Consider the following 136,717-nt stretch of genomic DNA (forward strand, 5'->3'; position numbering starts at 1 on the left):
GCGCTGAGAGGAGCGCGGGGCCTGCTCACCTGGGCCTTGCAGCCCCATCAGGCTGGACATCGGGGCCTTTCTCTGGGGACTGGTCAAACCCCATCCCAGGTCTGGACGCAGGAGCTATAAATAAACAAGAGGCCAAGGCCCTGCCTCCCCGGCCCCGGCCCCAGCATGCTGGTGGGGACCTGACACCAGCCAGGTGGGAAGGGGGCTGGTGACGAGTACAGACTCTGGACAGGAGGTCGCCTTCTGGCCGGGCCGGGCCTGGCCTAGAATTTGGCTGGGCCCCTTCCTGATGGAAGCAGGTGGCAGGTCCCCCAGCAGGACCCCAAGTGGGCAGACCGTCTTCTCCTCTTCCAGAATGGACCCTGAGATGCCCGGGGAGGGGAGTCAGGGACCAGGCCCGGTCCCGGGGTGGTAGGGCCTCTGCTGTGCTGCAGGAGTTAGCCACTGAGGTGACGACGGGGCATGCAGCTCTAAGCCCATCAAACGTGCACAAGCCCGGGCCCCACCATCCCCTTCCCTCCTGCTAGAAGACAGGGGCTGCCCCAGGGGAGCCACCCCAGGCAGGAAGCAGGATCCCGTCTTGGGGCTGCATCCAGTGCTCCCCATGTCCAGGCCCCAGGGTGGGGCTGCAACCTTTGACCTATCAGGAGGAGAGGAGAGAGGCCTCTAGCCACTGCCCAGCCCCCGGCAGGGCCATGAGTGCACACTGCCCCTCCTGGTGGGGCCATGTGTTCTAGATGTCTCCATCACCCTGTGAACTTTCTGGAGGGCTCAGGGGCCTTGGACACCTGCTAGCCCGCAGCCCTGGACTCTGAAATAGCTGTTCCTACTCATCCTGGAACCCAACACCCCCCAGGGAAAGAACCTGAGAGCTCACAGGTCGTGAGGCTCTGCCATGAGGGGCACAGCTGCCCAGCCGCCCTGTAAAGTGCGGACAGTGACGCCGGCACCTCCTTGGCCACCCAGGCTCAGGGGCTGCCCCCGTGAGCAGGTGCCCCAGGATTACCCTGCCTTTCTCAGTGGGGAAACTGAGGCATGGAAACCCCTCCACCAGCTGCCCCACTTCTAAGCCTGGGGCCACCCCACATGTCAAAGTCATGATGTTTGCTGCCCAGGTGGGCGGTGCACACCTGGGCAGGGACGTACCAAGAGGCTGTTCTCTGCCCACCCCAGGACAGGATGGACGAGGACTTCTCCTCCCAGATGAAGAAGATGGCCCTGGCCATGGGCACATCCCTATCAGACAAGGACATAGAGCTTCTGCCCTCAGACATGAGGCACCACGGTATAGCCAGCTCTGGGGGGCCCGGCCCCAGCCTGGGAAGGGGGAATGGGACATGGCTGCCCCTGTCCCTGGGCCCAGGCTTAGCAGGGGACATCTGATTTGTGTCCCTGGGACTGAGGGAATCAGGACTATGACCTCGGTGGGCAGGGAAGAAAGGAAGTGGACCTGGATGACCCCATCTCTGGGTCCACTGACCTGCCCAGCCCTGTGCACAGCTGGCCCTTCTGATGCCAGCCCGGTTGGCTCCAGGGTCCTTCAACTACCTCAAGTTCTTTGAGTACATGCGCAAGTTCCAGACCTCGGGACAGTTGGAGAGCGCCATCCGCAAGGCCTTCCAGACCCTGGACAAGGACAAGAGCGGCTTCATTGAGTGGAATGAGATCAAGTAACGAACGGCAGGGGCTGGGAAGGGTGTTGGTGTCCCTGGCCAGCCACAGCTGGTGCCCCCATGCACCCAGCAGACTTGACACGCCCCCTGGAGCCCCACTGGCCAGGGCCACAGTGTCAGTGCTGGACCCAAACCCAGAGGGTGGGGGACTCTGGGCCTGAGGCATCCATCCAGGGCCTTGGTTTCCCCACCTGTGAAGTGGGGATGGGCAGCTGCGAAGGTCAGGCCCTCCTGGCCCTGACCTGAGCCCCCTTCGGCCCAGGTACCTCCTGACCACCATCCCCAGTAACATGCCCACTGCCCCCCTGACGGATGAGGAGGCCGAGGCCATGATCCAGGCAGCTGACACAGATGGGGACGGAAGGATCGACTACGAAGGTGGGGGCAGCCAGATGGGGCCCCAGGGACTCCTCCAGTGCCCCACCCCATGTGACCACCTGGCCCCACAGTAAGGCCCTGGCCAGTGCTGGACACGCACTATCCAGGCATAGCATTGAGTGGCCACCCCACCCCAGATCTCTCAGCACCCCAACTCAATGTGGGGAACCAGTCTGGGGGTTGCTGAGTGGGTGGGTGTCTCACTGAGCAGAGACGGGTGCTGGGTGGGCTTGGGAAGGTTGGCTGGGCAGAGACAGTATGGGTGGGGCTGTGCCCAGGGAAGCGGCAGGGCTCAGGCTGCCTGTGGCTCTGGCTGCCCTAGACTTCTGGCCACCACTCGCTGTCATGATACTGGGGCAGAGGGCAGGCAAAGTGGCCACCAGGAAAGAGCCAACTGGCCCAGGGCCCCAGACACCACTGTCCAGGTGTGCGCCCATCCCTACCCACCTGTGCCACAGGCATAAAACAGGATGGCTGGCCAAGGGGCTGTGCAGGACTCAGGCCCCCAGCCTCAGTTTCCCCACTGAGAAAGGCGGGTTGATCACAGGGCACCTGCTCAGAAGGGTCAGGCAGGAATCTCTGAGGGTCTCGGCGGACCCAGGTCATTTGAGCTCTGGGAGGGTCCACTCACTGGTCTTCCAGCTCACACCAGGGCTCAGGCAGGCTGGGACGTCAGATCCTCCAGACTGTGGGCCCTCAGAAAGGGGCAAGCCTCACCACTGCTGAGGCCACCAGGGGGCCAGCAGACTGCCCCCTCAGGGGCCAGCAGCCTAGGCTGTCAGAAAGCAGACGTGTTTACTAGGTATGGATTTCCTGCCCTAGAATTTTCTGAATTAATCAAGAAGGAGAAGACTCCAAAGAAGAAGTAATACCCTGACCGGCCCTGGACCAGCAAGAGGTCCCTGCAGGGCTGTGTGGGGTGAGCATGTGCCCCAGTGGACATTCAGGGAGGAGACCAAGGGTAGACACAGCCTGTTCCAGGAAAGTGGAAGAAACAGAGCTCTAAACAAATGCGGTGCCGCTGCCCGTGTGTCTGTGAACGCCTCCCTGCGCCTGGGAGCCGCCGGAACGCGCTGGGGGCTGGTGGGGAATGGGCAGATGGGCGGGCAGGTGTCCAGGCCTCCCCTCCCCTGGTCTCACCTCACTGGGGGCACTGGGAGGGAGGTCCCCCCAGCCCTGGGCTGCCTGGGTCTGCCCTCTCTCTTAGCCTGGTGCTTCTTGGACCCAGAACCCTGAAGGGCCCCCTCCTGTGGGCCCTGGGTCTGTCCTGTGGCCACCTGGCCCCACACCCCCAGCTCACACAGCAGATGTGTGGACATGTGTGGGGATTCCTGCAGCCCAGGGCGAGTGAGGCCCAGAGTGCTCTGCAGGTGTCCTTGGCTGCCCCCAGGGCCAGAGCGCACAGGTGGCCGCCTCTCCTGGCCTCGCTCGACTTTGGGCTGGCTCTCCCTCTCACTCCTTGTGCTCCGTCCTCCAGGACTCCAGCTCTCCCGAGCTCTCTGGTGGGACATGGGGCCCGTCTTGGTCTTTGCCCTGCCCACACTGGCCCACCCTCTTTCAGTGTGAGCACCATTTCTATGCTGTCCCTGGCCCCCTCCTGGCCTGTCATCCGGTGTGGAGTGTGGCTTACCTCAGTGCACTCCTGAGAGCAGGTGGCCTCGTCCAGTGCCCCACCAGGAACATCCTGTCCCAGGGCCCTTCCACGGCTGTCCCCCCAGCCTGGAAGCTCACACCTCAGCTGCATGACAAATGCCCTCTTCTCCTTCAGTGTTTTCCTCAAATGTCACGTCCCAGTGAGGTCCCTACCCACCGTTCTGCCTTTCACTCACCCCCAGAATCTCACGCTCCCCTTGACCCGGTCTTCCCCACAGCCCCTCCCATCCTCCAATACACTATGACCTTCACAGGTGTATCATGTTTTCTTTTATGAGCGAACAAAGCATCAAAGACATGGGGTATGAGATCCCAGAAAGAGAGCGCCCCCGGAGGTGAGCGTGAGGGGCACAGGCTCCCCTGGCAGGCACGGTCCAGCCAGTGACACTGCTTAAGGGCTGAGCAGCCTCCTGGGTGTTCAGGATCTGCCAGGGAGGAGGTGCCCACATGGCAGCTCCAGCGGGGTCCCCAGGAGGAGCCAGGACACAGTGAACCCAGCCGGCCCCACAGACCTGGCCCCTCGGCCCCCTCCTCCCGCCTGCCCACCAGAGCAAAAGTGGGTCAGCAACTCACAGCCAGACCTGGTGTGCTTATCGCCTGGGACTGGCCTTAACTCTAAGGCCACAGAAAGGTTGGAAGTAAAAAGAGGGCAAAGAGACACCACGCGGGGCTGGGGCAGAGCGCTGGTCTGGCACATGCGAGGCACCGGATTCCATCCTCAGCACCACCCAAAAATAAATAAAACAAAGGTATAAAAGTACTTTTAAAAAATTTAAAAAGAGAGACACATGCAGGTACCAAGGAGAGAAAGCTTTACTATCAGATGAAGGAGACTTTAAGGCAAGAAGCACTTCTAGGGTCAAAGAGGAAGGACTCACGATAAAGGGCCAATCTCAGTGAATCACCATGGTTCTGAACGTCCAGCCTCCAAATGCACAACGGGAAAAATGAACACACCAGAACGAGACAGAGTTGATGCACAAATACGGTGAGAGACCTTAGCACTCGACCCCAGGGACCAAGAGACCGAGAGCCAAAGGAAGCAGTCAGCCTACAGAGGGCTCGGGAAATACGAAGGGCTGGCTCTTGGATGTAGCCAGTTCTCGGCAGCCCCCTAATGCAGAACGCACGTTCTTCTTTAAATATACAGATGTAACGTCTGCCAAAGTTGACCAACAGCCAGGCCTTAAAGCATATCTCGACCAAGTGAAAGGGCTGGAATAACATGGGACAGGTCCTCTGGGAAGATGAGTTAGAAATCAAAAACAAAAGTTAAAGAAAAACAACACAGTTCCAAACAGCCTGTGATTCAAAGAGACCACCACAGAAATAAGAAAATCAAACCTAATATTAACAAAAACATAACATACCAAACCTTGTGGGTACAGCTCAAGTTGTGATCTGAGGGAAATTCAGAGTCTTAAATGCATTGATTTGAAAGGAAAAGGGGCTGGTAATCAATGATCTAAGTATCCTCCCCAAGAACTTAGAAAAAAGAACAGAAAATTAAAGTTAAAGAAAACAGAGGGAAGGAAATAAAGGGCAGGAATTCTGAAATGGTAAGTCCCTGGCTTTCTGCCCATTACCCCCGCTAGCCTGTGGGCCCCGGAAGGTACAGTGTCTGCTCGGGTCTGCACCGCAAGGTCTAAGTCGGGCACAGAGATGGCTGCTGATGGTGTGGCCTCTCTCAGAAGGAATGTGGCTCAGACGCAGGCTTTGTGGGGAACATGAAACCCACAAGGGCAGCAAGGTGGGCGGGGGGACTCCCTAGGCAGAGTCCACTTGAGGCTCTAAAACCTGACCTCCTAGGGCTGGGGACATAGCTCAGCTGGTAGAGTGCCTGCCTCACATGCACAAGGCCCTGGGTTCAATCCCAGCACCAAAAATAAAATAAAGAGAACACCTAAAACCTGACCTCCTGCTGTGGGAGCTCTCCTCCTCACCGAGGGACCAGACCTTACCCCACCACTCTGCAGTCCAGGGACAGAACACGGCCCTGAAGATGGTAGGGAGTCTGGGCTCCTCCACCTCGATTCAGAGACCCTTCTACTCAGGCACCCTATCACTTTAGGGACCCCCCATGGTCAGATCCTCCCTTCCCACAGGAGCTCCACAGGATTACGTCCTGCTGGGTGACCTCCGGCTGCCCCTGCCCTGACCTCTGGTCCACACCTGCAGTAGGAGGAGGTGGAAGGCCCAGGCAGGAGGCTGAGGACTAACAGATGCCCCCAGAGCACAGCTGCCCCTGAGACCCCAGGAAACCTCCTGTGGAACTCCCGAGTGCTACAGGCTGCTAGAGGGACCCAAGGGCTATGGACTCCCCTCTGAGCCCTGTCCACCCTCATTCTCCAGGAGTCCAGGCCTTCCTGACAACATGCACTCTCTCCCAAATTCATATCTGCCTCCAGGTTGTGTCCTGGTCAGGGGCATTTCCCCAGCCTCACCCAAAGGCTTGGGCTTCTCCTTCTGGTCAGCAACCCTGTCCTGCAGATGGTGAGCAGAGAGGCCCAGCAGCCTTCACCCTCTGCCGTGTAGGGGAGCCATCGACAGCCTCCTGGCCTAGCCTGAGACCAGGGACCAGTTGAGTTCTTCTCTGGGAGGGGGCTAGACAAGGAGCAGACATGGCTTATGTCCAGCAGTGAACAGGATGGTGACTCGGGTGCAAGGTGGTACAGGGCAGGGGGGCATGGGGCTGGTCGGGCCCTCATGGGGGGAGACCCTCAGAGCCGTCCCAGACACAGCAGCAGAACCACATGCACAGGAAGCCTCCTGGGGTCTGCACACCACTTGCAGGCGAGGAGAGAGGCCTGGGGTGAAGGCCCCCTGGGGCTGCTGGGCAGCATCCCAACACGGAAGCCCGATCCAGGATAACACGCCTGCTGAGTAGACCCTCACCTCCCTGCAAGCGCTCCAGGGCTCTCCTGTCCACGAGGCTGCAGCCTCCACCCGTCTGTGCCGACAACCCGCAAGGTGAAGGGCACTCGCAGATTCTGAGCTAAAGTGCCAAGTGCAGAGGCTGCAGAGGGAGGGTCTGGCAGTGCCCGCCCTCCTCGGGGTGCCTGTCTAGTCCCCGTTTCCAGAGGGCTCCCGGCAGTCACGCCTCAGTAGGGGGCGGTCTCCTAGGAGGGCCACCTGCTCCCCTGGAGTCTTTCCAGTCACGGGGGACACAACAGCAGCCCAGGGGCTTCAGGCACCCACAGACTGCGTGGAGCCTCCTATGGGCCAGGTGGGGACAGAGGGCCATTCTCCAAGTTGGGCACCAGAGCTGAGTCTCAGGGCCACAGGGCAAGGCAGAGAACAGATGGGAGTGGCAGGGGCGTTGAGAGCAGAAGGGCTGCTAGCCACCTGCCATTTCCTGGTCAGTCTGAACAGCCCAAAGGAGGGAGATGGGGAGGCAGGAGAGGGCTGGAGCCAGGCCTGAGCTCTGCGGTGTCCTCCAGCCCAGGAGAGAAACATAAGGCAGGTGACACAGGACTCTTAAAAAAAAAAAACACCTCTTTTACTGTAAAAAATACAGCCACAGACGGGGTGTCCTGAGCACAGGGCTCACGAGCAGGGCAGCAGGCCGCACCTTGGCCAACATGTGCCCCAGGGCCCGGCACGGCAGCGGGACTCCGTATCGCATCCCTCCTCGTCTCCGGCCTGCCTCCGTCCTGCAGGTGGCGTCACTTGGCACTCAGGGGCGGCCGCCTGTGCTGCTCCAGCAGCTCCTCCAGATGATCAGCCCGCTTCATGGCAGCCTATGACGGGCACCAGAGTCAGCCGTGGGCTGCCCCAACCTCAGGCAGGACCAGCACAGGGACCCTGGGACCCACCTCATGCTGTCTCCGGAGGCTGCTCACGGCCTTCTCCTTCCTGGCGAGGGCTGTCTTCACCCTGCAGAGGCCCACAGTGGGATTCTGCACAGCCCCCCCTCGGCCAGCCTTCAGGGGCAGCCAGCCTGCCCAGCCCAGCGGCCACAGCTCCAAGGCTGGCCTGGGCCCAGAGAAGCTGCCTTCACGGGGGTCAGAACCCAGAGAGCGTGCCTGGAGCAGCACGGGCCAGGGGGCTGTGCCAGGACAGGCGTGAACTTCTCATACCCACCCCTCAGGGCCATGGCAAGTGTGGGCAGGTGGCAGGAGGACCATGAGGTCCCTGGGGGCTCACTGTTGCCCCTGCAGCTTCCCCTCTCTGTGTATCAGCGGCCCCACCCAGGCCTGCAGCCCTCAGGAGGCCCTGGGGTGCCCCCTGGAGAAGCACACTCTGAGCCCCAGCTTGAAGCAACCTGCTCAGGTGCTCCTGGTGAGGCCAGGCACCAGATGCCCCCGGACTCAGTGCCACTGGGGTACTGGTCCAGGCTTCCTGGACTCGGACCTGGACCACGTGCCAGCCCCCGCCCACAGGCGGCCTGCACCCCGGAGGCCTTCACCTTGCTCACCCTCCTCATCTGCCCTGCCCTCGGCCTCCGGCCCCTGCCACCTGGCTACCCACCTCTGGTGCACCTCATCCAGCTCCAGCTGTTGGCGGGCCTGCAGCTCAGCCAGCTCGGCCTTGACCCGCTGCTTCTCCTCCTCAGAGGCCGCCAGCCGGTCAGCAAACTCCTGGCGGACCACCTCGACCAGGCTGCCTCGCTCCCTGGACAGCTCCGAGTTGACCTGGAGGCAGGGAAGGTGGTGAACAGGGCTCCCACGGCGGTGGGCTCTGGACCTGGGAGGGGCGGGGGACACTCACTGCCCGCAGGTCATCCAGCTCCTTCTCCCTCTGCCGCAACAGGGCCTGCAGGCGCTCCTCCGCCCCCTCGGCCTCCCCAAGGCGCCCCCTCAGCTCCGAGCACCGATCCTGCAGCTTCCGCTGGGCCTGCTCCAGCTCCGAGAGCTCAGCCTCATACTGGTCCCGCACACGCTTGATGCTGGTGGGTGGGCGGGGTGCGGCTGGCAGAGGGGCCGGGACAAACTCCTGCCCTCCCCTCACCCCAGCGGCCAGGGCAGCCCAGCACCAGCCCCTGGCTGGCTCCCGCGCTGGAGGCCTCACCGGCTCTCCATGGCCCTGTCACTCTCCTCCTTGGCCAGGGTCATGTCAGCCTCCAGCCGGTGGATAACCAGCTCGATCTCCTGGTCGCGGTCTTTCCGGATTTCCTCCTTGAGCTCCCGTTCCCGGTTCAGCTGCCACGCTTCCTGCGGGGCCAGGCAGCTGGCTGGGGAACCACTGGGAGGGCGCAGGACAAGGGAGGTGGAGGGGCACAGGGCAGGCTCCTGGGGGCTCCCTTCTTTGACCAACGGGGGCACGGACACATTCATCGGGCAGAGAGGGCTTGCCCTGCCCTAGTTCCCCAGGTGCTGGAGCCCTTGGATAAGGCGGCCAACAGGCGAGTCCTCTCCTTGGAGACCACTCTGCCACCAGACAGGCTGGGGACAAAGAAGGAACTGGCCATACTGCTAAGTGGGGCTGTGAGAGTGCGAATGGGGCCAGTTCCTGGAAGCTATTTGGAAATTCCCAAAAGGAAACAGCAGAGGCCAAGGAGGGCGGCCCCCACAGATGGGCAAGCAGCTGACGGAGGGGCACGGGCTGGCAGCTGCCGGGCATGGAGGACAAGATGCCCTGACCAGGCCTTGTCCTCCTGCTGCCAACTCCTGGCTTTCCTGTGGCCACAGGATGGCAGAGAGCAGCCTGCAAGCCGAGTCAGGAGAGCCCCACGGAGCCCTGTGCGGCACTGGAAGAGCCCCGGAGGCCTGGTGCTGCCCTGCCCTCCCACCTCTTTCTTGGCACAGCTGGCCGTCCATGCCTGCCTCTCCACCTCCAGCTGGTCCTTCAGAGCCTTCAGCTCCACCTGGAGGGGAACAGGGCATGAGAGCCACCAGCCAGCCCTGTCCGCCCAGAGCCTAGCCCAGGCCCCTGCCCTACGGGATGCCAGGCTCGGCACGGGGGAGGGGACCTGGTGCCGACGCTCCTGCTCCTCTTGACCCTTCTCGAACTCGGTCCTCAGGGCTCGGGTCAGCGCTGAGCTGCTGTCCTCTAGCTGCTGTCTCAGCTCCTCCAGCTCTGCCCGCTGCCTGCAGGCCAGGCCAGGCGTCAGTGGGCACAGGGCACCGAGGGTCACCACGTGAGCAGTCTATGGCTGGGTGAGGGGTTCACTGTGAGGGGGGTCGGCAGCCCTGGCGGCACCTGGCTGCCTGCTGGCTCAGGCGCTCCCTCTCCTCGGCCACCTCGCTGTACAGCCGCCGCCGCTGCTGCTCCAGGGCCCACTGTTCCTGCTCCAGGTGCTGCTCAAACCTGCGGGAGGGCAAGGCTGGCTCACCTGGCAGGTCACGCAGTCCCAGGACAGGTCCCAGGACACTCGTGCGGCAGGGCAGGGGCAGCCACAGGCCACAAACATCAGTCCTCAGAGCATCCTTCCAGTGACACTGGATGCCTGTCAGAGCCACTGCCCAGGTCAGCAAAGCCAGGCCACAAGTCCACCATGACTCTGAGCTGAGGCTCCTGTGGTGGCTCGTGGAATGGCCTCGTGGCTCGGCCACCTACTATCTCCTATTCCTGTCTGTCCTCACCGACCGCATCCTGCTTGGCCCCGCAGGCGAGGAGGGCCTCTCCCTGCCAGCTCTGCTTCCTGTGTGGGGGGCCAGGGGCAGGGTCCACGGTGGGAGCAGGCTGCCGTCGGCCTGTGTCCTCACCCCACCTGAGACAGGGCTGTGGGTCTGGCCAGCTGTGTTTTGAAGGGCCAGCCATACAAAAGGAGCTGCTTGCATATACTGGCCATTGCCAGCATGTCCCCCAGCCTTCAGGTCCCTAGGGTCTGAGGGCCCACCCAGCCTGGTCACACCTCTAACCAGTGACACCCTCCACCCCCACAGGGCCAAGGAGATGAGGGCAAGAGGCTGCTCTGGGCACCAGAGGGGCCTTGGAGTCACCTGTCTGGGGCTGAAAGTTCTGGGCCAGCTGTGGGGGTCTGCACACCTCCTAAGTCCCAACCCTAGCTTCAAGGGAGGGATGTGCTGGCTGGTGCAGGGGCTGCACCCGCAAGCACAAAGGAGCTACTGGCCGGTGCTGAGATGGGCAGCACAGTTTCCTGTGCCCTCCTGGGCAGCTGCACCAAGACCCTGGGCCCCTCCCCCTCCCAAGACCCCCAGACCCAGGCCTTCAGGACATACCCTCAGGGTTTAGAGAGGAAATGCCCTGCTTCGGATGAGGGTCTGGGCATGCCCCCCCCCCCGGGCCCCTGGCCTGGCAGCCAGGATGTGCGAATGCCCACCGCCGCTGGGCTCGCTCCCGCTCCTGCTGGCCCAGTGCCTCCTTCTCCCGCTCCAGGTGCTCCCGCAGGTCCTCGGCCTGGCGCAGGTAGCGCTGGGCGGCCTGCTCGTCCCGCTGCAGCAGCTCGGCCTCGTGCAGGCCCCGGAGCCGCCTCAGCTCCTGCTTGTGCTTGGCGATGAGCTTCTGGATCTCGGGCTCCAGGCCTGGGGGCAGGACAGCAGCTGCAGGGAGTCCCCGCCCACAGCACCCCTCCAGGGCGCCAACCTCAGAGTGCACTTGTGCCTCAAGTGCTGCAGGGCAGGGGCACTGCTGCCCCTGGTCCCTGCTCCTGGGGCAGTCACTCTGTAGCAGCTGAAGGGGACTCCAGGGCCCGTCCAGCCTGGGCAGGTGCCCGCCTGCCCTAACCATCAGGCCTCTTAGCATGGGTGTCCAGGACCCTGGAGCCAGGGTTCTGGGTCAAGAGCCAGGCCAGGAGAGCCCCACGAGCCACCTGAGGGCCTGGGCTCCCTCCGACAGCACCCTGGAGCCCGCCTCCCAGCCTCCTGCTCCCTGCAGCTTCCCACAGTGTGGCCTCCTATTGGTGGCCCACTAACCCGACTTCTCCAAGCCCACCCCAGGGGAGGTGGGCGCTGCCCGAGTTCTAGTCTCTGATGGCCCACTGGTGTGGGCCTGCCCCTGCCACCCCAGGGCGGCTGCCCCTCAGCACTGTGCCTGCTCTGGGAGGTCTGGTGTGAGTCCCTCCTGTTGGGGACTGCAGCCACTCTCCCCTTCAAGAGCACCCAAATCAGTGCTGGAGTGGCCCACCTCTGACGGTGATCTCCTTGATCTTCTTGGTTTTCTCGTTGATCCACTTCTCCCTGCGGACTTTCTCTGTTGCACTCATTAGTTCTTTGAGTTTCTTGATCTCCTAAAAACAAGGACATGGGAAGTGGAAAGAGAAGATGCAAATGACATCTGCCCCTCTGCCACACCTGTGTCCTGAGCAGGGCAGCAGCCTTCCAACTGCAGAGGCCCTGCTCTCCCCGGTGGCCGGTGGTCCTCAACACTGGCTGTCGCCATGGACTCCAGGGGCCTCTGGCAACGCTGGTGCCACCCCCACTCAGAATCTGGGCTCTGGTCTGGGGTGGGCTCAGGGACTTGGCATCCAGATGGGAAGCACACTGAGGCGGCTGAGGCGGCCTCTCACTCCTGGCAGCCAAGCAGGAAGACGCCAGGAGCGGTCCTGGGCCTGAGCTGCTCGGGCACCCAGGCTGGGCTTGGCCTCCCGAGTCCAGGGCCACTGCCCATGGGAAGGGCCAGGCCGGCACCATGTCTGGATCTGGGTGGAAACACGGAAGCAGCCAGGGGAAGACGCAGCTTGGTGCGAGGAACAGCCCTCCTGTCTGGACCACATCCTCAGGGCCCCCGACTAGGGAGACCCTCCTCCAGCCCTGCCCTGCTCTGGGGTCCGCTGCCCGCGGAGCGGCTCGGCCAGGCCCCCAGGCTGCTCACCAGCTGGTGCTGCTCCTGCATCTGGGCCATGCGCTCTCGACATCGCTGGTCGCCCTGCTTCAGCTCGGCCACCACCGCCTCACACTTCTCGTTCAGGACCTTCTTGTCTTCGATCAGCTGTGAGGCGGGGGTAAGGCTCTGCACTAAGGTCCCCACCCCAGCAGGAGGCCTGTCTCCCAGGGCCACCCTATCCATGCAGGACCGTGTATGCATGTGGACACGGGGCGGCTGCCCCTCTGGGTACTCGACCTGGAGGACATGGTGGATGTCAGAGAAGCCCCAGTGGGGACCAGCCCAGCCTCGCTGAGGACCCTCCTGGGATGAGGGTGGCACCTTGCCTGCAGGAGGGCCTGCAGGCTGGTGCCAAGGGGTGTCCATGAAGCCTCCTGGAAGCACACCAGCCTCACTGAGAGCCCGACTCTCGACCTGGGCACACTGATGTCAACCACCCAGTAGTGACCACCATCTTTCCAACCCCAGGCCTAGAGATCTCTCCAGATCTGGCCAGGGATGTGGCTGAGGGGCAACCCGGAAGCTTATGCTGCTCTCACTGGGGGTACTCTGGCTGTCCCAGAAGCCCCGACAGACCAGGGGTGGCCCTCCAGGGATCGGATGGCCCAGGCATGGCACAGAAAATTTTGAACTTTGTCCAGGACACCTCCCTGTTGGGCCAGCAGTCAGCTAGCTCTGGAACGCCTGGCTCCTCCAAGGCATGCCTGGTTATCTCTGCCCGCTGTCCCGGCAGCCCACCACACTGGGCAGGACACAGCGGGCTATGTGGACCTCAGGCCAGCTCCACCTGCGGCCAGCCCCTTGCTCTGTAAGCCTGATTCTGACCCTCTGGCCTCATCCATCTTCCTGGTCCCCTGGGAGGGCATCACCTGGTCAATGAAGGACAGGTGCCGCTGGATGGTGGCCTCATAGTGCTCTTTCTGTTGCCGAAGCTGCCGCCTCAGCTCCTTTTCTGTCTCTTTGACCCGCCGGACCGTGAGGTCACGTTGCTGTGCCTGTGGGGGGTGTGGGCAGGAAGGAGGTTCTGGCACCAGTCCAGCCAGAGACCCAGGGCTGGGCACTGGTGGCCGTGCGGAAGGCACAGAGTGCCTTGGGAAGAAGCCAATGCCCAGGGCTCTCAGAGAAGTGCTATGGGGGCCTGTGGCCCAGCTGGCAGCCCTGGGTGACATGCTAAGGGCCTCACCAGTGCCCTCTGCAGCAGCACCACAGCCTGCTTCTGCTCCTCCAGCTCCAGCCGCGTCACAGACACGCGCCCCTCGGATGCCAGCTCTGGGTGCCCCCGCCCCACGTCTGGTGCCAGCCCCTGCAGACGTGGCCAAGCGTCAGGCAGGTGGGCCACCACCCACCGCTCACTGGGTGGATGACCAGGAGGCGGCAGGGATGTGCAAGGTGCCTTGCCTGCCCATGTTCCGGGGGACCTCCATGTCCCCTCCACTCCACCCTCAGGGGAAGGAGCAGCAAGGTGCAGGCACCTGAGGGGGATGGGAGAGCTCCCCCAGAAGGCTTCTATTGTTGGGTACAGGGCAATGAGGGCTGTGACCTCAGTCCCTACACAGCCACTGAAGAGCACTCTGGCACCAGTCCAGCCAGAGACCCAGGGCTGGGCACTGGTGGCCGTGCGGAAGGCACAGAGTGCCTTGGGAAGAAGGCAGTGCCCGGGTCACAGTCACTTCTGACCTTCCTGCCGTTTGCCACCACTCCACTCAGCCTGGCCACTGGTGTTCACCAGGGGACACCAGGGCCCAGGGTGCCAGGACAGCTCCCTGGGCAAGGCGTAGGGAGGATGCTCGAGAGGCTCACCCAGAGAGGAATCCGCATGGGACAGTCGGTCCTGCCAGTCCCCCGCCTGGGCCACTCAGCCACATCGCTGAGCAGCCTGGTGGCCTCAGGTAAGGGGGAGGCAGGTGCGACCCCCAGAGCAGAGTGGGCTGGGCTGCCGCAGGGGCCTGACAGGTGCCCACCTCCTGCTGCCTGGCGGGCTGGCCCTGGCCCGACCTCTCCATCTCGTCCAGGAAGCTCCTGACGCCCCGCAGCTTCGCCTCAGACAGCAGCGCCCGCTCCTCAGGGGTGCTGCAGGGTGCACCGAGTTTCCCCCACCTCTCCAGGTTGTCAGCCGTCAGGGAGCTGGCACTGTCCTGTGGGGTGGGGCCAGCAATGGGTGCTGCTGGGGTGGCCCGAGCACTCGGGGTCCCCGGGGCTGGGTGCTTTGCTGGGGGAGCAGAGGCAGCAAGAGTGGGAGGCGGGAGGCAGCTGGGTGGCGCCCACCCGGAGGGTCTGTGTCCCACCTCACGGTCCCTGCACGGGACGGGAGAGTGGGTCGGTGAGATCTAGCTGGCTTGTTAGGGTCTCAACTGCAGCCAGGAGCTGGGGAACCCCGCTTTCCCTGGCCTCTGGGCCTGTGAGGATGGTGGCAGCACGGGCTGGGGTGAGGGATCGTGTGGCTGAGTCACCTCATCCATCCAAGCATGTCTGTCCTTGTGACAGACCCTGGGATGGGACAGTGGTTCGGGATCCTCCTCCAGCAGCCTCAGCGTGTCCAGCAGCTCGTCCAGGGTTTCCCTGGACTTGACCCTGCTCCTGGTGGGGCCCACCATCTCCACGTCCTCACTGGCCATGTCCTGGGACAGGATGCCTTACAGTAGACAGGCAGGGGGGACGCAGCCACCAAGGCCACTGGTGCCCAAGAGAATACTCGTGCCCAAGGCGGACCCCAGTGGTGCTGGGTGGGGCCTCTGCTGCCCACGTCCTGTGGCTCCTCAAGCCCACCCTACAGGTTGAAAGCATCTCCACCAGTGGCAACCCTCCCCCAGGAGAACAGACAGACAGGCTCGGCCATTCAGCTACATCACTGAGCAGCCTGGTGGCCTCGCTGTCCCCTGACACCTCTGACCTTCAAGCTCGTCTTCTGTGGACAGGGACACAAGGCCCTACCCAGGCCCAGTGTGAAAACCTTACAGGGTTCCAGAGCAGTTCTGAGACTGCACCCAGCCAGGGCCCCCCAGCCTGCCACTCTGCATCAGAACAGGAGCCCTGGGAAGCCTTTCAGGGGAACCCGGCTGAGGAGGGGCAGGGAAAAGGCCAGCTCAGGCCACTCCTGGCATGGACATGCCCCTCAAAACTAAAGTCCAGGAGGGAGGGAAGGGTGGGCTGTGCCCAGACCTGTGGCTTGTCCTCCGGAGACAGCTGGTGCTCTGAGGATGAGTCAGAGGCAGGTAGGCAGGGGTTCCTGGGGCCTGTGGGGTGGACGGTGGTGCCTGCCCAACAGAACACAGCAGGTTCCTGAACCTGGAAGAGCCTGGGAAGGAGCCAGGTAAGGGGGAGGCAGGTATGACCCAGAGCAGAGGCATCGGGGGGCCCCGGCTTCCAGGGACTGAGGTTGGGGAGCTGGCGTAACCTCTGGCTCTAGGCCTCGATGCTCCGTGGGTCCTGTGTCCAGGACCAGCTGTCAAGGACTGAGCACCTCAAGTCCAACCAAACAGGTGAGCTGGTCAGGAGCAGAGGTGGTGTGGGTGTTACCATGGCCCAGGCTGTGGGTAGAAGCTGCCCACCTGGCCACAGTATGAGGGCCAGGGTATGACAGCAAAGGCTGCACCTCCTTCCTATCCTAGGCCTTCCAGGTCACTCACCAGTGTTGTTGGCCTTGAGGGGCTGGCGGGCGTCACTGCCTGGTGTCAGGGGCGGCTCCTGGGAGGGCCGAGGCTGCCCCGCTGCTCTGGTTTCTGGGCTCCCCTTGGGCAGCCCATGCTCAGCCTTGGCCGACTGCTGGGCTCGTTTCTGCCGCAGCTCCTGCCAGGGGAAGCATCTCTGAGCAGCCCGAGGCCAGCCCCTTGCCTCCCACAGCCCAGCTGCCCTGGGGCTCCATGTCCAGAGCCTGAGGACCCAGGCAGCAGTGCCGGGGCTGGGGCTGGGGCTGGGCTCTTCCTGGCCTCCGGGGGCTGAAGGGCACCTGAATGGCCGCCTGCCTGGCCTGACGAGCCTTCTCCTCTCGGGCCTTCTTCCTTGCCGCCTCCTTCTGCCGGTGCAGGTCCAGGAGGTTGCCACTGCCCAGCTGCTGCTGCTGCCCCTGCCAGAAGAGCTAGGGAGGGTGAGGCAAGCCCCCATGACTCTGAACGCCCCCTCTGCCCCATGAAGGGCAAGCCCCCAACCCCGAGAGTGCTCAGCAGGGGAGTCAACACTGTGCCTCGGGGTCAGGTGCCCATGCAGAGGCCTCCTGGGACCAGCAGGACACTCAGGCCTGACCATGGTCCCCTCGAGGACAATGTGGGCCACAGAGGTGTGACCTGTGTGGTTCCAGGTCTCTGTTCTACTGGTCCCAGAAACTGCCTATGCACAGTTCAGACCTTGGGCTTCTGCACCCACCCAGGGGGAGCCCCGGTGGCTGTGCCCACAATGACCTCCTGCGTGGCCGCCTGCAAGTGCTCCAGGTCTGTAACTCCTGCTTTGCGGCGCTGTACCTGGTGGCGGTACCAGCGCTGGATGGTGACGGCAGCCTGGTTCACCTGGTGGATAAACCTGTCCAGAGAGCAGGCGTCAGGACTGAGAGGGGTCCAGTGCCCCCAAGGCCCTGCAAGAGCCTGCAGAACAGAGGCCCAGCCAGGCAGAGCAAGCTGGTGGCTACACACAGCCCTTGCCATCGACCGAACCCTGGCAGGACCAGCCCTCCTGGCTCATCTCACCAACACCCAAATGCCACGTCCCTGGTCACCAGGAGAGCAGGTGCCGTCTGTCCACAGACCTGGGTAGTCTGTGCACGAAAGGCACCAACAGGAAGCAACCCAAACATGCTTCACTGTCTTCAGAGCGAGCTCAGGTGACAGGTGACAGGACGCTGCTCAGCAGCAAGGAGCAACCACCTGCGCTGGTGCCAGGCACAGAGGAGGGGCTCTGTCTAGGGCATGCCACAACAGCCGGACTGCTGGGCAGGGGCCTGAGGGTGGACAGACAGGACTCCAGGGACCGTGGTGCCGGAGCCGTCTGGTGGTGGTGCACTGCATCCACCGACACCACGTGTGCATCTGTCCACGGGAAGCCTTTTATCACTCAAGATCACACTCAGTACAGCTGACCAAGTGAAGACGCTGACCCTGACCCTTAGGACCAAGCGCAGATCCTCTCAGCAAAGACACTAACAGAGAGCACAGGGCAGAACTCGTCTGCCACCAGGGCCCTGACTCGGTGAGTCCCGCCCACCTCGAGCAGCTGCAGCAGGGCAGGCGGGCCGGGTGGAGGCCAAGGCCAGGTGGAGGCGTCTGCAGAAGCTGTCTGGCTGCTAAGTGAGGAGGCCAGGCCACTATCCTGAGGCAGAGGCTCCACTACACCCACCCCGCAGCCCCCAAGGGCAGCTTCAAGTGTGCAGCCCCACAGGGTTTCTTGCTCTTCTCAGTCTCGTTATCTTCTTTCCCTTAACTTTATTTTTTTATTTTTTTGTCCTAAGGATTAAACCGAGGGGTGTTTAACCACCAAGCCACATCCCCAACCCTTTTTATTTTTGAGACAGGGTCTCGTTAAGTTGCTTATAGCCTTGCTAAATTGCTGAAGCTGACCTTAAACTTGTGATCCTCCTGCCTCAGCCTCGTGAGCTGCTAGGATTACAGGTGTGCACCACCTCACCCCATAAAGTTCTTTTAACAAACAACTCTACTGAGAATAACTGACACATTATTAAAACCTGCCCATTTTCAGTACACAATTTCATGATTTTAAGCAAATTTACACAGTCTGCAACTACCAGCACAATCCCCATCAACATAATCCTTTTCTAGAATGTTCCCACTGCCTCAAAGAGCAACGGCCACCCTGTGCTCCAGCTTCTGCCCAATCCTGGCAGCCATTGCTCCCTTCATGCCTCTAAGGATCTGCCTCTTCTTGGCACTTTATGCAGATGAGCCACACCACATGTGTCTGTCACTTGCCATTTAAATAACTACTGAATAAGATTCCCACTGGAGTCCTCCGACCCCAGGCCTTGCCCCTGCTCCCCCAACCCCCCAGGCCCTAGCCCCTGCTCCCCCAACCCCCCAGGCCTTGCCCCTGCTCCCCGCAACCCCTCAGGCCCTTGCCCCTGCTCCCTACAACCCCCAGGCCCTTGCCCCTGCTCCCTAGAGCCCCCAGGCCCTTGCCCCTGCAACCCCCCAGGCCCTTGCCCCTGCTCCCTAAAGCCCCCCAAGCCCTTCCCCCTGCTCCCTAAAGCCCCCAGGCCCTTGCCCCTGCTCCCTGCAAGCCTCACCTCTCGGCCTCCTCCTCCGTCACCTCCTTCCGCCTGAGTAGGTTGGTGGTGGTCCCCCCAGCGGCGCCCCGGGCCGCACGGTCAGTGCTGAAGTTCTTGTGGGGCTTCCGGAAGCTGCTACCCTCACTGCCCTCCTTGGTGGCTGCCTTGATGATGTTGCTAATCAGAAGAGAAACCCCGTCTCACTGCCCCAGGAGCGCTCTGCCCAGGCGCCAGTGGAGCCCCAGCCGCCCTGGGCTCTGAGCCAGCAGGAGGTCTGGGCACGGCAAGAAGTTTGCCCTCCTCCTCTACTTGGCCAGTCCCTGGGGACACCTGTACTATGACAGACCCATCAGCCTGCGCCCGAGTAAATGGGCTTCACATTCATTTATTTTTTTAAGTGGTATTGGGATTGAACTCAGGGGTACTGTATCACTGGGTCACATCCAGTCTTCTGTTTTTTTTTAAAGTATTTTTTTTAGTTGTAGTTGGACACAACCTTATTTTATTTATTTATTTTTATGTGGTGCCAAGGATTGAACCCAGTGCCTCACACATGCTAGGCAAGCGCGCTACCTCTGAGCCACAACCCCAGCCCCAGTCTTCTATTTTTTATTATACAGACAAGGTCTCACTAAATTGCTTAAGGCCTCCCTAAATTGCCCAGGCTGGCCTCAAACCTGTCATCTTCTTGCCTTAGCCTCCAAAGTAGCTGAGATTATAGGCATCTGGGATTACAGGCATGTACCATTGGGCCAGATATTCTTTACATTTACAAAAGTAAGAAGCTCTTAGAAGCAGCAGGAGTCCACAGCTAGGTGGCTCAGGAAAGCTGGAGGGCCACCAACTCAGCAAAGCAGCGCAGGGGCTCCTCTGCTTCTTTCAGTCACCCCACGGCGACACCCTTTCAGTTCTGGACATGGCCAGCAGCTTCCTCAGGAGGGCCCCCGCCCGGTGTGAGTCCCTGGGAAGTGGGCCTGGCCCTGGATGGGACTGGGTGACAGCACTGAGGGTGAGGGACCTGCTGCTCGGTCCAGTGCCCTCACGTGCACCGCGTGCCCTGCTGAGCAGACCCCGGGCCTGGTGCCTCCTGGGCCGGTGCCAGCCTTACTTGAGAGCGGGGGCTGTCTGGTTAGAGCTCTTGAGTGGGGGCGCCCTCTCCATGGGGGCGTAGTGGTTGTGCACCATGCTGGTGACGCAGTTGCCCACGGCTCCCTTGCTGCTCCTGCCAGAGAAAGAGGGTGCATCAGTGTGGGAGCAGGCGGCTGGGACCGCCAGCATGGGTACAGGTGTCGAGGGGCTGCCAGTGCTTGCTGTGGCACCGTCAGGAGTCTCCAGGGCCCCATGTCCTGCACCTAGTGGAGAAGCCCTTCCTGTCTCTCAGGAGACAGCTGTGTCCCCAGGCCCCATGAGGCCGAGGCTGGGGCTGGCCTGCTGCTTCCTCCGGGGCTCCTCCGCACCCTCCTAGCACCCTGACCATGACCTTCGGACGTGCTCTGGTCCTTCAGGTCCCCAGAGTGCGGCCTTAGAGTGAACACTGCATCCCTGACAAGGCAGGCCACTTTGGGCCTGAAGGCCATATGGTCCCCACCACCAGAGACACAAGGAACCAAGTCCAACCTCCAAGGAACCCTGGAGGGGCCAGAGCTCCCCGCGGGACAAGCACAAGCCCCTGTTTAAGGAGTGGTCAACAGCCCCCCCCACCCCACCTTGCAGCCTTTGCCCTTGAGTAAGAAAGCCATTCATTCCAAAGGAGCCAGATCCCACCACCAACACTGCAGAGGTGGTACCTGTTATTGGCTGTGAAGCTGGGTGCCAGGGCACACTCCCTCCTCCGTGGGCCCCCTGGGGAGTTGAGGGTGCTGGGACTCTGGGCACTGGCCGGCGAGCCAAAGCCCCTGGGCTGATCATCCTAGGGGCACACAGGACACCCTCAAGGCCCTACCCCAGGGCCCTTGCCCTCCCAACACTGCCACACCCACAAATGGAGGTGTCCAAGTGCCCAGGGTGTAAGGATCACAGCCTGCGGACCAAGACAAAGGCCAAAGGACACAAGGAGCAGACGGCAGTCCTGTGGCAGGACCAAGACCCACGCCGCCTCAGCCCGCCTCACCAGGACGTTCCAGGTGGCTCCCTTCCCACTGCATGGCTTGGGCAGGCTGGCCAGCCTCCCTCTCCCACCAGGATCTCCCTCGAACAGCGCCAGGAAGTCAGTGGGCTCCGCAGGCCTGTGTCACAAGAGGATGGCACATGAGGACAAGGTCAGCCAGCCAGGTGGCCAGCCCCAGGAAGACAGGGCCACATCTCACAAGAGGACAGAGGGGGCTGTGCTGCCAGTGAGAGCTTCTGCCCCCAAAGCCGCTCCTTAGCCTGACCAGCGGGCTCGGGCTGGGGCCTGGGGAAGGGCCCAAGAACCCGTCCATTAGCCACACTGAGCTTAGATTTCTGAGGACCAAGGGTCTTCGATATGTGACCAGCCACTGCTACCACTCTCCTCCTGTGGTCAGGAAGCCACACTGGCCTGCAGCTCAGAGGGGTCCACAGGGCCCCCCATGTGGCCTAGGACATACCTGCCCCAATGTCCAAACCTACCTGGGGCAAGAGCCACAGCTGCCCCAACAGAGCTGCCCTGATGGAAACGTGGTCTGTCCACAGTACTGTATTATTATTATTTTTGTTGTTGTTGTTATTATTATACCAGGGATTGAACCCAGGGACGCTAGCCACTGAGTTTCATCCCCAGCACTCTTTGCTTTTGAGATGGGGTCTTCCTAAGTTGCTTAGGGCCTTGCTAAGTTGCCCAGGCTGACCTTGAACTTGAGTCCTCCTGCCTCAACCTCCTGAGTTGCTGGGATCACAGGTACATGCCACTGCGCCCAGCCAGTGATAAATCAACCCACTATGAGGTATGCAGCACTGGTCATCCACTGGCCATCGCCATGGCACAGATGGCCCTCGAACACACTGAGCTCCAGGAAAAAGCCCGACACCAAAGGCCACACACTGTGACTCCAGCTGCAGGAAATGTCCAGAACAGGCGAACCCACAGCACGCAGGTTGGTGGCCAGCGGGTGGGAGGGAGGGAAGTGACCATCAAGGGTCATGGGGCTTTCTCTAGGGAGAAAACATGACCGTGACGATGGCGGTACAACTCAAGTGTACTAAGGATCACTGATGGGCTGGGTGTGGCTCAGTGATAGAGCACTTGTCTAGCTTGCAGGAGGCCCTGGGTTCAATCCCCAGCACCAAAAAATAAAAAAAAACAAATAAAAAGAAAAGAAGAAGAAATAAAAAGTGCAGCAAGTATCCCAGCTGCTCTGCGCCACAGTCCTGGGCTCTGAAGTTGCCTCTGGTAGACATACAATGCCAACCCCTGAGGCCACCGACCCTGGGCGGGGCAGCACTGTCCTGTTCCTCAGGGGAGGTGACCCCTGGGCTGGCCCAGAACTTATCAGTCTACACATCTGCAGCCCGAGCTGGCATCTGCCCTCTTGCAGACAAGACGTGTAGGAGGAGGTGTCAGCCTAGGCCCTTGTCCTGAGGGTTTGCTGGCTGCAGGCTGGGTCCCCTGCTGGCACTGGGCATCCCCTCCCACTGGAGTGGAGCCAGCGGGGCAGCAGCTGTTTAACTGGCGGAAACGGCACAGGCTCACCAGGAGGATGGGGAACTGCCAGGTGCCGGTGCCTCTGTACCCAGGCCTGACCCCAGGGGAAGGTGGACAGATCTGCCTGGAGGACCCTGCCAATGAGACAAGACTGTCTGCCTGTTGGTGGCCTCCCCACCCAGCCCATGGCTAGAGGTGGACCTGCATGGAGCTCACCCCAGGCCCCAGGCTTTAAAGGGGCACAGATGGAGCTGACAAAGGGCTGAGGCAGGAGAGGACAGGGGCTACCTGGGGGCTGGGCTACCAGAGGGCTCTGGGAGAAGCTGGGGTGATGAGACCACCCGATGGGCTGGGGTTACCTGGGGCAGCTGGTCCACGGCTGGTTGACCTGTGTGGTGCTGTTAGATCTTCGAAGGTTGTTGATGGCCCGGGAACCCCCAGGCCCTGTGGCCTCCTGCGAAGAGGGAGAGAAAGCCACTCAATGGCCGAAGTCTCCGACCCTTGTCAGCCTGCTCAGCACAGGCAAGCCCTGGAGGGACAGATGGAACGCATGCTCGGTTTAGGGACGGACTGGGACACAAGTGACCCAGGAGCAGGTAGGCAGGACGGGGCAGTGTGGGGGCTGGGCAGGGCCGACCTCCTAGAGCCTGGACTTCCTGCACAGGTGGGGAGGGTCGTGGCCAGGCAGCAGGCTGGCTGTGAGCCGTCTCCTGTCGGGAGCACAGCCAGGCGGCTCTGGGTTGCCATGGGGTGAGAGAGGAGATGGGGGCACCGGTGGGCAGCGAGCCCTCGGGGAGTCTGGGACAGAGGGCAGTCTGCACAGCCCCCCGGCAGGAGGCTGTTGGGGAGGAGAGTGCCGCAGGCCGCGAGGGCGTGGAGCCCTGAGGCCAGGCTGAGGGAGGCACTGTGGGTGGCCTCTGGGCCACTGCTGGGCCTCGCTCCTGGGAGAGGCAGTGACGGCTTGAGGCAGGTGGGGAAGGGCTCAGTGGAACGAGGCTGGGCCCGGGGCTGCCTTCCAGCTTCCCGCAGGCTTAAGATCTTCCAAATCAAGCACTTTGGGGGAAAGTCCAGAGTGAGAAACAGCGGGGGACCCTCCCCACCCCACACACTGTTCACATCATCAGTGAGATTCAACCTGACGCCAACGGGGGTCCACCCCAACAGTGAGCCCCCAGACCGGAAAACAGACACAGACTTTCAGGTTTTAAAATCAGAATCCTTAAGCTAAAAACAAACCCCCCCTCACAGAAGACAAAAAACAAAACCAAGGGACCCGTCACATGCGGGAAGCCGCGAAGCAGACGATTCTCCCTGGTGTCTCCCCTGGCTCGCAGTCGCTTTCTGAAGCAGCGGACAGCGGGCCGGAGCGGCCACAGCAGAGACACAGGGCTCTGACGTCAGAAGGTGGGAGCACCCACCTTCCCTGCAGAGGACGCACACTCCCCCCAGGCTGTGGGCGGCGACCCTCACGGACTGTCAGGGTCTGTTTCCAGAGGCAGCTGTCAAGTCTGGCAGGTCAGTGCTACTCCTGTGGTGGTCCCAGCTGGACCACACTAGGGGCCCAGGCCAGGCACTGGGAAAGGCTCCAGAGGACAGGGCTGTGGCAAGGGCACCAAGCGTGCACCCAGCACCCAGGACCCGGCGAAGGGAGCTGAGCGACGGCTGAAACTGGGACCATGGACCCAGAGAGGCCACTGCTCTTCTGAGCAGACCCAGGAATGTCTGCCTGGCCCTGGCACTGTGCCTATCAGACAGGGGCAGAGGGCACCCTCCGCCTCCTCAGGGAGGCTGGCTGAGGTGGGCCGCACCTGCTCAGGGAGAGGGGCAACGGAGGCCTGCGCCTCACCAGAGCAAGCCCCAGACTCTGCCCTCAGCGTCTCGGGGGGTGACCTCAAAGTCCCCAGAATTTCCCACCTGATCAAAACGCCAGTTCACCTGGGACCCTGGGCCAGCCTCATGTCCAACAGTAAGGTTTACAGAGGGGATTTCAACAACACCCAGAAGGTGAGGTGGGATGGGGGCGTGGGCCACATAGTGCCACTCCACCTGGGGGGCTGTAGGCTGAGGTGGGCCAGTGTGTGCCCACCGCACCTCTGCATGGAGCAGGGCAAAGCAGAACACACAAGATGAGGCCAGAGCAGTTTGTTGGGCCAGAAAGGAAGAAAGCAAGTGCTCAAAACCAAAAGGTGAGCCAGTCCAAGGGAGCAAGAGGCAGGCGCAAGAGCTCCCGGGGCCAAGGCTGGAGCCGGCAGATCAGCAAGCAAGGGGTACCAGAGCAGCACGCGCTGCGGAGCCTTCTCACAGTGAGGTACAGTGAGAAGCCACTGGTCACAAACCCCAAAGAACCTGTGGAGACATTCTGGCTAGAGCAGGGCCCACAGGTCCCCAAGCGTGGGCCACATGGGTCAGAGCCCTCCAGAGAGCAAGTAAGAAAGGGAACCTGACGAGTGGCAGGGAGGCCTCACGCCATGAAAGGGCCGTCAGCTCTGTGGTCCGCCAAACCTGCCTACCCAGGAGAACGTCCCGCAGACCACCGTCAAGTCACGGAGGAGGGGCTGAGCCTCAGCCACAGGGGACCGAGGGGGCCCAATGCCCTGTGGGATCCTGGGGCAAAATAAAGACGTCAGGCCAGGCACTGCGGTGCACTCCCGTAATCCCAGCGGCTCAGGAGGCTGAGACAGGAGGACCGCAAGTTCAAAGCCAGCCTCAGCAACAGCGAGGCCCTAAGCAACTCAGTGAGACCCTGTCTCTAAATAAAATACAAAATAGGGCTGGGATGTGGCTCACTGGGCAAGTGCCCCTGAGTTCAATGGCTTCAGCCATTGACCAGGTCACAGCCTGGGCCAGCATCCCACACTGGTACCCCACAGCTCGTGTGGACAGTCTTGGCTTTCCCTCTGAAGCTGTAAGGATGCAGCCTGCGGCTCATCCTCACCCGATTTCACACAGGGAGATCAATGCCTCTGACTCCGCAGACCCAGATGTGGACTGCCACGCCGGCAGCTCGGGGGAAGAAACAAGGGGCAAAGTGCACCGTGAGAGGCTGTGTCCAGCACAGAACCTGGCCCTCGGCCTGTAGTGGACCAACTCAGCCCTTCCCCTCTGCTGCCCTGATTCTAGAATCAGTCAATCACGCAGACCGTGACCCCCAAGCTCCTTCAAGCAGAGTGAAGGGCAGCTATGTCAGGATCCAGGTACATGCAGCGGCCTGCTAGCCTAGCTCCCCGGAAGCCCTTCAGCAGAAGTAAAGGCTGGCCCTGCCACCCACTCCACACACGTGATTGAGTTCTTGTGGCATCTCATTATTTCTAACGTGTGAGTTCTCAGGTAAACTTTTCTCATTGCCAAACATCTATTTGAATTTGAAAATATTTATGTTTTATTAAGGCATGTAATAAATTATTCTTTGAAACTTGTTGAAGAGAACAAGATTCAAAGCCATGTGGTAAAAGATGGCATACTGGTTGCAAAATAAACAAAAATAACATTGTGATTTTTTTGATACCGAGAATTGAACTCAGGGGCACTCAACCACTGAGCCAGATCCCCAGCCCCTTCTTGTGTTTTATTTAGAGACAGGGTCTCATTGAGTTGGTTAGGGCCTCACTAAATTGCTGAGGCTGGCCTTGAACTCTTGATCCTCCTGCCTCAACCTCCTGAGCTTCTGGGATTACAGGCGCCACCACGGCACCTGGCTGCATCTTTCTAATACAATTTTCTAACAATGTAATAAAACACACTAAACTTACATATTCATGTTCTGTTAAAACCACGTTTCATTAAAAGTACACTTTCATAGTATGTAATTTACATTTTTTTCCTAATGTGCTTACCTAAATGAAGCAAAGCTACAAATATAGACCTTAATGATTTAAGTTAAATAAACTTCTCTACAACTGCTAAAAAACAGCACCATCAGTTCTCTTCCTGTGCATACCAAATTAGTAAAGACTAACAATTGTGGGCATGTTGTGTGTCACAGTCAATCAGTGGCACTCTCCTTGCCACCGGTGAGGGGACGATGAGCTTCTTTTGGCAGCACCCAGGGCCCCCACTGAGCCACACCCAGCCGGGAGCACTCGGCAATACCAATACCACGTGCTCTGACCCAGTGGTTCCACCTTTAAGATTTATTCTACAAGATCATGTATGTATTGGCAAACACAGGCCTGAAGACACTCATGGTGGCACCACCCACAAGAGGACCTTCTGCCCTGCTGTTAGAGAGAGCAACGGCTGCGCACAGCCACTCGGGGTTCTACAAGACACAGCCCGCACGCGGGCCCACGTGTGCCTGTGTACTGGAGCAGCAAGACCCGCAGCACCACACAGCCACCCTGACATGTTGCCCGGAGAGGTGACAGGCAGGTCTGCTGCTTGATGGGCCCCCTTCTGGTGTCTCTCTGCATTTTAAACCGTGTGCATGTGACCATTAAAAATAGCACACACAGAATTTTTTAAAATATGTATTTTTTAGTTGTAGATGGACACAATACCTTTATTTTATTTACCTTTGTGTGGTGCTTAGCATCGAACCCGGGGCCTCACACACGCTAGGCAAGCACTCTACCACTGAGCTACAGCCCCAGTCCCATAGGTAGAATTTTAAAACACTCAAACAAAGCGGCAGCACGGCGGCACTGGGTGACGGATATGGACAGCTTCGTCTGTCCTGGGTCTTCCTGGCAGCGGTTTCCCACCTCCTTGCTGAGGCTGATGTCAAGAAGGGAGGAGGGTCTTGTGCTCACTGAAGGCGCCAAGGTGGAAAGGGTGTGCTCGGAAGGAAGACAAAGTCACAAGCCAGGAGCCCCTCCCTCCAACTGCAGGGTGGTCTGGCACTGACGTCACCTGAGCCACAAGACCACCAGTGACTACAGCTCATGTCCCAGACAATCGCAGGACAGAGGGCCCTGGAGAGAGGGAAGTCTTTGGAGACAAAGGTGATATGGAAATACCAGGCGGATGGTCAGCAAAATGGCCCCCAGCCAGGGGCTACTCCAGCCCCACAGAGAACAGGAGAAAGAGAGTCATCAGCCCCATGTCAGGCATGGAGCCATGGCCTGGCAAGTGCTCCCCACAAACCCCAAAGACACCTGTGGCAGCAAGGTGGCCAAGAGGACAGGCACTGCCCAGAGCCACTCCTCGCTGGGTGGTGGCTTTTACCCACATCTGACCCCTGCCCAGGGATACCAGGGAGCAAGCTACGATCATAAATGTAGGAAACAGCTGGACACTCTGCCACGGAGAGGACTCACGAGCTCCACCCTCAACACTGGGGCAGGCAAGGGGGCAGCCTGGGAAGATGCCTGGATAGGACCTGTGCTGGCCTTGTCTTTAAACCCATGTTCAGGAACAGAATGCCCTCAAGTGGAGAGGTGGGAGAGGGTGGTAGGTGCCCAGGTCAGCCACAGGTGCAGCCAACCACAGCTGGGCACTAGCAAGCCAGCAACTCCACACCACTGTGCCACAGTGTGTCACCGCATCATCCCCCCCACGCCCCCTTCTAGGCCTCCTGGGTAGTGGGAGGGAGCTGGACAGGAGGCAGGGTCCAGTGACTCTGGAGCAAGGTGGAGCTGCAGAGGGCAGTGACACACTAGCCCAAACTGGCCATCACTCCGCTGAAGCAGCACACTGTATCTTAAACCTATGGCCACCACGAGTGCCCTGGTAGAACGTCCCAGGTCCCCATCACAAGGGTCCTGGGCTTTGGGATCTTGTTTGGATAGAAGGTCCTCTACTAGAGTGTTGTCCTCACCTCAGAACTTGGCTTTCATGAAAGCAGGAGTGACCTTTTTAAGGAGAAGGGCGGGAAGAACCCAAGGGCACTTAACCACTGAGCCACATCCCCAGCCTTTATATTTTATTTAGAGACAGGGTTTCACTGAGTTGCTTAGGGCCTCACTAAGTTTCTAGGGCTGGCTCTGAACTCATGATCCCCCTGCCTCAGCCTCCTGAGCCACTGGGATTACAGGCGTGTCCACCCGCCCAGCTGGAGCAAGGCTTTTATCCACAGGGGAACCACCACCCCAACCCATGAGGCTACTCTCTACCCTGCCAGGATCCCCACCAGGACTAGACTGTCTGAGCCCCAGATTGTCTGGGCATCTAAGCCAAGCTCCCAGGCCCCTCTGTGGGGCACTGCCCTGCCCCCCGCCCCCCCCCAGTACTTCCCTGAGACCAAATCCTAGCCCCTCAGCCACCTGATGTGTGGGTTGACAGCCTCATTCCCTGCCCCAGCACAGGTGGCAGGAGGAGCACCCCTGCCCAGCACACTGGAGCCCATCCAGGGTTCTCCGGGGTCACAGGAGCGTGGCACCCTCCCCACAGGTCAACCTTATTGATTAAGATTCCAAACAAATCCAAGGGCAGCAGAGCAGGAGGGACAGGGCCTGGTGCTAGGATGTGGGCTCTGCCTCAGGCCAGTTGGCCACTGTGTCCTCCTGCGGGTCAGCTCCCAGGTGTGCACGGCCTGGACCATTCCTGCTTGGAAATGGCCAAGAACTGCACAGAACTGCCCTGGGGCCAGATGCCACCCATGACAACAGGACCCAGGGCCCTACGCTGCACTCACCAGAGCCCTCCTCCTCATTGTGCCGCCTGTGGCCACAGAGATGGAGCGGGTGACGGGCTTGGCTGTAGAGGCACTGCTAGGACGCCGGGACATGGGCAGAGGGAGGCCAGTCAGACTCAGGTCCACACCTTCCGGGCTGCCCTCAGGGGTACCACTAGTGGCCCGTGAGCCTTTCATGGTGGACATGACAGACCTTAAGAGGGAAACAAGAGATACAGTGAGACACCCGAAAAAACTGCAGTCCCCTGCAAACACCACCTGCTTGCCAGCTCAAGACACCTGGGTCCACCTGCCACCAAACCCTCCAGGAACCTGACACCCTCCTCACTGGCAGGTGAGCCCCTTAACAGAAATACAAGGGGGCTGTTCTAAACCCCATGCCAGTACAGGGTTGAGCAGGTGCCTCTGGGTGATAGGCAGGTGGGCAGCATATTACTGCAAGAAAGTGGCTCAGACAAGTGGAGTGCCTTGCTCAAGATCATGGTGCTGGTAGTAAATGGCACAGCTCTACCATTTACTACCAGCACCATGATCCTGAGCAAGGCACTCCACTTGTCTGAGCCACTTTCTTCAGTGAAGTGGGAATTTTAGAAGTGCCTCTGTGTGGGCACCACAAGGTGTGACCTGGGGCTAGCACAGGGTGTGCACTCAACAACCCAAGTTACTCCAGCAGGATTTGGTCTTGAAAGTCCTAGGACAATAAGCTCAGGGTCCCCAAGCTCTAGCCAAGACCCCCTCAGAGCCCCTGGGCACTCCCTGATCTCTTGGATGAGGCAGCTGCTCTTGTGCTTTCGGGGCACCCTGCCACCCCTTTTCATGTAGGCTGCTCTTAGTCTCCCTTGCTCTTTTCCTCTGAGTTGGAAGCCCCCAGGGCTCAGCCCCAGCTTCTCTTTCCCATCCACCCCTGGCCTCTTGGTTCCCTCCACATCTCAACCCTGGTTGGGTCAGACTCCTTGTCTTGGCTCCTGTAACAGCCCCTCCACCTGCCCGGCCCCCTGCTGTCCTCACCGGGCACCTGAGTTTCACAACACTCCCAGCTGGCATTATATCCTGGTGGAAACAGTTTTCCAGGCACAGAGAATCAAACACCCCAGATCTGACCCTGCTCCCTGACACACACCCACCCCCCACCCCTGCCCACTCTCATGCTCAGCTGGCCCATCCCAGCATCTCTGCACCTGCTGGCCCTTCTGCCTACCTGACCTTGTCTACCACCCCAACCCTCTTCTTTCCCATATCCTGCTTCCTCTTCAAACACCACACAGGATTGTTTTCTGAATTGGGTGACTCCCTTGAGAGGACAGGAACCTTGTAGCCACAGTACCTGACACACAGAAAGGGCTCAAGTGGTGAGTGCTGAGGGAATGAGGACCCAAATGTTACATGTGATTACAGTCCCTGTCACTGCATCCGGTGTGCCAAGGGCACAGAGCTATCGTGGGTCCCCCGTTTTCTAGCGGCAGACCTGCCACTGGCCTGGTCAGTGGCCTCAGCTCTGCGTTTCCTGCTTGCCAGTGAAATTTAACACCCCCCCCCCTCCTCGGCACTGGCCACGCCCAGCTGGACACAGCGGACCCTGCTGTCCCAGCCACACGTGCAGCCAGCGAGGCTCCTGGGTAAACATAGCCTCTCCATGGAAACCTCCGGCAGGATGAAGGGAGGCCTGGGAGGCCAACCGCACCCCGGGTGGAAAGGTGTTCCTCGCGGGGCCTGAGGGGTCAGGTCCAGCGTCCCGCCTGGCCCCGCGTGGGGGGGACGCGGGGACGCGCAGGAGTAGGGCCCTTGCGCAGTGCGGCGCCCTCCGCTTCTCCCCGGGCCGCTCCGGTCTCCCCGGTTCCCCTGGGCATAAGGCGGGGTCCTGAGACCCCCGGCCGTACTCCACGTCGCCCTCTGGGGAGGGCGGGAGAGGGCCGCCCGGGGGCACCAGCCCCGTCTCACCTGCAGGGCGAGACTCACCTGCGCGGACACCCCTCACCTGCGCGAGCTGGGCCTGGGGCGCGGGGCCCGCGGACTCGGCCGGGCGGGCGACCTGGCGCCCCGCGGTCCCCAGCGGTGCCCCGGGCGGGTGACAATAAAGCGCGGTGAGGGCGGGCAAGGGGCCGCGGCTAGCAACCCCTCGGGCACCGCCTCCCCTGCCCGTCACCCGGCCCGCCTTTCCTGCCAGCGTCGCTTTCGGATTGGTCTTCTGGCCTCCCGCTTTGGAATTCTCGGGACCTCATTGGACCACTGGGCTGTCCTTCGGGAGGTTCCAGCGTGGGAGGAGCGGCGGAGAGCTGGGGGCCCGCGACGGCGGCGGACTGCCGATTGGATGAGGCCGGAAGAGGGCGGAGCTTCTGGGGCGGGGCCAACGCGTGGGCGGAGCGGGCGGTGGGCGGAACCAACGCGCCTCTTGATCCCACCCCTGGCCCGGCTCCGTCCCCTGGTGCACGGAAGGCGCGCGTTAGGCCGGGAGTGCGTCCCGTGCTGCGTGGTCCGAGCCCTCGCCCCGCTCTGGCTCTCCTGACTCTGCCCAGGGAACCCTGGACATACAGATCGGATGCCCTCTTCAACAAAAGTTGTATTACAGTAACAACATAGTGCTGGCCTCTCCACATACCTTTTATATTAATATATATAATTTTTTTTTTTTGGTACCAAGGACTGAACTCAGGGGCACTTGCCCACTGAGCCCCATCCCAGCCCTATGTTGTATTTTATTTAGAGACAGGGTCTCACTGAGTTAGCGCCTCGCTAAATTGTGGAGGCTGGCTTTGAACTCCTGCCTCCGCCTCCCTAGCCGCTGGGATTACAGGTATATGTATATTTTTTTATTGTTGTTGTTGTGGTCGATGAACCTTTATTTTATTTATAGGCGGTGCTGAGAATCGAACCCTCACACATGCTAGGCAAGCGTTCTACCACTGAGCTATAACCTCCACCCCCACCTTTTTTTCCCCTTAAACACCTTTATTATTTTATTCTTTTAAAAAAGGTTTGAACGGGGCATGTAGACCATGCCTGTAATCCCAGATGCTGGGGAGGCTGAGGCAAGAAGATTGCAAATAGAGACCAGCTTCAGCATCTTAGCAAGGCCCTGAGCAATTTAGAGAGAACCTGTCTCAAAATTTAAAAAAAGAAAAAGAAAGAAAGAAAGAAAAGAGGTTTGAAGCTGGGAGCAATAATGGTGCAGGCCTATAATCCTGGGGACTCGGGAAGCTGAGGCAAGAGTGTTACAAGTTCAAGGCCAGCCTGGAAAACTTTTTTTGTGTGTGTGGTGCTGGGGATTGAACCCAGGGCCTTGTGCATGAAAGGTAAGCACTCTACCAACTGAGCTATGTCCCCAGCCCCCAGCCTGGAAAACTTAATGAGGCCGTGTCTCAAAATAAAAACCAAAAAAGGGCTGTGAATGTAGCTCAGTGGTTGTTTGCCTGGGTTCATTCCCCAGGACTGCAATAAATAAGTAAATAAAATAGAAGAGTTGGCTTATACATAGTAAAATTCACGGTGTTGGCCGTGTGAGTTGTGCAACCACCTCTGCAACCCAGGTGCAAAACACTCTTCCACCCACACGGGTGTGTGTGTGTGTGTGTGTGTGTGTGTGTGTTTGGGGTGGATCGGAATGTCCTCCAAGCTGGTGTGCTGAAGGCGTGGTCCTCAGTGCTGCAGTGTCCTGAGGTGGGCCTTCAGGGGGTAACGGGATCAGGAGGTCAGAGCTCACACTGATGGGTGCGTAGACTACTGGGCTGTAGCAAGGCTGCATGTCACTGGGTGTGTGCCCTGCAAGGGTACTTTTTGCTGGGGCTCCTGCTCCCTCTCTCCCACTCCCTCTCCTCCCTCTCCTCCGGCCCAACACACTGCAGCCAGCCAGCCATGGGTGGAGAGCTCTGAAACTGAGCTACAACAGAAGTTGTTATTCTTGGGTATTTGTCCCCGTGATGAAAAGCTGACTTAGAACTGGACCTCCTCACTGCCAAACCCTCCCCGCCCTCAGGCCCTATGGTCGTGCAGCTTCAAGGTCATGGTGTAGCCTTGGGCCTGGTTCTCCCCCTGGTGCAAGCCCAGCTGTCACCTTGTTCTTCAACCTTAGGACCCAGCCTCAACCCCAGCACTGCCACTGAAGCAGTGGCTCTAGACTAGCTTAGACTGAGTGGAGGTGGCTTCTGTTTGGGTGAGTGCTGGGAGGGGCTTGTGGGTCGTGTACTGGGTGCTTGTAAGCTACCAGAATGTTCCACAAGCTTGCAGCTCCACACTCCTGCAGCCCTCTGGGCCCCTTGCTGCCAGGGTCCCTCCTCTACAGTCCCAGTGACAGGCAGGTCGTCGGAGCCCACACAGCCTTCAGGACCCTTCCTGATGATCAGGGGCGTTGAGAATCCACTCCTGACACGTGCGCCTTGTGTTCACACGGATCCTTTGGGGACATATCTGTTCACATATTGTGTTCACTTTGTAACGTGGGTCCTTTTTCTCAGTTTTGAGTGTTCCTTACAAGGTCTTTATATCAGTCCTTCATAGGAGACAGGTGACCTGAAAATATCTTCTCTGTCTCTGTTCATTCCCTTAACTGTCAAAAGAAGTTTTGTTTTTGTAGTTTTTTGGTAGGTAGTAGAAATTGAACCCTCATGTATGCAAAGCAAGTGCTCTGCCACTGACCCACAACCCCTGCCCTTTTATTTTGAAATAGGGTTTAAGTTGCTGGGGGCCTTGCTAAATTGCCTGGGCTCCTCGTGCCTCAACCTCCCAAGTAGCTAGGATTACAGGTGTGTACCACAACACCTGGCTAAAGAGTTTTTTTTTTTAATCATTCTTTTTTTTAATATTCATTTCTTTTATGTACACAATGCCTTTATTTTATTTTTATGTGGTGCTGAGATCGAACCCAGGGCCTTGCACACACTGAGCGCTCTACTACTGAGCCACAACCCCAGCCCCAAGTTTTTTTTATTTTTTTTTAACTTTAATAATAAAGTCCTTTTTCTATCTCATAACACTATTGCTTAACCAAACCACAGAAACTTCTGTTTTCTTCTGGAAGCTTGACAGTTTTGCTTCATGTTGAGACCTATGGTTCCGTTTAAACTACAGGTAAGGTGTGAGGTATGGGCCAAGATTTGTTTTTTATTCCTTTTTCCACATGCAGATGTCTGCTGTTTAGCACTGTCTTAAAGGCTGCCCCTTCTTCAGGGCCAGTCACTTTTGCAGAAGAGGGATGGTCTACATGTGCTGGTCCATTGATCAGCATCTACCTTGTGGCCAACACCAGCCTCAGCTGTGCTGAGATCAGTTACTGGTGTGTTCTTATTCAAGATCACCTCAGTTATTCTAATTCCTTTGATTTTCACTGTTTGTCACTATATCTTAAAAAATCCAGCAGAAGGACCTGGGGCACAGCTCTGTGGTAGAGCACTTGCTTGGCAGGTGAGTCCCTGGGTTCCATCCCAGCTGAGACTTGACGGGGTCACCTGAAGCCTGCAGGTCTCTGGTTCAGAAGCAGGGATCCCTTCATCGATGCTGGTGCTCATCTCCTCTGCTTGACATCTCTCATCGCAGGCAGAGTGATGTGACCACCACCAGGATCGAGGTGTGAATGGACACAGTAAGGTTAGTGGCAAGGATGGGGCCACTTGGCAGTTGTGCCAAACAGTTAATAACAGCCGCCCTACGTTAAGAAATCCTCAGAGCGAGCGGGACGGGACAATGCACACCTGTAATCCCAATAGCTCAGAAGGCTGAGGCAGGAGGATGGCGAGTTCAAAGCCAGCCTCAGCAACTTAAGCTTAACTCAGGGAGACCGTCTTTAAAGAAAATATAAATAAGGGCTGAGGATGTGGTTCAGTGGTTGAGTACCCCTGAGTTTGATCCCTAATAAGCCCCCCAAAAAAAAGAAATCCTCAAAGTGTGTTCTTACTAATGGTGTCTTCATTAAAATGTACACATGCAGAAGAAAGGGGGAAAAAGTGGCTCAACTGCATATAACAGTAGTGTTTTTATTCAGAGTGTAGACCCCAGCACTCTGGCAGCTCTCGTGGGATGGGTGGGCAGGAGCACTCCATCTCTCCCATGCAGTCTGCAGGAGGCAGCTGGGGCCAAGGGGAGCAGCATGAGGCCGGGGCAGGGCACCCAGGAACCAGGCCTGCTGCACCCATGGGCACCACACCAGCCTCACCAGCACCCAACCCCACAAGGCAGTGGGCTCTGGCCACTGTGGCCTTTCTGAGAAGGATCTGAGGTCGGGACCAAAACAAAGTAAGAACCAAGCTGTTGCTCCCAAGTCCAACCCTCGACTCTGAAGGCACGGCTGCTCCTGGACCCCAAGGCCAGCACCTGAAACCCTGTCTGCCACTACAGGAATTCAAGCCCAAGTAGCCAGCATCCAGTCAAGGAGGCAGATGGACAAGACTGAGACAGCCCTGGGGTACTCTTCTCTGGTCAGGTTGCCTGGAGACTGGCCAGTAGCCTTCAGGAAGCATTAGTTTGCAGATGCACTGGCCAAAACCCCAAGACGACAGGTGGCCCCCAGCCACCCAGACCCTTGAGAAGGCATGTGTGGGTCCTATCCTGCAGGGGCATGGCTGGGGAACTGGCCTGGAGGGCAGGCGTCACAGATGACTGGTGGGGGCACCAGATAAACCTGCTCTTCAGCACGTGCGCCCTGTCCTGGCCGGTCTGGGGCATGTAGAGGTGCCGCACAGGCTCCATTAGTGGCTGTCCACACCAAGGCCCCAGTGGGTGAGGGTGAGAGGCCAGAAAGGTGCAAGGAAACTGCCAGCAGACCCCTAGGAGAACCATGCCTTGACGGGCAGGAGGCCACAGGGTCCTGGGAGCCACCAGCTGAGAACAAGGAAACCAGATGCCAGGTCCACCTGGTCACACATTTAAGAACGGGAAAGCTGAGGGCTCGGAGCCCACAGGCTCGGCAACCATTGCCTTCTGGGCCTGTGCCTGGGGAGGCTGGGCTGGGTGGGGCGCCTCTATAGAAGCCCTGGTGCCACCCAGGTGGGGGCAGGCCACCAGCTCCATGCCAGCAAACAAGGAGCCACGACAGCGACTAGGGCCTCTTTTGGGGGTGTCTGGGCCCCGCTCTCTAGACACTGCCAGAGAAGTTTCAGCCTCATTGGTGTCTCCAGGGATTGGGAGGGGACAGGAGTCCAGGGGTGGGGAGGGCACAGGGCTCCTAGGCAAGGCTGGGGTGGAGCTCAGCGGCTGGAGGAAGGCCTGGCCCCCAGGGGGAGGCGAGAGGCCAGTCAGCAAGTCCGATGGGCCTGCAAGGGTCGCTGCGGGGCCAGGCTCAGTGCAGGACCTGGGAGCAGGGGGCTGCTGTCCACAGGAGGCCTCCAGGTGCCTCAGGATCTGGAGGAAGAGAGGAAGTGGGAGGTTCCTGCATAGCTCCAGGAGTCCTGGGGGACAGCTGGTCCCTCCTCACATGCCCTTCTTAGCACACTGCCTAGAAGGCAGGGCCAGCTTGGGCAGGAGCCTGTTGTCATCGCTGCCCTCCCTATGTCACTGCCATGCAGGTAGACATTCCTGTCCTCAGAACTTCCTGGGAACCATTAGGGAAACTGAAGAGCCAGTTCTTCAGCATGTCTGGTCACCCCAACAGGTGGACATGAAATGCACCCACAGCAATGTGCAGCCCAGGCTCACTCAGCACTGTGACTGGAGCCCATCAGCGGGCCGCAGTGGCAGACGGAGATGAGGCTGGGTGACGAGCAGCTGTACTCCCAGCAGCCACAGAATGGGAAAAAATGGGGACCAGGACGATGGAGGGGCCAGGCCTGGCTGGGAGGGGCCAGCAGCACTCAGAACACTGGGGAAGTGGACGCAGACCAGGACTGGAGTCGGAGGAGGCTCCCCTGGCCGTGAGGCTGCGAGGAGGGAGGGAGGGAGGAGGAAGAGCGAGCCAGGCGCTGAGGCTGAGGGCTGGGGTTCTGGGATGTGACCGTGCCCCAAACATGGTGCAGCCAGCACAGGGCGCAGGGGACAGCAAGGACCCTGTTCCATTTCCTCTGCCAGCACTGCCCACCAAGAAGGGCCTTGTGGGGCATGTGTCCAGGAGAGGGACACTGCCAGTGGCCCCAGTTGCTGCCCACCTTGGTGGCCTTGCTGGTCACAGGTCCAGAGCTTCCCCTGCTGAGTTGCTGCAACCTTGACTGGGAGAGGAGGAGGACGTGCTCCAGGGGAAGGAGGTCAGCACAGCCGAGGGAGGCGATGGCACTCAGGGCCCTCTGGGAGGCGGGAGGCAGGGTCAGCACCCAACAGCACACCCAACCCCAAGGCTGAGCCCTGTGCACACCGCCCCCTGGCTCCCCGTGCCCCCGCCCCACGTGGCCCCAGAGCCCCTCTCACCATCTGCTGGTGCTCGCCAGCCCCGTCCAGGCGGTGGAGGAGCAGCTCCAGCACGGCCTCACAGTTGAGCAGCCCGCACCTGTGGGCAGGAGGGGATGCTGGGTGTCCCCACGCAGGCCTGGCTGGTGGGGGGTGGGGCGGGCGTCAACTCACTCTTTGAGGAAGTGCTGGGCCTCCTCCCGGCTCAGGAAGGTGCGTGGCCCTTGCACCAAGGTCCTCACCAGGCTTAGCTCTTGCTGGCAGTCACTGGCGGCCACAGCCTCCGCCCTGGGGAGGGAAAGTACTCAGGCAGTTCCAGCTCTGGTGGAGGGGGACGGCCCTTCCCCCTCCCTAAGCTGGGGTGAGGCCTGGACAGCAGGAGCCCTGGGGAAGACCCCTGTGGGAGTGGAGGCCACATGTCCCCTCCCCTAGCTGATCCTGCTCACCTTTCTGCCAGGTCGCCTGGCTCCCGGCTGGCCCCTGACTGGCTGTCACTACCAGACCTACTGCCCAAGTCTGAGGCCCTGCTCAGGTCACTGTTCTGGGAGGAGTTCTGGGAGCTGGGGCTGCTGTCCAGCTCATCCCAGCCCCCTCCGGCCTGCCCAGGCTGGTGTCTGGTGGCTGCAAGAAAAGATGGCAGTTGTGACCCTCAGAGGCTTTGTTCCAGGTGGTGGGGGGGCAGCTCTGCTTCCTATCTGTCCCTTCCCCCAAGTGAGGAAGCACTGCCACCTGCCTCCACGTCCCCAAAGCCCCAGGCCCCAGCACACAGGAGGAGCAGCCTGACCCGAGAGCAGGAGTCCTTGCCTCAGTACCTCGGACACCTGGGAGGGCTCCAGGGAGCTGGTTCCCAGGGGTGGGCAGGCCATGGCTGACTGCAGGAGTCACGGCAGGCTGGTAGGTGTCTCCCCAGGGTGGGGGTTTCTGGGCTCCAGGGCGCACGGCATTAGCCACCACCTCTGCAGCCTTCTGGATGGTGGAAAAGAGGGCCTCGCTGGCAGAGCCTAGGCCCACAGAAGGGAGCCATATGAGCCCCAGTCTGCCCCCTGGTCCCCACATTCTCCAGCACGGAGGGGCCAGGGCTGCTCCCTGCTCAGGGCTGAAGAAGACAGGATACATGCTGCAGGTAGGAGCAGAGGTTCCTAGTGGGACCCCAGCTCCCTGGAAGCTTCCAGCATATTCCATTTCAGTAGTTCCCAGGACCATGGTCCTGGACACCCTCAGCTTACAGGAGCTTGGGGCAAGGGCATCCAACGGGCTTGTCCCAAGAAGCAAAAATGTTTGGGGTCCTTTGCTTGAGGGGTGCTAGGACTGATGCCAGGAGGGGCTGCCCTTTTCTTTCCTGGGCTAAAGCAGAAAAGCCCACAGAACCTGGCTTTCAAGGCCCTTTCCTCCCAGCTCGGTGCTCCAGCCAGCCCCGCCCTGCCCCCAGGGCCAGCAGGGAGACCCTCTCCTCTGCCTCTGTGTAGGCCATAGCCAAATGAAGCATCAGCAGGAACCCCCAGAGCTGCAACCAGGATGGTCTTTTAGAGTCCAGCACCAAACAACTGGACCCCAGCAGATGCCAGCGTCAGGGGCCAGCTGAGATGCCCGACAGCAGCACAGGCTTCACAGATCCCGGCCCGCAGGTGTCTGCAGACACTGCTCCGCGCACCCCTCGCACAGGGGACAGCTGTTTCCACCTTGCTGGCCGCTGCCTCAGCCCTCAGTCCCATCAGGGGACTGAGCCCCTGCTGCTGTTGCTGGCTAGACCCTGCCCTCCCAGCCTGACTTCTCTCCCCTGCCCACAAAGCCAGTGGGGCCCCGGCCCTGCTGCTCTCCTCGTGGCTGGGCAGAAAGATGCCAATGGGGACCACGCCAGGAAAGGGTCCACAAAGGTGGGGCTGGGGTTAGCAGGGGAGGCCCAGGGGCCTGCTCCCACTGTCCTCCTATTCCCTGCTCCCCCAATATGCTAGGGGCCCCAGAGCCTCACCCTCTTACCTGCCTGGGCTTGCTCTTTGCTGTAGCCAAAACCCTGGAGGGTGCCCTGAGGCCTGGACTGGGAGCCCATGCCTATGGGAGGATTCTTGAGTCAGTGACCAGCTAACCCCACCCTTAGCCCCACCACACAAGCAACCAAGCTCAGAATACTCCAGAGGAAGAAACCCAGTGACAGGCTGAACGTGATCTCCATGTCTAGTACCTGCTGGAGCCAGGCCCCGGGGAGGCTGGGAGGGAGGCAGCGGCAACATGGCGTCAGAGAACAAGGTGCTGCCCAGGTCCTGGAGGAGGAGGCAGGGCGCTCAGCGTCCACATGGGCCTGCTGCTCTGGCCCCCCATTCCTGTCAGCTCTGCTCCATCTCAGATGCTTCCCCTGAGCTGCCCAGCTAGACACAGGGGCTGGAGGCTGGCAGCAAGGAGCAGAGCCTGGGGTCCCATGTGGCAGGAGAACGGCAAACACCCTGTGGGTACTCTGGTACAAGTTCAGAGTGACCCCGATCCTGGGCTCACCTGGGCAGCTGCCCGCACCTTCTGGTACAAACTGTTCCCGTGGAGAGGATCCGGGGGCCCTGCAAAAACTAGAAGGCAGAGAAAGGCAACAAGGGGTGGCTGAGCCTGGGCACTGCTGACCACCTGTAGAGTATGGCTCTTAAGGCCCATTCCTCCCAAGCTGTGGGCTACGGATGCCCCATCCCTACCGGCATGGCCAGCAAGGAGTCCCTCCTCAGGACCTACGCAGGCCACACCCAAGCAGATCCCCAGCACCCTCCTCACCTACCCGACAGCGGTGGCCCCTTATCTACCACCGTGGTAGCTGCTGTCTCCCCAGGTACCCATGCCTCCCCTCCTGCCAAGTCACTGCTTCACCCCTCACTGCTGCCTTAGGCCTAGTCTCCTCCAGCCAGACGCAACACAAGAGGCCTTGCAGGGACTGGATGTGCAACCCAGGTCTGTATCACGGCCTGAAAGGCCCTGCTTGGTTCAGCCCCACTCACGCCCAGCCTTGGGCTGTGCCAGGCTCCCTCTGCTAAAAAGCAGAGGTCCTAGAAAACCAGACTCAGTCACCCTCAAGCTCTCCTGCCTCAGAGCATGAGAGCACCCCTCATCTACTCAACCTCATCCCATGAGGGCTTACAGCTGCCCGTGGAGAACCCTTAGCCCGCACCTCCAATACCTCCAATGCAAACAAATTCTCCTTTTCACCCCTTAATAGTCAATCAATTGACAATCCTTCTCCCTGCCATCCCACCCTGGCTTTCCCCAGCAAGTCTGTGCTGGCTCCACGTACCTGTGGCTTCCTGGATGAGGGCAGAGTTGCGTTTGAGGATCAGCAGGAAGGAGGAGGAACCGTGGCTGCACAGGTAGAGCAAGATCTTCAGCACCTGGGGAGTCCGCAGGTACAGAGTGCTGAGGGTTCTGGCATGGGATGCTCAGGGCAGAGCCCAGCTACCCGACACCCTGGCTACATGTCTTCCCCTCCAGCCTTGCCACCCACAGTGGGAACTGGGGCCTGACTGCTGCCACTCAAGGACTCACCTTGAGCTTGACGTGGCCAGAGCTGCTGTCCAGGCGGTTCAGGAGGTATTCCAGTAGACACTGGCTGCTGCCCAGGGACTCATGGGAGATTTCTGGAATGCGGTCAGGTTAGGGAAGGAACCTGTGTGTTTGTGTGTGTGTACAAGCGCTCGCGCTCACGGCCTGTTGTAACACACGTTGCATCAGGATGCATTGGCTGAGGAGAGAAACCCAACCTCCTGTTACCAATGGCCTTCTCAGGGCGTGCTTCCTAGCGGCACTGACTGTAGGCCCTGGTTTCAGGAGTGCTGGGCTTCCAGGGTCTCCTGTATCGCAGTTCTTGGACCTGCCATCCCTGGATCCTATGATGAAGGAGGTGTGGATGCCCACAGGAGAGCAGAAACCCTAGTAACCTCAAAGCCACAAAGGGCCCCTGCCATCCACTCTCCCCCTCACCAGGAACATGGAGGAAGGATACTAGCAATCTCTTCAAACAGGTAGCCTGGACACGGGACATCATCATCCGAGGTGCCCTTCAGGAGAATTGGGAGCTGAAAGGGAACAAGAGCTGTGACACATTGCCATCTTACACATGTAGGCCCACAGTCACCAGAGGTGTTAGAAATAGGCCTCACCTAGCTAAGAGGGACCAGAACCGACCCCAGGCCACAGGGAGGAGAGAAAGGAATGATGGTTCTCTTCTTGGGTCAAGATGAGGCCCAGCTCCCAACCTTCTCACTGACATGTGAGGTGGTTTTAAATAATACTCCTGCTTATTGACTAGTAAGAGCAAAATGCCCAGAACATTCTACGTAGAGAATGTGAATGCTGCTAGTTCTCCTGAGCACAGGTTCAAAGAATCAGAATCATTCACTCTCCAGATTCCTGAGAACAACTAACTGAAGTTTTAGATTTTATGCTTACACATCAACAGACATACCAGTAATCATACCAGTATGCTGTTGAAAACTAACATGTTGTCATGTTATCCAGTATCTGCCCGGAATGGAAAAGTTGGGGGCTATTTTATTTACTTATTTATTTACTTACTTACTTATATGTTGGGGGTTATTTTAAATAATAAGCACTGGAATCATGTCTGGTGCCAGTGACCTGAATGGCAGCCATGTGTCAGGACTATACGTAAAATCTTGCAGCGTGTGTTACAACAGGCCGTGAGCGCGAGCGCTTGTGTACACACACACACGGCCACACCATGCTATTTGCCCACCACGCCCTGCAGGGGACCTGGAGGGAGGGGTCTGCAGGACGACAGGAGAACACAGGAGAGCTCGCACAGAAGCGTCCCGTCCGAGGCTCTGCGCGGGAGACCGGACCCTTCTGGCAGCCCAAGGCGCGCGTCCCCGGACTACCCGGTGCTCTAGGGCTCAGGGCTGTCAAAGGACGACGCAGCGTTCCGGACAATGGCTGGTCACAGGCTCCTGAGCACCCACTACCCAAGCCTCTAGCTTCCCCTCCGTCGCCTGGAGATGTCTGCATCTCCCGCACGCGACATCTCCAGGACCTGAGGCTCCCTAGGCAAGGTGCCGTCCGGAGCGCCGCGGCCTCCGGGTGCGGGAGGTCGCCCGCCCGCCCGCCCCCCCCTCATCCTCCGCGATCAGGGAGAGCTCGGCCCTTCTCTCCTGCTGCTCAACAGTCCTTTCCCGTCGTCCCAGGAAGGTCCCCAGGCGCCCGGAGTCGGCGGGGAGAGCCGGCCTCACTCACCCGGTGCAGGAAGCTCAGGCGGTCCCGCAGCGGCGGCGCGGCAGCCATGGTCCAAGTCACCTCCCGGCCTGCCCCGCTTCCGCCAGGCCCGGGTCCTCCAATCACCGCGCGGCTCTGGCCCCGCTAGCCAATCGCTCGCGGGAGGCGGGCCCTAAGGTCGGCTTCGTGAGCAATTTGAGTCTGAACCAACCCGCAGTCCCAGACCACAGACAGACAAGGACCAGAGCCAACTGCAGGGGCTCTAGGCCTCCAACCTGGAAAAGTGGGCAAGCTAAGCCCGGAAGCGCCGACCGATTTACAGCTGGACGCCGGAAGAGGGCGGGCTTAAGATGGCGGCGCCCTCAGGTGCCCGGAAGACCCGCTCATGTCGGCAAACGGAGCGGTGTGGGGGCGCGTGCGGAGCCGCCTCCGCGCCTTCCCGGAGCGCTTGGCGGCCTGCGGGGCCGAGGTAAGGAGCCGAGGGCGGGGCCGTGCCTGTGGGGCCAGAAGGGCCGCACGGGCCGTGGCGGGGGGGCGATGGCCGCGGTCAGGCCCCCGACGGCGCCCTCCCCTTGCAGGCTGCGGCGTACGGCAGGTGCGTGCAGGCCTCCACGGCCCCCGGCGGCCGCCTGAGCAAGGACGTCTGCGCGCGGGAGTTCGAGGCCCTGCGGAGCTGCTTCGCCGCCGCGGTAGGTGGGCGCGACCCCAGCCCCAACCCGCCCCAGGGTCGGGCTCTCTCCCTCAGGCCGCGGGGAGGACCGGCGGTGACCGATGGAAGGCGCTCGCGCCAACTCACGTTGGCATGTCACCCAGGGCCGTCCTGCCTGTTTGCAGCACGCGCTAGTGGCCGCTGCCCCGCGCCCCCTTCATCGCTGACCATTCCACAAGGAGTCCTGGTCGGTTCTTGGTCCGAGATTTCGTCTGTCTCTGACCCCTGCACCTGCGTCCTTCCTGTTTCTGGGCTTCAGCATCTTCTGGTCCGTGCCATGGGTCTTTATGCAATAAAAGTCCTGTACAAATAGCCACATACTTTAAGGGGAAAGACCCAGGCCCTGGTGAAAGTGGGGTTCGTGGAGGCTGGAGGCCTGGGCCATGGTGAATGTTCCAGAACAGGACTGGGAAGCTGTCACCTGCCAATGGGGCTTTTGTTGTTTATTTATTTTTATTTTTTTGTACTGGGGATTGAACCCAGGGCACTTAATCCCTGCGCCACGCCCCCATCCCTTTTTTGCATTTTTTATTTTAGAGACAGGACCTTGCTAAGTTGCTGAGGCTGGCTTTAGACTCACAATCCTCCTGCCTCAGCCTCCTTAGCAACTGGGATTACAGGTACTACTACACCGGGCCCAATAGGGCTTTAACCACAAGGGTCTTGTGCCATCATTATTCTGGGGTTGCATATACCTTAGGTACCCCTAATTCAGTCTGGGGTCTGAGGTGAGTCATGATGCCAGTGATTCCTTGTTTACTGGAAGCTATTAATGCAGGGAATTGGGCCAAAAAAAACCATAGCTGGCTAAGACTCACAGGATTCAGTGAATCTCAAGCAACTTCTTGATGTTTCAGGACTGCCCTAGGCAGAATGGCAGTGGACGAGGAATCTGGTTCGTGTTCTCCTTTTTGGAAGGCTTAGGGAACTCTCTCTTCTTTTAGTTCTTATGGCTTAGCCCCACCATGTGGCCCCTTGACTAGCTGCCCATCCAGAGGCCAGTCACTCACCAGCAGTTGCCCTTTGTTCCTTTCGGCAGCTTCCCGGCCTCACTGCCCTTCAGAGGGGAAAGGCAGCTTGTGGCAGCTCTGTGTTAGATGAAGAGTGGCGTGCTCCTGCTGTTTGTAGGTCTCTGTGGCTGGTCAAGAGCTAACCCTTAGGTTGTCTGGCCATCTGTGACCCCCCCCCCCCCACACACTCTTTTGCCAAGGTCAGGTAAAGGCCTCCCCACAGCAGTCCTTGCATGTGCCCTCACTCACTTGGGCTGGGGCCCCCAGTTGTTTCTCACAGTGACGAAACCTGCCGATAAGCTGGTTCGGGCCTCTCCTCCCCGTGATCCAAGGCACTTTTACAGGGTTCTACATGAGGAGGTGGAAAGGTCATTGGGCTCAAATTCCTGCTGCATCCTTGGAGCCCTGTGACCTGGACAAGTGACTTCACCCTGTCTGAACCTAGTGAGAATAGTCTCCCACTGCTATTGCCCGAGTGTGTGTGTGTGTGTATGGGACCAGATGTGTGTGGGCCTGGTGGGGTCCAGGGGTAGGCAAGTGAGGTCTGTGCTGGCCATCAGGGTCACTGTGAACAGCTGAACTGGACACCCAGCCCTGGGGTGAGCTCCAGCCAGCTCCCCCAGCACCCATAAGGTATTTGGTAAAATATGGCATTTATTGTGGTGGGTTTGTTAATTTTGAGCCATATCTAGTTTGTAAAAAAGCCACTCAGACAAAACGCTTTTATCTTTCAGGCCAAGAGAACCTTGAAGGGAAGTTCCTAGGAAGGACCCTACACTCTGACCTCCGTCCACCACCACTGGATGGCACACAGCGAACACTCTTGGGGCTAGAAGGGGTGGGAGCAACGAAGTTCTTGGGTGTTGGAGCGTGTTTCTTCTCAACAGGTTGAACCTTGGGTGGGCAGGGACTTATTATATGTAAAGATCTGGGTTAGGTTAAGATGTAGTCAAGCCAGCAACAAAAACTATTAAATCCTGCAGCTTCAGCTTTATTGTACAGAGTGGCCTGTGGGCCTGGCCTCCCCCAAGAAGCTGGCAGGTCTGGGCCATGGAACACTGCCACCAGGTCCCCACTTAAGAACCTTCTCCCCAGATGCATTTAACCTGAGTAGTGAGGAAGCCCCTGAACCTGATAGCCAGTGCCCAGGACACACCAGGGATAATAGTCCAGTGGCACAAGGGGACCCACTCTGCAGATGATTGGACTTAGGAAGGAGGCTGTTCTGACTGCAGCTGCCGAGTACCTGAGCCCAAGGTGCTCTTGAGCACAAGCCTTTTCCAACCCTTCATGAGTTCCCCATCCCATCTCATGGGGACCTTTCTAAAAGGTCCTGAGGCCACAGGGAAGCTACAGGCCTGAGCACCACCTGCTGGGCACTGTGGGGGACCATCCTGTTCACTTGCTGGACAGAGAGGGCACGCCATCCTTGTCACAGCTTGCACCCCCCTCAGGGCCCTGCGGCAGAGCAGAGCTAGGATGGGGCCCTTTGGCACTGCCTCCTGTGAACTCAAGTCTGTGCCTCTGCCTTGCATCTAAACCCTATTTCAAAGCTGTAAGTGCTGAAACTCCCACTTCAAGATGTGGCTTCCTAGAGGGTGTAGTGGCCACTGTGCCAAGGCTCTGGAGAGGCTGGGTCTTGTCCAGAGAGAGGGACATTGTGCTGGCATGACTCTCCGCTGCTGCTGGGGTGTTGGGACAGGGCAACACACATCTCAGAAACACTAACTTCTCAAGTGTTCCTTTCTCAGATGGAATGGTGTCTGCTGCTGCACACATGACCTGTCTAGGCTTGTACTGTTTCAGGTGTGCTCTGTGTGGCTGCCATAAAAGAATACCAGAGACTGAGCGGTTTATAAAAACCCTTTCTCATTCTGGGGGCTGGAAGTCCAGTGTCAATGGTGTCTTATGAGGGCCCTCTTGCTGCACCTCCTGGCAGGTGGCAAGGTAGGAGCATGCACACCTAGGCACCACCTGAGCTCCCAAGAGCTGTGTTCCTGCCATGGGGGTGACTCGTAACCCAAGCCCCTCTTTGAGGACCACCTCGGTGCTCTTGTGGCAGGCTCACGTTATGCCCCGGCAGAAGTCTTGGTTCCCAAGGGAGAGCTGGAGTTCTGTAAAGCCAATGCTTCTGGGTTCCCGCCCTGGCTCAGGGTGCTGTGCACTGACTAGGCAGCACTGTCCCTGCTCTAGGAGGGAGCCTCAGGTAGGCACCACTGCCCTGTGGTCTGCACTGGGGTGGACCTGGCCCTTGTCTGGCAAGGGCAGCAATTGACTTGGTGGGTGGCTCACTGATGACCCAGTCTGAGTTCTGGCCAGAACTACTGGCTGCTCCCAGTAGTCATGTGACCCAGACAGGGTTGGTGCCAAGGAGTCAGAGCCCTGTTCAGAGCTCCACCCAGAGGTCTGCAATTTCTTGGGGAAGAAGTTCCTGTCCTTACCTGTGGAGGGCTGCTGATTGGAAGGGGCAGATGGACAGCCAGGAGGAAAGTGTTGAGGGGGCAGGTGAGGGCAGTGGCAGCTGTGACGTGCCCAGTCATGACATCCATCTATTGGGGTAGGTGGCCCTGACTCTAAGGAGGGCGTTGGGAGGTGGGGAGAGTCCAGCAAGGAAAAGCAAACTGGGTGAAGGTAAGATGTTCAGGAAAGTCAAGGCAAGAGAAAACTCGCATCCCAGAATCCTAACCCGTGGTGGAGCTTGATCCCAGGGTCACCCAGAGGGTGCTTCACCACGCCACAGCTGATCTGGAGTTGTGAGGAACGAAAGGTGGAAGGTGACCTGGGATTCGTACCCCTCTTGAGCAGCGTTCAGCAGGAGTCCCAGCCTGGCCTGCAGAAACTCCACTCCTGTTCATTTTCTAGCCATCAGGCTGCCCAATGACATAAGTTAAAAGATCACAGTAAAATCTAAGGACTTCAGCAGGTGCAGGGTGGCACCACACAGCCCTACTCCCCAGGCTTCCAAGGACAGGTGCAAATATGGTGCTTCCGTGACCCAAAGACAAGCCAGGCTCCTTGTCCCTGCATTCCTCAAGTGCCTCCCCCCCAGGCCAGGGGTGTTAAAGGCACAGAACTAAACCCACACCTCCCTGCCTAATTTCCCGGCAGGAAGGCTGGCTGAGGCAGCCCTGTCCCTGGGCTGAGTCCAATCAAATCCTGACTGGGTTTTCCTTCAGGTGACTCAATGCCAACTTGACTCTTCAGTTATCAGTGGTGTTTTTATTTTTTAAAAAATCTCAACTAATTTCAAAGAACAGGCCATGAAGTGTGTGGATGATTGACAGGAAGCTCAGAGCAGCTACACCCTACAGCCGGCCAAGGCTCACCCCGCACGTCTCTCACACCAAGGGCTTTGCCTGCCAGTGGGGAGGCCTCAGGATGCTTAGGGAGGAGCCCCTGGAGGAACAGAGACCATGGTAGAATGCAGGTGTCATGGAGGCCGAGTGGGACCAGCACTGCTTGACTAGGCACAGCAGTGCCAGTCACAGAGCCTCAGCAGGCCACAGGTGAGACCCTCTTCCTCTTGAGGACAGCCAGAGCCCACAGCTGCAGAGTCCTAGAGGTCCTGAGAAAGCAGGGAGAATGCAGGGAGGGGACAAAGCCGCAGACAAGGCGGTCCTTCAGGCTTTCACAGCGCTTGCTAAGGGGCTCAGACAAATACCTGGGAAGAAACAAGTGTGACCTCACACTCACCAGGGACGCGGCTAGACACTAGCTGGCCTCCTCCAGAGCCCCAGACAACTGTTTAATTTGCCGGCTGTGAACCACCTGCAGTGCGCCCCCTGCTGCCTGGCGGAGCTGGGTATCCAGGGCACTGCGAAGATCGTTCACCTGGACATCAGGGAGGGGGTTAAAGCTGATGATGATCCCATCCTTTGGGGCTGGCTCCCCCTCTGGATGAGGGGCAAGATCCCGTCGCCTCCTCCGAAGGTCAGAGCCAGCTTGCAGCTTCAGGTCTCGGTTGGGTTTGGGGTTGTCTGGCCTCTCAGCCCCAGGAGCAACTATCCTGGGGCTAGGCGCAGGGTCTGGCCTCTGCCTGGGCTCCTGGTTGGCAGTATCTTCCCCGGCTCTTGGCTGCTTTTGAGGAGCAGGTACATGGTCCCCACCAGGGGGCTCCTTTTTTGCCTCCACGTGACCACCTTGGCCCCCCTCAGAGATGGGCTGGGGTTCCTTCTGACCTAGCATGGCTTGGGGCTGAGGGTCCACTCCTGCTGGCCTGCCAGGTGGGTCCACGGCAGGTCCCAGGTCTCGGCTCAACTGCCTGGACTTCATATGAGGGTCCCCAGCCTCTACAACTGCCCCTACCATGGGCTGGTCAGCCTCCTTCTGTGTGTTGGCCCCAGTGGCTGCTGCTTCCTGTCCAGTTTTTTTCCTTTCTTGGGAACCTCCGCCAAAGGTGTCCTGGCTTTGCCTGAAGACCTCCCCAGCAAGATGCTCTTCTGGGCTCCCAGGGGCCCCGGGAGGGTGTGGCTTGAGCGCTGGTTCCAAGTCTTGGGCCACCTTAGGCTCTTTCACAGCCTGGGCCACCTCGGGCACGGCACCTTTCTGTTCCTCTCTCGGCTTGGCCTGGGCTCCCGGCGGCTCTATGTCAGATCCTCCACCAGGAGGACCAGCTGGGTCTCTGCCTGCTGCCCCCTCGGGTTTCTCTGGGGAGTGCTGGCCCAGTTCCCGGGGTGGAGCTCGGCGATCCCCTGGAGCTCCAAGTGCAGGTTTCAACGGCTGTGGAGGGGCATTTTCCATCTTCCCAGCAGGCCCATCTCGGGCCTCCTTATCCTGACCTTTGGGCACACCCACTCCAGGCTCTGGCTGCATGTCTTCTGCAAGTAAAGCTGATGTTAGTTTGGGCCACAGAAACGAATACAAGCTGCTAATGCAAGGACTAAAAAGAACAGACTTCGAGAAGTTAAGAATTACAAATCAAAATTAAACTCGCCCTCTAGACGTCAGGCCAGCAAGCCTCAGGTCCAGCCCCAGATGCCTAATGCCCTCCCCCTGCCAGGGCCAGCCTACCAGGCCTGGACTTGTCCTCATCCTCCTGCCTCTGCTGGTGGATCTCCTTGTGCTGCTCCTCGATCACGGCCAGCAGCTTCTCCTGCTGGTCCAGCAGGCGCTTCTGCTGCACCTGCTGCTCTTTGATCACCTGCAGCAGGACAGCGTGGTCCAGCATCTCTGCCCTGCCGGCTTCTGGTGGGGACACACACAGCACACACTCAGGACTCTGGGCTGCCAGACACCTGGTGGGCTGCCAGCATGACGCACCTCAAGGCCCAGGGCTGCAGCGGAGGGCCACGCCACCTTCACCTCAGCCGCACGAGTGCAGTGAGGGTTCCGCCAGTGAGAGTTCCAAGGAGGCCTAGAAACCCGCCCACCACTAGCTGGGTGCCAGCTCCCGCCCGCAGCCACACCCTGGTGGCCAGGGCCATCCAACCAGTTAGCCCCCCACTGCTGTGGTTCAGACAACTGCAGAGCCCAGCTCCCTGCCTGGTACTTGCTGAAAAAAATGCGCCCAGAGAAAAACCAAATAAGTCTGGGAATGTGCCAGAAGATCAGCAGTTATCTGGGGTGGGTGGTTTCCCCATTGTTCACACTGTTGTTCTAAGCCAGTCACTTAAGAAAATAAAAGTGACAAACCAGTTTTTTAAAAAGGATATTGGTGGGGCTGGGGATGTGGCTCAAGCGGTAGTACGCTTGCCTGCCATGCGTGGGGCGCTGGGTTCGATCCTCAGCACCACATACAAATAAAAAATAAAGAGGTTGTGTCCACCGAAAACTAAAAAATAAATGTTAAAAAAAAAAAAAAAAAGAATATTGGTACTTTAAGAAAGTTTCCTCCAAGGTGAGAATAAACACAGTTCTCCTTTAAGAAGAGCATGGGGGCCAGACCCAGTGAGGCATAGGCCAGTGGCCAGCACACAGCTGTCCTGGACACCCAGCAGCCCTGGCATGTAGGGGAGCACATACCCACGGAGGGAAGTGGCCAGCCATGGGATAGCACAGACGGGAGGGGAGGGAGGCTCCAAACGTCCACTTGCACCTGCGCCCTGTTCGTATGCAGAGCCAGGCATCACCAGCAACCACCACCCATGGGGTCAGCAGGGAGCTGGCTTTTTTCTGCAAACCCTTCAGCACAGGGTCAGTTGTGGGCAGCAGGCACCTGTGGCTTGTGAAATTTTCACAAGTACTAAAATTGAGAATCTCTGAAAGATGACGGGTTAGGGCTGCCAGGGGAATGGCTCACATTAGATGGAAGAATGCCCAGCAAGGGCCGTGTGCCTCACAGACTGGCGGCAGGCCATCCTCCCCAAGAGTGACATGGTGACCGGCTGCGGCAGTTCAGGGCAGCATCCTGCCAGGGGCACTGAGGGTTCCCCGGACACAGCCCTGAACTTTGCCCTGATCTCCTGTGGGCCAGTGGCAAGGATGCCGAGGCTGAGGACGAGGGGCAGCCCCTACTCCCTGCCCGGTCCCAGACACTTGCCCAGAGGGAAAGGCCATGTAATACAGAGTGGCGCCCACATACCTCCCTTCAGGGAGCTGTCCCCATGGGTTACAGACCAGCTACCTCAGCCACAGGTCTCACGTCACCCTGGCTGTCTCAAGTCATGATGGTCACATGAGGTCCCACGTCTGCTGACACCCTCCTGCTGCTGGGGTGGGGTTCCAAGAGTGCAGCCCCCCCCCCCCCGTGCCTGGAGGACCTGCAGGACCAGCCCTGGACTCTGCTGAGAGGGACAGGGCAAGGAGGAAAGAGGCCCTTGATGCTGCAGGAAGTCCCACGGGACACAAGTCAGACACTGGAGGGGTAGGACCACCTAGCCAGAGCCCACCAAAACCAATGGACCAGGCAGAGGGCTGTGGCTGCCCACATGTGGAGCCCCGTGTGGAATGCGTGACACACCCATCTCTAACGGGCGGGCCGTCCTCTCACAGAAGCCATTCAGTGGTCCTCTGAGGACAGCACAGCCACAGCAGGAGAGTCTCTGAGAACGCTGGGTGTTGGGCCCAGCTGGGTGGGCTCCCCAGCCGACGCCACCCGCACGAGGCCCTCCGCGAGCGCACTGCATCCCAACACACTCCTTCAGGTCCTACCTGCTACTATCTTTTTAATTTCAGCTGTTCGTCCCGTTGAGAGGCATACAGAAGAAAGGCAGAATAGGAAACTGTGAAAAGTCTCTTTTCAGAAAGAAAAAAACCAAAGCATCAGATAGGTTTACATGACAGAGCATAGGAACTGGAACCAACGAGCACAGCCAGACCAGCAGAGAGGCAAGAGCCACAGCAAAGGAGAGCTTCTGAGCAACTGCACACCTGCAGAAACCCACCATGCGCCCAGCGCTGCCTTCCAGGACTTCTGCCACAGTGCCTGCTGGCACCCAGCAGAGCGCAAAGCCACTCTCTCCCCCACCCTGAGGGTGGCCCTGGAGCACGAGGCAGCACCATGTCCAGAGCAGCTGAGGCTGGTGCCAGGCTGGCCCAGGAGAGCTGAGCAACCTGCTGCCTGCCGTCCCCAAGGACAGTGGGGCCAACCTCCCAGCTGTGTCCTGAGGGAATGGTGACGTGAGTTGGCCGGCCTAGGAGGCAACATGGCACAGAAGCCTGTCCGTCACCAAAGTCAGCAAGAGGGGCCATCACTAGCAGGCCACTAGGGGGCCACCACCTCCTCCTCTGCCAGGGAGCACTTAGGATGAGGTAGGTAGGGTTCAAAGCCAGGAAAGGCATGGCCAAGCTTTAGGGGGCAGGGGACAGTCCTTTACAGCACGAGATGGGCAGGAAGGGACCCTGCGAGGACCACAGGGTCACAACCCCACAAGGTGGCCCCAGGCAAAGCACAGCCTTAAAGCGAGTCTTCACACCTGGGTATGCTAACACCCACCCTGGATGGCTCCAACCCTGAGTGCTGGAAGCAGCGACCTGCCTGCTTTAAGGTAAAATAAAAGGGCAATTTCGAGCCACAAGGCACCACGGCAGGTTCTTTTTGAAGGGGAGAAGGGAGATAAAAAAGCACTTCTTCATAGAAGGGCCAGGAGAAAGCCCCAAGGGGGAGACAGAAGAGGGCTGCAGAGGGCACTTCCTTAGAGAAATGGAGGTGAGCAGAAGCTGGGACCTGATGGGCTCCGGGGACCACCCCAGCCTCTCCCCAACCTTACCCTGGGGAACTGGGGGGACTGATGCTCAGGCCTTACCCTCCAGCTTGCTGCCCGCTTGGTCTCCGCCTGGGCGTTCTGCATCCCTCTGCTCACGAGGCTCTGGCTGCAGGCCGGCCCCAGGAGCTGGCCTCTGCGCTGGGAGGGGCGCCTTCCCACCTGCACATACAGGAGGCTCAGGTTTTGCAAAATGCTGGGGGTGGGGGACAAAGGAGGCAGCAGATGTTTCCTAAAACGATTCCCCGACGTAGCCCCCCCAGCCTGTCAGCAGTTTATATTCAACCTGATGATTACCAGGGAAGTAATAAAAAAATATTTAACAATCTCATAGGCTTGTGGCAGTGAGCCAATGTTAACTACCTTTGCCAATTAAAATGCAAGCCGCGTCCTAACTAGCTCTTAGACGGGCACTTAACAATGTGTTACCTGTCAAGCGCTCCCGAGCCGTCCCCAGTGTGCACCCAGACACACCAGAACAGCGTGGCACCTGACATTTAGTGGTCTGCAAACAACTGTGTGACAGACACTATAGTAGCTGTCAAGCCACCAGATTCTTCCTTCCCCACCAGCTGCTGAAGGGGCTGCTACATTCACATGCTGATCTTGTGAAATGAGAGAGAGTAATCAGTCCCTCCTGCCCATTCCCAAGCCCACCCCGCGGGAGCTCCCCAAGGTAAGCTGGCTGACACCCACCAGGGCCACTCTCTGCAGGCTTCTCCGTGTGCCCCACAGCACCTTGTGCAGGCTCCCCTCCAACTGCGGCCAGGACCTTCTGATCTGCAGAGATCACAGCCTGGGGCCCTGGGTGCAGATCTCTGTTGCCTGGCCCATACTCGTCCTTCCCAGGCTGGACATCTGGTTGGTTGTTTCCTTCTGGAAGCTTCTGGAGACTTTCGGGAAGACCACCTACTTCCTCCAGGACCTGGGCCTGTTCAGGTCTTCTCCCTGCCTCTCCCCTCTCAGGCTCCCTCCTCTCTCTCTCTGATTCAGGGAGAGGCAGCGCCATCTGCCCCTTGCCCTCAGGAGCCCCTCCATCCGTGCGTCTGGAAGGCAACTTGCTCTCTCCTGGCCCTTCTCGGTCTTGACCTTCATCCACCACCACCTTGTCATGAGGCACAGGAGGCTCATGGCGGTGGGCCTCACCCATGGGGACAGCAATGCCTGAAAGGACAGGGAGGTTGGGGGGTCAGGCTGAGCAAGCGGTACCCACTTTCACTTCCCAGGGAACCTGAACTGGCTCCAGTTCTCATCAGGGTGAAGCACCCAACAGCACCGCCCCCCTGCTAGCCCACCGCATCAGCCAAGGTCTGACCCCACTCTGGAAAGCCACGAGGGAAGCAGTGGCAAGCAGAGAACGGAGAGACCGAGAGTGCTGGACGCAGGACCTAAGGCTGGGCCCAGGGAAGATGCGCAGTCTTCAGTGTCCCTCCACGAGGACTGGGGTCCCTCTCTGTTCCCAGTGGCCAGTGCCACCCACCTTGACCAGGGCGATCAAGTTGTGCGGCCTCTTGCTTCTCCTTGGCGTCTTCCTCTCCAGGCACATTCACGGGGCCTTTAATCTGGGCCTGCTCCAGGTCCTCCTTCTCCTCGGGCAGCTTTGGCTTCTCCCGGCCATCCTCGGCCATGTTCACCGGGGGATCCTGGACTGTAAACACAGCATAGCAAGCTGAACCACCCTCCACCCAGCTGCCTGTCAATCAGCACAGGGAGCAGGTGGCTCTCTGGGATCATGACCACATTTCCCAGTCGAGTGCCAGAGCCTCAGCAGCCATTTTTCCCAGCTCAATCATTAACAGCTAAATAGCAAAGAAAACTGTCATTTTTCATGTGTATTCATAACAAAAATATGTCAAAATGCAATTTACACCTAATGGCACAGACCACTCCATGTAATGCTCGGCCATGACCACCAGGTGGCAGCATGAACCCATGGATGGGCTGTCTACAGAGGGCCCCCTTTGCAGGATGACCTGCCCAAACTCCCCTACCCTTCCTCTAAGGGAAACATTAGGAGTGCTAACCTGCAATCCTGTGAACATCTTCCTGCTGGTGGGGGAAACTCACTTCAAAAGGACAACAGCACAAGGAAAGCTCTTTATTGTCCTAGTGCTGCATCCCACTGCAAGCCACAGTGCAGGGGCCAGCAGGCCACAGAGAGGGGTCCAACAGGGCCCAGGAGGAACCACGTCCAGCTAAAATGGCCACTTTCTATGTTTTAGGCGAGTATGGCAGAATCCAAAGAACCAATTAGGGGAAAACAACTCTGGAAATCAGAACCCCTTCCTCCCAGAGGCCCAGGGCCACCTCTGTGCCCCATCCCCGACCAGAATTGTCAGGAAAGGGAAGTAAATGTGCGCCATGGGCCCTGGGTGCTGTGCTGTGGCCCTGGGACCCATGAGATGCCGTGCGGAGAGGATTTGTCCATGGGCCCATCGGAGGGGAAAATGAGGAGCCGCCTCAGCTCCACATCAGCCTCACGTGGCAGCCGACTGACACTTAGTCAAGGGAAGCAGAACTGGACACACATGAGCCAGGTGTAAAGGTACCGTCCATTTGGGGCTCAAGAGTCCTTAACAAACTGGAGGCTGGCACCTCCTGTGCTGGAATGCCTCACAGAAAGCTCTACAGCGCCACCGGGTGACAAACTCAGGCAGGTGACAAGGCACCAGTCCCCAGCACACAATTAGCCCCCTGGCAGAAGCCCTGTGCATGAACAGGAAGAACCACAGGTCAAGGGGAGCTTCCAGGGCTGGGGCTGTAGCAGTGCAAAGCGCTTGCCTTGCGCGTGGAAGGTACTGTGTTCAATCCTCAGCACCACATTAAAAAAAAACAAAGGCATGCTGTTCATCTACAAGAAAAATTCAAAAAAGGGGCTTCCAGCAGAGTGCAGAGTTGACAAAGGGCTGGGAGGAGGGACAGTGAAACAAAGAGAAGCCCACTCTCCCCAGAACAGGTGCCCCTGAGCAGCGGCTTTCTAGCAGGAGACAAACCTGTTTGTCCTCAGGCTGAGCAGACAGTCAGCTTGGTCACTGACTGGGGCTCTGGGAGGAGCTTCACAGGGCTGGAGCGTTCTGCCTCTGGGCACCACCACTGTGTCTTGTGGTCAGTACAGATGGAAAGTATCCCCTCTGTAATGCGGCGGCTGTCCCTGCAGCCCAAGGACGAGCTCCCACCAGAGCCACATTGGAGACTCGGGACCCAAGGCCTCTGCATGGAGCGGGGACAGGCTCCACCAGCTCTGGTCAGAGCCAGCCTGCCCCGCTGCTGCCCTCCTTGCTGTGGCTGTGCTAACCTGCTACCCAGGAAGGGCTGTTTAAAACCCCGCCTTCTGGGGCTGGGGCTGGGGCTCAGCGGTAGAGCGCTCGCCTAGCATGTGCGAGGCCCTGGGTTCGATCCTCAGCACCACATGAAAATAAATAAATAAAAATGAAAGTATTGTGTCCAACTACAACTAAAAAAAATGAATATTAAAAAAACTCTGGGATAGGGATGTGGCTCAAGCGGTAGCGTGCTCGCCTGGCGTGCGCAGGGTGCTGGGTTCGATCCTCAACACCACATTAAAATAAAATAAAGATATTGTGTCCACCTAAAACTAAAAAATAAAAATAAATAAAAAAAAAAACCCGCCTCTGGATGTGGCTGCTACGTGAGCCGCAGGGTCAGAGGGCTGACTCCTGATGCTCAGAGGCCTAGGCTGGTGCCCAGGGCCAGCAGTGCAAAGTTGGGGTGCCAGCAAGGAGAGGGATGCTGGACCCTCACGCTTTTCTTTACAAGCAGGGTGTCTGCCAGGTGACCAATGGGAAGGGTCAATCTTCAGAGGCAGCAAGGTGGCCCAGGTCACACACGTGTGGTCAGGAGCTGACACTGCGTTACATCACCAGTCCTTCTTGTTTTTTAGGTTGAGATAGGATCTCACTAAGTTGCTCAGGCTGGTCTTGAACTTGTGACCCGCCGCTCCAAACTCCCAAGTAGCTGGGATTAGAGGTATAGTCTGATCCAGCTGGGTCAGAACAAGGACTTTTAGAACCTGCTCAGCGGGGACAAGGAAGCACTACCCGGTTAAGGAGAGAGCAGAGGAACACGTGACAGCAGGTCTCGCCCTCGGTGTCCTGATGCTCTGTCAAAGGTGCTCAGAGGCTCTCCCACCCCCAGGGTGTGGGCAGCAGTGAGGTTATGGAAGACCATCAGGAACAAACAATGATGGAGTGAGAGAGATCCCACCAGCTGAAGGCACAGATGTGTGGCCCACTCAAGCCGAGGTCGCCTCTGCATCAGCACCCACAGGTAGGCAGCTGTGGCTGCAAGCAGGCTGAAGTGCAGGCCCACCTCCTCTTCCCACAAGGCCACACAGCCTCCCCACTGCTGGGGAGAGGGGACAGGCACAGGCACCAGGGTGTGGGCCAAGACTATGGCCAGTATGCATGAGCGGGGGGCGGGGAAGGTGAGAGGGAAGCTAGATGAGCACATGGCCGGGTTCAAGGAAGAGCTGCAACACTCCAGGACCCCTACACACCCCAGACCCAGAGGGCTTCCAGACAGGCAAATGGCCTAATCAGCTTTTCTTAATTGTCTCCATGAGCCTTTTCAGGGACACAGCCATGCTTGCCAAGGGCCTTTGTGAGGCCTGGGCTGCACCTGCCAGTCCCACGTGTCCCATGTGAAGGCAGGACTGAGTCCATGGAAGGGCTCTCAGCAGAGGAGGCAGGTTCCATCTGTGGTCTCCTCAACATCAGAAGGCCAGACGCTCTGTTCATGCTGATGGTGCAGCTCATGGGCACAGGCTGGTGAAGTTTCCAGGCCCCCAGCTACGCCCCAGGAGGCAGCCCTTTGGTACAGGGGTGACTGGCAGCTAGAAGACAGGGGAGTTGCGGGCATGAGGCTCTGAGGGGCCATGCATTAGTCTCAGGGAAGAAATGAAGACCAGAAGGGGTGGTGGAGGGCCTCAAGTGAGCATGCGGCATGCAATGACAAGATGCAGACACTGTCCCCAACCAGAGACAACACAGCTCCACGGGACAGGAGCCCAGCGCTGATCAACCAAGAAGCTCATCACCAGGCAGGCCTGCACTGAACTGGGAAAGGCATGGCATCAAGTTCCCCCAGGGACCCTGCAGACCAGAATTCAGCTCTGGTCGCCAGGACCCCCCATCACTAGATCCCCTCGGCATCAGCACCTGCTTTATACCCAACAGCTCAGATAGCTTCAGACTGGCCTTTCCCAGCAGGGACTGAGTCCAGGCTACCCACGGGGGTGGGCACGCACCAGCCACCTCCTCTAGCGCACCTCCTCCCAGTCTAGTCGTCACCACTGAGGCAAGGCGGTGCACAGCAACCTGTGGCTGCTTAACACGACGCTTGGCTTCTCTGGGCCCAGCCTGCCCTCCCTCGGCACCTGCCTGGCAGGCCGTGTCTGCTTCTCAGCCTCTTGACTGCAAGGAACTGGGACGGAAGAACCTTCTCACCTGCTTCTGCCAACCAAGGAAGACAGAAGAAAGCTCCTGAAGCTGTTCCTTGCATAGGGCTGTCCAGAGCAGAGGGCCAGGGGAGCTCCCAGGACAGTTTTACAAGGTGACAATGCTGGGGAAGGGCTACGGAAGCCCAGGAACGGTATCCCAGAATGCAGGAATGGCCCATCTTGGGCTTGTGCTGAGGCTACACCTCCAAGTGCCTGGGCAGGCCAGTGGGCATGCCAGGTTGCTGGGGTCCCTTCAACGGACCTGTGTCTTCTGTCCACTAAGGACAGGCATCCTCATGGTGACCTGGAATCCACCAACACGGAGAGCACTGCTCCCCCAGCACGGCCTCCTCAGAGCTGCAGGCTGGACAGAAACCTGGTGTATGGACCCAAGTCTCTTGACTGACCGCCCACAGATGCACCTTGGTGTGGCACCTGGCCTCAGGGACGGAAGCCCCAGAATGAAGGCCAGCACAGGGAACACCCACCTGCTAGCACCCCCAATGCCACCTGGTGCTGCTGGGCAGGCATGGAGCTGGATGGGGTCTGCCAGCCTGTGGGCCCTCCCTGCGTTACCCCTCCCACCTGTGTCTGGGAAAGCCTGGGGGTCAGAGCCTGGCCCAGACACACTTCTGGGTACTCCACGTGCCACAATAAAACACCCCTGCACCCCCACGTGATGTGGCCACAGATGGGGCTGAGAGCACCACCAGGACTCTGCGGGGACCTGCAGCTGGTGGGCAGTGTGGGATGCAGTGCTAGCGATGACTGATAAGCAATAAGTAACAGGAAACAAAGCTGAGACACAACTGCTCACTCTACTGAGGAAACACTGGCTCAAAGTTTACATCCTCAAAATAAATGAACAAACACGAGCACCCCCACGGATTTACACACCTGCCAGCACACCCAGGAGCCAGGTGCTGGGTCTCAGCCTGTCCCAGGCTGGCGCTGCACCACCCAGTGCCCCCGCACACCGGCCAGCCTCTGTGGAAGGAGGCCTTCACAGGCCAGGTCTGTGAGTCCCAGACAGCAGCCCTCTGCCAGGTCTATCACCCACTGGATGGAGGCTGCTGATGGAGACGTAAAACACTCCGAGCAGAGCTGAGAGGCAGCCCGTGACCCTGAGACGATGCAGTGGCCACTGATCCCGAGAAGGCTCAGTGGGCTGGGGCTGGGACCTGGACGCATACCTGAGAGCCGGGCCACCTCCGCCTTCTTAGCTCCCTCGACCTCCCCATGTCGGCTACCAGGAGCTTCCTTTGCCAAGTCCACAGGGGCCTCCTCGCTCACGGACAGGGTGGTGAGTGTGCTGACCACCAGGACGCCCAGGCCGACCCACAGCACCACCTGGATGAAAAACCCCAAGACAGGAGGCGTCACGGCAGTCCCCACACACTGCTGTGAAAACTTCCTCTTGCAGTGGAAGCCAGGGATGGAGCGAGGGAGGAAGGAGGGAGGACAGTGGTATGAAGCAGCCCGCTGGGAGGGCAGCACAGGTAGGCACGGGTCCTGACAGTGACACCCAGGGGAGACAGCCTGCCTCCCGCAAGCCAGATGACATGAGGGGCTGTGACGGGACACTGACAAGCCACGACTCCCCCGTCAACCCAGGTGGTCTGGGTGGCCATGGGTCCTGTCAGCTGGGTCATGAGTCAGGCCTGTGGAGCTGCCTCGGCAGGGCGGAAGGGCTGGGGCATGGGGGTGGAGTGGGAACACTTTGGAGAGCTGCAGGCAGGAGAGGAGCCTCGGGAAAGCAGGGGTGCTATATGTGCGATGGAGGCAGAGACCCAAGCCTTGATCCAGCCTCCTGGGGAGGGCAGTCTCCTGACCACCATGGAACAGGAGCGAGGATCTCAGGACACCTGCCCACGCCAGGTGTCTCTTAAACCTACCATCCTCAAGGTACACACTCCTGCACAACCCCCACAGAGTGGGCCCTGTACCAAGGATGCAGGCCACACAGGTATGGACACACTGTCCCCCAACATCACCCACATCTGATGCCCAACAGTAGGCTCAACATGCCCAGAGCTGGCAAGGTGGGAAACCCTGCCAGGCCAGACTCGGAAAGACAGCACCTCCTTTCTCAGTTGTGTGGTGGTACCCATCAGTGTCCCCATGAGCTGCATTCAAGTGGCCCTGCCTCCTCCTGAAGGACCCACGGTTGACTCTAAGGCCTTCAGTCCCACCAACTCGTCCTCACCCAATTCCAACTCCTGTTGCAAAACGGGCACCTGCTGGGCCAGCTCTCCGCCTGCACACCTGTGCCACCTCAGCAGTGGGTGCTGCTACTGCTGACCTGCCTCAGCCCTCCAGGGGCAGAAACTCCTGCTATGATGGTTCTGCAACAGAGGCCAGAGAGTGGCCTTCCTGCCCAGCTGAAGGGACCCTCACTCATCAACTGCCTGCGGTCTCAAGAGCCCTAACTGCAGTCCTCTTCTGAAGGGCCGGCTGCCTGAAAGAACAGCAGCTCAGCAGTGGTGAGGCCACCTGGGTCTGACAATCACAGAAGGCAGATTCCCACGGGGAGAGAAGGCTCTGAAGCGGGATCATGACCAACGCAGAAGAGACACCTCAGGGGAAAGTCCACTTGCTTCTCCGCCACCAGACACCCTGAGCTGCTCGACATTCACGGATGCCCTGGAGCACAGGGGCCAGTCCCAGCCTGCCTCGTGCATGTGCAGGGCTCGTGGGGAGCCCACAGGCCCACGGCAGGAACTGCAGCCAGCCAGCCTGCCTGTCAGGTAATAGCAGGGCTGCCCAGGTGCCAGGGGGATGCTATCTGAACTGGTCCCTGGGACTGAGAACTCAGAAGCTCTACCAAGCACAGAGATTAAAGCTCCTGACCCCACTGGGCCCAAAGTGTTTTCCTAAAAGTCTGTGAAGACCCAGCCTCAGCTGTTGCATGAATATCTGCAAACACATTTACAGACAAGGACGTCATCTGACAGTGAGCTGGGTCTTCTGAGGCTAATAAAAAGGAGGAAATATCCACCTCCTGAGACCACCAGCTCCCTGCAGGGAGGCGTGGCAACAGTCCACATGAGCAGCAGCTGCCAGTGGGTAACCTAGGCCAGCAAGGCACTGAAGACATCAGACAGCAGGCCTTGTGACCCCTCCACCCTGCCTGCACAGCCTGTCCTAAATCAAGGCTCCCTGCCCTCCAGTTGCAGCTTCTACTAGATGGCAGAGAAGATGTGTGCAGTGGCACACACCTGTAATCCCAGTGGCTCAGGAGGCTGAGGCAGGAGGATTTCAAGTTCAAAGCCAGCCTCAGCAAATTAGTGAGGCCCTAAGCAATTCGGCGAGACCCTGTCTCTAAATAAAATATAAAACATGGCTGGGGATGTAGCTCAGTGGGTTAAGTGCTCCTGGGTTCAACTCCCAGTCTAAAAAAAAAATGTCAGGCAAAGGATAGCAAGGGCGGAAGGTCCTCGCTCTGAAATGTGAGGTCTAACTGCTGACCATTTGCAGAGGAGCCATCATGGTTCCCTTGGGAGTCCTGAATAAGAAAGAGAATGAAGCTCTGAGCTCTAACATTCAGCAGGGACGGAACAACTGGGAACCTGGGGAGGGAGCAGCCGGCCGAGTGCGGCCTCAGGCTCAGGGAGGAACCCAACCTGGCCTCTAGATGCCCAGTCCAGCCTCCAGCACTGTGCCAGGAGACACAGCCTAGTGCATGACAGAAAAGCTGCTTCTGAAGCAGGGGACCCAGTGGATCAGCGGGCCTCGCCTGCCAGCCGTCTACCTCAGAGCACCCTGCTGACTGAGATTCTGGCAGCGACACCTCTTTACACAGCCACAGAGCCAGCTGGGAGAGGTGCAAATCCATCTTGGAAGTTCTGCTCAGGCCTGGGAATGCAGGGCCTTGATTGGGGCCATAGTCTACAAGGCTTCGGCAGCACCCCTCCTGTCGGGGAGAGACGGGGCTCCAGCTGAGAGGGGCTGATTCGGTGCAGAGACAACCTCTGGGGGATGAAACGTTCACTTCTACTGTGTGGACAGCACACAAATTGCACTCTGCCCTTCAGTGATGGATCAAGCACCTGGAGCCTGGGGTTCTGGCACTCTGTAGCCCTGTGGCTCAATGTGGAACCCAAGGCCATCTGGGTCAGGGTTCAGCTCCCAGCCCCAATGGCCACCTCTCTCTGCATGGCAATGTGTACTCGCACCTCTCCAAGAGCAGGACTTCCTGCCCTGGGGCCCTCTGGCTGTCCCTCCTCTGCCTCCCTGGGCTGGCCTTCTTTGTCCTAGGGGACCGTCCTCCTAAGCACATTCCCTCTAGCTCCTGCCCCCCCTCCCCGCCCCCACCCCCGCCAGCTGGCTTCAGGGCAGCCCTGAGTTGGGTCCACCAGCTGAACTGGGGCTGCCCTCATTTAAGATTGAAAAGAACTCTGATTTTCTCAGACAAAAAAATGAAATTCATAAGGACACACAGGGTTAGTTTACTTGGCTGTTTTTATGCTTTCTAATTACTCTTCTGGGTACAGTCTCACAACACTCCTTCCTTTGCACGCTGGTCAGCTATCCACAATGCACACACCTGTACAGAGAATAAGCACCAAAGCAGACAGAGAGCTCAAGGGAATCAAGGGTCTGGCCCCATGGGGGACTGGGGTTCCAAACACACATCCCTCACAACATAAAAACTCTGGCACACCCCAGTCAGCTGGTCCAATGGCCGATTCCAGACAGAATGGTGGCTGGCAGGCAGCTCCCTGGGAGAACACAACCTCAGCATCTTTCCAACTTGGCCAAAAAGAAGTCTGGGCAGTGCAGCACATTCTAGAGTTTAAGAAATGCAGTAAAACAGGCCCAGTAGGTCTCTGGCATGACACCTTGTGTGCGAGCGTCCATGTGCACGTGGAGCTGGGCCCATCTGCGCTTGCTCCTATACCAAGCCAAGAGCACTGGGCTGCACAACACGCTAGAAGACATCCCCACTGAGTGAGGAAGGGGAGCTGCCGACCCAGCCAGCGGCTCCCGCAGGCACATGTGAAGCAGGCAGACAAGGTCATGGGACGGTGGGAAGAAGGAGGTAAATTATCATTAGCTGCAGGTAAAAAATCCAAGAGATCCAGTGAGAGTTCATTAAGGTAAGTAGGTAAAAAACAAATTCATGAACATCTGCAGCTTCTTACATATAAAAGAACTGGTTAGGAAAGCCAACTGAGAGCCATCCCAGCTCAGGGCACATGACAGGAGAAGCAGTCAGGGAGGAAGGCAGGGGCAAGAGGGCGGCCCTGTGGGGGCATGTGGACACCCTGAACTCACCCCAGCTGCTGAAGAGGGCAGCTCCTGGTACAGAGTGCAGATCTGATGAAGCACAAAGACACTGATTCTCCTACATTAATCTAAAGCATCAATGAGTTAATTTCAACTAGACCAAAAACAAATAGGGGACTGACTTCTGTTCATCAGATCAGCCGATTCAAACAAGGTCTGCAATAGGACAGGTGGGAGGGAACGCAGTGCGGCAGCTGTGGCAGTCGACACGGGTGTGGCGGGGTCCCACCAGGGTTTGACATGTGAGAGCGTTAACCTTTCACCCAGGGAGGACTACTTGGATAAACCAAGTTCTACAGCTAGGCACCATCTAGAAAAAAGTACCTAATCTGCTTCTCACGCCAAAATAAAACACAGATGGGTCAAAAATTTAAATGAAAAACAATGAAATCACAAAACTATTAGACAAAATGATAAAAGAATCTTAAAAATAATACTGGCATGGGGAAGGTCTTTGTAACTTTTTTTTTCAAAAAAAAAAAAAAAGAAAAGAAAGTTTGACATACTTAAAAACTGGAGGATGTGAAACTGGGACAACACCTGCAGTCTGACAGGCAACGGGCTACCTTCCTCAAACTCACTAAGGACCCAGGCACAAGAGCTGGTATTCAACTGGTCTTCCCACTTAGCCACAGAAGCCAGACAAAACCAAAAGCCACCCAACTGAAGCACTGGGGAAGAGCCGCAGCAGCTCAGCCCCAGGGGCCGAGACCCAGAGAGCAGGAGAGCACTCAGACAAGCCAGGCTGACTGCCCATGGCACCCAGGGCCAGTGGTGCCACAGTGAGGGCGGTGCAGGGCGGCAATGGACTCAGGCAGACGCATGGGAGGAGGTCGGGATGCGGAGAAAGAAGCCCCCGAGAAGCTGCCACGCCACCTTCTGCCACTCTCCTGGAGGCACGTGCGGCTACCAGCTGAGCCAAGAACCAAGCAAGGACAGAACAAGGAGGGCGTGCAGGAGAGTGAGAGCAGCAGCACAGGGTTGAGCAGAACAGGGCCACCTCAGCTATCTGATGGACGGAAGTCACAGCACTCAGCTTCTGCAGGCCTTGATGACTGCAAAACAGCAAGCACACCAGAAGACAGGGCCAGACGACAAAGACCAAAAGACCAAAGAGGAGCACGGGCTTCAAGACTGACCACGCACGCTCCTCAATATGCAGTGGGATCTTGATGAACCCAAGCCACAATGAAACCACCCTAAGTCCATCTGCATGAAATTCTTCTGGCCTGCTAGTACCCTGGCTGAGCAGCACAGCACAGCGTCAGTGGGGCCCTGCTGGTGCGGGGCTCACTGCCACGGCTGCTGCCCAGCAGCACAAGAGAACACACCAGGCAATGCCAGCTAGAGAGAGTGAACTCAAAACGTGAAGCAGGATTTCTACCAGGTGCGTACTGCTCTCACACCACCACCCATCGCCAACTCCAAGCTGAGCCACCTAAGAACTGTCCACACTGGCAACAACAGTAACGGGCAGGACTTGAAACACAGGTAATAGGGCTGGGACTGTGGCTCAGTGGTAGAGCACTTGCCTGGCATGTGTGAGGTGCTGGGTTCAATTAATAAATGAATAAAATACAGATCCATCAATAACTAAAAAAATATATATTTTTTTAAAAAATGGGTAATAGTGAGAACAGAAGCACCAAAGGCCTGCGAGGGCAAATAGGGTGAAATTACTGAGGCACATGCACCTTGTCTGGGAAGTGGCTAAAAAAAGGAACTCACAGTGGACCAAGCCGAGGATTTGTAGTATCTAGTGTGACCACTAGGTTAGAGTGCACCCACAGCAGGAAAAGAGTAAATGCTTTACATGCCTGATTGATCAAAACAAAGAAAAAGGAAAATAAACAGAAAAAACAAAGAGTAGGACAGAAGTTTCTTCCCGAAATGAGTGATCGTATTAACTGTAAACGTAAAAGTAATCGTATAACTCCTAACAACAGACTCCTGTTAACAAAACAAAACCCAGTAACACACCATTGCCAGAGACATGGCTTCAACTCAGAAGGGCACAGAGAGGACACAGGAAGGTAAACAAGTGACCACTTGTAAAGTGGGGCTAGGGCAGCCACAAGGCCGGCTCATGGGAGCCCCACGGACACTAGGACCTTCACAAGGGAAGTGTCAGGTTGGCAGAAGATACAACCAACCAGAACCCGTGTGTTCCAATGACACACTAAGAGGCAACACCTTCACCTAAGTGATAAGCCACACACAGGTGCACCTGAACACCTGTTAGAAACCTCGACTGAAGCCAGGGGCGGTACACACAGCCGCGAGATGTTGAGCCGCAGCCGCTGCAGGCCTCGGAAGTGACCTCACCAAGAAGGACTGGCATTCTCTGTAGTGTACTACCCAACCACACTGGGACTAAGCTTGAAAGCAGGAAAAAAAAAATTACTAGGAAATCCTGAAGGTTTGGAAAGCTAAAGAAGCCGGGGGTGAAAGTAGAAATCAGAAAATTTTGTGAACTGAAGAATGATTTCAACCCTTCAATGCAACTCCCATGAAAATTTCAACAGGTCATTTTTGAGGAAGCCTAAGAGCCAACTACAGGAAAGAGTATTTTATAGAGGAACACAGCAGGAGGACTCCAACTGCCCACCATGGACACAGTCTGCACAGCTGCAGCCCTGAAGTGGGCAGTGCTGCTTCAGGACAGACAGACCCTGGCAGCCTCACTGGAGGGGGGCTGAGGGCGACACGCACAGGGCAAGGGCAGGGCCACACGGCCTGCCCCACACCCACTGATCCCAGTGGGGCACAGGTGTAGATGTGAGCCTGCAGAGCATAGCTGTTTTCAGGACCCTGGGGTAGGCAAGAATCAAAAAGCACCAAGGGGAAAAAGAGATCCACACACTGGACTACCCTAAAATGCAGAACTTCTGTTCATCAAAAGATGTCCTTACAAAAGCAAAAAGGTGCCAGGCACTGTGGCCCACACCTGTTATCCCAGTGGCTTGGGAGGCTGAGACAGGAAGATCATGAGTTCAAAGCCAGCCTTAGCAACAGTGAGGCACTGAGCAAGTCAGTGAGACCCTGTCTCTAAATTAAATACAAAATAGGGCTGGGGTGTGGCTCAGTGGTCGAGTGCCCCTGAGCTCAATCCCTGGTACCAAAAACAACACCAAAAAAAGGCACGGGGCTGGGGCTGAGTGGTTGAGCACTCGTCTTGCATGTGTGAGGCCTGGGTTCCAGCCTCAGCACAAAAAAAATAAATAAAATAAAGGTATTGTGGGGCTGGGGATATGGCTCAAGCAGTAGTGTGCTCGCCTGGCATGCGTGCGGCCCGGGTTCGATCCTCAGCACCACATACAAACAAAGATGTTGTGTCCGCAGAAAACTAAAGAATAAATATTAAAAAATTCTCTCTCTCTCTCTCTCTCACTCTATCTTTAAAATAAATAAATAAATAAATAAAGGTATTGTGTCCACCTACAACAACAACAATAACAAAAGATTTTTAGTCATAGAGGTACACAATTTCTTTATTTAATTATTTATTTTTATGTGGTGCTGAGGATCGAACCCAGGGCCCCACATATGCTAGGCAAGGGCTCTACTGCTAAGCCACAACCCCAGCCCAAAATATGTTTTTTTTTTTTTTTTTTTTAAAGGATTTACATCTAGAACCTGTTTTTAAAATTTATTATCATTGTTATTGTTATTATTATTATTTAGTGTGGTGCTGAGGATGAAACCCAAGGCCTCGCACGTGCTAGGTGAACACTCTACTGCTGAGCCACAACCCCAGGCCAGAATCTGTTTAAACTCCTACAAATCAATAAGAAAAAGACAGACAACCCAGTAGGAGAAAAAACCAAGACTTGAAAGGAAGTCACAAAAGGCGACACCCACGTGGCTCACAGCCCATGGAAAGGTACATGAGGTCATCAGTCAGGCAGGGGCTGCAAACAGACCCAAACGAGGGGCCTCCACACCCACACCCACCCTTCAGAAGGGCAGCTCTCAAAAAGGGAGAGGAGATGGGAAGTGTAGGGGACTCTCTGTGCTACTGGAGGAGCCACTGTGGAAAACAAGTCCACTTGGCAGAGCCAAGGCCACACCCAGGACCCCCTCCCAAGTGCACAACAAGCCACACACCCATGGGCACTGGAAGAAACGCTTGGCACAGCAGGCTAGCAGCTTCCTGTCCTGCCAAGTGAGTGGACAGCGGTGATGGCACAGAAAGGAAAGCACACAGCCGCGGGCAGCAAACTCCTCGCAGGCCCAGGGGTGAGCTCAGACGGAAGGCTCAGCACAGGGCCCACGCCCAGGGACACACACCATGAGGCTGTCAATTTGAAAACAGAAAAAAATTATTCCAAAACATCAACAGAAGACAGCAGCAACCTCTGGACTGTGAGGGTGGATGACCAAGAGGTGCCCGAGGGAAGTTTTGGGTGCCAGAATGTTCTCTACCTGACCCGGAAGGTGGTTCTGTGCCTGGGCACCCTTTGCAAAGGTGGGTCAAGCTGTATACCTACCAATACACATGGGTAAGAAAGAGCTCAGCGACCCCATCAAGAGTGAAAAAAGCATGAGTCCACAGGAAAAGAAAAGCCAGTGGCTTCCAAACCACGTTCACGTTCACGTTCACTCCAGGGAAGCCAAGAGGAAGGTGGAAAGGTAGGAGCGAGAGGTCATCAAGCACACGGGCAAAAGGCCCCGAGATCCCGTGTCCAGACGCTTCCTACAGACACATTCCTGCACACGCTGAAATGCCCACAACAGCTGACCTTGCAGCACAAGGCTCGAGACAGGCTCCTGGGAGCCTGGGCCATGGACCGTCCCCAGAAGGCAACCTGGGGAGCAGCTCCTCCTGGCAACAGCTCTGAGGTTCACACCACAGCTGTGCAAGCAGCCTGGAAGGGTGCAAAGTGGGGCTGGGTGCAGAGTTGTGCAGTGGACTTGCCTAGCATGTGTGAGCCTGGGTGTGATTCCAGCACCACAGGAGAAAAAAGCATGAGCACGCACACACAAGCACCCCCATGTGCATGCTGCCTTGAGAACATGGAAACACGTAGTGGGGAGAAGCGGTGAAGCCCCAGCACTCGGGCAGGAAGGTGAACTCTGGGAAGCACCGGACGCACATGGACACTGAGGACAAGGACTGCTCAGCCTGACTGTACCACTGTCCAACTGCCTCCTTGACCAAGTTCCCCTTGTGCTAGGAAACAAAACCAGTCAACAGAACCCATCTGAACACTGAGAGGGGCTCTGCACCGCCACCTCCTCTCCCAAGCCAGCCTGGCTGGCCACTCACTCACCTGGGAGGAGAGGGCGTTCTTGTGGGCCTTCTTGTAGATCAGAGCTGGACAGATGAAGCAGATGAGGCTCCCCATCGTGGCCCCCGTGAGACCCAAGATAGTCTCCACTGGAACAGATGCAACAGCAGGGGTGAGCCAGAAAGAGCATGCGTGGGGAGAGACTGCACGCCCAGCTGGCGCACAGGTGGGCAGCATTAAGGTGAAGGCTAAGTGTCAGTGAGGAGCCAGGCAGCCACTGTGCCCCGAGGGCTCCACAAACCAGGGTCAATTCACCAGGCTGCTCTGGCTGCCAGTCTTTAAAGGGCAGTCATCTGGAATTTCCTACCAAAATCAGTTGTTGACTCCACATGGCCTAGGTCATACTGCCTGCAATTTCACAGGTGACTCAGTGACTAGTCCTAGCACACAACAAAAGCCAGGGGCAGAAGTGTGCTGGCCAGGTAGAGTCCCAGGAAAAACCTGGACAGGTGGCTTCTGGGGCGGGCACCTGCAAGTTCCTATCTGGTGACAAGCTCCACCCACCACGTCTGTGAGGGAGTGTGTGCCTCTGGACACTGAAAGTGCTGCTCTGGGCCTCAGACCTTCCCCTGGGTACTGTGTTGACAAGTTGGGAGTCAACAGTGACAGTAAGGAAGCAGCAGCTTTACAGCCATTCACTTTACAAACTGGGCCCATGTCCCAGCTCTGAGTCTCTGCCCAGGTGCCGAACTGCTTGGTGTCAACACACATTTGCTGCTCCATCCGGCTGCCAACGCTATCCCCTGCTTCTCTGTGGGCCAAGGGAAAAAATAGCCTGGGAGTTTCTGGGCTAGTAGGAGACCAGAGGACGGCATGGGAGCTGGGAGCCTTGGCTGAATGCCAAGACACAGGGCAGGGACACCTGGACCTTGTGTGGAACGTCAAGAATGGAGTAGAAGTGGAGAGAAAGGAGGGGCCGCCCACCTTACCTACCATTGGGGATCATGATGCCACCAACCATGGTTCCAAACACGACGGAGAGGGTGAGTGCCTTGAACCGGAGAGGCGGCATATAGCCTCCAGCAGCAAAGGTCCCATCTTTTTGCTATATGGAGGAAATAAAAGGTTTGAAAGGGTGGATCTCCTCACCACTCTCCTGAGGAGCAATGCTGTACTGGGCTCTGACAAACGCACCAGGCTCCACGCTGGGGGAAGGGAGCTCCTGGCAGGTAAGCCCTGCAGCACGGCTGGAGAGCTCTCTACCCAGGTGCTGACCACCCATCCTAAAATTTGGCCTACACACCCACAGAAGACAGAGTCAAGTCCTTCCGTTTTCCTTTTCATTTTCAGAGCAAAGCCACAGAGAGATTATCAAAAGAAACACCAAATGCAGACAACACTTGTTCCGCAGGGAGGCAGCCGGCATCTCCCAAATGCAGGCTGCAGAGCTCAGGCAGAGGCCCTGCCACACGTGGGCACGCCCCCATGCACCTGGCTGTGTTACCGTCATCTCTGAATGGTCCGTAATGAGCAAATAACAATTTCAAAGTCCGGGAAGAAGAAGAAAAAAAGGGGGGGGCGTTGTATAAAGTGGCAGAGCCCCCTGCACCCGGCCTCATGCATGCCACGCACAGAACACAGAACACTTTCCAGGTGGAGTGGCACAGGCAGAGGCAGCTGGCCTTAGAATCCCATCCAGGAGCTCCAGACTACCTGGTTCAGATCCTGGCTCTGCCACTCACCTGCCTCAGGTTCCCCCTGCCAAGAGAAACATCTCATCAAGCTGCAGTGAGGACCCAATGAGTTAACACACAGGAAGGGCTGACCATGCTGATCTCTGGCTAGAAACAACTGCAGAACCTTTCAGAACTAGAATTTCAAAGCACCAATTTTCAGAATAGACTGACACAGGATGAACTGAGAGAGGGCTGGAGCCACAATTTCTACTCTGGTGCGACAATTTGTCCAAGGTTTTAAGGTCTATAGCCCAGGAGTCCCAGTACTACAGGTTTACCAAGAATACGCTAAGAAATACTCCAAGAAAAGGGGAAGTAGGGGAACCGTGTGCACATTCATAAGCCAGTTACCCAAGGAGGTCAAGGGGAAAAGGCTAGGAACCATCCATAACAGGGTGCAGGTGCTGAGATTTCCAAGGACTCTCAGAGAAAAGCTGCCTACACACCCGCAGAAGACAGAGGGACAAGGAGCTGGAGGGATGGTGCTGTGCTTCTGTAATCAGACCCAGGAGGTGGGGCAGCAGGTACACAGTGCTACTTACGGGAAGACTGCAGGTGAACTTTCTTCCTTGATACTGCCTTTCATGCCACTATTGATTTTTTTTAACTTTACAAAAAAAATGATAAAATGTATGCAAATGCACAAATGCTGTTGCAATACAAAATACATGTTTCCACCAAACAGAGAGAGATGGACTTCAGCAACCCACAGGTGGAAGCAGGGTGGGGTGAGCCAGGGAGGACTCCACAGCCAGATGAGCAGGCCTCACCTTTGCCCTGCAAGAGCCTGAGTCCTAACCTCTGCCTTGTTTGGCTACAGGTGCCTGAATGCTAGCAGAGGCAGACCAGGGTGCCAGCACATGAAGGGCACTTGGTCTCTGGACTAGGCCTCTGCCATTGCTAATGCCAGAGTCCACAAGGAGACAAGAGCTGCAGCTCTGCCACAACCATGTCCCTGGCCTTCACGGGCAGGGAGGCCTGTGCCAGCTGCCCTTCCCAGTCTGCCCGCTGGACTCTCCCCTGGATTCTCTAGGACCACTAAACAACCCCTTGCCATAGTAGTTTAAGTGATCTTGTGTCCCTGGCCACCAGGAGTCCCAGCTGACAAGGCAGGTGGGGCCCAAAGACCTAGGGCAGAATATGCTACCACAGAGAAGCTTCCAGTCGGTGCAGACCGTTTAGCTAAGCACCTCTGGACAGGTAGGTGGGAAGCCAAGATGGTGCAAGGCTCCTGTGGACACTCTGGAGAGGGGCCCAAGCCCAAATAACCTGGGCCCAAGTATCATACGAATGTCTTTGATACACAGCAACAGCAGTGAGGAACCAAGAAAGCCTTTCTGTTTCAAACCTCTATGAGAAATTTTCTTGTAAAGGCCTAGGCAGCTATCTTGAATACACACAGAGCAGTACAGAAACCTTTTAATTGTTAAGGTTTCCCAAGTCACACAAAAGTGAAAAAGCAGTGTAACAAGCCCAGCCCTGCCTCCAGTCTTTGTCAACACTGGCGGTCATCTGGTTCCTCCATCCCTCCCCAGGACTGCTCAAAAACAAAAGCTGCTTCTATTCCCGCTAATTCTGATGACAGTATCCATGCTGGGAAATCAGAGGCCAACCTAAGCTTCTGGCACACCTGGCTTGACCCCAAAGGCCCGTCTTTGGTCCTCTTTCTTCCAAAGTTGGCTTAAAAATTGCCTCCTAGGGGCTGGAATGGTTAAGCACATGCTCAGCACTGTTCCCACTGAAGCCTGCTTATTTTTAACTAGGAAAAGCCCCCCTCCCACCACCTACGAAAACAGGATGAGCACAAGCAGTGGAGGACACCCCAAGAACCATACCTGCTGCTCAAAAAGCAGCGTGTTCAAGGCCTGCCTGCACGGCAGGATCATCATGGGGAAGCCCACAGCCACCGACATCACGAAGCCCACGCGGATCATCTCTGTCACCAGGTTGGAGGGGAAGTGCATCAATACGTTGCCTGCAGTGGCCTCAGTGAAGCTGACGTACCCAAAAAACCCCACCTGTCAGAGGAAACAGCAACATGGCAGAGTGTGGGGAGAAGGGCTGCTCCCAGAATGCCCTCAAGCCCCTTCCCAAAGAAGCTGGTGCAAGAGAGGGCCTGCCAGGGACAAAAAGGCCACTCGGCTCCTCCTCTGTAAAACGCCGCCCCCCGACAAGCAGAGGGCATCTTAAAATGCTAAATGAGGAGTCCAACACAGCTTTCCAAGAGGGTCCCAGGGAGGAGAAAACGGAGCTGCCTGGGTGGAAGGCAGGCACCAGAGTGCTCCCAAGCCCTTCCAAGGACCCACTCGTAATCTGGGTCCAAAACACAACCAGGGAACCATGATCCTCTACAGAAGTAGACGCAGGAGTGGACGATGCTTGCCAGGGACCATCCCTAGTTACCTAGAGCAACACTAGAAGCACAAAAGCAAAAGAAAGAGGCCACACCTTCTCCTACTTATAATCTGATTGAAAGACAGAAATTGGAGCAATAAGACTGCAAGAAAAATTTACCAAAATGCTAACAGTGACTGCATTTACAGATTGGGACTTGAGGTATTCTCTCCTACTATTTGATACCTCCTCATTTCTCTTTAGTGGACACACCCCACCTCTGGAGTAAGTTAACAAAGTTCTGGGAGAGGGTAAGCAGAGTCCCTCTACTAGAGCAGTCTGGGCAGCTCTGCTGCTGAGGTGCTGGGTTCCTCAGACTGGGAGATGTCAACGCAGCCCAGGGTGAAAGGCCTAGCACGACCAGCCCAGTAATGACCGGGGTTGAGAAGAGGACCTGTTTTGGGTTGCTACATGAGCAGTGCACCCCCGGACACTGGAATGGGACAGTGACACCTCTGCATAATGAAGGGTCTCAAGGGCTAGAGCCCCCTGCTGATGCGACCCAGGAGAGGAGAGGCACAAACAGGGTCCTACCATGACATAGAAGGTGGTGACCACGTTGAGAGAGGAGGCAAATATGGAACTCATGGTCTTCACTGACGGTTCGTCCAGGCTGTCATAGGTGGGCAGGACCTGGCTGTGTGGAGACAAGAGGTTCTTAAAGCAGGCTCTGCAGAGCCTCGCCCGCCCTGGCGGCCAGCTCCCAGGACCTCTTCTGCAGTCTGGCCACTAGCACCTCTTCACATGGCACTCATCACACACGGACTCACCACCCTAAAGCCAGCAGGTCTCACGACACAGCAGTGGCAGCACCGTGATGGCCCCCAGACCAGCCCCCAGAACATGTTCCACATGGATAGCTCACAAGTACTACAGAGCCAAGGCCATCTGTGTCGAGGGGACACAAGATGCCCACTGCGGAGAGCATGGCACTGAGGATTAAGGCAGCTGCTCAGACACACCTCAGGGAAGGGAGAGTCCAATGGAACAAGCCTGGCAGTTGTAGCCCCGCCAGCACTCTGGCCAGGTGGGAGTGGAATGCGCAGAGAGGGGACAACACAGACACACTGCCCAGCTGGCAGCCTCTTATCTGTGTGATGAGAACACTGGCTCCTGTCTCATACCTGGTGCCAGAAGTATGGTGCTACTGGGCAGATGGGAGGGACCCAGTCACTGGCTGGGCAGGGGATGACAGCCCCACACAGGTTCTGCAACTGCACCCTGAGGACATGAGGCAGCACTGAGGAAAGCTCAGGGACAGGATGCCTGCAAGGGGTGGGAGCCAAGACAGAAAGGAGGAGACGGGGCCACGAGGAGGTGGGAGCTATGCTGGGAGCAGTCTCAGTAAGGGCACAAGGGTTGACGCAGGCTCAAGAGGGAGTCCAGTGGTGCCCTCTAGGGCAACCTAGGCTCAAGGCACAAAGGACACGAGGTCAGTGCAGGGCAGGAGGAGAAGGTCAGGAAGCAGCTACTAAGTAGATAAGCACAAGGTCAGTTGAGCCAAGTAACAAAACTGCCTTTTAAAAGTGAAAGAAAAACAAAAAAGAACACCCGAGCCAGATCCAAGAGCAGACGAAAACAAACAGGTGGGAAGGCCCAGCCCGGTGAGGCTGTTCACCCAAGCTCACGGCACACTGTCCCTCAGGCCACCTCAACACAGGCCACCACAGCAGTCAGGATAGGCAGGAACTGGCAGCCACATGCCCATGCAGCCCAGCAGAAAGCCAAAGGAAGATACCAAAAGCCCCGGCCCCAAAGCTCTGGAGAAGACTATGTCCTGTAACCAGCTTCTCAGTGCTCACCATCTGCCCAGAGCCGGACCACACCAGGAACCCAGCCTGTGGGGATCAGCACCAGAGACCCATGACGCATGCTTGCCCCTGGCCCCAATACACTCAGAGAACTACTGGGAGGAAGCTGCAGCAGCTACGAGGAGGGACACCTGGGGATGGACAGGGTGGAGAGGCCAAGTCACAGGCTCTCCTCTAACCTGCATTCCCAGGGACCCCTGGACTATCCCCTGGACTGGACAGAAGAAAGGTCAGAGACATAGACCTCCCAGCCCCCTCCACAAAGTTCCCATGCTCCCCTGGAGGGCGTGACTCTGAGCACCACTGCTGGCACCCGAAGGTGTTCCCAGACCACCCACCTCGCAGAGTAGCCTCCATCATAGCTGTCCCCACTACTGGGACTGGGACCCAGGTCTCCAGGGAGACTGCCCTCCCCAGGCCTCCTATGATCAATGCTAACACAGCCACCTCTCTGGGCACAGGATGACAGTTCTGCATCAGCCAGCATTCACTGTGTGAAGCCAGGAGGACCACACAGTGAATCTGAAAACGAGACCAACAGGGACAGGCTCCTGGCTGCAGAGTGCCCTGGGAGTGAAGAGACCCTGTCACTGCACCTGGCGAACATTCGAGTATTCAAGGCTCCAGGGCAGCAGGCTGCCCGGCATGGATGAAGAGGACAAGTCTTTGGCCCTAGGCCCTTCTGGGAAGAGGACAAACCTGCACGTAGCTGCCTGAGATCCCCCTCCCAATCCACAACTCGCCTGAGAATCAAACCCAACAGATGTGCATTGGCTGCTATGTGGACACCACTGAAGCAGCCAGACTACAGGCTTAGGTTTAAAACAACCCAAACACACAGACAGAAAGGACAACTGGTAACTAGGTACACAGTGCAAGAATGCAACTTCTGTCACCGATGATAATGGGGACATTAAACAGCAAGGCTGGAGCACGTTCTGGCGGAAACCGAGCTGCCAAGAGAGAGATGGTAAGTGGGAAATGACGATTTGGATCTCGTATGTGGGTGTAAACACAGCAGTGTGAGCAAATTTTATCTGTCACATTAGTTTACGATTGGCATAATACATGCCCACTGCTGCTATGGGGGGGCCCACTCTGCCAGCCCCCTGCACGCTGATGGTCTTTTCCCGTCTGCACCGGATTTACGCCTCTCTTTTCAGCCAGTTACTGCTCCCGTCCAGGCATGAATCACTAGCTCTTGCCACCCTGGTAGAGAAGGTACTGCCGCTGCGATGGCGGAGCAGCCTGATCTGCATTCACAGAGCCCCAAGTGCCAGAGTGAGCCTGCCCGCCTGCGCACACACAAGACCGGAGATGTCCCAGCAGCAGCCTGAACTCAAATGTTTGTGCAATTTCCTCTCAACATTCTCAGAACAGCAGCTAAATTCTGGCAAAACACTCGGGACTCTGCGCAATCAGATGGCTGTGCTGCTGCCGCACCCACAGCCAGCTTTCCTCTCCCAGGATCTGGCAAAGCAGGCGCTCCAGCCAGCCAGTCCCAGCAAGAGTCTCTCCGGGTCACACAGAACTCACAGGTCACACTGGAACAAGACAGCACTCTTCAGCTCCGTGTGGTTGACAAAGACAGGCACTGGGCACGGCCGTCTGCACCCTCCCCCCACCACCCACCCCAGCAGTACTCACGATTGGCAGGCGAAGGACATGCCAAAGATGGGGATGCAGCGGAAGACACCCTCCCAACGGACGTAGCTGACCCGCTGCAGCCACTGCCCACCAAAAAGGCCATGCTTGAGGGAGGACAGCACAATCTGCAAGGAGAGAGCAGGGCATAGGTCAGGAGCAGCCTCCTTCGGCCGACCTCCTGAGGCAGGAGGCACGCGGCCCTTCCCACTCCACTCTGCGGCTGGAGGACCCCACGCCTTCCCGGGCTCTCTGCCTCCTGCCCTGGAGAACTCTGGTTCATGCCACAGGTTGGCTGGACACTGTCAAAGGAATGCACCCAGCTGCATAGGATTCCCATTCCCTGCTCACATCCGAGCCACTTTCTACAAGGGCCACTCAGCCCAGACAGAAGCACAACCTTGCTCACTCACCCTGCCCAGTCCCAGTGCCCGTCAAATTACAGAGGACAGTCTCCTCAATATGGAAAGGTCCTTCCCTGGCCCTGGATCATGCTGAGCACAGACATCTTTCAAGAGCTCAACCAACTGAGGGGCAGCTATCTGAAGGGCAAGGACCTAACATGCTAGACTAGTCCTCAGAGAGCTGTGAAATGCCAGAAAACTGCAGCTCCAGCAAATAACCCGCAGCTGGCTCCAGTGCAAGCCGCCTGTAGAAACACCAGGTCCCTTCCCTCAGGAAGAATCCATTCTAATTTTGCTGTGAACAGCTCAAGTCCCAAGGAACTCACGGGGCAGGCTCTCCCAGGGAAGCCTCCCTATCCTCAGTGTCAGTGCTACACTTTATCTTCCAGCCTAGTCCACCAAAATGCTCACTTAAAAAAAACAATAACTTGCCACCATGGGACAAAAAACTGAACTGCCATGCTCTGGATCACAAATCCCACATGAAAGGTCTTTCCAGAAAAATGCAGACATAGGGCCGGGGATGTAGCTCAGTGGAGAGCATTTACCCAGCATGCACAAAGCCCTGGATCCAATCCCCAGTGTCATAAAAAAAAAAAAAAAAAAAGAAAAGAAACGAAACTATGCAGGTGCTACACCTGAGTCCCCAGAGCCACTCCTGCTGAAAGTGCTCACTGGCCAGGAGACCTGTGGGCTTCATGCACATTCTGATCTTTCTAACACATTTCTCAGGCTTGGAGCCACTTCCCCATGGTTCCCCAAGAGGCACTGGCAGATAAACCAGGTCTGGGCATGTGACTGAGCCCTTCCACAGGGCACAAGGCTCTCACCACAAACATGAAGACAGTGTAGAAGATGAGAGCCATGGCACTGAAGGACTGGATGGAGGCCATCATGTTCCTCTGTAGGCTGAGCGGGAGCACAATGCACAGGGACACCACGAAGAGCAGGAACACACGGAAGGTGCCGGTCACCTAGAAGGGAATCAGCAGGGTCTCCTGGGTTGCAGCCCTGAGCTCACTCACTAGCAAGGGTATGGGGAACACCATGGGGCCTAGGGGACCAACAGCATCTAAAGCAGAAGGTGGTGAGTCTCTAGAAGTGGCCCTCAAGGTCACTGGGCAGTGTGGCTCAGTGCACATTTCTGAACACCATGGGATACAGTCCACCCCAGAATGAGATCAGCCAGAGCCGGAAAAAAAAAAAAAAAGAGAGAGAGAGAGAAAGAAAAAGTCAGCTGTTCCCTACTTCACACAGGGAAGGAAGGTGGTGGGAGCCTAGCACCCAGGCTGACAGAAACCCAGAGAACCTACTACAGGTTGCTTCTCCAGCCAACTCAAAGCCAACCTTGCTTCAAGCAGGCTAGGACTCTTGAAATACTGATCCAGAAAAATCAATGGCAAAACTCCAGACTGTGTTTACTTTAGCAGAACCTGTAAGGGTCTGGGGTACCTGACATGTCACTTGGCTGTAGCTGATACATGCTTACCCAGCTTCAGAGCTGCCGGCAGCCAGCCAGGGGTGGTGGGGGCTCTGCCAAGACACATTCTCCCAGCTCCAAACACCTGCGCACCTATCACAGCCCCATGCCTCTCAGCATGGGAGTGTCACACATGCAGAGTGACCTCGACAACCCACTAAGGGGGATGAGATGGACAGGTGCTGCACACACTGGCCTGCTGGGAAGCACTGCCAGGCAGCAGCAGCCACCACTGTCTCTCCTGTGCGTCCCACAGGACCAGTGAGACGTCTGGACCTGGGGTGCAGCTGGTGGTACAAAGACGGTCCCCTTGTGTTCTACAGGCAGAAATACGTCTACAGAGTCCATGGTGAGACTTGGGAAGTAGAAAATCAACTGGGAAGACATGCTCAGGGCACAGACCAGGGCCACACTCACTCACTGGAATGTTCTTGGCAATGTGTAAGTCTGGCACATTCCACTCATGCAGAGGACTGCTCCCCCCAGCCATAATCTTTGCAAACTGAAATCCTTTTCTACCCCACTGGCATCCAAATATGAAGAACTCTTCATAGAGAAGACCCTTTATGCGACATCATGTGTTCACCCTAGCCAGCCTCTGGCTACAGCTGTGCTGCCATCAGGGAAGTAAAGAGGTATGTGAGGGGCCCAGTTCACAGATGGGACCCTCAGGGGCAGGAACACCAAGCTTGGAGGATGCCACACGGAATCCCCCAGACTGCACAAAGCATGAGTCCAACAGCCCTGGCAGCAGTGCCCTCACGTCCACCTCAGCAGGATAAAGACAGAGCTCCCAGGGTGGCCACTCTAACCGATACCTGAGCACAGTGGCCAACAAGGGCCTGGCCACTTCACCTGCGCTGCACCTTGGTGTGAGACGTCCCACTGCCCCTCCTCCCCACTCATGCCTACTGCCATGGGCAGCACGGCAGCTGCGCGTCCTGCCTGTCCGCCACCTCCACAGAGGCTACCACAGCAAGGCCTCGAGCTCCAGCTCAGGGAGCATCAGTGGACTCAAGGCCCAGGGAGCGTCTCCCAGCCAAGCATACCGATCTCAGCTGGCTAGTGGGAGTGACCTGACCCCTAGGTGCCACAGACAACCTCCAGCAGGCCAACAGACCAGAAGAGATGAGAACGCCCTTACCTGAAACCCAAAGAGCCGAGCGAAGAAGTTAGACCCCAGGTCACCGATCACCACATAGAAGGCGATGCATGTTCCTAGCATCAGCCCAATCATGCTGCAACAAAGGAAACCGTGGGTTTGAAACAGTATTTTGAAGGAGTGGGACATCTTGTCATGACTGAAGCAGGGAGCAGGTGTCTGCAAGTCCTGAGGACAGGACTGAAGGCCAGGAAACCTGTTCCCTGGGCTGTGCTGACCCATGACTGCATAGGCTGGTGGGATGAGAGTGCAATTTCAAACGTCCAAGTTCACAGGACTTGGGCATGAATGGGGTGCACTCTATCGTACTTGGAGTGAAGACTGAACAACAGTGAACTTCTCTGTGTGGTACTGTATTTTTCTCTCGACAGGAGGGTCTCAAAGTTCTTTTAGCTGTGCAGAAATGCATCATGACGTAAGACAAGTTAAAAGAACAATGATCTAGCAGGGCACAGTGGCGCACACCTGTGATCCCAGCAGCTCAGAGGCTGAGACAGGAGGATCGTGAGTTCAAAGCCAGCCTGAGCAACGACGAGGCACTAAGCAACTCAGTGAGACCTGTCTCTAAATAAAATACAATTGGGCTAGGGATGTGGCTCAGTGGTCCAGTGCCTCTGAGTTCAATCCCCAGCACCAAAAAAAAGAACGATGATCTGCTCCCAAAAAAGGGAGGCCTCGCCCCGCAAGTTTACAATTCCCTAATTTAGAAAGCTAAAAGTACAATTTCCCAGTACCAAAAAATAAGCATATAAATAAAATTGCAATTTCCCAGCAAAGTTTCATCTCATAAAATTTTAGTCCAAATGAAAAAAACATGCCTCAGTTTAATCCGCCTATCTGCAGCAGTGCTGGGTTACAGGTGAGGGAACAGCACTGAGCCGTTATTTACAGTGGAGGGAGAGCTATTCTACTGGGTTCCAAGTTCCCCAGCTTTATGGACTTCTTGGTAAGACTTGTGTAAGGCTTTCAACCTTGCAGCAATCACTTTCAGAATAAGACACATTAGACTTTTGACTAAGTTATAAACCAATCCGCATGTGAAACAGGCCATTCGCCTCCTACATCCGCAGCATCTGCAGCTGCAGGTAATGATGAAGGAAAGAGAAGGTGGGTGTGGCTTCGCGGCTTACCTGGTCTCCACCAGCATCTTCCCGGCCTTCCCATAGGCGTGGAACGCTAGCACCAAAGAGAAGAAAAGCGCTCAGTCCAACGGTGAGCAGCAGGGCAGTGAGACCATGTGACCCAAACCCACTGGTCTTATGTGTTATGGATCTAAGGGGGATACTTTCAAATTCTGGCCCCAGGCATTTTGGGGAATCCACCCTCCATAAACAAAACCACATGAGACAAAAAGAAAGCAAGGGAGACAAAAGGCAGGTTGTTTTTTTCACATGACAATGTTGTTGTTGTTGTTTTTTTAAATATATATTTTTTAGTTGTAGTTGAACACAATATCTTTATTTTATTTATCTATGTGGGTGCTAAGGAACGAACCCAGGGCCTCGCATGTGAGAGGCAAGCGCTCTACCGCTGAGCCACAATCCCAGCCCCACATGACAATATTTTTAAAAAGAAACAGAGAAAAGTCCCCACAAAACAGAGGTTCCCAGCATGTGGCGACCACGAGGAGGCCTGCCTAGAACAGGGCCAATACAGAGGGCACAGGGGAAAGGTCTCCAGGGCTTGCAGGCACCCCGCAGGTCCAGCCCTTGGCCAGAAGGCCGATCTCCAAGCCTGCAGCACAGGAGGGAGGGCTTTCGTCTTCAACCTTCAATAGTGACTTGCAGAAGGAAACACAATCTTATGAGCATGTCACTCTTGGGACCAAGGGAGGAGAGGAGAGCTCTGGGGCTTGCCCGTGTCCAAGTAGACAGCCAGAATGCTGCACTGATGAACAGTGGGCACTGCCACAGCACAGGGCACCCTACCACAAACGGAGCCTCTGTCTTTCCTTCCTGACCCCAGAATCATTTCTAGAAATGAGAAATTGCTGACTTGGCAAGGTCCCTCCCAGGACCCTGATGGTGATCTGGTCATCATCAATTTCCCTATGGTCCAGTCAGATGAGGGGAAGGGGAAGTTCTGGTCTCCAAGGAGCAGCCCAAAGGGGGTGCATGTGACAGGATGGCTTCATCCTTGTCAGCAGCCCCAGCTTCCTGCTCATTTCCTTCACAGGGGGTTGGAGGCCCCCTGGCAAGGTCTGAAAGCAGGAAACATGCAGCCTGTTGGGTATGAATGATCCCGTCATTTTTAATTTACTTGGGAAAGGCCCTGTATTGGCAAGAGCTGGAGAACTGGCCTTAGCCTAGGCCCATCCTGAGAGCAGAGAAGGCTTCTGCCTCCAGGGGTCACTCTGGCCTTTCCCAAACTCAGCAGGCACCCTTCAAGTGCATCTAACAAAAGCCAAAGCCTGAGCCTGATCCCTACCCAGAATCCAGAATGCTGATCAAGACCTAAGCACCAGCTGGCAGGACACAGAATCTCCAGTCCCACAGGTGGAAGTGATGGTACCTGCCCATCCCCAATTCTTCTCCAAAAGAAAGCTGAGTCTACAGGATGCTTCACACTGGAATGCCTGCTGCAGAAAAGTTCCAGAACATGCCTGCATCCAGACATGGGAGAGTGGAAAGCCCACAGGAAATCAGAGAAGAAATGAGAGGCAGAGCTCTCTTCTGGCTCCTAGAACATGACTCCACGCAGGGCCATGCCAAAACCAGGCCCTGTCACTGCAGCCGCCCCTCTTCTCTCTTCTTTTCCCCTGGCTCACCCACACCCCAGTGTCTGCAGGTGTCCAAGAACCACCTCAGTGTGGGTGGGCACACCCTTCCCCACACTCATGGGCCCCCTCCTCCATCCAGGGCAGGCCACATGGGGACGAGGAGGCCAGCTGGCTCTGGCACCAGGGAAGCACCCAGGCTTTCCACCTGCCTGCCTCCTGCCTTCATTGGACCCTGAGAAACAGGGCCACCTTTTCCTCCCCAGCACCACAGGCTGCCCAGCAGAGCTGACTCCCACCCCCTCCTGCTTGCAAAACCCAGCAGCAGCAAAGGAGAGAAGGGGGTGCTGTGCAAGATGGGGGCACACACGGGGCAGAGAAGGGGTGCTGTTCAAAACAGAACAACACGCCACACACACCTGTAATCCCAGTGGCTCGGGAGGCTGAGGCAGGAGGATAATGAGCTCAAAGCCAGCTTCAGCTGAGGGGCTAAGCAACTCAGTGAGACCTGTCTCTAAATACAACACAACATAGGGCTGGGGGTGTGGCTCAGTGGTCGAATGCACCTGAGCTCAATCCCCAATAACCCCCATTAAAAAAAAGGACAACACATACAAGGCAGAGAAGGCCAGCCAGTGACTTCAACACAGCTCCTCCTGGAACCAGGGGAGGAATGGTATTGCGGACCCAACTGCTGCATGGGACACAGGGCCAGCAGCACACAGCAGGAGAAAGCCAAGGGTGGAAAGGGTCTGAAAGCTCAGTTTGACAGCCCTGTTTCCCAAGCCACACAGCACACGCCCAGGAAGCCCAAGGGCCATGGAATATGTGTGACACGGCACCGGCAACACTGGTTGCTCACAACCAAGAACTCAGAGGTCCCTGCTGCAGCAGAAGCAGCTTCTAGCCCAGACCACACGTGCCAGGATTTGGCCATAACTCAGGGCAACGACCAGGGCTCAGAAAGTTTCATGGGGGTCATGGCATCTAAACAATCGATTCTGATGCCTGTACATTTTCTGAAATGAAACGAGGCTTGAAGGAGGGTGTCCACATGCAGTAGGACGAGCTGGGCAGCAGTTGCCCACGTGGTTAAGGCTGGAGCCCAGGTGGCCAGCATACAGCACTGCTCACAAGGCAATTTTCTTTCAAATCTTGTCAAACCGGTTTGACTTCTCAGGAACTTTCGAAGAATAATCAGCCAGCCAGTTATCAAAAGCCATGACCTTCCCAGCTGAGGGCCCCACAACTTCTTTCAGGATACAGTATGAGTACTAAGCTGCAGTCTCTGCTATAAAATGCAGAGGAAGACCTCAGTGGGGACAAGCATCACACCAGCCACAGGTGTGCAGACCAGGAAGGGACTACTTCAGACCTAGCAGTTAGGCCCTCTCAGTATGGGTCAAGTTTCACCAATAACTCATACATACTCAATGACAACGAAAGACTGAGTGCCACTATCCTCAAGAGCAGAAGAGAAGGAAGGGGTCCCTGGGTTCTGGAGTCAGAAACAAATACTAGTGTCCCAGTGCCAGTGCAAGGCAGGCTGGGAGGAAACGAGAGGCTATGCCCAAGTTCACTGTGCATGTCCAGAGGAGTCTACTTTCTTCAGCCCTGTAATTCTGCACCCTGTTTCCTCTCACCAGTCTCCTCCCTGTGCCCCCAGAGCTGAGAGGAGGGAGCCAAGGCAGGCAGAGAGACCTGGAGAGAACAGAACACACACTACCCTGGCTGAATACACCAGACTAGGCAGGCAGACAGGAAAGTGAGGGCGGTGCCCTCAAAGCCAAAGTATTAAGAACCCAAACCGAAATGGAGAGCACAGCCTTCACTCCTTCTGACTAAAGTCACATTAAAGGAAGAAAAAACTACAGGAAACAAAACCGCAGCAAGGGAACCAGGAGACAGACAAAGCCTATCGTCTTTGTCCGTCTAATCCCAGATACAGCCAAAGCTCAGAACAAGATCCTCCATAGACTTCCAGGTGGGGAGTTCAGGAGAATCCCTTTCGACAGCTCCAAGGAAGGCTTCTGGGTAAGGGGAGTGACACAGCCAGGCAGCCCTAAAGAGGGTGAGCATAGCTATCCCTGCCAGACTTGGAGAGGAGGGTACATACATCACCCGCTCAGAGTGGGGGTGCAGGAGAGCACCTCAACCTTTCCCTATCACTTCAATACTGAAGCAGGTGATTCTATTAACACTTTTATTTTAAATTGCATTAAATTTTAAAATAAGAAAGAACATTGCTGTCCAAGAAACTCATTAAGAATAAAGTAGAGCTGGGCATAGTGGAGTACACCTTTTATCCCCACGGTAAGGAGGCTAAGGCAGGGGGAATCACAAGTTCAAGGCCAACCTGAACAACTAAGCAAGACTCTGTCTCAGAATAAAAAATAAGGAGCTAAAGGTAGAGCCCAATGGTAGAGCACCCCTGGGTTCAATCTCCAGTACAGCAAAAAATAGCAACAATAATAATTAATTTAAGAAATAAAATGGAAGAAAAACAACCAAATCAGAGGAATAAGACCCCACAGCCCCAGAGGTAGAATGTCATGCTTCTTGAGAAAGGGCTTAAGCGCAGAGAAGGCCAGCCAGTGACTTCAACCCAGCCCCTGTGTTGAACCAACTACTCCAAGAGCCAGTACTCACCCAGGCCGGCGTAGGTTCTCCGTTTGCTCAGGCTGGCAGACTTCACCAAGAACATGCATGACTGATGCGTCATCCAGGAGCAGAAGACCAAGAGCAGGGCACCCAGGACAATGCCACACTGGAGAGTGGAGACAAAGAGACATCACAAAACAGATCCTCCCCAGCACCTCCACCTCACACACAGCATCAGGGTTCACACAGCACTCTCTGCCGGCAGGGAGGCTCCACCGCAGTCTCCTCTTACTGAGGGCTGTTGCCCTGAAGCAGGGGAATCCTGCATGTGAATCTTCCCCTTCCTCAAGTCCTACTCGACAGCTAGGTATTGCCAACCCCGCTAGCTGGTTCCCCAATTCTCTGCACACACGTCACATTCACCACGTGTTAGCTACTTGGATCAACAACTATAAGTGGTAAGCACCTTCTGAGAGATAAGAGATGACATGTGTGACTTTCTTATAAGTTAAACAGACACTTCCCATGTGACTCTGCAACTAAACTCCTAGGTAATTCCCCCAGAGAAATGAAAACATGTCCTTGAACAAACCTATATCTCTATAGCAGGTGTAACCATAATCCCAAAACTGGAAAGTAACCTGGGTGGCCTTCAATAACAATAAAGAAATTGTGGTCCATCCATGCAAAGGAACATTATTCAGCAGTAAAAAAGGAACCACTGTACCCCTTTTGACATGAATGTATCCTGCATGCACCATGCCAACGGAAAGAAGCTAGACCCAAAGGCAATGAAGTGTGGTGACATTTATAGGACATTCAAGAAAGGTACAACCTGAGCAAGTTGTGCAGGTCACAGGGGTTGAGGATGGGAGAGTGTGGACAGCAGAGGGACAGAGGTCACTTTGTGAGGTGATGGAACTTGGTTGTGTGGCTACATGACAGTACCCAAACATCAAAATCCAAGGAACCACACCCTAAAATAGGTAAGTTTCACTGCATGTAAACTATCCCTTAATAATAGACTCTTTTTTTTTTTTTTAATTATTATTATTTTTTTTTTTTTTATTTTTCGGTGGACACAACATCTTTATTTGTATGTGGTGCTGAGGATCGAACCCATTGCTGTGCGCATGCCAGGCAGAGCGTGCTACCGCTTGAGCCACATCCCCAGCCCAATAATAGACTCTTAAGGGCTGGGGATGTGGCTCAAGCGGTAGCACGCTCTGCCTGGCATGCGCACAGCAATGGGTTCGATCCTCAGCACCACATACAAACAAAGATGTTGTGTCCGCCGAAAACTAAAAAATACATAAATATTAAAATTCTCTCTCTCTCTTTAAAAAAAAATAATAATAATAATGGACTCTTAAAACATCAGCACCTCTACGTGGGACAAGGCGTTAAGGGGTCAGGCAGTCTACAGGAACTCCCTGTACTTCCCACTCAGTTGGTCATAAACCTAAAACTACTTAAAAATGTAAATCCCAGCTGGGGTTCTGGCTCAGTGGTAGAGTGCTTGCCTCGAATATGTGGCACTTGGTTCAATTCTCAGCACCGCATACAGATAAATGATTAAAATAAAGGTCCATCAACAATTTAAAAAAATTAAAAAATATATATATAAATCTAGGGGCTGGGGTTCTGGCTCAGAGGTAGGGTGCTTGCCTAGCAGCTGAGGCACTAGGGTTCGATCCTCAGCACCACATAAAAATAAAATATTGTGTCTCCTAAAACTAAAAAATAAATATAAAAAAATATAAGTCTATCAATTTTAAAAACACAAATGAACCAGGCATGGTGGCACATGCCTGTAATCCCAGCTACTCAGGGGAGACAGAAAGATGGCAAGTCCCAGGCCATCTTGGGCAACTTAATGAGACACTGTGTCAAAATTTAGAAAATCAAGAGCTGGGACTCAGTGGTAGAGCACTTGCCCAGTATGTGCAAGGCCCTGGGTCCAATTGTCAGCACCACAAAAAATAAATAAATGCACACACAATGTGATGTCACCACACTCTCATCAGAATGGCTCAAATGGAAAAGAGACAGGATATCAAATACTGCAGAGTGTGGAGCACTTGGACCTCAGACACCTGCTGGCAGGAGTGAACACTAGAACATCGATCTGCCCTGGAAACTCTCAGCAGCATCCACTAGAACTGCACACACACACCTTGTGACCCTGATGTTCTACCCAGGTACACACCCAAAATAAATGCTATCACTCATAGAGCCTCAGTAACTGGTCCTAAGGGCTCCAAACAGGAAACACCAGAGATGCCTGCAAAGGTAGGACAAACTCTATTTCCATATGACAGAATACTACCAGATCCTGAAATAAACACACCAACTCCATCTAATGTCAGCAGAAAGCAGGCAATGGAACCTCCCACACCAGAGGCAGGTGGTGGCCTGTGTAGTGGGCAGGAGTGACTGGCAAGGACTATGGCATTCTTCAATGCAAAGTAAATCACTATGTTTGTTGACTTTATAAAAAATCACTGAGTATACCTGAAGCATATAAAGTTTTCTATACATTAAAATTCAACAAAATGTTTATATGTGTGCATGTGTGTGTAAGTGCCAGAATTACTGGGTGAGAAAAAGAAACACTAATGCAAGTTTTTTAATGACAGAGCTGCCAAACACTAAACACACCCCTCTCCAACTAGCGTGTTGGCTTCTGCTGAAGGAGATGATGAGTCCAGAGGAAGCAGCTGGCTGGCACTAAGGACACGTGTGACTGTTTCTCATCCTCTGCTAGCACAGAGGCTCCCGGCTAAACTTCCAAGCTCTTCCCAGGAAGGCCTCTGCTGACCTCATCCTCTGGCAGCGGCCTAATACCCAACACGCAGCAGGTGCTCCAAATCTGGGGACACATGAATCACCTGGGCCCTAGTCCCAACCACGGAGGCATTTCACAGCCACCGCTATCCCCAACAGTTCTGCTGCGGACACTGGGGGAGGCAGGAATTCCGGAAGCACCCTGGGGTAACACAGTGCTGGGATGCCCTAGCCAGGGGCTCTGGTGACATCGGGGCTCTGGTGACATCGGGGCTCTGTCCTCCCGCCTACACTGGCCAACAATGTTAGACTAACAACCCACACGAAAAGGCTGCAGAGCTCTGCGTGCAGGACGGAAAATTCCTGGATCGCAACTTTTTTTTTGATGTTTTCATCCAAAAGAGCTACTTGTGAAACACGCGAAGTGCTCAAACAACTACCGGCACCCACCTCCGGCTCCAAAATGCCCGTCTCATTTTTTTTTAATATGTATTTTTTAGTTGTTGCTGGACCTTTACTTTATTCACTTATTTATACGTGGCGCTGAGAAGGGAACCCAGTGTCGCACACAGGCCAGGCAAGTGCTCTGCCACTGAGCCGCAGCCCCCCATCGCATGTTCACTGCCTGCCTCTTTGGCGTGGCCAGCGGCCAGGACCTCCCGGCAGCGGGACCGGGGCCAGCGCACGGTTAACGGCCCCGGGAGGGCGCGGCCTCCCGGGCGCCCGCCCGCCGGCGCAAGCTGCGAGCAGGGGCCACGCAGACGCGGCGCTGTCCTCCACGTGGCAGTCACTCCGCGGTGACACCGACCTCTCCGCGCCCGGGCCTTGCCCTGGCGTCGGCGCAGCCCGGAGCGGGCGCGGCGCGGCCTGCGGGCGGCTCGCACGTCGGCGGCCCGGCTCACCTGCTTGAAGCAGAAGGGCATGGTGAGCACGCTGACGCCCACGATGCTGTTCACCACGTTCGTGACCAGCCCCCAGTTGGAGGCGGCGGCCGCCGTCATCCTGAGTGTCGGGGCGGGGGCGCGCAGTCAGCCTCCAGACCCCGCCAGGCCGCGCGGCCGCCTCCCAGCCATGCTCCTGCGCTCGCTCTCGCGGCCCGCGGCGCCGACCCGGAAGAGCCGCGGCTCTGGAGCTACACCTCAGCCCCGCTTCGCCGGCCACAGCACACACACTTCCGCCTTCCGCTCACTCCCTGCCCGGAAGTGACGGTAGCGAAGGCGGGGCACGGCGGGACCGAGCCAGCAAGAGGCGGTCCCGGAAAGTTGAGAGGGATGGGGGCGGGGCTTGTACGACGGGGCGGGCCTCGGGGTGGTGAGCGCCAATGAGAGGCAAGCGTGCCCAGGAGGGGCGGTGCCGGCGCGCTAGCCCGGTTCCTGCCTGGTACTTAGCCGCGCTAACCAGGTCGGCTCCTCCTTGGATACTAATGGGGCTGGACGGGCAGGGGTTCTTCCCCTGGGAGCTTCATGCGGAAGGACAATCAGGGCTGGAGAGAAAGGGGGTCGCTGCGCCCTGCGAAGAGGAGCGGGGTTCTAGCCTTCATCGGCAGCGCTTAGCCCTTACGACTGATTTTAGGGCGTGTGCTTGGTACTCTGATGGCCGAGGCACTGTTGTGGGACATATGAGGCAAGGCACGGAAGAGAGCAGGAAACGCTTTTATTTGGCTGCAGCCAGGTTCAGAGGGCACAGCTTTTGCTGTAATCAATCAATAACCTGAACCCCGAGTTCAGGGAGTTTCAGAGTCTTATACCCAGCATGTAAGGGGAGGGGCTCAGAAGTTTACAGTCTGTAGAAGTTCACATAAAAGCAGCTTTTTCTTTCACTATTCTGGGCAAGTTCGCCCTTCAAGGACAACACCTGAGAAGGGGAGAGCCTCTTCTCCCCTCTCTTTCCTCCCCCCTACCAGCTGTTACCATGGAGCCCAATTGGTAACTTCTCTTATCCTAGAAATGCGGACATCTCTGTGAAGCCCAGCTCAAGGCCAGAGGCCTAGTTTGCACATTTGTACAAACTGCTATACTAGATACGGTTGTGAAAAACTAGTAAGAGGGTGTCCAGCACCTGGAGTGCTGATTTCTTCCCAGCCAGTAGCCAAGTAAAACAGGGCAACACGAAACAAAGGAAGTTTATCTACATTAAACTCTTTTGCAGAGACTCTTGTTGACAATCCTAAAATCAGCCATGGTGAAGATTTCTGGAGAAATCTTCAGAAATGCCCAGTTAAGACTTTTCTGTGGAGAAAGGGGTGCCACTTCAGCACCGAGGGGTTGGTCCACTCCGCTACCGGCAGGAGACTTAGCTAAGACAGAAGCCGGACGTGGAGTCTGCAGAATCGCCCCTGCAGTAGTGGGAGGAATCTAACGGCCTAATATGAAAAGGAGCGAAGGAAATGTGAGAGGAAGAGATGGAAAGACTGATGTGACCAGAGAAATCTGGGAGAGCTTCCAGAGCGGGTGGCCAATAGGCTGGGGCTTGGACAAATGAAAATTCTTCCTGTAAAAATGGATGTTGGGGAGGTGAGAGAAGAAAGGAGGGCCCTGACCCATAATAAATCCTGATATCTGGCGATGCCCACCAGTCCCCTGAGCTGGAATTGCACATGAGAATTGCAGGTTGCTGGGGAAGCTCTTGGCCATGTCTGCAGGCAAATGCAGGGTCTTGTGTCTTAAATGAGAGGCTCTTCAGGCATGAGGCAGTGCAGCCACTAAGTAATGCCCTGTCCCACCTTCAAGAGAAGAAGAGGAGGAGATGCCAGGAATAAGAGTAACTGAGTACAAAATCAAAATAATAAATGCCTGCACTCATTTATTTTATGCAAATATACAGTATATAAACTACTTTTGATTAATTATGTAATTTTTATGAAATTTCGTGTTCAAGATGTGAAACTTTTTTTAATATCTATTATTTTTTAGTTGGACACAATATCTTTATTCATTTATTTTTATATGGTGCTGAGGATCGAATCCAGGGCCTCACACATGCTAGGCGAGTACTCTACCACTGAGCCACAACCCCAGCCCCAAGATGTGAAACTTAACACAGGTTGTAATGAATAATAATACCTGTGGGGACTTCAGCTTTAAGAGCGGGGTTACTAGAAACTCAAACTTGAGTTCCTCCCCAGTTCCCTTTTCCCTACCACTCTGAAATCATCATTATCCAGATTTTATCATTACTTTTCTTTAAAGTTTACCACATACGGATATACCACTGAACAATTATGGGGAAGACTATTGCTTGTGTCTTTATTGTTATTTATTCCAATTTAATAGGGATTTGGCCTACACATGTGGCTGCCTAGAATAAGGAAAACAGTTCCCAGCCTCCCTTGCAAGTAAGGGCGACCATGTGACTAAGTTCCAGCCAACAGGAAGTGAGCAAAAATGACAGCTGCAACTTCTAGACCAATCCTCAGAAGGAGGAATTTGTCCCTTCTTTCATGTGCTGTTTGGAACACAGACCATGGGGGCCAGGATGAGACCATGGCAGGAGTGGAGCCAGGAGGAGCCTGGGTTCCTGGGCACCGTGGGGCAGAGCCATCATACCTGTGCAGACTACTGTCTCTGGACTGCTCCATAAGGTAGACAGACTGTCTGGTTTAAGCTGCTGTTATTTTGGATTCTGTTTCATGAAGCCAAAGCTATAGCCTAATTAACTCAATAGTATATTGGGATAAAGCATTTTTGCATTTTTTTACTTGTATACTAAATGGAATTATATTGTATACATTCTGCAACTATCTCATTCAACGTTGTTTATAAGATTCACCATCACCATCACCACAGTGTGGTGGGGGTAAGTCATTCTTTCTGCTCTATGGATGCCATTGTTTAAGTAGCCCAGAATATAAATCCATTCTCCTGCCAAGGGCACTGAGTTGTTTCCAGTTGTTTGCCATTATAAACAGTGATGTACTGAGTATTGTTGTACTTGTCACCTCAGTGTCTACATGTTAGAAGTTCTCCAGGGTAAATACCTAGAAGTTGGATTGCAGATTCAAACCCATGCATATCTTTACTAATAATTGCCAAATTGCTCTTGAAAGCAGCTGTAAGAGTCCTTCCTGGTTTGCATTGGAGGTTGGCAAACTTCCTGTTAAGTGTCAGTTGGTGAGTATTTCCTGCTTCCTTGACCTCGCTGTTTCTTTCAAAACTGTTAAGTTCTGCCACTTCAGCACTAAAGCAGTCCTGAACAATACACAACAAGTGGGTGTGTCTGCTCTAATAAAACTTTATTTACAAAACAGCAGTTGGCCCAGTTGACCTGAAGGCTGTGGACTGTGGACGCTCTGCTCTATGTTGTCCCCAACATTTGATATCATCAGCTTGGCCAATCTGGTAAATAAAATGTAGTCTCACTGAGGCTTTAATTTCTCTTCTCTAATTACAAATGAGGTTAATCATCTATTCATATTTTTGGTTTTCTGTTCACATTTCTTCTGTGAAAGCAACTCACTGAGTTGCTTAGCACCTTGCCATTGCTGAGGCTGGCTTTGAACTCGTGATCCTCCAATCTCAGCCTCCCAAGCCACTGGGATTACAGACATGTGCCACCGTGCCTGGTTCATTTATCTATTTTTATGTGGTGCTGAGGATTGAACCCAGTGCTTCACATGTGCTAGGAAAGCGCTCTACCACTGAGCCATAACTCCAGCCCTCCATTTTTCTTTTTTAGCTGTTCATCCTTATGAATTTTGAGGCATTATTTCTATGTTCTAGATAAGCAACCCCGTGGCCCTTAATTGGGGTTTGTCTGATGTCTCCATTAATTTTTCATTGCTGGTGTAACAGATTACCACAAATCCAGTGGTAATCTGGATTGATGCCCACTTTTTACTTCTTAGCTCTGGGGGTTAGGAGTCCAGCACAGACCTCGCTGGACGGACTTCAAGCTACCAGTGGGCCACCTTCCTATCTGGAGGCTCCAGGGTGGGTCTGCTGGTTGGTGAGTGGCAGGACTTGCATCCTTGGTTGCCGGGCCAAAGCCCGTTTCTTGCAGCCACCTTTCCAGGGCTGCTGCCCTCCCTGGCTCGCAGCCCACTTCCTCCATCTTCAAAGCCAGTGACGCAGGGAGGAGAGTCAGGTCCCTTCATGCTGCATCTCCGACCCAGCAGGAGAAAGCTCTTCGATTTTAAGGATTCATGTGATTAGATCGGGTCCATCAGATTATCTGGGATAATCTCCTATCTCAAGGTCTGTGACCTTAATCACACCTACAAAGACCCTTTTGCCACATGAGGTTACATACAGGCTCCAGGATTAAGGATTTGGGTTGCAGAACCCCTCTGTGGTTCCTGTGTTCTTCCATCCCTCCATTCTTTGAGCACCTCCTTGCTTTCTGGGTGCTCCTGGCTGGAATCAGCCTGGTCTCCCTGGATCTCTGGTTCCCCTCAGTGGAGGACAGAGTTGGAGGCCAGACTTGGGCGTTATGTGTCTGCAGCCTTTGCCAAACTTCTGCTCCCAGGTTCCGTCTGTAGATACGGCTAGAAAAGATGTATGTGTGCCTCAATGCGCTGGGTGACCGCACCATACATCCCTGTCTCCATTCCTTCCTGGGTCAGCCACCTGCACTGAAAGACACAGTTCACACCCACCCCTCCAAGCACCTCGGAGGCCCAGGCCTCAGGTCTGTCTGGCCAGCCTTCTCCCCACCCATGTTCGTGACTTCCACAGTGAGGTACTCACCTCCGCCCTCCGAGATCTGCGCTGTATGGCCCCATCCGCAAGACACCCCTCCCGCAACTCAGTCACTCCCCGGGTCCTTCTCTGCCTAAATGCTTAAGACACAGTTTAAGGAAGAGCAGGGCGAGGACACGCCGGGGCCCTTCTCCACCCGCACGCCTCCATCCACAAGAGTGCAATCAATCCCCAGAGTGACTGTGGCTTTTCAAGTGTCCCACCAAAGAAACACAGAGGCTGGCCTGCGTTAAGTCCTCACAGGGGCCGTGGCCCGCTTCCAGGAAGAATGCCTGGGAGAGGAGACCAGCGCTCCAGGAGCACCAGCGGTGGACAGGGCTGGGCCAGGTCACTTGGACAGCTGAGACTTTGATGACCCCTGAGGCTTTCTGTGAAGTCCAGTGAGAGTGGTCCTCCCGTGGGCTGACCTCCACCTCCATCTGTCTCCAAATCCAAGCTGGAGCCATGCTTAGAGGCCAGGATGGACTGTGGGCTGGCACCGTGGGGTCCTGGAGGCTTGTGTTGGGGCCTGGGTTTCATCCCCAGCAAGGAGGGGTCAAGAGCCCCCCTGGCTCAGGCGCTGAATCATGTGCAAACTCAGGCCCTGCCCCTTCCTCTAGGAACCCTTCCCTTCCAGTCTTCTGTGCTCCAGCAGAACTCTGAGGCCACCCAACACAGGGTGACATCTGAAGGGATGGGGGTCCCAGGCCTGGTGGCCTCTGTCCAGCCGGCCTTGCTTCCCACTGTTTCTATAAACCCAGAGCCATAAAGCTCGCCACAGGCCCAGCAGGCAAGAATGGATCTAATCTAGCATCTGCAGCCCTTGAGGCTATGGCTGGATGGGAAGCTGCTGGGGCCAGTCCGTGGGTGCTGAGTCAGTCCACTCCCTCCCACACAGAGGGTCTTGGGACCAACCAGGACCAATGCCAAGGGCCACATCCCAGGGGCAGCCTGGGGACAGACAGGCTCAGGGAGTCTCAGGGTGCAGTCCCCACACTGGCCCTGACCTGCGTGTTCTGAGTAGGGGCATGAGGGTTGAGGAGTCCGACCCAGCTGTCCTGTTCCCACTCCTCGGTGGGGTTTGAAGGGCTCCTGTCAGTTCAATTCATTGGCCCTTTGGGGAAAGGGAGAAGAAGCTAGCTCCAGCCGCCCCCAGTGTGGCCAGCTGGGTGGGTCTCCTCCTTCTCTGTCAGGGCCTCCCCCAAACCAAGGAGAACAAGGACCTGGCTTAGCCAGTCCTTGGCCCTGCCCTGCCTAGATGCTTTAGGATGAAGCATGAGGAAGGGACAGGGAGCAGAGTTGGGGCTGGGTGGGGTGGGGGCAGCCAGGGGGTCAGGTGGGGGGAGCCCAAGCTGGGAGTTCAGGCTTAATGCCCCTGGTGTCTCTCCTTCTGGGAGGAGGGCTGGGGGTCTGAGGACCAGGGGGTGCTGGGCAGGTGGACGCCCACCTGCTGCCATCCTGACAGGAGAGGAGGCAGGGAGCTGCCTGGGCACCTGGGTGGAGCAGGCCTGGAAGACCCACTCGGGGTCAGCAGGGCCTAGGGGCCTGGACACCTTCTCTGCTGGGTGTCCTACCTCTAGAGGCCTCTCGCTACAGCCAGGGGCCACGAGACCCTCAGTTGGAAAAACTGCTGGTGGTGGCACTGCCAAAACACATGGGAGGCCAGCCCTCCAGCATGCCCACCCCTAGGGTTCCGGGAGACAGAGAAGGCAGGAGCCCTGGGAGGCCAGCCTCTAACAGTCCTCCCAAGAGGCCAGGCCAGCCTCCTCCCAGCCCATCCTAGGCCAGACAGCTTCCCCCAGTCTTCCCAGGAGGCCAGGCAGCCTCCACCAGCCCTTCCCACCTCCCTCAAGATGGCCCAAGGCAGGGCTGTGTGCAGCAGGCAGGGAGACACCAGCCCTAGGGGAGACCAGACAGGCCAAGGGAGGAGTTGGGGATCCCTCTTTGTGGGTCTAGGACCTAAGAAGGGCACCCAGGAAGCCCTTCCAGCCCCAGCTTACCCTCCACCACACCTCCCTCCTTCAGCTGGGGTCCAGGAGCCCAGGCTCGGTCCTGTTCTTGGGGACCATCCTGCCATCCCCAGGAATCTCACTGAGGAGACCCAGGGTGGAGAGACCAAAGGGAATTTTCCACAAGGAAGTGAGAAACGGCCACTGGTCAGTGGCCACGTCTGAGCAGGCTCCCCTGCCCCTGGGCCCCAGGACCCACCCCTAGATACCTGCCCAGGAAGCCTGCAGCGCGCCAGGGCAGGCCCCGCTAAGAAACTCCCAGGACACCTGTCCCCTACATGCAAGGGTTGCGTTCCCCCCAGAGTCCCAGCCCTGGTACTTCAGAATGTGACCTCTAGAGATGTCATTGGTCAGGCTGAGGTCCTTCTGGAGTAGGGCGGGTCCTATCTCCCACATGACCGGGGTCCTCATCAGAAGGGGAGATTTGGAGACATTCGCATGGGGCTGAGCCATGGGCAGATGAAGGCAGAGAGCAGGCTGCACTTCTACTGCCTCGCAGCTCAGGAGAAGCCCACCTGGACTGGACATCTGGCCCGCAGAGCCCTGAGATGCTTTCTGTTGTGTCAAGCCCCGCTCCCCGCCGTCCACAGCACTTTGTGCTAGCAACCCCAGGACCCTCGCCCCGCGTGTGCTGGCGCACGCAGGTCCCAGGACCATGCCACAGGCACACATGCAGGCCACCCACAGCTCTGCACCTGCCACAGCCTCCCTCAGCACCCAGCCCCACCGTGAGTCCCTCGTGCCTTTCTCACACTGCCGGCCTGGGCTCTGGGCGCCCTTACCACCCAGCCACCCCTGAAGCCAACCCAACTGCACACTCGCCCGGAGCCAAGTTCACAGCATCAGAGCAGCCCTCCCCCTGGGAACCACAGGAAGCACGCTGTGCGAAATGCAGCCTCCCTCCCGCAGGTGCCACAGACGGAGAAGCCCACCAGACGCCCACCGGCTCCTCTGGGCTCCTTCCTGCCTGCCTTGCTGGGTGGCCACTGGGGTCCAGGAGTTGCAGGCTCAGTCCTGTTCTTGGGGAGACTTGCAGGTAGGCACCTCACCTTTGCTGGCCTCATTGTCCCTGAGGATGGAGAGAGTCCCTGCTGCTCCCCAGCTCTGAGAACACTGCTGCCACTGTGCAATCGTACCATCTCTGGGCCCTCTGCCTGTGGCCCACCCTGCTCCTGGCCCTCGCCGCAGGGGCGGGCCAGCAGCATCCTCACCGTGTCCCCAGTCTCTCCTGTCCCAGCCTCAGTGGAGCTGCTGGACAAGGGCCAGCCACACTTCTGCAGGAGTCACAGGTCTCCATGGCTCCAGCCAGGACCGGGGCTGTGCGCTGAGCAAGGGCGAGTGTCCCTGGGAGCCAGGCGCTCAGGAAACTGGTGAGCTGCATGGGCACAGGGGTGCGCTGGGCCCTGGCATGAGGCCGGAAGGGGCAGTGCCGCAGTGTATATGCACAAATTGCTGTAGATGCAATTAAGGCATGGAAGACTTTACAAGGACATGGAGGTTTACAAGGTCAATTATTTAAGGTAATACAAGGAGCTAATGAACCTTATGCTGAATTTGTAGATAGGCTTATTCAAACAGCTACCAGAGTTTTTGGGAATACAGAACAAGCAATGCCATTACTAAAACACCTGGCTTATGAGCAAGCGAATCATTGGTGCTGATAACGCCAAGGTCACGGGTTCGTTCCCCGTACGGGCCACCAAATGCCGCAGTCTGGCTGGGCACAATCAGGAGCCACTTGTCAAAAGAAACTAACTTTATTTTTAGAACCACACACGCCAAACAAAACAGCCTCTCAGGAAAAACCCTCAGAGCCTCAACTGCCACCACCGGTTTTCCACAAGCCTCTCTCTCCCACACAAGCTTCTCTCCACCTCCCACAATCCTCCTGCTCTTGAGGCCGATTGGCTGGGTCACGTGGAGCCAAAAAAGTCCCCCAATGAGCAGCTCCGTGGTCTGAAAGGGCAGGGAAACAGCCCAATGAGCATCACCACAGAGGAGCCAATCAGCTAGATGTTGCTGGGGCCGCTGTGAGCCAATCATCAGCCGGCAGCTGGAAGTTTGCTGGCAGCTGGAAGTTTGCTGGGGCCCCTTCGGCTGTGGCTCTCAACAGGGCAGGAAGCCAGGCAAGGCCTTCTCCTGGAGCTCACGCCCTCAGGAGCAGGAGGGGAGATGAGCAAACTCAGGTGCGAGGGGTTCTGAGTGCTACGGAAGGGTTTGTCAGGCAGGAAACAGTGGGGATTCCCTTCTATAGTGAGTCAACAGTGGCCCCCCAAACATCGGTCTACCTGGAGCCCCAGAATGTACCTCATCTGCACATGTGATTAAGGTGAGGATCTGGAGGTGAGAGCATCCTGGATGTCCAGTGGGCCCTGAATCCAGTGAGAAGAAACCATGTGACAGCACAGAGACTGGAGTGAGATGGCCACACACCAGGGAACATCAGGGTCATCAGAAGATGGGCAGGTCAGGAAGGACCCCTCTCAAGAGACAGGAGGCAGCATGGCCCTGCCGACGCTCGTTGTTGGACTCCTGGCCCTGGAACCAGAAGAGAATGGGCTTGTGGTGGTTGTGGGCCAGCCAATCTGGGTCCCTCCCTGAGGCAAGCTCCAGGACACTGGTGCTTTGTTTGGCTGCTCTTGCGGTCTCTGAGATGCCGAGAAGCACAGGGGCAGGCTGATCTCAAGACAGGGCAGGGTCTTTCTAGGAGGATCAGGGGAGCGTCTGTAGAGAGACCCAGTGACTGCGCCAGGCTTCACCAAAGGGTGGGAAGAGAGCAGGGCAGCCAGGCAGAGGGTAGGCGTGCTATGTGACTAAGACCGGACCAACGTGAGCAAGAGGCTTGGGTGGACTGCCGGAAAGCGCTTTTACCTCCCCACTTTCCTCATTCCTGCTGCCTGAAATGCAGGTGCGATGGCTGCTTCTATCAAACCATCCTTGACTTCTTCCCAGTCCCACCCCTTATCCGATCAGTCAGGAAATGCTGGTGAGTCCATGTCCAGATGCCTGTGATTCTGAACATCCCTCCCACCTCATGTCTCTGCCCCAACCTGGGTCATCATTGCTGCTGGAGCCTGGATTTTAAGTGTCCCCCAAAGGCCCAAGTGTGGAAGGCTTGGCCACCAGCCTGTGCTCTGGGAGAGAGTGAGACCTTTAGGCGGAGGGCCTGTGGGAGGAGGTTAGGTGTTGGGGGTGTGGTCTTGAAGGGAACCCTGGGAAGCCAGTCCCCCTCCTCCTCTTCCTCTCGCTGCCACCACGAGATGAACCAGCGTCCTCTCCCATGCACTCCCTACCAGGACATTCTGGGTCACCACAAAGCAAGAGGGCCAAGTGACCCTGGACTGTCACCTCCAAAACCATGAGCCAGTATAAAACCTTCCTCCTTTTAAATTGACCAACTCAGGTCTCTTGAATGGTGATGGAAGCTGACCAGGACAATGGCTTCTCTCCCAGACTGTATTGCTGTAGTGCTGTCCTGCTGGGCCCCGGTCTTGCCAGCGCACAGCAGCCAGAGGGTCAGCTCACGCCCTTCCTCAGCCCAGGCCCTTGCAGCACAGTCTGCCGTCACCTTCCCAGCACCTTCACCTGTTGTTCTGCTGCAGCCATACTCCTTCCGGAAGGTCCCTCCCCAGGCCTGGGGACTGGCTGTGGCCTCCGCGGAGCACAGTCTTCCCAGCCCTCCTGCCCTGCCACCCCTGCCTCTCCATCTGTGGAGAAGGGCAGCGCTGCCCCCCCGCCCCGCACTGCCCTTGCCACGGTCTTCCTGGGCACGTCCCCCTCCCCCTGCCGTCTGCCCCCTCCCTGCTCATCAGGCGTCCCTCCCCCTGCGGCGGAAGCTCTGAGGCACTGCACGGCCGAAAGGAAGCTTGGGCCTGAGGATGGAGGCTCCCGCTTCGGCCTGGGCCTGCACCCCACCAACAGAGCAGACCTCGGTTTTCAAGTCACTGTGGCTTTGGGTTCCTGACAGAGGCAGCCAGCGATGACCCCCAGCCATGACCGTCTCCGTTCTTCACAGGGGAAACCGAAGTCATGCCCTCAAGGCCACAGAACTCCTAAGGGTATGGCCAGGTGTTGAGCAGGTCACAGGTCACTGTGACCTCAACACCACTGGGCCACTTCCACCTAACCCCCACACTTAGGGGAGGGTGGGATCGACGAGGGTTGGCCCTTCGGCGGTGTCGATCCTACACTGCTCTGCAGAGTCCGGGGCTTTAGGACACACTGAACACACTGCTGAGCCCCTGTGTGCTAAACTGGAGCCTCAGGGCCAACCCTCTGCAGACCTCCAAGAGAAAGGGCAGCTGGGCCCCACGCCAGGGCTCCCTTTGCCCAGGTCTCAGGATGTGAGCCCTTGCCAGGCCCAGCAGAGGGTGGGCAAGGGGGGTGCAGTGGTCCCGCGGCAAATGTGTGTCCCCAGGCCCTCAGGGTGGGGTCTGAGGGTGGTGGGCCCTACCTGGCCCCAGACAGCAGCACGGGGAGGGGGGCTGGCCAGACAGTATGACCTTCACAGATGTCTGCTGCTCAGATAAGAGCTGCAGGTTATCATGTCGGCCACCTGGAGGGGACTTCCCATGAGCCTTCAGTTGAGAATTCCACAAGATGAGAACCTGCTTTCCTCTATAATTTTGTCCCTTTTCTCAAATTTCTGTGCCTGGACACAGGTGGAGGGCATACAAGGAGACGCACACACAGCGGACAGCCAGCACACACAGGCCTCTACCGGGCTCTGGCAGGTTCCCCTGCAGGCCCCTGGGAAATTCACACATGGCCACCCTACATGTTTGGGCAGGAGGCAGGTCATGGAGGCATAGGAACAGAAGCGGTCATTTCTGAGCACGTTCTCCATCTCATTTCCTTCTCCTGGTGTCCTCGCACCAGAGCCCAGCTGACCCCACCCAGGCTGGCGCTGACCACCAAGTGGCACAGGGTCTCTGTAGGGTACAGGCCTCAGTCTTCTCTGGGCCAGGCAGCACCATGGCCACCTTCTGCCCAGCCTCAGCCTTGGGCAGATCCAGGCTGAGACCAGCACACACTCAGCCTGCCCTGCCCTGTCCGGGATCCTGTGTCCAGGAAGGTCAGTGAGGGGAGTACAAGGCCTCACATCACCCAAGACGACAGCTGAGACCTCGGGCTGCTCAGGCCACATCACAGGCAGAGGGTAGAGGGTAGGATGTGTGCATCCCGGCTGGCCAGCATGAGACACCCCAAAGACTTTCAATTTCTCACTGCGGAAGGGAGAGGCAGCAATGCCCCCAAACCCGCACTTGCCCACACCCTGGCCTTGCTCAGGAAGCCTGTGGTGTGGGTGGGAGGGCCTGGGGTCCTCACCTGTGTCCTCCGCAGGCAGACGCTGGAGTTGCTGATACTAAAGACAGGGAGACCACTCTAGGGCTGGCTACTCCCGGCAGCAGATCAGCAGAAATGTTACCAGTCTCCCCAAAAAGGTGCACCCAAGTGGGGCTTAACTCCAGGAAAGACTGTGACCCACGGGGTCAGAAGTGACTGGACCTCAGAGAGCCCTGCCTGGCGTGGGGATTCTGGGCCTTTTTGCTGATTAGAACTCAGCTCCTTCAAGGGCCTCGATCCTGGAGACAGAAATCCCTGTTTTCCTTCTGTGAGGCTGTGGGATAAGCTACAATGGGGAGGGGGTAGAGAATCAAAGGGACACAGCTGGGAGTCCTGGGGCACAGTTGGGCTGTGTCCAGATCCTCCTTCTAGCAGCTGCAGCCCCCCACCCCGTCCCTGTGCCCTTGGCTACCCTGCAGCTGGGCAGGACAGTGGCCCCAGGGAGATATGCAGGTATGCAGCATGCCCAGGCTCCAGAGAGCCTTCCCAGCTGTGCAGAGGCCCAGGCAGATCAGATGCCGCCTGGTGATTAAGGCCCCTGACAGCTGAGGAGTGATGGGGCAGTGAGCAGGGGGAGGGAGGGAGGCAGGTTCTCCCTGGGGACAGAGTGGAGCCGGCAGGGAGAGAAGGCTGAGGCGGTGGGTGCCCAGTGGGCAAGAGAGGCTACTTCTAGGACCAGGCTGGGCCAGAACCTCCAGGTCACACCCGCAGGCCATGGTTGGGACACCCGGTGCGTAGGCTTTGCGCTCCGAGGAAGACAGACAGGCCTGGGGAACAGGAAGGTTGCAGCCAAAGGCTGGGGAGCGTCGATGCCAACTGTCTTCATCCCAGAGGCCAGGCCAGGGCGGCCCTGGGCCCAGGCTCTGAGGCCTTCCCAGTGTGAGCCCCCAGGCCTGCTGCCCTTGATGCTGCCACCTGGGGTGCTGCCCCAGAGAGACTGGCCCTCTCTGCCTCCATGCTGGGCAGGGAGAGGCTTAGGAGTCAGAGATCATCCTGCCTTTGTCTGCCTCTTTGTCCAGCCCCAGCGCCAGGCCCACTTCTCTTCCTTCCCTGTGGCCCCACAGACAAATGTCCTGTGCTTAGCATAGGTGGGAAGACCTGTCCGCATCCTGGGGAAGGACAGAGCCTCAGGAGCTGCCCCCAACAGGAGGTCTTGAAAGGGACTTCTTGCCCTGGGAACCGAGCCATAAGGTCACTCTCAACTGACAGAGTCCTAAACTGGCCATTTCATGGCCATGTGTGGGAGTTGCCCCAAGAGGCGATTCCTAAGAGGTACCAGGCCTGGCTTTCCTAGCACTGCACTCCAAACCCCCGGGAAGGAGGAGTCTGCTCGGCCACCTGCCAGGCCTACTGTGTAGTCTGTGGGGCCAGTGCAAGTTGAGAATCTGGGGTGCCTTGTTCAAAAGGCAGAAAAAAATGCCATCAACAGTGTTTAGTCTAAAGCTTTTCCCTTCTTTCCACCGTCTCTCCACTTGCCTGTTTTGTTTTTTGTATTGGGGGTTGAACCCAGGGCTGCTCTACCACTGAGCCGCTTCCCCAGCTCCCCACCGCCTCTTATTTACTTTTTTTAAATTTGAGACAGGGCTTCGTGAGTTACTGAGGCTGGCCTTGAACTTCAATCCTGCATCAGCCTCCTGAGTCGCTGTGGTAACAGGCGTCCACCACCAGGACGGCTCCATGGTTCTTTTTATTTGCCAAATACATCATTATAAAATAAAGAAGGGCTGGGGGCAGCTCAGTGGTAGAGCACTTGTCCAGCACGCCCGAGGGTGTGGGTTCCGTCTCCAGCACCACAAAAAAAAAAAAAAAGAAAGAAAGAAACATTTAAATGATCCGCATGGCTTTCGCTGTCCGTCTCTGTGTTGTACAACGCCCACTCAGAACCCAAACAGAGGCCAAACCTGGGACCACACCCACCAGCATTTTGTAGTCAGCGTGAGCACGGTGTCCTCATTACCAACACGGTACATGAACTGCACCAGAGGAGCTAACTCTTTGCTTCTTTGTCTCTGTGGTGCTGGGGAAGGAACCAAGGGTGTGCTCGGCTAGCCCCCGGCCACCCCCTCCCAGAGCCGACTGTTTTTACTTGGCTTCTCCATGTGTGTGCATTCCACAGAGCTGCTCTTCCCTGCTTCCCAGGGAGGAGAGCAGGACAGGAAAGGAGCCTTGGGCTGCCCTCTCCTCCCCTCCTTCCCTCTCACCCCAGGGCAGGGGGCAGGTGGTCAGTCGGCTGACACAGGAAGGAACACAGGGCACCTGCCGGCCTCTGTGCTTCCATTAGGGCATTTTCCATTTCCAACAGGAAGTGTGGCCCCCGGGGCCCTTGATGACCCAACCTCGCATGGTGACCACCTTGCAGCTGGTCCCTTGCAGTCCAGGGGCCACTAGGTTCCGTGCTTGCGGCACTGAGGACTCTGCATGCAGACGTGGCCTCGAGGGACCCTGTGAGGCGCATGGCAGCTCTGAAGGGCCTGCTCCAGCACCCCCCAGACCTCTCTTACAAAGCAAGTGCAGAGATAAATCTGTTAAGAATTCCAGAGCAGCATTCACGCCAAGGGCACTTTCTCAGTCTGCACCTTCTGCAACTGTAATGGGCACCACCCAGGAAGCCAGACTTGTTTCTTGGCCAGGAGTCGACCTACAAATGTCAGATACGGCTCAGGGGTGAGGAGAGCGGCTGGGAGAAGGCAGAGTCATGGAGGGACACGTGCAGGGCTAGGAAGCTCCCTTAGGGCCCCGGATTAGGGTGCCACACTGGTGGCCCTGCCCCTCTTCATCACAAACCTCCTCCCAACCCTCCTGCCCTGGTGAAGCAGCAACAGCCCCACAAGGAGCCCCACCACCCCTCTCCCTTCTTGCCACTAGGAGTGAGCTCCAGCGGCCGCCCACTGCCCCTCCCAGTTCCTGCCAGGCTCCAGGCCCAGGGCTGTCCTCTGGCCCTCTGGAGCCCGGCACCTTGAAGAAACCAGGCCCCCCTTCCCTCTAACCCTAACCTGACCCTCTACCTAACGGGCTCTTCATTCTTATCCCTCTCTAAACACCTCCTGGAAGACTCCCTGGACTGCTCGTCCCCCCGACTGGGTCACAGGTGCCCTGCCCAAGTGCCCAGAGCTCTTGCATTTATAGGACATCTGTCTCTTCCACCGTGACAAACAGGAGGTCAGTGAGCTCAGGACAGAAACGTGTCAGTACTCCAAAAAGAAGGTGGGCAGGTGGTAGGTAGATGGTGGACAGAAAGGGGAACGGACAGGTAGGTGAATGGGTGAGTGAACAGGTAAGTGAATGGACAGGAGGGTGAATAAAGAATGGATGAGTGTATGGATAGGTAGAATTATGGAAGAGAGGATGGATGATGGATGGAGGGGTGGATGGATGCATGACTAGAGAGCAGGATGGATAGGTAAGTGGGTGATGGATAGGTAGGTAAATAAATGAAGGAATGGATGGATAGATGGGTGGACGGAAGGGGGCAGTCGGTGGAGAGCGTGCAGATGGGTGTGTTGGTGGGTAAGTGTGCAACTATGTAGATGGATGTATGGGTGGGTGGATGCGTGGACAGATGTAGACAGGTGGATGGAGGCACAGGTGAATACAGGGGTTGGTGGGTGGAAGGATGGAGGGATAGATAAATGGGTGAATTGGTGGGTGTGATCTTGACTGAAGTCTTTTCTAGGTAGAACCCCGAGTTTCAACCCTGTCAACTTCATTCTGCTGGAACTTACATCAACCACAGCTTACAGCCAGTTTTTGACAACAGAAAGCAATCCTGCTCTCTTCATCAAAAGGATTGAAGCATGCAAAGGGCCCTGGGTTCAATTGCCAGCACCACCACAAAAATAAAAAGTGGGTTGGGCGAGGTGGCCCACGCCTGTGATCCAGCAGCTTGGGAAGCTGAGGCAGGAGGATCACAAATTCAAAGCCAGCCTCAGTAGTTTAGGGAGTTCCTATCTCAAAAAAGTTGAGGGGTGGGCTGGGGCTGTGACTCAGTGGTTAAGTGTCCCTGGGTTCAGTCCTAGTACCAAAAAATAAAAAATAAAAATAAAAAAAAAATTAAAACAAACCCTGAGATTGGGTCCTGGGGCGTAGTTCATTGGTAGAGAACTTGCCTAGCATGCAAGGGCCTGGGGTCCCAGGGTCCCACCCCCAGCTCCTTGAGAGAAGGAAGAAAGAGAGGAAATGAAAAGGTTGAGATTAGAAGAGGATGACGTAGCCGTGGCCACACCTGTCATCCCGGCGGCTCCAGGGGCTGAGTTCAAAGCCAGCCTCAGCAAGAGACCCTGTCTCTAAATACAATATGAAACAGGGCTGGGGATGTGGCTCAGGGGTCCAGTGCCCCCGAGTTCAATCCTGGTACCAAAAAAAAAAAAAAAAAAAGACCCTTATTTCTCGAGCTGAGAAGCAGCTGAAGGTGGAGCTCAGGAAAAGGAACTTCTGAAGGGGCAGAGCATCGGCCATCTTGTGGTGGCACAGCCTGGCCAGTGCTCCAGAGCCACACCCAGGACTCTGCCAACCCATCACCCGGGGACCTGGTGTCTGCCAGCCAAGGTCTGGGTCACACAGCATCCTGGCTACAGGAGAGCAGAGCCCAGCTTCTGGGCAGCAGGGGCTACAGAGCTGAGGGAGTCCTCCTGCAGCCAAGATCAGGTTGTGGCTCCTGCCAGGCTCCAGGGCAGAGCCCAGTGTCCCAGAGTGGGGTCTCCTGGCAGGCAGACTTCCCCACGTGGCCCCACGCACGCTGTGGGGGTCCTTGCTGGGGGCCAGGACTCTCTCAGGGTAGCAGGGGGCTGCAGTGAGTGTCACCTGTCTGGTGGCTGTAGTATGACCCTGGTAGCACCTGAGTCTGTGACAGCGCCCACCACCTGCTGGGGGAGGTCCAGGGGACCGCAGCCCAAGTTCCCAGAATCCGAAAGGGGTTGGGGGCAGCACCTGGCAGAAGAGGGACAGAGCTGGGGCTGTGTGGAGCCCAGCTGTCGCACTAGGACGGTCTGCGGGAAGTTTTCTGAACATGCTCTTTGCTACTCCCCAAAAGCTTAGAGCCACCAGCTACAAATAAGAGGGTCCTCTCTCGGGAGGTAGCCCCAGGAAGTGGAGGCTAAGGCCTCTAGCCACTCCTTCCTCCAGACGAAAGGGGGTGCAAGTGTCTCCCCATGACCCCTCCACCCCTGTCCGCAGAGGTAATAAAAGGACTTGGCTACAACATCAGACAAGAACTCTGAGCTCAAAAAGAAAAGTCGACCTGGGCAATCAGTTCCTTCCCCCGGGGGCAGCTGCCCCTCAGGCGAGGCTGGTTCCTGGGCCCCGGGCCTCAGCCTTAGGTGAGGCCTTTGCAGCCAGGGACCCCCACCAGCCTGGGCCCCCTTCATACAAAACACGGGAATGAGCCTTCAAGGATGTCCCCATCTCAGCGGGGCCAGCTCGAGTTCTGGTGGTCAGCGGTTGCTGGAGGAGGCGTGAGGATGGGACTCCCCTCAGGAGATGTCCTCTGGCCCTGCAGCAGTGCGGGGGGCTGGAGCAAAGGCTGGTGAACAAAGACCAGGTGAGGACATAAATCAGCTGCCCGATCACATTTCCTGCCCTGAAAGCTCCTGTAAAACACGAGAGAAAATTGACCTGTCAGGGGGATAGATGGGCAGCGATAGTGGCCGCCCGCGGGGGCAGCTCCCCTCCACCCAGGGGTCTCACCTGCACTGAGCACCCGCCCTGCGTGGGGCTGGGCTCCTGCTGCCTGGGCAGCCCCTGGGGAAGCCAAGCCGGGGAGAGGCCCTGATGGCTGGGCCGCCTGGGGGGCTTGGCTCCTCGCCCCGCCCTCCGCACGCTGACAGACGGGGCCCAGCTGCCTGATCCCGGCAGGCTGTAAAACGGATGGAGACCAGGGATGGTGTCAGCTGACAGCTAGAGTACCTTTTAAAAAATGTAATCTCTTTTTATTTCCCCTCCTCTGCCTCCCTCCTCCCTCAGACATAACGGCCCAGCCACCCTCCCCCTTCCTGGGCAGCACCCCAGCTGGCGGTGACCTTGGTGCCCAGACCTTGGTGTGGGGCGGCTGGAGCCTTCAAGGACACCCTCCCCACCTTGAGGAGCTCGCTGAGCCAGCCCGTGGGGCGGGAGCAGGCGGGAAGCAGAGTCCACTGGGCAGGCTGTGGCACCCTGGCCAAGAGCCACCTCCTCCAAGGTGACCCTGCCTCTCCCCAGTACTAGGAGGCCCTGGAAACCCCCAAGGGGCCCCTGAGGCCGCCCACTGTGGACAAGAGACAGGAGGCCACCTGCAGTCCACTCCTCAGGACAGTGGAGGGGAAGTGGGGCCTGTGTCTTCCTGTCTCCCACCCCGAGCCCAACTGTTCTCTTGTCAGTCCATTTTACGGCCAAGGAAAGGAAGACTGGAGTTCCAGAGATGGCCCAGTGTCGTGATGGTGGACGGCCAAGCTGGTGGGAGCTCTCCTCTGTCTGCTCACCCCACCCAGGCCATGCCCAGAGACCTAGGCTAGATCTTCCCCTAGGCCACGTTCTCTGGGGCCTTGGAAAGGCCCAGGGCTCCTGGTCTCCTGGCCTCTCCTGCCTCCCCCTGGCAACTCCCTCTCCTGGGATGGCCCAGCCTTTCCTGCGGGCCCAGCCACTTGGCTCCTGCTCTGCCCCCAGCACTCTCCCCCGAGGCTGTCCACACCCGTGCTGGCAGCCACAGCCTACAGGGGGTGATGGCCATTCCCGGCAGCCTCACAGGCCACCTGAGGCTCCTGAGGGGCTGAGTGGGCGGCGGGAGGTTCTGTGCATCCTGGTCTCGAACCCTGTGGTCCTCCTCGTCCACCCCACCCGTCCCCTGCCCCAGGCTCCCAAACCAGGGCTGGGCCGGATCTCGTCCTGCAGCTGTCTGGGCTCAGCAAGCTCAGGTGCTCATGGGGCCAAGGGGCTGGGAGGCGAAGCTCACACGCAGCCCGAGAGGCCATTATCTGGGTGCCGGACAGAGGGGATTCCTCTTGGCCTTTCTTTTTTAATATTTATTTTTTAGTTGTGGTTGGACACAATACCTTTATTTTATTTTTTTTAATGTGGAGCGGAGGATGGAACCCAGGGCCTCGCAGGTGCTGGGCAAGCGTTCTACCGCTGAGCCACAGTCTCAGCTCTTTTTCTTGGCATTTCTTCTCTCCCACAGCCTCTGGCCAGTGGAGGGACCCTCTGGACGCTGAGGGGACCTCCCAGAACCCATCGGCAACCCCACCAGGTCAGCCTGTCTGAGTGGGTCCTTTTGCTGCCTCTGTGATGCCCATCCACATTTCCCGTCCTCTGTCTGGTGGTTTGACCCTGCAGCCTGCCAGTCCTGGTTCTCCGCGCCTGAGCCCTGGGGGGGGGCCCTGGCTGGTGCCCGGGGTCACCTCCAACCCACTGCCTGCCCAAGTCTCCACCCTTCCATTTGTCCACCACTAGCAGACCTGCGTCCGCTGGCTGACCACCCAGTGCTCTTTGTCTGCCCATCCCCCTCTCCCCACTTCCTGCTCCTCCTCGTCCTCCACTCCGCCTGGGCTCTGTGACATTAAGCACTGGCTCCCCTGCGACCCGGGCGCAGGCTTATGTAGGGCAGGCCTCTGGCTCCCAGGGAACAGCTGACCTGGAAAGCAGGTCTCAGCCACCACCCGCAGGCCAGACACGCCACACAAGACAGTCGGGACAGTTCAGGACCTGCCCTGCACGTGGAGAGGGCTGAAGGGACGTCATGTCCAATGTGTACAGGATCCTCGGCTTCCAGGGTGGCCGGGCTGCAGGAAGAAAGGCATGGAGCATGTCCCCATTTGGTCCCCAGTTTTGATGTCTCTTATTTTAAATATGTTTACTTTCTCGTTTCTCAGAAAACTGAGCTTTCTAACTCCAATGAGACAAAGAAAGACCTCAGGACGCCAGCAAGATGAGGGACTCCAGTGTGGGCCGGCCAACCCCTGGGGGGACAGAAGAGCTGTCCATCTGGGGGTATAAATGTAAGCCGTGGGCATGGGGGGTTGGGGAGAGAAGGACTGGCCCACAGCAGCTTGCAGTCCCTAGCTTCCTGGGACCCTCAGGACTGGACGAGAGAGCCTGTTCCCGGGACCCCACCACGGGCCCTCCTGCCTGCACCTGCCTTGTTCCCTGGGGGGCTGGACAAGGATGCCTGGAGCGTTCTCTTCCCAAACATACCTCTCTCTCCCACAAAATAATTTAATGCAACTTAATGGCTTGAAGTTGATGTAAAAATTACAGGCGTGTGCGGGTGGGGTGGGGTGGGGGCCTCGTAAGAAATCCTTTTGAAAATATAATTGAGTTAATGGAGCCATAACTGCGTCTCGTTTTGGGGGTAATTGGTCCGCTTTTTGTCACCCTGTCCATTTACATACTCCTGTTTTCTTTTTGCGATTGATTTTTTCTTTATAAAGTGGGCCACTTTACTGCAATTTTTAAAGCCCCAGTGATGAATAAAACCTCATCTCCCCGCTCATTAAGACACTGGAATTAGCTGGGCTCAGGGCCCCACCAGTCAATTTGCTTAACAATCCCAGGCTGCCAGTGTTTGGGTAGAGACGCTGCCTGCAGCAAGAGGGGCCAGCGTCCTCCTGAAAGTGGGTCCTGGACAAGGTCCGCCTCCAGGGGAGGAAAGCCGGAGTGGAGGCCGCCAGAAATCCCCTACCTCCACCTGCCCCAGCATCGGGGTCCCCATGCCCTTGAGCGTGGGACCCCTTCCCCTCCCAGCCTTCCCTTGCTGGAGGCTGGGCTGTGGACTCCCCGCCCCCAGCCTGCCTGACTGGGGCTGCGGTTCAGAGGCCCCACCCACCTGCCTTTGACTGAAGATCAAGGTCACACCTCCTTCAGGAAATATTTTTATAATTATAAAATCCACGGTCACCCAGAGTCAACCAGTCCAAGAGCACAGAGGGACGGGGAGCGGGGAGCAGCTCTGCAGGGCGCTGGCCACCCCCCAGGCACTCCAAAGCCCTGGAAACCCGCTAACCCGGCTCTGCCTGCTCCTCCCAGCTTGGCTCTCTTCCGCTTCCTTGTACCTGGCATCACCTGCCCCTCTTCCACAGTGACACAGTGACACATGGAGCCCAGGGCCTCCCTGGTTTGTGCTAGGCAGGTGCTCTGTCACTGAGAGCTTTTTTTTTTTTTTTTTTTTGGTACCAGGGATTGAACTCAGGGGCTCTTGACCACTGAGCCACTCCCCAGCCCTATTTTGTATTTTATTAGAGACAGGGTCTCACTGAGCTGCTTAGCGCCTCGCCATTGCTGAGGCTGGCTTTGAGCTCACGATCCTCCTGTCTCAGCCTCCTGAGCTGCTGGGATTATAGATGTGTGCCACCGCGCCTGGCCCCAGTCCTTTTTATTTCTTATTTCGAGACAGGGTCTTGCTAAGTAGTCCAGGCTATCCTTAAACTTTCCATCCTCCTGCCTCAGCCTCCCGAGCCGCTGGGATCACAGGCGTGTGCCGCTGTGCCTGGCTGAGCTTTTTGTTTTTATTTTGAGGCAGGATTTTTGCCTGTGTAGGCTGGCCTTGAACTTCCATCTTCCTGCCTCTGCCTCCAAAGGTGCTGGGCTCTGGGCATGTGCCGCCCACACTGCGCCTGGCCCATGGTGGGCACGGAGGTTCCTGGGGCACCTTTCTTGACTTACGGGTGCTCCCTGGCACGTCTATGCCATGCTGCGTTCCGTAGCCAGCAGCCTAGCATTGAGGACACGGGGCGTCCCAGAACTAGGTTCTCAGGGCTGCAGTCCCCAGCAACCTGGGACAAGGCCTGGGCTCTCGGTGGGGTCCCAACGTCCACCGTCCCTTGAAGACCATGCTGTGGAGCTACTGGGAGGTGGTGGATCTGTGGGAGGTGGGGTCTAGTGGGAGGGATTTAGGTCAGAGGGGTTAGGACCCCGGTTCTTTCCTGTCTCTCCCTTTCACTCCCCAGCAGCCATGAGGTGAGTAGCCTCCTCCGCCATGCCCTCCTGCTACGATGGACTGCACTGCCACAGGCCCAGAGCAAAGCAGGGGCCATAAACTGAGCCAAAATAAGCCTTTCCTCTTTGTAAGTCCATTATCTCAGGGATTTTGTCACAGAGACAGGGGGCTGACCAACACGGATGGCTTATGCATACTTAGCCAGTGTCTTACTGTTGGACATTGAGTTGCTTCTGATTTTTTAAAAAATATTTCTTTATTTGTTGATAGACCTTATTTTTATTTTATTTATAGGCAGTGCTGAGGATCGAACCCAGTGCCTCACACACGCCAGGCAAGTGTGCTACCACTGAGCCCCAACCCAGCCTCGTGCTTCGGATTTTTCAACAAAGCAAATACTGTTGCAAAGAATGTTTCCATATCACTTCTTCAATTGAGGTGCAGGGGGTGGAACCCAGGGTCTTGCACACACTAGTTCATCTCTGTGCTTTTACACACATGTCTGGAAGATAAAATCCCTAGGAGAGGAAGCACCGGTTAAAAGGTATTCATGGTGCAGATGCTGATTGGTTCTGCCAGGCTGCGCAGCAGTATGCCAAAGCACACCTCCCTCCTGCCCAAGGATGAGGGTCTGCTCCCCGCCTCCTTGGCAAAGCTGGATATGATCAGTCATTTTGACTTTGGTCATCTGATGGGTGACAAATAGGACCTTGTTGGTTTTTAATTCTGATCTGCTTAATTGAGATAGACTTCAGAAACGAGAAAGGGCACCCATTTTAACGGCTCAGCGCAATGAGTTCCGACAAGTGTGTGCAGACCAGACGCGGGCGTGGCTCAGTGAGACATGGATCGCCCGGCACCCCCACAGGGCTCCTGCGGCTCCTCTCTGCTCAGTCGCTGCCCAGGCAGCCAGGGGTCTGCCTCCATCACCGTCTCCGTAGGTCACTGTCCCCCACTGTCCCTCCTCCGTGGTCACTGAACCACGTGGGACAGTCTGCCTTCTGTGGCTCTGGGTGACCATCCTAGGGCTCAGCCCTGTTGTCTGTGTGTCCACAGCTCTGTCCTCATTGATGCCACCAGATCCTGTGGCTCAGCTGTCCTGCCGTTATAGCACTCGCTGTGGTGGGACACTTGGGCTGTTCAGTTTGTGGCTACTGATGTGAAAGCTGTTGGGACGCTGAGTGTGGGCTTCCCGAGCATGTGGAATGGCAGCCTCAAGCACTGGGTGGGCTTAGTTTCCTTTTCTCATCTCCTTCTGGTACTGAGGATGGAACCCAGGGCCTTATATTTTTTTTTTTCTGAGAACTGGGGGGTTGAACTCAGGGGCACTCGACACTGAGCCACCTCCCCAGCCCTATTTTGTATTTTATTTAGAGACAGGGTCTCACTGAGTTGCTAAGGGCCTCACTGTTGTTGAGGCTGGCTTTGAACTTGAGCTCCTCCTGCCTCAGCCTCCAGAGCCACTAGGATTGCAGGCACGTGCCACTGCACCCAAAACCTTGCATTTTACCCCCCATCAGGATGTTTGAGCCCCATTTACTCTTAGGAGTTTCCAAAGGGGTGCAGCCTTCCCAGCCTGCCAACTCCCTTCTCTGGCTGTCTCCAGGGCTTGTGGAGGTTGTGGAGAGATGGACATCACTGTCCACAGGGGGCAAATGCCATGCCCAGGGCCAGTCTTGCCGCTGCTGAGGCCTCCAACCCTCAGGGGCTCAGCCGCCCCTTGTGTGCACCTGCAGCAGGGTCTCCGTCCCTGCAGGGCTCCCCAGGTCCAGAGGCCTGCAAGGTCCAAACAAGCCAGAGGGCAACTGGGACCGGAAGTGGAGGCCAGATGAAGGGAGACCTAGCAAGGTCCCATCTGGCCAGGGGGCCTCGGCTGCCTGCCCCAGGGCTGGGGTCCCCAAGTCTGGCCCTTTCTCCCCCACACAACTATGCACCGCCCCAGGGCCATAGTGACCATGGCCAGGAGTGTCAGCTCATGTGGCAGGAAGGGGACAGAGGAGCCAGCTGGGGGCTGCCCCTCCCCTGACTGTTCCCTGGGGGAGACAGCGGCAGAGTCCCTCCAGGCCTGGGCTGCTATTCAAGAGGCCAGCTCCCATGGTGCCCAAGCTGTGCCCTGGCCTGTTGGAGGCCTCAACTCCGTTCCTGGAGTCCAGGCCTGCTTCCCTCTCCCCCACCTGCCCCTCTACCCTCGGGTGCAGCCCTGAGCAGAGGTGCAGAGCAAAAGGAGCCAGCACTCAGGGCAGCGGGAGACCACCCCGACAGCTGCCCATGGCCCTCAGGCCAAGGGCCAGCCTGGCCTCTGCCTCTTCTGGAACCCAGCTTTGGGCCTCAGGTCCCCGGACAGTGCCTTACTGTGACCCTGGAGTGCCCTGGGCTTGCAAAGGCGTGGGCAGTGTGCTTCCACTCTGCAGCCAGGACCCCTGGGAGACCTGTGTAGACAGGGTGGCACCAGAGCCACCCAGGGCCCCTTGTCCGTGCCCAGGAGCCCTGCTGAGACCTCCCCTGTTTCCCAGGTGCACCCAGCCAAGAGGTCCCATTCTGGCCTCCTCTGCCCTGTCCCTACTCACCTTCCCCTCCTCCACCCCAAATCCCTGTCTGTCCTCCCCCAACATGATGGGGAGGGCTGGCCTGGGGAGACGGCAGTTACGACAACTGAAAGGACATTCAGAGAGCACCTTCCTGTCAAGATGAGGCCTTGGAGACAAGGGCAGCAGGAAGGACACAGGTTAGACTGTAAGATTGAGCCAGGTCTTAGCAAAGGAGTTAGGGCACCTTCTTTCTCAGCCCCAGGCAGATCCATTTCCTCAAAGTCTCTGGGCATATCTGGGAGGAAGCTGTCAGGTCTGGTCTTTCCCCAAACCCCTGAGGCCCATCCTCAGGGGCCTGGGTCTCCCCTGACAGCACCACCCTTAGCGCCAGGCCAGCCAGGAGTGCTCGGTGCATGTCCTTCCCCAGGGCCTCTGGCCTGCACAGTTAGTGCCCACGTCAGGTCTGTTTACAGATAGGGGACAAAGCAGGGCCGTTGGGGGCCACACTCCACCCACCAGTGCCAGCGCCTATGTGCCCCAGCCCACCCCCAGGACCAGCTGCCCGGGGGCTCTCATGTCCACTGCTCTCTTCCCCAGCCCTGTCCTGTTTTATAGCAGTGGGGGGTGGCCCTGGTTCCTGACCCTATTCCCCTGCCTGCTCCTGGGAAGAGCCACTGTCCCCCACTTCAAGGACCCCCCCTTGTCACCCCACAGTGTTTCCTTCTTGAGAAGTGGCGGGCACAGCCCCATCCAGGCGTCCCCTCGGCAGCCACAGTGGCCTGGCCCACATCCTCTCTTCACCCATGCTGGGGGTCTTTCTGGGTACAACTCCCAGGACCCCAGGGACCCCCTTATGCAGAAATGGAAGCCATGCTTGGAAGAAGGGGGTTCTACTCTAGGTTGTCCCCCAGGGCCTCTGGGTCTTGTCCTGGCTGCCCCTAGACCCACAGAGGTAGCCAGTGCCCCTCTGCTGGCAGCTCGGCCGCAGGCGCAGACCCAGTCGTGTGACTGAAGCCCAGCCTGCTCTGACTGGCCACGCTGCGCGGTGCTCCTACCGCTGGAGGGAGGCCCTGTGATGGGCAGCCTGACCGGACAGGGGCTGAGGAAGGTCCTCCACTGGGCACGTGTGGGCTCCCAGGGATCCTTGTGCCTTCCGCCCCTTCACAGCGGTGTCCCAGCCTCCCGTTCCCCTCTGTGCCGAGGGGCTACAGCCTGCACCATTCAGTCACCTGCCCCTGGAAGCCCCTGGGGCACTGGTGGCCCTGGCCAGGTGTGGTGGGAAGACCTTTGTCCCAAGCAAGCCCTGGACAAAGGGGACCTGTTTCCCAGGAGGACCCTTGCAGCTGAGCCAGAAGGCTGCCTCTCCTGCTCCCCCGTTCTCCCAGGAGAGGGTGGGCCACCTGGGGCACCCAGGGTGTCTGCTCCTCTGGGGACAGTGTGACTAACACCCAGCTACTACGCACGTCCTAGAACGAGCTGCGCTGTGCCTGGGCCAGGTGCCTCAGGTGGGAGCAGGCACGGGGGCAGGCGGCTGTGGCAAGGCCTGGGGACACCTGGGCTGAGGCACTGTTCCTGGAGCCCGGGGCATGTCTGCGCTTCCCACTCTCCTCTGAGGATCTGCCCTGACCTCTTGGCTGGAGGCCGTCCACGTGCCTGGGCCGTGGGAAGCCACCACGTCCTGAGCCACCTGGACTCCCGCTGAGGGGTCACCGCAGCTCTTTTGTCCTGTTGCCAGGCAGGAGAGGCACAGGCTGCGTCTGCCTCGCCAGGTTCCACCCAGGAGCCCGAGGTGGGCAGTCCTAAGGGCCTCCCTGCTGGCCCTGTCTGCTGTGAGGCTGGTGGGGGCCGTGGGGAAGCTCTGGAGCTTCAGGGCCTCAGAGACCCCCTCCCTAAGGCCAGAGCAGGGAGGTCCTGGCTCAACCCGCCTCCTCGCCTGCTCACAGGACCTCGGCAGGGCCAGCGGAGCCCGGCTACCTCGTCGTGCCTTTCATCAGTATGTCTCCTGGGCGCCCGCGGAGTCCAGGTGGGGCTCGGGGAGGCAGCACTGCCTGCCCCCATGGGCCCCCCAAGGACAAGACAGCACCAGAACCGGCCAGGGCCCAGCAGCTGGGCACCACTGCCCCGCCCCAGTCCCCAGTCTTGTCATCGGGGTTTTGGCCCAGGTCCACCTGCCTGGGCATCATGTCCTTACCTGGATGAGGGCTTGGATCCTGGGCCACTGGGCAGGGCCTACAGTTGGCTGGACACAGGCCACGTCCACCAGCCAGGTGACTGTACCTTCCAGGAGGGGAGCGTGGTTCCTCAGGAAGGGAGGTTTGAGGTCCCCTCCCAGCCAGCCCATGGTCAGAGGGGTCTCCCTGCCACCTCTGTCTCCTGGATCAGGACAGAGCTCTCCAGCCTCCCTTGTCACTGAGAGGAGAGGCCCAGAGGGCAGAGTGGCCTCCATGGCCCAAGCCTGTCCCCAAAGCCAAGATGGAGCTGGAGGCTCCCAGGCAGGAGGCAGTGATGGGGGATGAGGGAGGGGCTGGCTGGCCGTGCCCCAGCCCTGCCCAACGTCCCCCACCCCTGAGACTTCAGCCCCTGGACCCACCAGGCCACGAGGCAAGAGTCTGAACAAGAAGAGGCTGCCCAGCTGGCTTGGAAGGCAGGGCAGAGAGAGCTGCCGACCCAGGGTAGGGACAGCGGCTGAGCCAGGGGACCCTGAAGCAGGGGACAGCAAGCAGGACTCCAGGAAGAGTCCAAGCACTGGAGGCATCCAGTGCCCAGGAAGCTCCAGGGACGGGCAGCTCTAAGGAGCACCCAGAGTCAGGCTGGAGACCCAGGCGCTAGGGCCTTGCCACGGGGGTCCTCCAGGGGGTCCTCCAGGCACCACGTTCCCCAGGCCCGGCCCGGCCTCCCCTGCAGGCCCAAGGGGTCTGAGTGCCTGGGGAAGGGGTCTGGCTGATGAGGGGAGCCAGCCCTCAGGGACGCCCTTGAGGGGGACTAAGAAGTAGAGCCCAGAGCAGCCGGGACCCCAGTGGGCCTCCCGGCAGGAGCCTGGCCCTCACCCCACCAGGGCCTGTCCCAGAAAGGCCAGGCTGGGGCTGGTGGCCTTCAGTGACCTGAGCCTCTGGGAGGGAAGGGCAGGGTGTGAGTCCCCAGGGCCCAGGCCCCGGGGTCCCGTGCCCCTCATCCTGTGCCCTGCCCCATACTAGGCCATAGGCTCAGAGTGGGCTCATGGGACTCCTGTCCAGGCTGCTGCAGGGCCCTGAGGACAGGTCCCGGGTTCCACTCTGCCCTGTGCTCAGGTGCCCTGAGCTACCCCCTCCCAGCACATTCCTCCCCGAGCCAGGCCTGGCTCCAGGGCCTCCTCCCTCACCCTCACGGGACAGAAGGACTCTGTGCCCACAACCTCTCCCACAGGGGTGGGGGAAGCAGGTCACTCTCCAGGCCTCTCTGCCCATGGCAGGTGCTGGGCTCGGGGAGTGGACAGGTACCTGGCCTTCCCTGCCCTCTCAGGTCCCGGGGTGCAGACTCCTAGCGAAGGCAGTGGAGTGGTGGGGCTGTTGCTGGGGAGGGGGTCAGGGACTCTTCTGGGAGTGGAGAGGAGACAAGGTAGAGGACGCTGGGGGCTGACCTCCGAGCCCCCCGCGGGAGCCCCAGGCCCTCCCCACCGGCCCTGGGAACTCTCCCTGCAGCTGCCTTCTACAGCAACTGGAGGCCCGGGTCAGCAGGAGGCCAGGAAGGGGCTGGGGGTGTGAGGATGGGGCCCTGGGGTGGGGTGGCCGGGCCAGCCAGGAGCCGCCGAGGGCAGGGGGAGTGCAGGGAGCGGCCAGCCGCCAGCAGGCCGCCAGCAATGTGGTTTCAATCTAATTGTCCCAAAATATTGTTACAACATAAACCACGTGGCATCCACTCACCTGCAACTAATCAGCACAAAGCTACCGAATAAATCGGTTCCACACCCCGGGCCAGGCAGCCCTGCGCGAACCGGGCGCCCCGGCCGGCCGAGGCCAGGCTGCCGCCGCCAGGGCCTGTTTCCTGTTGGGGCAAGAACTGCAGGATTAAGAGGAGGGACAGAGGAAGGGCCACTCTCTCTGGACCCCCTACCCCACTCTGGGGACAGAGCAGGAAGGGTCAGCCCTCATGTCACAGCAGGCCCAGGCCTGGGAGAGTTAGCCAGGGAGTGGGGCTGCACAGGCTGAGGTGCCCTCTGTCCTCTCCCCGCAGTACCACCCCATCCCAACATGGTGTGTTGGTCTGCAGCTCTCCCTGGGATATTGTCATGTCCGCCATGGCAACAGCGAGACGGGCCTCTTGGTAGAGCGATTCCTCTAATGCTCCAGTGAGCTGAGGACGTTCCCCACTCAGCCAAAGAGGAAACCAAGGCTCACAGAGGACCCCAGACGCTGCAGGCCCACTGCAAGTCTCAGCCTGGTACCTGCACATGGAAGGCCTGTTGTGCTGGACACGGGCCCGCACAGTGCTGGCCACAGGCACAGGGACAGCAGGACACAGCTGTGGATTGCTGGAGCAGCTGGTGGCCCTGACCCCCCCGCCCCTTGGAGTGAGGGAGGCCCTGCAGCGACCCAGGAACTGGGCCTGGAAGTCCAGTGGTGCGTCCAGGGGCAGGCAGGGGGCCAACAATCAGTACCACCTCTGTAGGCCTCGTGTGCGGTCGGCAGACCCTCACTGGGTTTTAGGGATGGCCTAGCATCGCGCAGTGACTGCGGCAGCTGAGGTGGCCAGGCTGTCCAAGAGCCCGGCACCTAGCCACCCAGGGCGGGCAGCACTCCCACCAGCTACGGAAGGAAGCCAGAGTCCCAGACCTCGGGGGTGCATGGCCTCCACCACAGCCCCCCCCAGTGGCACTGAGTCCCTGATCTGAGCTGTGGCTGGGGCTGGTGCCGACAGTGATGGCCGTGCAAGGGACCCGGGCCCATAGCAACTGACCACAGAGTTGGTGACTTCAAATGCAGACATTCATTCTCTCACAGTTGTGGGGACGGGAGACTAGCACCACGGTGTGGCAAGGCTGGTTCTCCTGGGCTCCTAGGAAGGTCAAGTCCTGCCTATCCCACTCCTGGGGCTTGCTGGCCATTCTTGGTGCTCACTGTTTCTGGCATTGTGACTCCAATCCTTGCCCCGTCTCCCCGCAGGTGCCTCCTCCCTTTGTCTTCTATAGGGACACTTGTGGTTGGATTAGGGCCCTCGCTAATCCAGGATGATCTCAAGTCGAGACCCTTAAGTGAGTCTCAGAGATGTTAGCTGTCTGTCCCAAGGCAGCACAGCCGGCGGGGGGTGGCTGGTCCCTCGAGGTCTGTGCTCTGCTGTAGAATAAAGCTGGTGGGTAACGACCGACCCCGGGATTGCCAGTGCTGAATCCACAGGCACGTGGAGCCTGGCAGGGAGAAGAACAAGGTCTCCGGGCGGCCCCGCGAGTCCGTGGGCCTCACCTCCGCATCTGGAGATGGGTTCCTCCCACAGACTCTGGGACAACTCACGCAGATTCACGGCCCAGGAAGGTTGCAGCACGACCCAGTGCCACACAGCAGGCAGTGACTGAGGAGAGGACGCCCCGCCAGGGCAGGAGGAGCCTTCAGGCTTGGTCACGCTGAGGGTCACTCCCACCAGCACCCTCCCGGGGCCAAGGGCTTCCTGGCAGCCGGCGTGGCCCTTGGAAGCAGGCAGAGGTGAGGCGGTCACCCCTGCCCTGGATGGGGCGTGGGGAGAACCGTGAATAGCTGTTTGCACTGAGGCTGTCCTTCGCCCGTCCAGTGTGAGCGAGAGGTCGAGTGGGCAGTTGGTCTGCCGAAGCAGCACTGTCCTTTGAGGCCGAGCAGGGGCCTGGGAGCTGGTTGTCCTCCACGCTGCTCCTCCTTTTTTATGGTAGTAAAATATATGCAACATCAAACTAGCTGTTCGAAACTTTTATTTTTGGTGCCAGGCATTGAGCCCAGGGCGCCTCACCGTGGAGCCACATCCCTGGCCCTTTTAAAATTCTTATTAAATTTTGAGACAGGGTCTTGCAAAGTTGCTGAGGCTGGCCTTGAACCTGTGATCCACCTGCCTCAGTCTCCCGCTGCCGGGATCACAGGGGTGCACCACCGTGCCCGGCCCCTCGGAGCATTCTGGAATGCACAGGTCGAGCCCGGAGCGCCCATGCTGCACGTGCCATGCTGCTCGGCCAACACCTGTCCACCCAGGGCTTCCGTCTTCCCAGCCGAGGCCCTGTCCCCATTGAGCAGTGGCTCCCCTGGCCCAGTCCTGGTACCCACTGACCCACTTGCTGATGGGGGAATTTGCCTGCTCTGGACACTCGTGTAAGCAGAGTCTCACGACACCTGTCCTGCTCAGTCCAGATCCTCAGAGAGCACCCATGTTGTGACCCGCGTCAAATGTCTTCCTTTTTGAGGCTACACTCTGTCATCTGGACCTAGCCGCTTTGTCACGCAGTCACCTCGGGGGGTACTAGGTGCTGCCACCGTCGGGCTCTTATGGACAGTGCAGCACTGGATGCTGGTGTGCAGCCATCAAGGCCCCAGTTGGCAACCTTCTGAGCGCGCTCAGGAGTGGCATGCCTGGGCCACCATTTCGCAAAGAAAGAGACTGATCTGTCCCCTGCTCCACCAGAAGCTGTGGCAGGGCTGCTTGGAGAGTCTGGGCCAGGCTGCCCCCGCCCCCCGAGGCTCAGCTCCACCCTCCCCGGCTGCAGGGCCTGGGCAGACAGGCCCCTCACTCTGAGCCCCCGTCCCTCATCTGTCCACTGGGGACAGAACAGCATCCACCTCTCAGGAGGGTGAGCAAGGGGGCAGGCGAGGTCCAGCACTGAGGGGCCTGCGCAAGGCAAGGGGCAGACCCAAGCCCACTCACCTGACCCGGCCGAGCCTCAGCACACTGCTCCAGGGGTCCTCTCCTTGTTAAGGACCCTGGCGTCTCGGGGCAGAGGCAGAGCCCAGGGAGAGAGCATGGCCCTGGGGGGCGAAGGAAGCAGCCACCTGAAGGAGGGCTTGGGTGAGAGAGGACAGCAGGGCAGGGGGACAGCCTACTCCCTGTGCCCAGGCATGGCAGATGGACAGGGTGGGCAGCTGGTCAGCAGTCTTGGCTGGGTCTGCATTTCCCTGCTGGGCTGCAGTAACCTTTCCTGATGGACACCGGGCTCATAGCCAAGATGTGCATCCCCCGAGGTTTGTAGAGCTGGGGACAAGGGACAGGGCTCTCCACCTGGGGTCCTGAAGAGGCCTGGGAGCCAGGAGAGGTCAGGAGGAGCTCCTCAGCTGGAAGGCACCCAAAGGGGCAGACCAAGGCACAGGCCAAAGGCTGTTCAAGGTCACCCCAGGCCACCGCCTGGGCTGGGAGGGGTCTCAGAGGAGGAGGGGTCTCAATGCAGGAGGGGCTTGGAGATGGGGAGATGTGTCTGATGACGGTTGGGGGCTGTGCCTGCCCTGCTCACTGCCACGGGGCAGTGGGACCCCCGCTGCCTGGCAGGGCTCCTTCAGGACCCTGCCTGTCCAAGGGTGGGGGGCTCTGGACGCTACGCCAGGTCCTGGCCTCCTGCTCTGGGGCTGCCCCTTGGGGCAGTCGCATCCCCAGTTATCCCGGGGGACTCGAGGCCCTCTCTGAGGTCCGCAGCTCCTGAAAGAGGTTCTCCAGGCTGGGTGTGCCTGACGTGATCCTCACACAGCCCCAAGAAACCCCAGAACCCGTGATTCACGCTGCCGGGTGCAGCTGGAGACCCAAACCAGGCACCAGCCCACGGCTCCGGCGACCAGTCTGAACAAGAGCAGGTTAAAGAGCCCGTGAGGTCACAGGGGGCTGTCGGGTGGGTACTAGGTGGGTTTGCAGAAATCAGGCCTGGACAGGGAGGGCTTGGGGTGTCCCCCCATTTCCCACCGTGCAGGTACCCGGCTGGAGCAGGGAGAGGGATGGGGGCGAGGGGTCTGGCCCGGCTCAGGGGACGGAGCCCTCTAGGCCCCGCGGAGATCCTCCTCCGTCCTTCCCACTGGTAATTCCTGTCTGCCAGGTGGCCGGCTGGGTGACTCACCTGGTTGGGCCCCAGGAGAAGTGAGACTCAGGATGGGAAGCCCCGCCCAGGCCTGGGGCGGGCAGGTGTCTGGGGGCAGCCCTCCTCCCACGCCCACACAGGCCTCCAGGCCCAGTGTCTGGGCCCTTTGGTGCTCTCCCTGGCTCTGAAGCAGCAGCCGCCTCTCCCGGGGGGAACCTGGAATTCAGGTGCTCCTTTTGGGCACCACCTCCCACTGGCGCACCTGAGCAGCTGAGGCTCAAGATTGCCACCTGCCTCTGCTGCCTGTTGGCTGCGTGGCTTCCGGCCCTTGCACCACCTCTCTGAGTCTCAGGTTCTTGCCTCTAGACGGTTCATTCACACCCCCACAAGCCACTGTGGGCTCCCAAGACCTGGCTCCCTCCTCCTGCCTACCTGGATCACATGAGCAGGTGTCCTGGGCCCAGGAACCAGTTCTCTCTTGGCCCCCCTGGTGGACAGGGGCCAGTGGGAGGTGGAGGTCCCCCCCGTCCTTGGGGACCCTCCTCTGGAGTCCAGTGTGGGGCAGTGCCTGGTGGCCACTGCCACCCCAACCGTCTGCCTTTTCAGGATGACCTTGGGGAGGTGTGGGCAGGGTTCTGGCAGCAGTGGGGAGGACCTGCCCAGGAGCACCCTGCACGAGGACAGCCAGCATCCTGGGGACCAGCAGGCCTGCAGGGAGAGGAGGAGAGGAACATGTTCCTGCAGAGAAAAGAGCAAAGTCTCCCAGCCCAGGGAACCAGGCCACCGCAGCCAGCAGGTCAGGGGTGTCAGCCGGCTAGCGTCCAGGGCCAAGGGTGCCGGCCTGCTCCCTCCAGGAGCCCAGCTCCTGTTCTCTGGGCACCTGGTGACCAGGGGTCATCGTCCCTGATGGGAGGAAGGCGAGGTCCAGATGACAGGGAGCAGAGTCAGACATTTCCACACCCACGGGGCCCAGAAAGCCTGCCCAGGTCCCGCCAGCAGGTGCAGGTCAGAGCCCGCCTGGCCAGGGCTCAGAACGGCCAGCCTACGGCTCTTCTGGTCTGGCAGGGGCAGTGCTCCCTGCTCCAGCCCAGCCATCGTTTCAGAGGAACACAAGCCCTTGCCCTGGGCCCACTGACCACTGCTCAGGGACACACAGATGAAGGGGTGCTTGTGGTCTTGGGGACTGCCCAGGGCCCCATGCTGTGGGTGGATGTGCCCAGGAGTGGACCAGGAGAGACCCTGGAGGGGAGGCCAGCAGGGCCTCGGGAGGCAGAATCGGGCCTGGGGCAGCCCCAGCCTGGAGCCCTGAGGAGCAGATGCCCCCACCTGCTTTGGCTCTGGCAGAGAGGGACTCAGGTTGATCGGCTGGAACTCAGGGGAGGCCAAGGCCACACAGAAGACTGGAGGTCCAGGTCTGGAGCTGGACGTGGACCCTGCCCCCCATGAGGCCACGTCACTTTCTGGTGAAGGTCTCTGTCATGTAATCGAAAAGCAAACTGAACAGGCAAACCCCCGGGGGTGAGCAGGGCTTCCTGGGCCCCCTGGAGCTCTGGGGGAGCTGGGGTCTTCTCCAGGCTGATGAGGACCTCCAGGGGCAGGGGGCCCCGTCCAGGACTGGGCTGGGCAGCAACTCTAAGACCAGCAGCTAAGGCACATCTGTGTCCAGCCTACACTCTGAAAATCGGAGAGCCCTGGGGGCCTCTCCACAGAGGGCTGACTGGTCCTCCTCACAGGAAGTAGATGTCTGTCCCCAGCAGCACAGGGACAGTGCTGTCCCTGAGGCATGCTCCAGAGCCAGGGAGGGCCCGGGAGCCCGGGAGTGAGGCTGTGTGGTCCAGGGACACCTGTGTCAGCCTGGAGCCCATCTCTGCCGACCCCTGCTGCTGGCCTGGCTGCCCCCTCGTCGGAGGTTTGCATTTTGCCAACATGAAATGCAGGGATGCCAGCAGCTCGCTCAGGCCAGCCCGAGCCCAGGGCCAGCCCCAGGTCAGCAGAGCGTCCCCACGCCATCCTGAGAGTGCTGCGATGTGTGGGTGGGCACCAGGCTTGTGGGCTTTGACCCCTGGGGATGTCCTGGCATCTGGTCAGCAGGAGCCCTGGGTGGGGGTCAGGCCCACATCTCTCCTTTGGCTGGGGACACAGACCAGGACTGGCCCCCACTCCCTGGGTGGACCTGGGCACACGGCTTCTATCCATGAGGCCCCCACTCTCTCCTATGAAATAAGAAAGATGGTAACTGCACAGACCGACCCCGAGGAAAGATGGTTCCACTCAGTGATTCTCAACTCCACGGGCTGCAGGGGAAACTGTCCTTTGAATTTTGACCTCTTGGGTTACTGACATGTCCATGGTCCTCGAGATGCTGGGTGGCAGCAGCTAGCCACCACTCACTGCCAGTCAGCCACGCGGTCACAAAGGGACACGGCTGGCGTTCTGCAGCGTGCTGCAGGTGGAGCTGGAAGGTTCTGTAGGTGTGACTGCGCTGACAGCATCCTGCGTGTGACAGGCTCGTGTGGAGAAGCACCCGTAAGGCCCGGGTTCCATGGCCCAGGGACAGGGGTGTTTTGGGGGACCGGCCACGGGCCACAGCCTTAGACAGAGAGAGGTCATCGGGGATGCTTTCCTGGAATTCGAATGTCTGCCTGGGAGATCATCCAGGGTCCACTCTGGGGCTGTTACCATGGAGACAGGGCCAGCCCCCTCCCCACTGAAAGCCCAAATACCTGCTCATGGTGTGAGTGAGCGGGAGTCCATTTCTGGACAGTGGTCAAGGAGTATGTAAAATTCTATACAAATAAAATGTCCTTCTGCCTGTTGAGTCGTGCCCCCCCTGCCCTTTTCCTCTCATCTCTCTCTTCCCTTTATTCACAATTCCCGGGGCTGGGGTTGTGGCTCAGTGACAGAGCACTGGTCTAGCAAGGGCGAGGCCCTGGTTGCCCTCGGTGGCACCACAAAACACACAGGTCCGCTGGCTGTGGGGCCTGGGGCTTGAATCCAGGGGTGCTCTGCCACGGAGCCACACCCCAAGCCCTTTTCTTTCTTTGCAGACGAGATATTGCTAGGTTGCTTAGGGCCTCACTAAGCTGCTGAAGCCGACCTTGAACTTGCAATCCTCCTGCCTCAGCCTCCCAAGCCACTGGGATGACAGGCGTGGCCTTTGCACCTGGCCATTGTCAACGCTTGTGAGTGGCTGGCACCATGGGACTTCACCTAGGTGCAGTGGCATCTCCTCTAAGCACAGGGCCTTCACGTCGGGCCCGGGAAACGTCTGGACAGTCCTGCGGAGGGCCACACCACCTGTGTACAAAACTCCGTTTTACTGGCCCTGTCCCACTGTGCGGCCGGGCTCCCACGCCAGAGGCGCATCCGACCCTCTTGTGAACTGGGCCCCTGCAGGGGGCACCTGAGCTAGCTGGGGGCAGGCAGGGAGAAGAGGGGACCCGTGCTGGCCTGGAGGTGGGGTGGGGGCAGGCAAGGACACGCCTGTGTCCTGCAGCTCTCCAGGGATCTGATCCCCAGCGTGACCCTCAGATCCAGGCCTGGGGGCTCGGGCCGGGGCTCCTGAGAGGACCTGTCAGGAACCAGCCCCCAGGAAAATGGGATGGGTCCCTGCTGAGGCCCCTGGGCATGGGGTGGCCCTGAGGTCCGGGTGGGTCCTGGAAGAAGGTGGGACCAGCCCTCTCCCTCCCTCTGAGCTGGAAGTGCTCAGAGGACAAAGGGACGCGTCCCAGATTCCCCAGGTTGGAGTCCCAGGGTGGGCTGCGCGGTAGAGAGGCCCCTGGCCGTGCAGTCTGGGGCTTTGGGGGCCACTGTCACAGCTGTCCACGGACGTGCTGGCTCCACACGCCCAGTGGGGTGCTGCTGCAGGTGGGCACGGGGTTGGGACCGTGAGGGCCTGGCAAACCTGCCCACAGAGCAGACCCGGGACAGGCCTGGGGAGGCCTCGCCGAAGGACAGAGTGAAGTGCCCACAGGCTGGGAGCGCAGCGTGGGGAGGCCCCTGCTGGGCCATGGCAGGCAGAGAGAGGCAGAGCGCTCTGTGGAGAGGGGCCAGGCTGCACCCCCTGGCCTCCGCCTGCCCCAGAGCCACCTGGGACCTGCTGCCTTCAGGGCCAGAGCAGGTGGGAGCGCGTCCCAGCCCAGCCCGCCGTCAGCGAGCGAGCGCAGGCCCAGACTCCTCTTCAGGGAAAACGTCCCGATGGAGTCCACGGCTGACTCTGGAGAAGCCCGTCGCTGGGGCTGGCTCGGGCACCTGTTGGCATCGTGCCTTCCTGGCCCTGCTCACCCAGCTCTTGGGTCTCCCTGCAGGCCAGTGGCACCCTTGCAACGTGCCCAGTGATGTGGCCTGGGAAAGCCACATGTGGGCAGGACCGGAGCTGGGCTGGGATGAGGCCGGGGTCCCCAACCCAGGAGACAGGGTGTCCTCAGACCCCGGGTCTCACTGGGGTGACTGCCACCTGCAAAATGTTCATGTGGTCCAGAAGCATCCTCCAGAGCTCTCCTGAGGTTGGCACGGCACCCAGACCTGCGCAGAGGCCTGTCACCACCCATGGCCCAGGGGGAGAAGGGGACAGTCTGAAGTCCCCCAGGTCCCCAGCTTGTGCTACAGGGGAACCATCAGTAGGTAGGTCTAACCAGGCAGGAGGGGAAGGGGTCAGGACAAGCTTCTTCCTAGGGACATCTGAGCAGAGCCACCCCAGTACCCTGGCCCTATCCAGACCCCACAGCTGTGGGGTGAGGTAGGAGCTCCTGGCCCCCAGAAGCTGCCTCTCCAGCCTGTCTAACCTAGCAAGCCAGGTCAGCTGCCCAGTCAAGAGCCACAGGCACTGTCCTGGGCAGGAGGAGGGCCCTGTCAGATGGGATGATGACTTATAATTAATCCACCAAACATTAACTTAGACAAGGGTGTGTCTCAGATAGACAGATCTGGTTCAAATCCTGCTGTGTAGCCTTGGGCAAATTACTGACCCTCTCTGGGCTTCATATTTTCATTTGTAACATTATTTCTCTTTTTCACATAAGGAAACATGAAATCATACAAATAAAATTTGTATAAACACAAATCCACACTGTGTCATGTCATTTCCATGGCATCATAGCCGTGGGGCCCCAGAGTGCTATTGTTATAAACATACCGAGTTCAGGTACTAGCCAGTGACAGTTTTCCCTTCCACCCTACCCTATGTCCCTGTGGCTGAGGGACAAAGCAGTTCCACAGCCGCCAGGCCCTGGGAGGGGTCAGCACTGCTCAGGTGGACAGGGCCTGGCCAAGAATCTGAGGTGGCACCTGCTGGCTGTGGTGCTGGCCTGGAGCCCACAGAGGCCATGCCCCCCCCACCCCTGTGCCATCTTGGCCCTGCCCCTGAGCGTGCCCTAGCACCTCCAGGGCCATCATCACATTGCCAGTGTGGAACTGGGTGGCTGCCTGAGCTGTCACCCAGGGCAGCAGGAATCCCTCTTGCCTCCTTGGCCCGTCGGTCCCCCTGTCAGTCCCCCTTTGGGTTTGCTCTCATCTCTGGCTCCCTGGGAAGCTTCCCGGGGAGTTAGCTTTGCTGAAGTGGGCAGTGAGCCTCATGAACAGGGAAAGATGACCGACTCAGCCGCCTCCACCGGCTCACCCTGCCTGCAGAGCCCCCCCCAGGGCAGCCGGAAGCCCAGCCCCGGGGGTGGGATGGATGGGGCCCACCTGACCGGAACCACCTGGGGTTCTTGGCAGTCACACCCATCTCCCATGCTGGACTCCGGGAGGTCGCGGCTTCTGGACTTTCCTCAGGGCCTCCGAGGACCCATCTCAAAGGCTCCGAAGGCCAGGAGCTGATAAGGCAGCCGAGCGTGGCACGGGCCTGTCAGGGACCCAGCTGCCACTCCCAGGGCCACAGAGGCCATACCCTTGGCCTCCACCCCCACCCATTTCCTGCCATGCACAGAGAAAGGCCTGTGACAAGGCCAGAGCTTCAGAACGCGGGGACCTGGGGCGGCACCTCCTTGTAAGACAGAGTCGGAGTGAGGCCACCAACACCATGCACCTCTGAGCCGGAGCCGGGAGGACCAGCAGGACGGAGGCCACTTGTCTCTGAAAGGAGGGGCTCCGAGAGGGGGCAGGCAGTGGCCCTCCTCCAGCCTCTCCTCCCAGGCTCCTCCCCCTCCCAGTGAGTGACAGGTTCTGGCTGGAAGCACCTCAGAGGACCTGGGGGGCCCACGCCATGTGGCCACCAGAACTGGTTGCCTGGCCTGGGGACGAGGGGTGTGAGGATGGCTCAAACCCTTCCCTGGTGAACCACCCTGATGTCCCTGTCTCCGGCACTGGGGCTGCAGAGCTGCTAAGTGGCGCGGGGGGGGGGGGGGGGGGGCTGGCCCCTGGCAGATCTCGTTGGTGCTGATGGCTTTTCTGGGGTCCTTTGTGCACCCAGCCTCCTCCTCCCAGCTGGCCTGATTAGAAGGAGTGCAACACCAGGAAAATTATTAATTTCCATCCTCAAGTTTACTTCTGGGAAAGTTTGCCAATTAACTCAGCAGGAGGAGGAGGGGAGGGGCAAGGCCCAGGGTGGACGGGGGAGGGCGGCAGCAGAGAATCCCCCTCAGGAGCTCCAGGGTCAGACAGGCCAAGGCCACTGGCTGGCAGTGACCTGAAGAGGGGTTCAGAGGTGGCCCTGCAGAGTGGCATGAAGGGCAAGGCGCCTTGGTACCAGTTCTCCAGGGCTCCACTGCGTCTGCGGGCAGGGGGAGGTGGGGAGCTCTGGCTCTGATGGCGTGCGTGCAGGTGTGCGTGTGTACGTGTGTGTGCACACACACTGAAGACAAGCTCCTGCTGGGTCTGAAGCCAGGGTGACTGCAGATGCTGTGGTGGCCATGGCCGGGCCGTTTCCAGGGTCTTCAGGAAGTTCCACGCGGCAGTGCGTCACACGCTTTGCTCTCCGCTCTGTGGTGCCTGCTCGGGATGGAGCCCGGCACCCGATGGAGCCCAGGCTAGGCCAGCACCCTACCCTGAGCTCCACCCCATCCGCAAAGCCGATCCCTCCTGTGTGCGTGCGGCTGGACTCTCCCCGGAGGCTTCTCCCCTCTGTATCCTGCAGTGTGCTTCTTTCTGCTCCGGCAGGCGGGGGTTGCTTCTTGCTGTACCCCGAGTCGAGTCTGTGTGTAGCTGGGGAAGGGGCAGAGGGTGTGGCTCCCTCCCTGCCAAGGCATCCGGGAAGTGGCCTGGGCACGGTGCTCAGTGGGCAGACACCAGGTGCAGGAGGAGACCCAGGTGGCACACACAGCGGCTGTCTGGGCCCTTGGGCCTTGGTATCCCATATGGCACCCAGTACTCTCTGGAGGCTGAAAAGACCCAGAATCAATCCATGGAAGAGGGGAGTCACAAGGCCAGGCACGAGGGGCTGCCTCCTCTGGGGCCAGATCTAATGGAGAGCTCCTGAGGTTGGGGGGCATCCAGCTGCTTCCTGACCTAAAGAACCTGCCCAGAAGCCCACAGTGGGAGGCAACCCACTGTGCCCAAGGTCCCGGGTCCCTAGGGGACAGTCCTGCCCATCTGGCTTCCGGATGTGTGGCTCAGGAATGCTTCCGTCAGCTCCCTCAGTAGCAGTCAGGCCTAGAGGACAAGGCCACTGAGTGGTCTTTCTCTGCTGCTTTTAAAGGCAGCCCATGACAGTCATCTCCTGCCGGCCGTCGGCCAGGGCTGCTGGTCCCTGCTACCCAGGTTCATCTCATCTCTGGTCCCTCCAAAGGAAGGGGCTTTGGGCTCACCCCCCAGCCATGCCCTAACAACCCCCATCAAGCTCCAGAAGTACTTAAAAATGTAAATTTAACAAACTGCATTTCTAAAATCACAAGTGGGGGTCATTTTATATATTTTATGGTGTAACAGCCATTAATGAAGTTTGGTCCCTGCCGCCACAATGGCCCAGAGACTGAAGTTTGACTCCTGCCCTCCGTGCGGGCCTGGCATGACACAAGTGTCAATAAGTCCAGAGGCAGGGTGAGGCCCAGCCAGCGGAGCACTACAGGGCAGGGCAGGTCCTGAAGGCTCCCATGTGGAGCTGCTTCTGGTGCTAACGGGTCAGAGGATCCTGGGGACTCCTGGACACTAAGGGGCCCCTCCAGGCCTCTGGCTTGGGGGAGGAAAGGAAGTGGCCGAGACCTTCTGGCCTCCCCTTCCTGATCAAGCACCCATGCAGGTAGGATAGAAATGTGGGCCTGAGCTCCCCGCAACCCCCAACACCCACTCACACACACGTGCCCTGTCTGATACCCAGGAGGCCCAGGCCAGCTACACTGCCAGAGTGGCTGGCCAGCCTGGCTTCCCAGAGCACTTTCAGGGCACGATCACTTTTTTTGGGCTCCTTGTCCCACTGGGCAAGTTCCCGTGTGGCTGCTGGGCTGTGCTGCAGAGCAGTTCCGTGGCTGGGGCTCACAGGCCCTGGAGGAGGAGGCTGCCCACCCTGCCCGGCCGGAGAAGGCCAAGAGAGCAGTCCCTCCTTCCAAAAGATAGATGTGCTGGCGTCCTCAGGGGGGTGCATCAACCAGAAATGGGGGTTCCTTGAGTCTGTGGTTAGCACTAGGGCTGCTGACTTCCCTCCACTGAAGAGGGGCCAGTGGCTGTCCCCCGCTTGAACCCACTGCCCAGCCCTCCAGTGGGGTAGGCAGCAGCACTGTTGAACTGGGGAGCTGTGTGCAGAGGCCAGCAGTGGCCCAGGGAGGGGTCCAGCAGAGAGAGAACAAAAGCCGGCCAGAGTCCTCTCAGGCCCCCTCCTCCACTTGCCCCATGCCAAGATGCTTAATCTCCAACTGCCTCTGGGCTAGTGCTGACCCCCAAGCAAACAGGGGCAGGCTTCCCGGGGAGGGGACCTCCCTTCCAAACACTGAGCAGGGGTGGAGTGCTGGGGAAGTGCCTTAAAGAGGGCCCTGGTGAAGGGTCACCTGGAGTGGGCTTGGGGCAGGGCACTCTGACCCCAGCCCCTGGTGATGCTGGAAGACACCACCAACTTCCCTCCATCTCCAGGGTTGGTTCAGAGCTGTGACCCAGAGTGACCAGGGCCAGGCTCCACAGGCAAAGTGGGCCTCCGAATCCCAAGGTGGGTTCTGAGGGCCAAGGAGGAGGCTGGGTCCAGCAGGGGAGGAGGGCCCACTGCAGCCTGAGGGCAGAGTCCCTGGAGAAAGGAGGGGAGAGGGCTTCCTCCTGAAATTCGCTGGGCTATTGTTACACTTTTCTGAGGCCAGGGAATGTTTCCAGGAGACTGTGACAACCAAAAAAAATAATAATAACGCCCCTCCCCCAGCAGCAGGAATTCTGGAAAAAACAGCTGCTGCTGTTATCCGCCCGAGGAAAAACAAGGTCAGGCGCTGCGAAGATTTAATTTAAGGCGCTCCCCCGCAGCCCGCGGGCCACGCACGGCATGCTCGTGTCCTCCCTGCGCGGGACTCCGGGCTGTCCCTGCGGCTGTGGAGGCCGCTCCCAGCGTCGTAGCAGGGGTCTCAGGCCTGGTCTGAGTGGCCAGGGGCAGGAGCCAACTACGCTCATGCTGCCTTCCACCCTCCGCTTCTAGGGGGACAAAATCAGTCCTCAATAAAGCACGCCAAAATGGGAGGGGACGCGGCGGTCTGTGGAATAGGGCCGACCTTAATCAGAAGTGATGGCTGAGTGGGCCGTGGGCGCTGCGGGCCAGACCCGGGCGGGGCCACTCAGACCCTTGTCCTTGTTAGGCCGAGGCTTGAGAGGGCGGGCTCCGGGCGCTCAGAAACGGGGTGGCTGGGCCTGGAAAGTTCCTTGCGCCAACGCCCACTCCCCACGGGCCGCGCAGGGCAGTCCTGACCGGCTCGGGCGCGGCACACGGTGGGTGCTGGGAGTCCGGTAGTCGCTGCAGGCGGAGTTCGCGGGCGGGGATGCAGCTATTTTGCACCATGCAGAGCCAGAGACGCCCGGTGAGAGCGCGCCTCCTCGTCCCGGTGCGCTGACGAGGGGAACCCCTGCGGTCGCCGGAGTGGACAGAGACCCGGGGCTAGCGCCAACGTTCCGGGCGATGCACAGCTGCGGGCTCGGAAGCCGTTCCGTGTGCTCAAGGCCTCCCAGGCCTCCCAGCCCCCGCCCGCCTGGGCTCCAGTGTCCCTGGGAGACGCGGACTAACACCAGTAGTTCTTGGCATTTCCCAAACTGGGGGATTGGGGGCTAGCAGGAAGGACGGAGACGGGGAGGAGACGGGGTCGAACCCGTTGTTTTTTACTTTAAAATTACATATTTTATGTCACAATCGCTTTTCGTTAAGACCACAAACATCCAATTTGGCTTGGAGTAATAAAATCAGCCGGGGCTCCCTTAAACCGAGCCATTGCGGAGAATTAAGTTGTGAAATCTAATCTATTATATCCATAAAGGAGAATGCTTTCATTGTAAATTCAGGTTATAAAGAAACTATACCTGGGCCGCCAGCCTCCCTTTCGGATTTGCTACTTGAAGGCTTATCAAATTACTTCAAAATGTTGGGCTACCCTCTCCATATCTCTTGGCAACAAAAATTAAATGTGGCAACATTTCTTTAAATAGTAAGAAAGGTCAGAAACAACTGCCACAACAAGATATAATTAAAAAAAAAAAAGGCACCCCACCTCTAATCTACGGTGGGAAGAGCCCTACTGTTTTCCCAATTCATTCCAGTTTTTAAAAATCTGAACGTCGCAAGACTTCAAGCTCTCCCGGCTGCACGCCGGGAGGTATCTGGGTGCAGTCCCGCGTGGATCGCACGTGGGCTGAGCAGTCTCGGACACCTAGGCGGGGACCCGCACCGAGCTGCGGCAGAGCCCGGGCGCGCCGCACACCTGCGGGGCCAGGCGCCTGGAAGTCCGCTCCCCGCTCCGGCGCGACGACGGCCTCCAGCCAGTGTCCAGGCCAGACAAAGGAGTCGCCAGCCAGGGGTTAATCCGCCCCTCACCCTTCTCCTAACTCCCCACCTCCTCATGTACTTTGAAACGGGAGAAACTGGCACCCTAATATTTATTTGGTTTTACAAACAGGGTGGAGACGTCTGCTGTCCTGCTTTGGATGGGGGTGGGCCCCTGGGCCACTTGCTGTCCAGGTCTCCCGCTCTCCTTCCCATACCTTCGTCCGTTTCTGAGAATTAACTAACTCGGGGCTTGGGCCTGGGGGCGTCCTGGGCTGGCCAAAAGTCGGGGTCACCACGGGCTCTCCGCCTTCGCTCCGGAAGAGGGGTGTCTGGGGGCCGGCAGGAGGAGATCGATAAGTTTCTGAGTTCCCAGGGAACTGGAAGACTCGGCTTTGTCAGGCCTGCGAAAAAGATTTACGAGGCGGCAGCCGAGTGTCGGCCGGCTTCGCCCAGACCGCCAGCGCACCCCGTCTAATCTTTGATTTCCATCTAATTATTTTTTTCCTGCCACCTCCAACTCAGTGTCCGGAGAGGCGAACAAAGGGAGGGTGGGGGATGGGGCCGCCAGGCAGCGTCGAGGGGTCGGTCTGCGGACCCCGCAACGCCCAGGCGCGCGCCCTGTGCCGCCCGGGGAGGGCGAGGGATGAGGGGTGACCGGACTGGGGCGGGAATCCTGGGGAAGCCCGCTCCGCCGCTGGGTGAGCGCCACGACCCTTAAGTGGGGCTCGGAGCCCAAGCGGCCCGCACCGCACGGGCAGGGCTTCCAGGGAGGGGTCCCGGAGGCGCCCTTGCGCGAGAGAACGAAAAAAATCATTCCCCCCAACACTGCAATTGCGCAGGCTGCGAGGGGTGAGGGCGGCCAGGCCCCTGGCAGAGGGAGACCGGGTTTCTTTTCTTGCAGCACGGAAAAAGATCCGCCCAAGCGGGTAACAGAAGAAAACTTGCATTTTTCACGTTGGGGGAAAAAAAATCCAAAATGTAAAATTATTTTATTGGTCACCATCAATAAGTCAACTAAAAATAGGGATAATTAGAGTGTGGGGAAATCGGGAACCATAAATCTGAGAGGACCTTTCCACTGGAGTAGGGACCCTTTAGAGCTTGTTGGGTTTTATTTTGAGAGAAATGAGGTCTAGGGCTTTGGTGGACGCGGGTCTGCGCCCGAGTGCCACGCAGGGCCGTGAAGAGACACAGCGGTTTTCGCCTGGAGCCCTTGTCCTCGGAGGGTGGCCATAGAAACCATGTGCTATGCCCCGAAGAGAGGACTTTGCGAAGCCCGGGCCCTTCTCTCCTCAGCCCAGAAACCACTACTTGGAACGAACGGGAGAAGGGTCCCTGCCGCTAGGGCCAAGCACAGGGCCCAACCCGGCTCTGGGAGGAGGCGTCACTTTCTTTTCCACCCACCTTGGAAAAGATATCAGGGTGTGCGCGGGGACTCCGAAGAAGAGGGACTTTAATACCGCGCTCCATTCGCTGGGGGGCTTTGCAACCCACAGCCCATCCAGCCCACTACGCCCGGCCTTTTGTTCTAATCTATTGGGGGAGGGGAGGACACAAACCACCCCCCTACACACAACCATCAAATCCCTTAATTTTCAATCTTCTGCAAAACAGCCAAAGACACATTTCACTGCATGGGGGTTTTTAATCCCACCAGTTGGAAGCCAATTTTCCAATTTCCCACATAGCTTCTGAAATAGCCTTCTAACAAAATCACTCCAAGAAAACATCGTCTAAAGTCCAATTAATCAGGTAAGGAAATTGGGGAAGGTTCTCGCTCAGTTCAGTCTAATTTTTTTTTTGGGGGGGGGAGAAAGAGTAAGTGAATTCTTTTATTTTTAGTAGTGGGGATTGAACCCAGGGCCTCGTGCTCGACTGCTCCACCAGTGAGGTACATTCCCCGCCTTTCTCTTTTTATTTTAAGACAGGGTTTCGCTGCGTTGTCGAGGCCGACATCGAACTTTCCATCCTCCGTCCTCAGCCTCCCGAGTAGCTGGAATTTCAGACGTGCGCCACCAAGCCGGGCAAAATTCTCTTTCTTAAGGAACCCGAAATAAAAGCGGCCCCTTTCCTTCAACGCTCCCCAATCTTCCCCTTTGTTGTAAAAACCCCGTTCCTAAGAACGTGGGCGGGGAGAAGTGCAGGTCCACATTCAGAAGAGTTCTACCCCTGAAACTACTCTCCAAGGGTTTCTTTTGTTTGAAGTGGGCATGGGGGAGGGGAAGGAGCCTGCTGCAGGCCGGCCACCCGCCGCCTGACCAAAAAAAAAGAACCCAAAGCCCAAGGACCTCGCCTAACTCTGAAAGTCGTGCAGGCCAGGAGAGGCTCGTTCCAAGACAAGGGGAGCTGCCCGCCCTATAGAAGCCAAGGTGGAGTCTCACCCATCCCAAGCTTCCTCCGTTCCCCACCCCCCAAATTCCCTGAGCGTCCCAGCTCTAGAATCCGGATTTCCAGGGGGTGGGGTATGGGACGACTACGGAAACAAAGCCTGGTACTACCCGCTCAGAGGCCGAGGCAGGACACATGGTGTCCTTGGCCAATTAAAAGGGATCGGGAAAAAGAGGACACGCATTCCCAAAGGGGCCCAGCTCCGAACCTCAGGTGAGGGTGGAGGAGCGCGGCGGTGGAAGCTCCAGGAACTCGGAGCTGGAGTCTACCCCGCGTCCCGCCTTCTCTGCACCCAGCAAAAAGACGCGTTTGCAGCGAAGGCTCTTACACATCAGCCGGGGTTTTATTCGTTCCCTCCCGGAGCGTGCTCTGGGCGCGCGGGAAACAAGGAAAGCGCACGTACCTGGAGGCACTCCGAGGGCGGCCTCGCGGGCCCTCCGCTAGTGAGGGGGCCCCCAGAAGCCACTCCCCGCCAGGCTGGCCGCCCCATGGCCTGTCCCTCCCTCCCCGGCGACGCACTCCCGCCGAGCCAACTCTCCAGGAACGCGGGGAGCCAGAGATCCGGCCAGCCGTGGCCGGCGCGGCACCCATTCCTAGCGCCCGGGAAGCCACCTCTTGTTCCGCGGTCGGTGTAGGGGATCCCCGTGGCCCGGCGTGTCCGGATGGAGCTCCGAGGCTCGGGAGCGGTGCTTCCAGGCGCGGGGCTGCGGTTCCGGCTGCAGGTCCGAGCTCGGGCGCGGCCTTCTGCGTCCGGGCTCCAGCGTTCCGGACGGTTAGGCTGCGAAGACCGACGCGAAGCCCTCGGGGAAGATGAGGCAGCGGCAGCGGCCGTGGCCCGGGCAGAAGCCCCGGGGCGGGAGGGGTGCAGGGCGGAGGGGCGGGCGCGCGGGCAGGATTCCCGCGCCCCGCGGCCGCCGCCCTCCGGGGGCGTCGGGCCCCACCCACGTGGGGGCCCCGCCCCTGCCGCCCCGCCTCCGCGAGAGCAGCCCGCCCCCGCCCGAATCTCTCCGGCGCAGTTGCGCCGCGGTCTGCGCGGGCCCGCGCTCGGACCCCGCCCAATCGCCTCCCGCCTCGGTCGCTCCCTTTGTCTGGGCCGCGGGCGCGGGCCAATAGGATCGTGCGGGAGCGCAGTCGGTGAGCAGTTTGGCCAATGGGAGGGATCGAAGGCGTGGCGATGGGCGGTGCTGCGGCTGCCACCCTCGGTCCAGCGAGCGCTGCTGGACCCTGGTGCAGAGGCCCAGGTGGCTGTGCACCGCTGAGCGAGTGCGGGAATGTGGCCGCAGCGGGCTTCTGCGTTTCTGAATACCCCTTCAGTATCGGAAGGCGCTCCAGAATCAGGAGGGACGTGGGAGGGGATGACGTCGCAGCTGCGGGAGCGGGACGGCGTCTTGAACAGGGTCAGTCCAGAGGCTTAAGAGGGCTTGGTTTAGAACAGCCTAATGTGCCCGCGGCGCACCCTGCGGCGCCCATTGCTATGAGGATGTGCAAAGGGAAATGCAGGACATGCCACCTCCGCCTCGGAGGGAAGGAGGGTCCCTGGCGTTCTGATTACAGAGCACCCGGGAGTCTGGGGGCCGAGGGTTTTAGAGGTTCTCAGGTCCTGAGCCTTACAAGGGGCCCTGGAATTGGTGACTGCTACCTCAGGTTCTCCTGAGCAGCGACCCCAACCCTCTGAGCTTGAAAGGAAATGTCAGGAATCGGAGCCATTACCCAGGGACTCAGACCCAAGTGGACCACAGCCAGGCTGCGCGGCCTGCTGCTCTGTCCTCCCTGCAGCAGCACAGACCCTGGACAAGGGGATGAAGGTAGGGCCTCACCAGTACCCTCGCCCATCCCTGGGAGGCAGCGTGGGTGGAGATAAACCCCCAAGACTGGGTTGTGACTTCTCTAACAGAAACCTGCATAAGCAGTCTCTCCTGTTTCCAGACAGAGGGCTTTGGTCATTGCCTGTCCTGTGCATCTTCTGGAAAGTAGCAGACAAAGTTTTAGTTCCATGAGAAGGAGAATCCACAACCTGTGGGTGTCCAGTGGTCCCAGGCCTCAGGAAAGGTGTTTTTTCAATCTTTTTCCTTGGTTCCTAGCACTGATTATTCCAGCATCCTGCAAACTTTGGCCCCAACAAAGTCATAAACCAAGATAGAAATGAAAACAGGGCCATCTGGTTGGTTCAGTTTGACACTACTGGGTGCAGACATTGTGAGGGGCCTCCCCTGTGGGGCCTGATGCCTGTGTCCTGGGTGAGCTGAATCCTGGACATAAGTAAGCTGCATCATGGTACAAGAGACAGCACTAAGGGAGACAGGCTGGTGACAAACATCCCAAGACCTGCAGCGCTGGACCTGAGAATTCTCAAGTCCCCTGCACTGTTAACATTAAAGTCACCAGTTCCCTGTCAAAGTCACTAGACAGTCCCTGGTGCCCTTCTAAGTCTCCACCTTAATGTTCCTCCATAAGGAGTTCCCAAGGTGAGCACCCAATCAGGCTCCAAAAGGCTGACAGCAGTCCAGAATGTATCGAGTACCTGGCAGCAGCCACACCTGTCCCAGCCTGGTTGCAATCCACAGACCCCCATCAATATGGTCTTGAAGATGCAGCTCCGAGGGATTAAGCATACAAGGCCTGAGCCTTGAATGCGTTTAGAGACTGCAGAGGAATTGAATCAAGACAGTGTCTAGACAATTCTTAACAGTCTCCCCTCCCACCTCCCACCTTCAATCCCCGTAAATGACAGAAAAAATTTAAAATCCATTATAACCAGACAACAGAAGGGTGCCTGGGGAAATGGGTGGGGGCCTTGCTGTGGCCGGAGAGAGGAAACCACAGCCTTAGGACACAGAGGGAAGATTTCCAACAGGGATGGTAGCTGTGAGGGCACCTGCTCAGAGACGGCAGCCACAGCAGAGGGGCCCTGGGATGGCTGCTGGGTGATGGGCAGGGGTGTCTGTTGGGGAGTCAGCCTCACCCCTGGCTGTGCTCAGGAAGAGGCAGTGGACGGAGAAGAAACCTCACTGGCAAATAACTCCTGAAGAGCAGGGGTTCCCCTGTCCTCAAATACCGCACTGGTCACTCCAGCAGCCTACAGGGGCCGACCACACACCTCAAGGCAACTGACCACTTGCTGATAGACACAGA

At 57.9% G+C, this 136,717-nt stretch overlaps 5 protein-coding genes and 2 long non-coding RNA genes across 12 annotated transcripts; 4 read left to right on the top strand and 3 right to left on the bottom strand.

The window, feature by feature from the left end:
• The first annotated feature begins 1,179 nt into the window (after positions 1 to 1,179).
• Pvalef (parvalbumin like EF-hand containing) lies at positions 1,180 to 2,920 on the top strand. Its single transcript, XM_027955514.1, has 4 exons — positions 1,180 to 1,285; positions 1,535 to 1,670; positions 1,936 to 2,051; positions 2,874 to 2,920. Exons 1-4 carry the CDS (start codon positions 1,180 to 1,182, stop codon positions 2,918 to 2,920), a joined length of 405 nt encoding a protein of 134 aa, XP_027811315.1.
• Positions 2,921 to 7,179: 4,259 nt separating this feature from the next.
• On the bottom strand, positions 7,180 to 30,923 carry Cep131 (centrosomal protein 131). 4 transcript variants are annotated; one of them, XM_027955549.2, is made up of 26 exons: positions 30,787 to 30,923; positions 28,812 to 29,004; positions 22,600 to 22,694; positions 20,750 to 20,864; positions 20,427 to 20,548; positions 19,748 to 19,861; positions 18,658 to 18,816; positions 16,826 to 16,943; positions 16,378 to 16,494; positions 16,058 to 16,217; positions 15,591 to 15,685; positions 14,882 to 15,049; positions 14,393 to 14,566; positions 13,615 to 13,734; positions 13,301 to 13,426; positions 12,420 to 12,668; positions 11,733 to 11,835; positions 10,930 to 11,131; positions 9,846 to 9,953; positions 9,616 to 9,733; positions 9,436 to 9,510; positions 8,715 to 8,857; positions 8,415 to 8,592; positions 8,175 to 8,338; positions 7,520 to 7,580; positions 7,180 to 7,444 (listed from the first exon to the last, which is right to left on the bottom strand). In XM_027955549.2, the coding sequence occupies exons 2-26, from the start codon at positions 28,995 to 28,997 to the stop codon at positions 7,370 to 7,372; spliced, it is 3,345 nt and encodes a 1,114-aa protein (XP_027811350.2). In that variant the 5' UTR covers positions 28,998 to 29,004; positions 30,787 to 30,923; the 3' UTR covers positions 7,180 to 7,369. The 4 variants fall into 4 exon arrangements, with proteins under 4 accessions (XP_027811350.2, XP_027811352.2, XP_027811349.2 ...); XM_027955551.2 differs by having other exon boundaries at positions 12,420 to 12,536; positions 30,768 to 30,923; XM_027955548.2 differs by having other exon boundaries at positions 30,768 to 30,923.
• A 3,765-nt stretch (positions 30,924 to 34,688) lies between these two features.
• Positions 34,689 to 42,429, bottom strand: Tepsin (TEPSIN adaptor related protein complex 4 accessory protein). The gene is made up of 13 exons (XM_027955555.2): positions 42,330 to 42,429; positions 41,083 to 41,155; positions 40,626 to 40,717; positions 40,378 to 40,471; positions 39,600 to 39,667; positions 39,292 to 39,370; positions 39,090 to 39,161; positions 37,925 to 38,113; positions 37,559 to 37,733; positions 37,287 to 37,400; positions 37,134 to 37,212; positions 36,878 to 37,012; positions 34,689 to 36,137 (listed from the first exon to the last, which is right to left on the bottom strand). The coding sequence occupies exons 1-13, from the start codon at positions 42,375 to 42,377 to the stop codon at positions 35,655 to 35,657; spliced, it is 1,701 nt and encodes a 566-aa protein (XP_027811356.2). The 5' UTR covers positions 42,378 to 42,429; the 3' UTR covers positions 34,689 to 35,654.
• Positions 42,430 to 42,621: 192 nt separating this feature from the next.
• On the top strand, positions 42,622 to 45,015 carry Ndufaf8 (NADH:ubiquinone oxidoreductase complex assembly factor 8). Its single transcript, XM_027955559.2, has 3 exons — positions 42,622 to 42,777; positions 42,887 to 42,997; positions 44,762 to 45,015. Exons 1-3 carry the CDS (start codon positions 42,694 to 42,696, stop codon positions 44,789 to 44,791), a joined length of 225 nt encoding a protein of 74 aa, XP_027811360.1. The 5' UTR covers positions 42,622 to 42,693; the 3' UTR covers positions 44,792 to 45,015.
• A 2,211-nt stretch (positions 45,016 to 47,226) lies between these two features.
• Slc38a10 (solute carrier family 38 member 10) lies at positions 47,227 to 88,070 on the bottom strand. 2 transcript variants are annotated; one of them, XM_027955553.2, is made up of 16 exons: positions 87,784 to 88,070; positions 84,143 to 84,260; positions 79,908 to 79,953; positions 78,760 to 78,853; positions 76,966 to 77,109; positions 75,735 to 75,859; positions 72,811 to 72,913; positions 71,718 to 71,900; positions 69,140 to 69,251; positions 68,189 to 68,295; positions 58,820 to 58,976; positions 53,649 to 53,816; positions 52,865 to 53,332; positions 52,211 to 52,330; positions 49,038 to 49,211; positions 47,227 to 48,841 (listed from the first exon to the last, which is right to left on the bottom strand). In XM_027955553.2, the coding sequence occupies exons 1-16, from the start codon at positions 87,880 to 87,882 to the stop codon at positions 47,739 to 47,741; spliced, it is 3,321 nt and encodes a 1,106-aa protein (XP_027811354.2). In that variant the 5' UTR covers positions 87,883 to 88,070; the 3' UTR covers positions 47,227 to 47,738. The 2 variants fall into 2 exon arrangements, with proteins under 2 accessions (XP_027811354.2, XP_027811353.2); XM_027955552.2 differs by having other exon boundaries at positions 47,227 to 48,844.
• A 2,127-nt stretch (positions 88,071 to 90,197) lies between these two features.
• LOC114108022 (uncharacterized) lies at positions 90,198 to 91,223 on the top strand. Its single transcript, XR_003585408.2, has 3 exons — positions 90,198 to 90,461; positions 90,930 to 90,990; positions 91,128 to 91,223. It is a non-coding gene; the product is annotated as an uncharacterized lncRNA (long non-coding RNA).
• Positions 91,224 to 107,456: 16,233 nt separating this feature from the next.
• LOC139702326 (uncharacterized) lies at positions 107,457 to 110,758 on the top strand. Of its 2 annotated transcripts, XR_011704935.1 has the most exons (4): positions 107,457 to 107,673; positions 107,750 to 107,875; positions 109,823 to 109,939; positions 110,107 to 110,758. It is a non-coding gene; the product is annotated as an uncharacterized lncRNA (long non-coding RNA). The 2 variants fall into 2 exon arrangements; XR_011704934.1 differs by lacking the exon at positions 109,823 to 109,939.
• The last annotated feature ends 25,959 nt before the right edge of the window (positions 110,759 to 136,717 follow it).

Source organism: Marmota flaviventris, chromosome 17 (assembly GCF_047511675.1).
Source record: "Marmota flaviventris isolate mMarFla1 chromosome 17, mMarFla1.hap1, whole genome shotgun sequence".
Lineage (NCBI taxonomy): Eukaryota > Metazoa > Chordata > Mammalia > Rodentia > Sciuridae > Marmota > Marmota flaviventris.

Excerpts from the sequence above, each read along its gene's own strand:
- Pvalef (XM_027955514.1), top strand. The coding sequence starts at position 1,180 with ATGGACGAGGACTTCTCCTCCCAGATGAAGAAGATGGCCCTGGCCATG. Across the intron at positions 1,286-1,534 it reads CTCAGACATGAGGCACCACG|GGTCCTTCAACTACCTCAAG; the intron begins GTATAGCCAGCT and ends GGTTGGCTCCAG. Across the intron at positions 2,052-2,873 it reads CGGAAGGATCGACTACGAAG|AATTTTCTGAATTAATCAAG; the intron begins GTGGGGGCAGCC and ends TTCCTGCCCTAG.
- Cep131 (XM_027955549.2), bottom strand. The coding sequence starts at position 28,997 with ATGTCCACCATGAAAGGCTCACGGGCCACTAGTGGTACCCCTGAGGGC. Across the intron at positions 22,695-28,811 it reads CAATGAGGAGGAGGGCTCTG|GAGGCCACAGGGCCTGGGGG; the intron begins GTGAGTGCAGCG and ends CCCTCTTCGCAG. Across the intron at positions 11,132-11,732 it reads CAAGGAGATCACCGTCAGAG|GCCTGGAGCCCGAGATCCAG; the intron begins GTGGGCCACTCC and ends TCCTGCCCCCAG.
- Tepsin (XM_027955555.2), bottom strand. The coding sequence starts at position 42,377 with ATGGCTGCCGCGCCGCCGCTGCGGGACCGCCTGAGCTTCCTGCACCGG. Across the intron at positions 38,114-39,089 it reads CAAAGAGCAAGCCCAGGCAG|GCTCTGCCAGCGAGGCCCTC; the intron begins GTAAGAGGGTGA and ends CTGTGGGCCTAG. Across the intron at positions 37,401-37,558 it reads CCAGGCGACCTGGCAGAAAG|GGCGGAGGCTGTGGCCGCCA; the intron begins GTGAGCAGGATC and ends TTCCCTCCCCAG.
- Ndufaf8 (XM_027955559.2), top strand. The coding sequence starts at position 42,694 with ATGTCGGCAAACGGAGCGGTGTGGGGGCGCGTGCGGAGCCGCCTCCGC. Across the intron at positions 42,778-42,886 it reads TGGCGGCCTGCGGGGCCGAG|GCTGCGGCGTACGGCAGGTG; the intron begins GTAAGGAGCCGA and ends CTCCCCTTGCAG. Across the intron at positions 42,998-44,761 it reads GGAGCTGCTTCGCCGCCGCG|GCCAAGAGAACCTTGAAGGG; the intron begins GTAGGTGGGCGC and ends TTTATCTTTCAG.
- Slc38a10 (XM_027955552.2), bottom strand. The coding sequence starts at position 87,882 with ATGACGGCGGCCGCCGCCTCCAACTGGGGGCTGGTCACGAACGTGGTG. Across the intron at positions 79,954-84,142 it reads GAGAACCTACGCCGGCCTGG|CGTTCCACGCCTATGGGAAG; the intron begins GTGAGTACTGGC and ends CTTTGGTGCTAG. Across the intron at positions 53,333-53,648 it reads ACTTGATCGCCCTGGTCAAG|GCATTGCTGTCCCCATGGGT; the intron begins GTGGGTGGCACT and ends CTGTCCTTTCAG.